The sequence below is a fragment of the Capricornis sumatraensis genome, unplaced genomic scaffold (genome assembly GCF_032405125.1).
Source record: "Capricornis sumatraensis isolate serow.1 unplaced genomic scaffold, serow.2 scaffold1, whole genome shotgun sequence".
Taxonomy (NCBI): Eukaryota; Metazoa; Chordata; class Mammalia; order Artiodactyla; family Bovidae; genus Capricornis; species Capricornis sumatraensis.
The window spans coordinates 13,781,781-13,921,753 of NW_027184612.1; positions in this window are offsets into that span (position 1 = coordinate 13,781,781).

Below are 139,973 nucleotides of genomic sequence, written 5' to 3' on the forward strand. Positions count from 1 at the left end.
CTTGAGTAGCAGCAAGGGTGTGAAAAACCCTTTCGAAGTTCCAGAGGTTAGGTGTCGTTAGTCTCCAGACGCCTCATCGGAAATAGGCCTCATCTCGCCTGGAAGGGAGAACTTCCTGGATTTTCTCGAGTTGTGGCAGGTGTTCTCGAGTTACGACGGGGACCTCAGGGACCCGCCCTGGTGGCCTCAGTAACGGCCAGTCCCCATGGGAGTTGCTAGGGGGCCTCTCGGGATTACTCTCCCGTCGATACCGGGGCCAAAAACCTTGTGTGGAGTCAGGGCCGGAATCGAGGATTCCTCTCAGGGGCTGACATGGATCTTTGGGTACTTGTGGAGTCTCCCCAGGGGAGTCAGGCCTCGTCTCGAGTGGGGGCATGCACGTGCGCTTTCCTTCCAGGCTGTAGCAGGAATGTCACGCTTCCCGTCGCGTGGATCAAAGGATCTGTGGTTTTCCCTCGAGGCTTTCCCTCGAGGCTTTCCTACAGGGCTGTCTCATGTGCCACCGTGGTGTGAGTCGATCCTCGGCGTGAAAGATGAGCCAGTGCAGGGCAAAAAGGTTCCTCTGGAATGGACTGAGACATCTGGGGGACTCTTGGAATGGTGGTACGACCATGGAGTTCCTCTCGCCTTTCCTGTTGAGAGTGCCTCCTCTTGAGATGCGACGGGAACGCCGGGAATTCTTTCCCATTGAAAGCAGGAAAAGGATCCCTCATCTCGAGCTACGAGGGGGAAACGGGGCTCCTCTGGATGTGGGCGGGACCATCGTGCTTCCTCTCGAGTGGACACGGGTATGGCGGTGAACTTCTTGAGTTGCAGCAAGGGTGTGAAAGACCCTTTCGAAGTTCCAGAGGTTAGGTGTCGTTAGTCTCCAGACGCCTCATCGGAAATAGGCCTCATCTCGCCTGGAAGGGAGAACTTCCTGGATTTTCGCGAGTTGCGGCATGTGTTCTGGAGTTACGACGGGGACCTCAGGGACCCGCCCTGGTGGCCTCAGGAACGGCTAATCCCCATGCGAGTTGCTAGGGGGCCTCTCGGGATTCCTCTCCCGTCGATACCGGGGCCAATAACCTTGTGTGGAGTCAGGGCCGGAACCGAGGATTCCTCTCAGGGGCTGACATTGACCTTTGGGTACTTCTGGAGTCTCCCCAGGGGAGTCGGGCCTCGTCTCGAGTGGAGGCATGCACGTGCGCTTTCCTTCCAGGCTGTAGCAGCAATGTCACGCTTCCCGTCGCGTGGATCAAAGGATCTGTGGTTTTCCCTCGAGGCTTTCCCTCGAGGCTGTCCCACAGGGCTGTCCCACGTGCCACCGTGGTGTGAGTCGATCCTTGGCGTGAAAGATGAGCCAGTGCAGGGCAAAGAGGTTCCTCTGGAATGGACTGAGACATCTGGGGGACTCTTGGAATGGTGGTACGACCATGGAGTTCCTCTCGCCTTTCCTGTTGAGAGTGCCTCCTCTTGAGATGCGACGGGAACGCCGGGAATTCTTTCCCGTTGAAAGCAGGGAAAGGATCCCTCATCTCGAGCTACGAGGGGGAAACGGGGCTCCTCTGGATGTGGGCGGGACCATCGTGCTTCCTCGCGAGTGGAGACGGGTATGGCGGTGAACTTCTTGAGTTGCAGCAAGGGTGTGAAAGACCCTTTCGAAGTTCCAGAGTTTAGGTGTCATTAGTCTCCAAACGCCTCATCGGAAATAGGATTCTTCTCGCCTGGAAGGGAGAACTTCCTGGATTTTCTCGAGTTGCGACAGGTGTTCTCGAGTTACGACGGAGACCTCAGGGACCCGCCCTGGTGGCCTCAGGAGAGGCCAGTCCCCATGCGAGTTGCTAGGGGGCCTCTCGGGATTCCTCTCCCGTCGATAACGGGGCCAAAAACCTTGTGTGGAGTCAGGGCCGGAACCGAGGATTCCTCTCAGGGGCTGACATGGATCTTTGGGTACTTCTGGAGTCTCCCCAGGGCCGTCAGGCCTCGTCTCGAGTGGGGGCATGCACGTGCGCTTTCCTTCCAGGCTGTAGCAGCAATGTCACACTTCCCGTGGCCTGGATCAAAGGATCTGTGGTTTTCCCTCGAGGCTTTCCCTGGAGGCTTTGACACAGGGCTGTCCCACGTGCCACCGTGGTTTGAGTCGATCGTCGGCGTGAAAGATGAGCCAGTGCAGGGCAAAGAGGTTCCTCTGGAATGGACTGAGATATCTGGGGGACTCTTGGAATGGTGGTACGACCATGGAGTTCCTCTCGCCTTTCCTGTTGAGAGTGCCTCCTCTTGAGATGCGACGGGAACGCCGGGAATTCTTTCCCGTTGAAAGCAGGGAAAGGATCCCTCATCTCGAGCTACGAGGGGGAAACGGGGCTCCTCTGGATGTGGGCGGGACCATCGTGCTTCCTCTCGAGTGGACACGGGTATGTCGGTGAACTTCTTGAGTTGCAGCAAGGGTGTGAAAGACCCTTTCGAAGTTCCAGAAGTTAGGTGTCATTAGTCTCCAGACGCCTCATCGGAAATAGGCCTCATCTCGCCTGGAAGGGAGAACTTCCTGGATTTTCTCGAGTTGCGGCAGGTGTTCTCGAGTTACGACGGGGACCTCAGGGACCCGCCCTGGTGGCCTCAGGAGAGGCCAGTCCCCATGCGAGTTGCTAGGGGGCCTCTCGGGATTCCTCTCCCGTCGATACCGGGGCCAAAAACCTTGTGTGGAGTCAGGGCCAGAACCGAGGATTCCTCTCAGGGGCTGACATGGATCTTTGGGTACTTCTAGAGTCTCCCGAGGGTAGTCAGGCCTCGTCTCGAGTGGGGGCATGCACGTGCGCTTTCCTTCCAGGCTGTAGCAGCAATGTCACGCTTCACGTCGCGTGGATCAAAGGATCTGTGGTTTTCCCTCGAGGCTTTCCCTCGAGGCTTTCCCACAGGGCTCTCCCACGTGCCACCGTGGTGTGAGTCGATCCTCGGCGTGAAAGATGAGCCATCGCAGGGCAAAGAGGTTCCTCTGGAATGGACTGAGACATCTGGGGGACTCTTGGAATGGTGGTACGACCATGGAGTTCATCTCGCCTTTCCTGTTGAGAGTGCCTCCTCTTGAGATGCGACGGGAATGCCGGGAATTCTTTCCCGTTGAAAGCAGGGAAAGGATCCCTCATCTCGAGCTACGAGGGGGAAACGGGGCTCCTCTGGATGTGGGCGGGACCATCGTGCTTCCTCGCGAGTGGAGACGGGTATGGCGGTGAACTTCTTGAGTTGCAGCAAGGGTGTGAAAGACCCTTTCGAAGTTCCAGAGTTTAGGTGTCATTAGTCTCCAAACGCCTCATCGGAAATAGGATTCTTCTCGCCTGGAAGGGAGAACTTCCTGGATTTTCTCGAGTTGCGACAGGTGTTCTCGAGTTACGACGGAGACCTCAGGGACCCGCCCTGGTGGCCTCAGGAGAGGCCAGTCCCCATGCGAGTTGCTAGGGGGCCTCTCGGGATTCCTCTCCCGTCGATACCGGGGCCAAAAACCTTGTGTGGAGTCAGGGCCGGAACCGAGGATTCCTCTCAGGGGCTGACATGGATCTTTGGGTACTTCTGGAGTCTCCCCAGGGGAGTCAGGCCTCGTCTCGAGTGGGGGCATGCACGTGCGCTTTCCTTCCAGGCTGTAGCAGCAATGTCACGCTTCCCGTCGCGTGGATCAAAGGATCTGTGGTTTTCCCTCGAGGCTTTCCCTCGAGGCTTTCCCACAGGGCTGTCCCACGTGCCACCGTGGTGTGAGTCGATTCTCGGCGTGAAAGATGAGCCAGTGCAGGGCAAAGAGGTTCCTCTGGAATGGACTGAGACATCTGGGGGACTCTTGGAGTGGTGGTACGACCATGGAGTTCCTCTCGCCTTTCCTGTTGAGAGTGCCTCCTCTTGAGATGCGACGGGAATGCCGGGAATTCTTTCCCGTTGAAAGCAGGGAAAGGATCCCTCATCTCGAGCTACAAGGGGGAAACGGGGCTCCTCTGGATGTGGGCGGGACCATCGTGCTTTCTCTCGTGTGGAGACGGGTATGGCGGTAAACTTCTTGAGTTGCAGCAAGGGTGTGAAAGACCCTTTCGAAGTTCCAGAGGTTGGGTGTCATTAGTCTCCAGACGCCTCATCGGAAATAGGCCTCATCTCGCCTGGAAGGGAGAACTTCCTGGATTTTCTCGAGTTGCGGCAGGTGTTCTTGAGTTACGACGGGGACCTCAGCGACCCGCCCTGGTGGCCTCAGGAGAGGCCAGTCCCCATGCGAGTTGCTAGGGGGCCTCTCGGGATTCCTCTCCCATCGATACCGGGGCCAAAAACCTTGTGTGGAGTCAGGGCCGGAACCGAGGATTCCTCTCAGGGGCTGACATGGATCTTTGGGTACTTCTGGAGTCTCCCCAGGGGAGTCAGGCCTCGTCTTGAGTGGGGGCATGCACGTGTGCTTTCCTTCCAGGCTGTAGCAGCAATGTCACGCTTCCCGTCGCGTGGATCAAAGGATCTGTGGTTTTCCCTCGAGGCTTTCCCTCGAGGCTTTCCCACAGGGCTGTCCCACGTGCCACCGTGGTGTGAGTCGATCCTCGGCGTGAAAGATGAGCCAGTGCAGGCAAAGAGGTTCCTCTGGAATGGACTGAGACATCTGGGGGACTCTTGGAATGGTGGTACGACCATGGAGTTCCTCTCGCCTTTCCTGTTGAGAGTGCCTGCTCTTGAGATGCGACGGGAATGCTGGGAATTCTTTCCCGTGAAAGCAGGGAAAGGATCCCTCATCTCGAGCTACGAGGGGGAAACGGGGCTCCTCTGGATGTGGGCGGGACCATCGTGCTTCCTCTCGAGTGGAGACGGGTATGTCGGTGAACTTCTTGAGTTGCAGCAAGGGTGTGAAAGACCCTTTCGAAGTTCCAGAGGTTAGGTGTCATTAGTCTCCAGACGCCTCATCGGAAATAGGCCTCATCTCGCCTGGAAGGGAGAACTTCCTGGATTTTCTTGAGTTGCGGCAGGTGTTCTCGAGTGACGACGGGGACCTCAGGGAGCCGCCCTGGTGGCCTCAGGAGAGGCCAGTCCCCATGCGAGTTGCTAGGGGGCCTCTCGGGATTCCTCTCCCGTCGATACCGGGGACAAAAACCTTGTGTGGAGTCAGGGCCGGAACCGAGGATTCCTCTCAGGGGCTGACATGGATCTTTGGGTACTTCTGGAGTCTCCCCAGGGGAGTCAGGCCTCGTCTCGAGTGGGGGCATGCACGTGTGCTTTCCTTCCAGGCTGTAGCAGCAATGTCAGGCTTCCCGTCGCGTGCATCAAAGGATCTGTGGTTTTCCCTCGAGGCTTTCCCTCGAGGCTTTCCCACAGGGCTGTCCCACGTGCCACCGTGGTGTGAGTCGATCCTCGGCGTGAAAGATTAGCCAGTGCAGGTCAAAGAGGTTCCTCTGGAATGGACTGAGACATCTGGGGGACTCTTGGAATGGTGGTACGACCATGGAGTTCCTCTCGCCTTTCCTGTTGAGAGTGCCTCCTCTTGAGATGCGACGGGAACGCCGGGAATTCTTTCCCGTTGAAAGCAGGGAAAGGATCCCTCATCTCGAGCTACGAGGGGGAAACGGGGCTCCTCTGGATGTGGGCGGGACCATCGTGCTTCCTCTCGAGTGGACACGGGTATGTCGGTGAACTTCTTGAGTTGCAGCAAGGGTGTGAAAGACCCTTTCGAAGTTCCAGAGGTTAGGTGTCATTAGTCTCCAGACGCCTCATCGGAAATAGGCCTCATCTCGCCTGGAAGGGAGAACTTCCTGGATTTTCTCGAGTTGCGGCAGGTGTTCTCGAGTTACGACGGGGACCTCAGGGACCCGCCCTGGTGGCCTCAGGAGAGGCCAGTCCCCATGCGAGTTGCTAGGGGGCCTCTCGGGATTCCTCTCCCGTCGATACCGGGGCCAAAAACCTTGTGTGGAGTCAGGGCCAGAACCGAGGATTCCTCTCAGGGGCTGACATGGATCTTTGGGTACTTCTAGAGTCTCCCGAGGGTAGTCAGGCCTCGTCTCGAGTGGGGGCATGCACGTGCGCTTTCCTTCCAGGCTGTAGCAGCAATGTCACGCTTCACGTCGCGTGGATCAAAGGATCTGTGGTTTTCCCTCGAGGCTTTCCCTCGAGGCTTTCCCACAGGGCTGTCCCACGTGCCACCGTGGTGTGAGTCGATCCTCGGCGTGAAAGATGAGCCATCGCAGGGCAAAGAGGTTCCTCTGGAATGGACTGAGACATCTGGGGGACTCTTGGAATGGTGGTACGACCATGGAGTTCATCTCGCCTTTCCTGTTGAGAGTGCCTCCTCTTGAGATGCGACGGGAATGCCGGGAATTCTTTCCCGTTGAAAGCAGGGAAAGGATCCCTCATCTCGAGCTACGAGGGGGAAACGGGGCTCCTCTGGATGTGGGCGGGACCATCGTGCTTCCTCGCGAGTGGAGACGGGTATGGCGGTGAACTTCTTGAGTTGCAGCAAGGGTGTGAAAGACCCTTTCGAAGTTCCAGAGTTTAGGTGTCATTAGTCTCCAAACGCCTCATCGGAAATAGGATTCTTCTCGCCTGGAAGGGAGAACTTCCTGGATTTTCTCGAGTTGCGACAGGTGTTCTCGAGTTACGACGGAGACCTCAGGGACCCGCCCTGGTGGCCTCAGGAGAGGCCAGTCCCCATGCGAGTTGCTAGGGGGCCTCTCGGGATTCCTCTCCCGTCGATACCGGGGCCAAAAACCTTGTGTGGAGTCAGGGCCGGAACCGAGGATTCCTCTCAGGGGCTGACATAGATCTTTGGGTACTTCTGGAGTCTCCCCAGGGGAGTCAGGCCTCGTCTCGAGTGGGGGCATGCACGTGCGCTTTCCTTCCAGGCTGTAGCAGCAATGTCACGCTTCCCGTCGCGTGGATCAAAGGATCTGTGGTTTTCCCTCGAGGCTTTGCCTCGAGGCTTTCCCACAGGGCTGTCCCACGTGCCACCGTGGTGTGAGTCGATCCTCGGCGTGAAAGATTAGCCAGTGCAGGGCAAAGAGGTTCCTCTGGAATGGACTGAGACATCTGGGGGACTCTTGGAATGGTGGTACGACCATGGAGTTCCTCTCGCCTTTCCTGTTGAGAGTGCCTCCTCTTGAGATGCGACGGGAATGCTGGGAATTCTTTCCCGTTGAAAGCAGGGAAAGGATCCCTCATCTCGAGCTACGAGGGGGAAACGGGGCTCCTCTGGATGTGGGCGGGACCATCGTGCTTCCTCTCGAGTGGACACGGGTATGGCGGTGAACTTCTTGAGTTGCAGCAAGGGTGTGAAAGACCCTTTCGAAGTTCCAGAGGTTAGGTGTCGTTAGTCTCCAGACGCCTCATCGGAAATTGGCCTCATCTCGCCTGGAAGGGAGAACTTCCTGGATTTTCTCGAGTTGTGGCAGGTGTTCTCGAGTTACGACGGGGACCTCAGGGACCCGCCCTGGTGGCCTCAGGAACGGCCAGACCCCATGGGAGTTGCTAGGGGGCCTCTCGGGATTCCTCTCCCGTCCATACCGGGGCCAAAAACCTTGTGTGGAGTCAGGGCCGGAACCGAGGATTCCTCTCAGGGGCTGACATGGATCTTTGGGTACTTCTGGAGTCTCCCCAGGGCCGTCAGGCCTCGTCTCGAGTGGGGGCATGCACGTGCGCTTTCCTTCCAGGCTGTAGCAGCAATATCACGCTTCCCGTGGCCTGGATCAAATGATCTGTGGTTTTCCCTCGAGGCTTTCCCTCGAGGCTTTCACACAGGGCTGTCCCACGTGCCACCGTGGTGTGAGTCGATCGTCGGCGTGAAAGATGAGCCAGTGCAGGGCAAAGAGGTTCCTCTGGAATGGACTGAGACATCTGGGGGACTCGTGGAATGGTGGTAGGACCATGGAGTTCCTCTCGCCTTTCCTGTTGAGAGTGCCTCCTCTTGAGATGCGATGGGAACGCCGGGAATTCTTTCCCGTTGAACGCAGGGAAAGGATCCCTCATCTCGAGCTACGAGGGGGAAACGGGGCTCCTCTGGATGTGGGCGGGACCATCGTGCTTCCTCGCGAGTGGAGACGGGTATGGCGGTGAACTTCTTGAGTCGCAGCAAGGGTGTGAAAGACCCTTTCGAAGTTCCAGAGTTTAGGTGTCATTAGTCTCCAAACGCCTCATCGGAAATAGGATTCTTCTCGCCTGGAAGGGAGAACTTCCTGGATTTTCTCGAGTTGCGACAGGTGTTCTCGAGTTACGACGGAGACCTCAGGGACCCGCCCTGGTGGCCTCAGGAGAGGCCAGTCCCCATGCGAGTTGCTAGGGGGCCTCTCGGGATTCCTCTCCCGTCGATACCGGGGCCAAAAACCTTGTGTGGAGTCAGGGCCGGAACCGAGGATTCCTCTCAGGGGCTGACATGGATCTTTGGGTACTTCTGGAGTCTCCCCAGGGGAGTCAGGCCTCGTCTCGAGTGGGGGCATGCACGTGTGCTTTCCTTCCAGGCTGTAGCAGCAATGTCACGCTTCCCGTCGCGTGCATCAAAGGATCTGTGGTTTTCCCTCGAGGCTTTCCCTCGAGGCTTTCCCACAGGGCTGTCCCACGTGCCACCGTGGTGTGAGTCGATCCTCGGCGTGAAAGATGAGCCAGTGCAGGGCAAAGAGGTTCCTCTGGAATGGACTGAGACATCTGGGGGACTCTTGGAATGGTGGTACGACCATGGAGTTCCTCTCGCCTTTCCTGTTGAGAGTGCCTCCTCTTGAGATGCGACGGGAACGCCGGGAATTCTTTCCCGTTGAAAGCAGGGAAAGGATCCCTCATCTCGAGCTACGAGGGGGAAACGGGGCTCCTCGGGATGTGGGCGGGACCATCGTGCTTCCTCTCGAGTGGACACGGGTATGTCGGTGAACTTCTTGAGTTGCAGCAAGGGTGTGAAAGACCCTTTCGAAGTTCCAGAGGTTAGGTGTCATTAGTCTCCAGACGCCTCATCGGAAATAGGCCTCATCTAGCCTGGAAGGGAGAACTTCCTGGATTTTCTCGAGGTGCGGCAGGTGTTCTCGAGTTACGACGGGTACCACAGGGAGCCGCCCTGATGGCCTCAGGAGAGGCCAGTCCCCATGCGAGTTGCTAGGGGGCCTCTCGGGATTCCTCTCCCGTCGATACCGGGGCCAAAAACCTTGTGTGGAGTCAGGGCCAGAACCGAGGATTCCCCTCAGGGGCTGACACGGATCTTTGGGTACTTCTGGAGTCTTCCCAGAGGAGTCAGGCCTCGTCTTGAGTGGGGGCATGCACGTGCGCTTTCCTTCCAGGCTGTAGCAGCAATGTCAAGCTTCCTGTCGCGTGGATCAAAGGATCTGTGGTTTTCCCTCGAGGCTTTCCCTCGAGGCTTTCCCACAGGGCTGTCCCACGTGCCACCGTGGTGTGAGTCGATCCTCGGCGTGAAAGATGAGCCAGTGCAGGGCAAAGAGGTTCCTCTGGAATGGACTGAGACATCTGGGGGACTCTTGCTATGGTGGTACGACCATGGAGTTCCTCTCGCCTTTCCTGTTGAGAGTGCCTCCTCTTGAGATGCGACGGGAATGCCGGGAATTCTTTCCCGTTGAAAGCAGGGAAAGGATCCCTCATCTCAAGCTACGAGGGGGAAACGGGGCTCCTCGGGATGTGGGCAGGACCATCGTGCTTCCTCTCGAGTGGACACGGGTATGTCGGTGAACTTCTTGAGTTGCAGCAAGGGTGTGAAAGACCCTTTCAAAGTTCCAGAGGTTAGGTGTCATTAGTCTCCAGACGCCTCATCGGAAATAGGCCTCATCTAGCCTGGAAGGGAGAACTTCCTGGATTTTCTCGAGGTGCGGCAGGTGTTCTCGAGTTACGACGGGTACCACAGGGACCCGCCCTGATGGCCTCAGGAGAGGCCAGTCCCCATGCGAGTTGCTAGGGGGCCTCTCGGGATTCCTCTCCCGTCGATACCGGGGCCAAAAACCTTGTGTGGAGTCAGGGCCAGAACCGAGGATTCCTCTCAGGGGCTGACATGGATCTTTGGGTACTTCTAGAGTCTCCCCAGGGGAGTCAGGCCTGGTCTCGAGTGGGGGCATGGACGTGCGCTTTCCTTCCAGGCTGTAGCAGCAATGTCACGCTTCCCGTCGCGTGGATCAAATGATCTGTGGTTTTCTCTCGAGGCTTTCCCACAGGGCTGTCCCACGTGCCACCGTGGTGTGAGTCGATCCTCGGAGTGAAAGATGAGCCAGTGCAGGGCAAAGAGGTTCCTCTGGAATGGACTGAGACATCTGAGGGACTCTTGGAATGGTGGTACGACCATGGAGTTCCTCTCGCCTTTCCTGTTGAGAGTGCCTCCTCTTGAGATGCGACGGGATCGCTGGGAATACTTTCCCGTTGAAAGCAGGGAAAGGATCCCTCATCTCGAGCTACGAGGGGGTAACGGGGCTCCTCTGGATGTGGGCGGACCATCGTGCTTCCCCTCGTGTGGAGACGGGTATGGCGGTAAACTTCTTGAGTTGCTGCAAGGGTGTGAAAGACCCTTTCGAAGTTCCAGAGGTTAGGTGTCATTAGTCTCCAGACGCCTCATCGGAAATAGGCCTCATCTCGCCTGGAAGGGAGAACTTCCTGGATTTTCTCGAGTTGCGGCAGGTGTTCTCGAGTTACGACGGGGACCTCAGGGACCCGCCCTGGTGGCCTCAGGAGAGGCCAGTCCCCATGCGAGTTGCTAGGGGGCCTCTCGGGATTCCTCTCCCGTCGATACCGGGGCCAAAATCCTTGTGTGGAGTCAGGGCCGGAACCGAGGATTCCTCTCAGGGGCTGACATGGATCTTTGGGTACTTCTAGAGTCTCCCCAGGAGAGTCAGGCCTCGTCTCGAGAGGGGGCATGCACGTGCGCTTTCCTTTCAGGCTGTAGCAGCAATGTCAAGCTTCCCGTCGCGTGGATCAAATGATCTGTGGTTTTCCCTCGAGGCTTTCCCTCGAGGCTTTCCCACAGGGCTGTCCCACGTGCCACCGTGGTGTGAGTCGATCCTCGGCGTGAAAGATGAGCCAGTGCAGGGCAAAGGGGTTCCTCTGGAATGGACTGAGACATCTGGGGGACTCTTGGAATGGTGGTACGACCATGGAGTTCCTCTCGCCTTTCCTGTTGAGAGTGCCTCCTCTTGAGATGCGACGGGAACGCCGGGAATTCTTTCCCGTTGAAAGCAGGGAAAGGATCCCTCATCTCGAGCTCCGAGGGGGAAACGGGGCTCCTCTGGATGTGGGCGGGACCATCGTGCTTCCTCCCGAGTGGACACGGGTATGGCGGTGAACTTCCTGAGTTGCAGCAAGGGTGTGAAAGACCCTTTCGAAGTTCCAGAGGTTAGGTGTCATTAGTCTCCAGACGCCTCATCGGAAATAGGCCTCATCTCGCCTGGAAGGGAGAACTTCCTGGATTTTCTCGAGTTGCGGCAGGTGTTCTCGAGTTACGACGGGGACCTCAGGGACCCGCCCTGGTGGCCTCAGGAGAGGCCAGTCCCCATGCGAGTTGCTAGGGGGCCTCTCGGGATTCCTCTCCCGTCGATACCGGGGCCAAAAGCCTTGTGTGGAGTCAGGGCCGGAACCGAGCATTCCTCTCAGGGGTTACATGGATCTTTGGGTACTTCTGGAGTCTCCCCAGGGGAGTCAGGCCTCGTCTCGAGTGGGGGCATGCACGTGCGCTTTCCTTCCAGGCTGTAGCAGCAATGTCACGCTTCGCATCGCGAGGATTAAAGGATCTGTGGTTTTCCCTCGAGGCTTTCCCTCGAGGCTTTCCCACAGGGCTGTCCCACGTGCCACCGTGGTGTGAGTCGATCCTCGGCGTGAAAGATGAGCCAGTGCAGGGCAAAGAGGTTCCTCTGGAATGGACTGAGACATCTGGGGGACTCTTGGAATGGTGGTACGACCATGGAGTTCCTCTCGCCTTTCCTGTTGAGAGTGCCTCCTCTTGAGTTGTGACGGGAACGCCGGGAATTCTTTCCCGTTGAAAGCAGGGAAAGGATCCCTCATCTCGAGCTACGAGGGGGAAACGGGGCTCCTCGGGATGTGGGCGGGACCATCGTGCTTCCTCTCGAGTGGACACGGGTATGTCGGTGAACTTCTTGAGTTGCAGCAAGGGTGTGAAAGACCCTTTCGAAGTTCCAGAGGTGAGGTGTCATTAGTCTCCAGACGCCTCATCGGAAATAGGCCTCATCTAGCCTGGAAGGGAGAACTTCCTGGATTTTCTCGAGGTGCGGCAGGTGTTCTCGAGTTACGACGGGTACCACAGGGACCCGCCCTGATGGCCTCAGGAGAGGCCAGTCCCCATGCGAGTTGCTAGGGGGCCTCTCGGGATTCCTCTCCCGTCGATACCGGGGTCAAAAACCTTGTGTGGAGTCAGGGCCAAAACCGAGGATTCCTCTCAGGGGCTGACATGGATCTTTGGGTACTTCTGGAGTCTCCCCAGGGGAGTCAGGCCTCGTCTTGAGTGGGGGCATGCACGTGCGCTTTCCTTCCAGGCTGTAGCAGCAATGTCAAGCTTCCTGTCGCGTGGATCAAAGGATCTCTGGTTTTCCCTCGAGGCTTTCCCTCGAGGCTTTCCCACAGGGCTGTCCCACGTGCCACCGTGGTGTGGGTCGAACCTCGGCGTGAAAGATGAGCCAGTGCAGGGCAAAGAGGTTCCTCTGGAATGGACTGAGACATCTGGGGGACTCTTGGAATGGTGGTACGACCATGGAGTTCCTCTCGCCTTTCCTGTTGAGAGTGCCTCCTCTTGAGATGCGACGGGAATGCCGGGAATTCCTTCCCGTTGAAAGCAGGGAAAGGATCCCTCATCTCAAGCTACGAGGGGGAAACGGGGCTCCTCGGGATGTGGGCGGGACCATCGTGCTTCCTCTCGAGTGGACACGGGTATGTCGGTGAACTTCTTGAGTTGCAGCAAGGGTGTGAAAGATCTTTCGAAGTTCCAGAGGTTAGGTGTCATTAGTCTCCAGACGCCTCATCGGAAATAGGCCTCATCTAGCCTGGAAGGGAGAACTTCCTGGATTTTCTCGAGGTGCGGCAGGTGTTCTCGAGTTACGACGGGTACCACAGGGAGCCGCCCTGATGGCCTCAGGAGAGGCCAGTCCCCATGCGAGTTCCTAGGGGGCCTCTCGGGATTCCTCTCCCGTCGATACCGGGGCCAAAAACCTTGTGTGGAGTCAGGGCCAGAACCGAGGATTCCTCTCAGGGGCTGACATGGATCTTTGGGTACTTCTGGAGTCTCCCCAGAGGAGTCAGGCCTCGTCTCGAGTGGGGGCATGCACGTGCGCTTTCCTTCCAGGCTGTAGCAGCAATGTCAAGCTTCCTGTCGCGTGGATCAAAGGATCTGTGGTTTTCCCTCGAGGCTTTCCCTCGAGGCTTTCCCACAGGGCTGTCCCACGTGCCACCGTGGTGTGAGTCGATCCTCGGCGTGAAAGATGAGCCAGTGCAGGGCAAAGAGGTTCCTCTGGAATGGACTGAGACATCTGGGGGACTCTTGGTATGGTGGTACGACCATGGAGTTCCTCTCGCCTTTCCTGTTGAGAGTGCCTCCTCTTGAGATGCGACGGGAATGCCGGGAATTCTTTCCCGTTGAAAGCAGGGAAAGGATCCCTCATCTCAAGCTACGAGGGGGAAACGGGGCTCCTCTGGATATTGGCGGGACCATCGTGCTTCCTCTCGTGTGGAAACGGGTTTGGCGGTAAACTTCTTGAGTTGCAGCAAGGGTGTGAAAGACCCTTTCGAAGTTCCAGAGGTTAGGTGTCATTAGTCTCCAGACGCCTCATCGGAAATAGGCCTCATCTCACCTGGAAAAGAGAACTTCCTGGATTTTCTCGAGTTGCGGCAGGTGTTCCCGAGTTACGACGGGGACCTCAGGGACCCGCCCTGGTGGCCTCAGGAGAGGCCAGTCCCCATGCGAGTTGCTAGGGGGCCTCTCGGGATTCCTCTCCCGTCGATACCGGGGCCAAAAACCTTGTGTGGAGTCAGGGCCGGAACCGAGGATTCCTCTCAGGGGCTGACATGGATCTTTGGGTACTTCTGGAGTCTCCCCAGGGGAGTCAGGCCTCGTCTCGGGTGGGGGCATGCACGTGTGCTTTCCTTCCAGGCTGTAGCAGCAATGTCACGCTTCCCGTCGCGTGGATCAAAGGATCTGTGGTTTTCCCTCGAGGCTTTCCCTCGAGGCTTTCCCACAGGGCTCTCCCACGTGCCACCGTGGTGTGAGTCGATCCTCGGCGTGAAAGATGAGCCAGTGCAGGGCAAAGAGGTTCCTCTGGAATGGACTGAGACATCTGGGGGACTCTTGGAATGGTGGTACGACCATGGAGTTCCTCTCGCCTTTCCTGTTGAGAGTGCCTCCTCTTGAGTTGTGACGGGAACTCCGGGAATTCTTTCCCGTTGAAAGCAGGGAAAGGATCCCTCATCTCGAGCTACGAGGGGGAAACGGGGCTCCTCGGGATGTGGGCGGGACCGTCGTGCTTCCTCTCGAGTGGACACGGGTATGTCGGTGAACTTCTTGAGTTGCAGCAAGGGTGTGAAAGACCCTTTCGAAGTTCCAGAGGTTGGGTGTCATTAGTCTCCAGACGCCTCATCGGAAATAGGCCTCATCTCGCCTGGAAGGGAGAACTTCCTGGATTTTCTCGAGTTGCGGCAGGTGTTCTCGAGTTACGACGGGGACCTCAGGGACCCGCCCTGGTGGCCTCAGGAGAGGCCAGTCCCCATGCGAGTTGCTAGGGGGCCTCTCGGGATTCCTCTCCCGTCGATACCTGGGCCAAAAACCTTGTGTGGAGTCAGGGCTGGAACCGAGGATTCCTCTCAGGGGCTGACATGGATCTTTGGGTACTTCTGGAGTCTCCCCAGGGGAGTCAGGCCTCGTCTCGAGTGGGGGCATGCACGTGTGCTTTCCTTCCAGGCTAGAGCAGCAATGTCACGCTTCCCGTCGCGTGCATCAAAGGATCTGTGGTTTTCCCTCGAGGCTTTCCCTCGAGGCTTTCCCACAGGGCTGTCCCACGTGCCACCGTGGTGTGAGTCGATCCTCGGCGTGAAAGATGAGCCAGTGCAGGGCAAAGAGGTTCCTCTGGAATGGACTGAGACATCTGGGGGACTCTTGGAATGGTGGTACGACCATGGAGTTCCTCTCGCCTTTCCTGTTGAGAGTGCCTCCTCTTGAGATGCGATGGGAACGCCGGGAATTCTTTCCCGTTGAAAGCAGGGAAAGGATCCCTCATCTCGAGCTACGAGGGGGAAACGGGGCTCCTCGGGATGTGGGCAGGACCATCGTGCTTCCTCTCGAGTGGACACGGGTATGTCGGTGAACTTCTTGAGTTGCAGCAAGGGTGTGAAAGACCCTTTCAAAGTTCCAGAGTTTAGGTGTCATTAGTCTCCAGACGCCTCATCGGAAATAGGCCTCATCTAGCCTGGAAGGGAGAACTTCCTGGATTTTCTCGAGGTGCGGCAGGTGTTCTCGAGTTACGACGGGTACCACAGGGACCCGCCCTGATGGCCTCAGGAGAGGCCAGTCCCCATGCGAGTTGCTAGGGGGCCTCTCGGGATTCCTCTCCCGTCGATACCGGGGCCAAAAACCTTGTGTGGAGTCAGGGCCAGAACCGAGGATTCCTCTCAGGGGCTGACATGGATCTTTGGGTACTTCTAGAGTCTCCCCAGGGGAGTCAGGCCTGGTCTCGAGTGGGGGCATGGACGTGCGCTTTCCTTCCAGGCTGTAGCAGCAATGTCACGCTTCCCGTCGCGTGGATCAAATGATCTGTGGTTTTCTCTCGAGGCTTTCCCACAGGGCTGTCCCACGTGCCACCGTGGTGTGAGTCGATCCTCGGAGTGAAAGATGAGCCAGTGCAGGGCAAAGAGGTTCCTCTGGAATGGACTGAGACATCTGAGGGACTCTTGGAATGGTGGTACGACCATGGAGTTCCTCTCGCCTTTCCTGTTGAGAGTGCCTCCTCTTGAGATGCGACGGGATCGCTGGGAATACTTTCCCGTTGAAAGCAGGGAAAGGATCCCTCATCTCGAGCTACGAGGGGGAAACGGGGCTCCTCTGGATGTGGGCGGACCATCGTGCTTCCCCTCGTGTGGAGACGGGTATGGCGGTAAACTTCTTGAGTTGCTGCAAGGGTGTGAAAGACCCTTTCGAAGTTCCAGAGGTTAGGTGTCATTAGTCTCCAGACGCCTCATCGGAAATAGGCCTCATCTCGCCTGGAAGGGAGAACTTCCTGGATTTTCTCGAGTTGCGGCAGGTGTTCTCGAGTTACGACGGGGACCTCAGGGACCCGCCCTGGTGGCCTCAGGAGAGGCCAGTCCCCATGCGAGTTGCTAGGGGGCCTCTCGGGATTCCTCTCCCGTCGATACCGGGGCCAAAATCCTTGTGTGGAGTCAGGGCCGGAACCGAGGATTCCTCTCAGGGGCTGACATGGATCTTTGGGTACTTCTAGAGTCTCCCCAGGAGAGTCAGGCCTCGTCTCGAGAGGGGGCATGCACGTGCGCTTTCCTTTCAGGCTGTAGCAGCAATGTCAAGCTTCCCGTCGCGTGGATCAAATGATCTGTGGTTTTCCCTCGAGGCTTTCCCTCGAGGCTTTCACACAGGGCTGTCCCACGTGCCACCGTGGTGTGAGTCGATCGTCGGCGTGAAAGATGAGCCAGTGCAGGGCAAAGAGGTTCCTCTGGAATGGACTGAGACATCTGGGGGACTCTTGGAATGGTGGTACGACCATGGAGTTCCTCTCGCCTTTCCTGTTGAGAGTGCCTCCTCTTGAGATGCGACGGGAATGCCGGGAATTCTTTCCCGTTGAAAGCAGGGAAAGGATCCCTCATCTCGAGCTACGAGGGGGAAACGGGGCTCCTCTGGATGTGGGCGGGACCATCGTGCTTCCTCTCGAGTGGACACGGGTATGGCGGTGAACTTCTTGAGTTGCAGCAAGGGTGTGAAAGACCCTTTCGAAGTTCCAGAGGTTAGGTGTCGTTAGTCTCCAGACGCCTCATCGGAAATAGGCCTCATCTCGCCTGGAAGGGAGAACTTCCTGGATTTTCTCGAGTTGTGGCAGGTGTTCTCGAGTTACGACGGGGACCTCAGGGACCCGCCCTGGTGGCCTCAGGAACGGCCAGACCCCATGGGAGTTGCTAGGGGGCCTCTCGGGATTCCTCTCCCGTCCATACCGGGGCCAAAAACCTTGTGTGGAGTCAGGGCCGGAACCGAGGATTCCTCTCAGGGGCTGACATGGATCTTTGGGTACTTCTGGAGTCTCCCCAGGGCCGTCAGGCCTCGTCTCGAGTGGGGGCATGCACGTGCGCTTTCCTTCCAGGCTGTAGCAGCAATATCACGCTTCCCGTGGCCTGGATCAAATGATCTGTGGTTTTCCCTCGAGGCTTTCCCTCGAGGCTTTCACACAGGGCTGTCCCACGTGCCACCGTGGTGTGAGTCGATCGTCGGCGTGAAAGATGAGCCAGTGCAGGGCAAAGAGGTTCCTCTGGAATGGACTGAGACATCTGGGGGACTCGTGGAATGGTGGTAGGACCATGGAGTTCCTCTCGCCTTTCCTGTTGAGAGTGCCTCCTCTTGAGATGCGATGGGAACGCCGGGAATTCTTTCCCGTTGAACGCAGGGAAAGGATCCCTCATCTCGAGCTACGAGGGGGAAACGGGGCTCCTCTGGATGTGGGCGGGAAAATCGTGCTTCCTCGCGAGTGGAGACGGGTATGGCGGTGAACTTCTTGAGTCGCAGCAAGGGTGTGAAAGACCCTTTCGAAGTTCCAGAGTTTAGGTGTCATTAGTCTCCAAACGCCTCATCGGAAATAGGATTCTTCTCGCCTGTAAGGGAGAACTTCCTGGATTTTCTCGAGTTGCGACAGGTGTTCTCGAGTTACGACGGAGACCTCAGGGACCCGCCCTGGTGGCCTCAGGAGAGGCCAGTCCCCATGCGAGTTGCTAGGGGGCCTCTCGGGATTCCTCTCCCGTCGATACCGGGGCCAAAAACCTTGTGTGGAGTCAGGGCCGGAACCGAGGATTCCTCTCAGGGGCTGACATGGATCTTTGGGTACTTCTGGAGTCTCCCCAGGGGAGTCAGGCCTCGTCTCGAGTGGGGGCATGCACGTTTGCTTTCCTTCCAGGCTGTAGCAGCAATGTCACGCTTCCCGTCGCGTGCATCAAAGGATCTGTGGTTTTCCCTCGAGGCTTTCCCTCGAGGCTTTCCCACAGGGCTGTCCCACGTGCCACCGTGGTGTGAGTCGATCCTCGGCGTGAAAGATGAGCCAGTGCAGGGCAAAGAGGTTCCTCTGGAATGGACTGAGACATCTGGGGGACTCTTGGAATGGTGGTACGACCATGGAGTTCCTCTCGCCTTTCCTGTTGAGAGTGCCTCCTCTTGAGATGCGACGGGAACGCCGGGAATTCTTTCCCGTTGGAAGCAGGGAAAGGATCCCTCATCTCGAGCTACGAGGGGGAAACGGGGCTCCTCGGGATGTCGGCGGGACCATCGTGCTTCCTCTCGAGTGGACACGGGTATGTCGGTGAACTTCTTGAGTTGCAGCAAGGGTGTGAAAGACCCTTTCGAAGTTCCAGAGGTGAGGTGTCATTAGTCTCCAGACGCCTCATCGGAAATAGGCCTCATCTAGCCTGGAAGGGAGAACTTCCTGGATTTTCTCGAGGTGCGGCAGGTGTTCTCGAGTTACGACGGGTACCACAGGGACCCGCCCTGATGGCCTCAGGAGAGGCCAGTCCCCATGCGAGTTGCTAGGGGGCCTCTCGGGATTCCTCTCCCGTCGATACCGGGGTCAAAAACCTTGTGTGGAGTCAGGGCCAGAACCGAGGATTCCTCTCAGGGGCTGACATGGATCTTTGGGTACTTCTGGAGTCTCCCCAGGGGAGTCAGGCCTCGTCTTGAGTGGGGGCATGCACGTGCGCTTTCCTTCCAGGCTGTAGCAGCAATGTCAAGCTTCCTGTCGCGTGGATCAAAGGATCTCTGGTTTTCCCTCGAGGCTTTCCCTCGAGGCTTTCCCACAGGGCTGTCCCACGTGCCACCGTGGTGTGGGTCGAACCTCGGCGTGAAAGATGAGCCAGTGCAGGGCAAAGAGGTTCCTCTGGAATGGACTGAGACATCTGGGGGACTCTTGGAATGGTGGTACGACCATGGAGTTCCTCTCGCCTTTCCTGTTGAGAGTGCCTCCTCTTGAGATGCGACGGGAATGCCGGGAATTCCTTCCCGTTGAAAGCAGGGAAAGGATCCCTCATCTCAAGCTACGAGGGGGAAACGGGGCTCCTCTGGATATGGGCGGGACCATCGTGCTTCCTCTCGTGTGGAAACGGGTTTGGCGGTAAACTTCTTGAGTTGCAGCAAGGGTGTGAAAGACCCTTTCGAAGTTCCAGAGGTTAGGTGTCATTAGTCTCCAGACGCCTCATCGGAAATAGGCCTCATCTCGCCTGGAAAAGAGAACTTCCTGGATTTTCTCGAGTTGCGGCAGGTGTTCCCGAGTTACGACGGGGACCTCAGGGACCCGCCCTGGTGGCCTCAGGAGAGGCCAGTCCCCATGCGAGTTGCTAGGGGGCCTCTCGGGATTCCTCTCCCGTCGATACCGGGGCCAAAAACCTTGTGTGGAGTCAGGGCCGGAACCGAGGATTCCTCTCAGGGGCTGACATGGATCTTTGGGTACTTCTGGAGTCTCCCCAGGGGAGTCAGGCCTCGTCTCGAGTGGGGGCATGCACGTGTGCTTTCCTTCCAGGCTGTAGCAGCAATGTCACGCTTCCCGTCGCGTGGATCAAAGGATCTGTGGTTTTCCCTCGAGGCTTTCCCTCGAGGCTTTCCCACAGGGCTCTCCCACGTGCCACCGTGGTGTGAGTCGATCCTCGGCGTGAAAGATGAGCCAGTGCAGGGCAAAGAGGTTCCTCTGGAATGGACTGAGACATCTGGGGGACTCTTGGAATGGTGGTACGACCATGGAGTTCCTCTCGCCTTTCCTGTTGAGAGTGCCTCCTCTTGAGTTGTGACGGGAACTCCGGGAATTCTTTCCCGTTGAAAGCAGGGAAAGGATCCCTCATCTCGAGCTACGAGGGGGAAACGGGGCTCCTCGGGATGTGGGCGGGACCGTCGTGCTTCCTCTCGAGTGGACACGGGTATGTCGGTGAACTTCTTGAGTTGCAGCAAGGGTGTGAAAGACCCTTTCGAAGTTCCAGAGGTTGGGTGTCATTAGTCTCCAGACGCCTCATCGGAAATAGGCCTCATCTCGCCTGGAAGGGAGAACTTCCTGGATTTTCTCGAGTTGCGGCAGGTGTTCTCGAGTTACGACGGGGACCTCAGGGACCCGCCCTGGTGGCCTCAGGAGAGGCCAGTCCCCATGCGAGTTGCTAGGGGGCCTCTCGGGATTCCTCTCCCGTCGATACCGGGGCCAAAAACCTTGTGTGGAGTCAGGGCTGGAACCGAGGATTCCTCTCAGGGGCTGACATGGATCTTTGGGTACTTCTGGAGTCTCCCCAGGGGAGTCAGGCCTCGTCTCGAGTGGGGGCATGCACGTGTGCTTTCCTTCCAGGCTAGAGCAGCAATGTCACGCTTCCCGTCGCGTGCATCAAAGGATCTGTGGTTTTCCCTCGAGGCTTTCCCTCGAGGCTTTCCCACAGGGCTGTCCCACGTGCCACCGTGGTGTGAGTCGATCCTCGGCGTGAAAGATGAGCCAGTGCAGGGCAAAGAGGTTCCTCTGGAATGGACTGAGACATCTGGGGGACTCTTGGAATGGTGGTACGACCATGGAGTTCCTCTCGCCTTTCCTGTTGAGAGTGCCTCCTCTTGAGATGCGACGGGAACGCCGGGAATTCTTTCCCGTTGAAAGCAGGGAAAGGATCCCTCATCTCGAGCTCCGAGGGGGAAACGGGGCTCCTCTGGATGTGGGCGGGACCATCGTGCTTCCTCCCGAGTGGACACGGGTATGGCGGTGAACTTCCTGAGTTGCAGCAAGGGTGTGAAAGACCCTTTCGAAGTTCCAGAGGTTAGGTGTCATTAGTCTCCAGACGCCTCATCGGAAATAGGCCTCATCTCGCCTGGAAGGGAGAACTTCCTGGATTTTCTCGAGTTGCGGCAGGTGTTCTCGAGTTACGACGGGGACCTCAGGGACCCGCCCTGGTGGCCTCAGGAGAGGCCAGTCCCCATGCGAGTTGCTAGGGGGCCTCTCGGGATTCCTCTCCCGTCGATACCGGGGCCAAAAGCCTTGTGTGGAGTCAGGGCCGGAACCGAGCATTCCTCTCAGGGGTTACATGGATCTTTGGGTACTTCTGGAGTCTCCCCAGGGGAGTCAGGCCTCGTCTCGAGTGGGGGCATGCACGTGCGCTTTCCTTCCAGGCTGTAGCAGCAATGTCACGCTTCGCATCGCGAGGATTAAAGGATCTGTGGTTTTCCCTCGAGGCTTTCCCTCGAGGCTTTCCCACAGGGCTGTCCCACGTGCCACCGTGGTGTGAGTCGATCCTCGGCGTGAAAGATGAGCCAGTGCAGGGCAAAGAGGTTCCTCTGGAATGGACTGAGACATCTGGGGGACTCTTGGAATGGTGGTACGACCATGGAGTTCCTCTCGCCTTTCCTGTTGAGAGTGCCTCCTCTTGAGTTGTGACGGGAACGCCGGGAATTCTTTCCCGTTGAAAGCAGGGAAAGGATCCCTCATCTCGAGCTACGAGGGGGAAACGGGGCTCCTCGGGATGTGGGCGGGACCATCGTGCTTCCTCTCGATTGGACACGGGTATGTCGGTGAACTTCTTGAGTTGCAGCAAGGGTGTGAAAGACCCTTTCGAAGTTCCAGAGGTTAGGTGTCATTAGTCTCCAGACGCCTCATCGGAAATAGGCCTCATCTAGCCTGGAAGGGAGAACTTCCTGGATTTTCTCGAGGTGCGGTAGGTGTTCTCGAGTTACGACGGGTACCACAGGGACCCGCCCTGATGGCCTCAGGAGAGGCCAGTCCCCATGCGAGTTGCTAGGGGGCCTCCCGGGATTCCTCTCCAGTCGATACCGGGGCCAAAAACCTTGTGTGGAGTCAGGGCCAGAACCGAGGATTCCTCTCAGGGGCTGACATGGATCTTTGGGTACTTCTAGAGTCTCCCCAGGGGAGTCAGGCCTCGTCTCGAGTGGGGGCATGCACGTGCGCTTTCCTTCCAGGCTGTAGCAGCAATGTCACGCTTCCCGTCGCGTGGATCAAATGATCTGTGGTTTTCCCTCGAGGCTTTCCCTCGAGGCTTTCCCACAGGGCTGTCCCATGTGCCACCGTGGTGTGAGTCGATCCTCGGAGTGAAAGATGAGCCAGTGCAGGGCAAAGAGGTTCCTCTGGAATGGACTGAGACATCTGGGGGACTCTTGGAATGGTGGTACGACCATGGAGTTCCTCTCGCCTTTCCTGTTGAGAGTGCCTCCTCTTGAGATGCGACGGAAACGCTGGGAATTCTTTCCCGTTGAAAGCAGGGAAAGGATCCCTCATGTCGAGCTACGAGGGGGAAACGGGGCTCCTCTGGATGTGGGCGGGACCATCGTGCTTCCTCTCGAGTGGAGACGGGTATGGCGGTGAACTTCTTGAGTTGCAGCAAGGGTGTGAAAGACCCTTTCGAAGTTCCAGAGGTTACGTGTCAGTCTCCAGACGCCTCATCGGAAATAGACCTCATCTCGCCTGGAAGGGAGAACTTCCTGGATTTTCTCGAGGTGCTGCAGGTGTTCTCGTGTTACGACTGGTACCACAGGGACCCGCCCTGATGGCCTCAGGAGAGGCCAGTCCCCATGCGTGTTGCTAGGGGGCCTCTCGGGATTCCTCTCCCGTCGATACTGGGGCCAAATACCTTGTGTGGAGTCAGGGCCGGAACCGAGGATTCCTCTCAGGGGCTGACATGGATCTTTGGGTACTTCTGGAGTCTCCCCAGGGGAGTCAGGCCTCATCTCGAGTGGGGGCATGCACGTGCGCTTTCCTTCCAGGCTGTAGCAGCAATGTCACGCTTCCCGTCGCGTGGATCAAAGTATCTGTGGTTTTCCCTCTAGGCTTTCCCTCGAGGCTTTCCCACAGGGCTGTCCCACGTGCCACCGTGGTGTGAGTCGATTCTCGGCGTGAAAGATGAGCCAGTGCAGGGCAAAGAGGTTCCTCTGGAATGGACTGAGACATCTGGGGGACTCTTGGAATGGTGGTACGACCATGGAGTTCCTCTCGCCTTTCCTGTTGAGAGTGCCTCCTCTTGAGATGCGACGGGAATGCCGGGAATTCTTTCCCGTTGAAAGCAGGGAAAGGGTCCCTCATCTCGAGCTACGAGGGGGAAACGGGGCTCCTCTGGATGTGGGCGGGACCATCGTGCTTTCTCTCGTGTGGAGACGGGTATGGCGGTAAACTTCTTGAGTTGCAGCAAGGGTGTGAAAGACCCTTTCGAAGTTCCAGAGTTTGGGTGTCATTAGTCTCCAGACGCCTCATCGGAAATAGGCCTCATCTCGCCTGGAAGGGAGAACTTCCTGGATTTTCTCGAGTTGCGGCAGGTGTTCTCGAGTTACGACGGGGACCTCAGGGACCCGCCCTGGTGGCCTCAGGAGAGGCCAGTCCCCATGCGAGTTGCTAGGGGGCCTCTCGGGATTCCTCTCCCGTCGATACCGGGGCCAAAAACCTTGTGTGGAGTCAGGGCCGGAACCGAGGATTCCTCTCAGGGGCTGACATGGATCTTTGGGTACTTCTGGAGTCTCCCCAGGGGAGTCAGGCCTCGTCTCGAGTGGGGGCATGCACGTGTGCTTTCCTTCCAGGCTGTAGCAGCAATGTCACGCTTCCCGTCGCGTGGATCAAAGGATCTGTGGTTTTCCCTCGAGGCTTTCCCTCGAGGCTTTCCCACAGGGCTGTCCCACGTGCCACCGTGGTGTGAGTCGATCCTCGGCGTGAAAGATGAGCCAGTGCAGGGCAAAGAGGTTCCTCTGGAATGGACTGAGACATCTGGGGGACTCTTGGAATGGTGGTACGACCATGGAGTTCCTCTCGCCTTTCCTGTTGAGAGTGCCTCCTCTTGAGATGCGACGGGAACGCCGGGAATTCTTTCCCGTTGAAAGCAGGGAAAGGATCCCTCATCTCGAGCTACGAGGGGGAAACGGGGCTCCTCGGGATGTGGGCGGGACCATCGTGCTTCCTCTCGAGTGGACACGGGTATGTCGGTGAACTTCTTGAATTGCAGCAAGGGTGTGAAAGACCCTTCCGAAGTTCCAGAGGTTAGGTGTCATTAGTCTGCAGACGCCTCATCGGAAATAGGCCTCATCTCGCCTGGAAGGGAGAACTTCCTGGATTTTCTGAGGTGCGGCAGGTGTTTTCGAGTTACGACGGGTACCACAGGGACCCGCCCTGATGGCCTCAGGAGAGGCCAGTCCCCATGCGAGTTGCTAGGGGGCCTCTCGGGATTCCTCTCCCGTCGATACCGGAGCCAAAAACCTTGTGTGGAGTCAGGGCCAGAACCGAGGATTCCTCTCAGGGGCTGACATGGATCTTTGGGTACTTCTGGAGTCTCCCCAGGGGAGTCAGGCCTCGTCTCGAGTGGGGGCATGCACGTGCGCTTTCCTTCCAGGCTGTAGCAGCAATGTCACGCTTCCCGTCGCGTGCATCAAAGGATCTGTGGTTTTCCCTCGAGGCTTTCCCTCGAGGCTTTCCCACAGGGCTGTCCCACGTGCCACCGTGGTGTGAGTCGATCCTCGGCGTGAAAGATGAGCCAGTGCAGGGCAAAGAGGTTCCTCTGGAATGGACTGAGACATCTGGGGGACTCTTGGAATGGTGGTACGACCATGGAGTTCCTCTCGCCTTTCCTGTTGAGAGTGCCTCCTCTTGAGTTGTGACGAGAATGCCGGGAATTCTTTCCCGTTGAAAGCAGGGAAAGGATCCCTCATCTCGAGCTACGAGGGGGAAACGGGGCTCCTCGGGATGTGGGCGGGACCATCGTGCTTCCTCTCGAGTGGACACGGGTATGTCGGTGAACTTCTTGAGTTGCAGCAAGGGTGTGAAAGACCCTTTCGAAGTTCCAGAGGTTAGGTGTCATTAGTCTCCAGACGCCTCATCGGAAATAGGCCTCATCTAGCCTGGAAGGGAAAACTTCCTGGATTTTCTCGAGGTGCGGCAGGTGTTCTCGAGTTACGACGGGTACCACAGGGACCCGCCCTGATGGCCTCAGGAGAGGCCAGTCCCCATGCGAGTTGCTAGGGGGCCTCTCGGGATTCCTCTCCAGTCGATACCGGGGCCCAAAACCTTGTGTGGAGTCAGGGCCAGAACCGAGTATTCCTCTCAGGGGCTGACATGGATCTTTGGGTACTTCTAGAGTCTCCCCAGGGGAGTCAGGCCTCTTCTCGAGTGGGGGCATGCACGTGCGCTTTCCTTCCAGGCTGTAGCAGCAATGTCACGCTTCCCGTCCCGTGGATCAAATGATCTGTGGTTTTCCCTCGAGGCTTTCCCTCGAGGCTTTCCCACAGGGCTGTCCCATGTGCCACCGTGGTGTGAGTCGATCCTCGGAGTGAAAGATGAGCCAGTGCAGGGCAAAGAGGTTCCTCTGGAATGGACTGAGACATCTGGGGGACTCTTGGAATGGTGGTACGACCATGGAGTTCCTCTCGCCTTTCCTGTTGAGAGTGCCTCCTCTTGAGTTGTGACGGGAACTCCGGGAATTCTTTCCCGTTGAAAGCAGGGAAAGGATCCCTCATCTCGAGCTACGAGGGGGAAACGGGGCTCCTCGGGATGTGGGCGGGACCATCGTGCTTCCTCTCGAGTGGACACGGGTATGTCGGTGAACTTCTTGAGTTGCAGCAAGGGTGTGAAAGACCCTTTCGAAGTTCCAGAGGTTACGTGTCAGTCTCCAGACGCCTCATCGGAAATAGACCTCATCTCGCCTGGAAGGGAGAACTTCCTGGATTTTCTCGAGGGGCGGCAGGTGTTCTCGAGTTACGACTGGTACCACAGGGACCCGCCCTGATGGCCTCAGGAGAGGCCAGTCCCCATGCGTGTTGCTAGGGGGCCTCTCGGGATTCCTCTACCGTCGATACTGGGGCCAAATACCTTGTGTGGTGTCAGGGCCGGAACCGAGGATTCCTCTCAGGGGCTGACATGGATCTTTGGGTACTTCTGGAGTCTCCCCAGGGGAGTCAGGCCTCGTCTCGAGTGGGGGCATGCACGTGCGCTTTCCTTCCAGGCTGTAGCAGCAATGTCACGCTTCCCGTCGCGTGGATCAAAGTATCTGTGGTTTTCCCTCTAGGCTTTCCCTCGAGGCTTTCCCACAGGGCTGTCCCACGTGCCACCGTGGTGTGAGTCGATTCTCGGCGTGAAAGATGAGCCAGTGCAGGGCAAAGAGGTTCCTCTGGAATGGACTGAGACATCTGGGGGACTCTTGGAATGGTGGTACGACCATGGAGTTCCTCTCGCCTTTCCTGTTGAGAGTGCCTCCTCTTGAGATGCGACGGGAATGCCGGGAATTCTTTCCCGTTGAAAGCAGGGAAAGGGTCCCTCATCTCGAGCTACGAGGGGGAAACGGGGCTCCTCTGGATGTGGGCGGGACCATCGTGCTTTCTCTCGTGTGGAGACGGGTATGGCGGTAAACTTCTTGAGTTGCAGCAAGGGTGTGAAAGACCCTTTCGAAGTTCCAGAGTTTGGGTGTCATTAGTCTCCAGACGCCTCATCGGAAATAGGCCTCATCTCGCCTGGAAGGGAGAACTTCCTGGATTTTCTCGAGTTGCGGCAGGTGTTCTCGAGTTACGACGGGGACCTCAGGGACCCGCCCTGGTGGCCTCAGGAGAGGCCAGTCCCCATGCGAGTTGCTAGGGGGCCTCTCGGGATTCCTCTCCCGTCGATACCGGGGCCAAAAACCTTGTGTGGAGTCAGGGCCGGAACCGAGGATTCCTCTCAGGGGCTGACATGGATCTTTGGGTACTTCTGGAGTCTCCCCAGGGGAGTCAGGCCTCGTCTCGAGTGGGGGCATGCACGTGTGCTTTCCTTCCAGGCTGTAGCAGCAATGTCACGCTTCCCGTCGCGTGGATCAAAGGATCTGTGGTTTTCCCTCGAGGCTTTCCCTCGAGGCTTTCCCACAGGGCTGTCCCACGTGCCACCGTGGTGTGAGTCGATCCTCGGCGTGAAAGATGAGCCAGTGCAGGGCAAAGAGGTTCCTCTGGAATGGACTGAGACATCTGGGGGACTCTTGGAATGGTGGTACGACCATGGAGTTCCTCTCGCCTTTCCTGTTGAGAGTGCCTCCTCTTGAGATGCGACGGGAACGCCGGGAATTCTTTCCCGTTGAAAGCAGGGAAAGGATCCCTCATCTCGAGCTACGAGGGGGAAACGGGGCTCCTCGGGATGTGGGCGGGACCATCGTGCTTCCTCTCGAGTGGACACGGGTATGTCGGTGAACTTCTTGAATTGCAGCAAGGGTGTGAAAGACCCTTCCGAAGTTCCAGAGGTTAGGTGTCATTAGTCTGCAGACGCCTCATCGGAAATAGGCCTCATCTCGCCTGGAAGGGAGAACTTCCTGGATTTTCTGAGGTGCGGCAGGTGTTTTCGAGTTACGACGGGTACCACAGGGACCCGCCCTGATGGCCTCAGGAGAGGCCAGTCCCCATGCGAGTTGCTAGGGGGCCTCTCGGGATTCCTCTCCCGTCGATACCGGAGCCAAAAACCTTGTGTGGAGTCAGGGCCAGAACCGAGGATTCCTCTCAGGGGCTGACATGGATCTTTGGGTACTTCTGGAGTCTCCCCAGGGGAGTCAGGCCTCGTCTCGAGTGGGGGCATGCACGTGCGCTTTCCTTCCAGGCTGTAGCAGCAATGTCACGCTTCCCGTCGCGTGCATCAAAGGATCTGTGGTTTTCCCTCGAGGCTTTCCCTCGAGGCTTTCCCACAGGGCTGTCCCACGTGCCACCGTGGTGTGAGTCGATCCTCGGCGTGAAAGATGAGCCAGTGCAGGGCAAAGAGGTTCCTCTGGAATGGACTGAGACATCTGGGGGACTCTTGGAATGGTGGTACGACCATGGAGTTCCTCTCGCCTTTCCTGTTGAGAGTGCCTCCTCTTGAGTTGTGACGAGAATGCCGGGAATTCTTTCCCGTTGAAAGCAGGGAAAGGATCCCTCATCTCGAGCTACGAGGGGGAAACGGGGCTCCTCGGGATGTGGGCGGGACCATCGTGCTTCCTCTCGAGTGGACACGGGTATGTCGGTGAACTTCTTGAGTTGCAGCAAGGGTGTGAAAGACCCTTTCGAAGTTCCAGAGGTTAGGTGTCATTAGTCTCCAGACGCCTCATCGGAAATAGGCCTCATCTAGCCTGGAAGGGAAAACTTCCTGGATTTTCTCGAGGTGCGGCAGGTGTTCTCGAGTTACGACGGGTACCACAGGGACCCGCCCTGATGGCCTCAGGAGAGGCCAGTCCCCATGCGAGTTGCTAGGGGGCCTCTCGGGATTCCTCTCCAGTCGATACCGGGGCCCAAAACCTTGTGTGGAGTCAGGGCCAGAACCGAGTATTCCTCTCAGGGGCTGACATGGATCTTTGGGTACTTCTAGAGTCTCCCCAGGGGAGTCAGGCCTCTTCTCGAGTGGGGGCATGCACGTGCGCTTTCCTTCCAGGCTGTAGCAGCAATGTCACGCTTCCCGTCCCGTGGATCAAATGATCTGTGGTTTTCCCTCGAGGCTTTCCCTCGAGGCTTTCCCACAGGGCTGTCCCATGTGCCACCGTGGTGTGAGTCGATCCTCGGAGTGAAAGATGAGCCAGTGCAGGGCAAAGAGGTTCCTCTGGAATGGACTGAGACATCTGGGGGACTCTTGGAATGGTGGTACGACCATGGAGTTCCTCTCGCCTTTCCTGTTGAGAGTGCCTCCTCTTGAGTTGTGACGGGAACTCCGGGAATTCTTTCCCGTTGAAAGCAGGGAAAGGATCCCTCATCTCGAGCTACGAGGGGGAAACGGGGCTCCTCGGGATGTGGGCGGGACCATCGTGCTTCCTCTCGAGTGGACACGGGTATGTCGGTGAACTTCTTGAGTTGCAGCAAGGGTGTGAAAGACCCTTTCGAAGTTCCAGAGGTTACGTGTCAGTCTCCAGACGCCTCATCGGAAATAGACCTCATCTCGCCTGGAAGGGAGAACTTCCTGGATTTTCTCGAGGGGCGGCAGGTGTTCTCGAGTTACGACTGGTACCACAGGGACCCGCCCTGATGGCCTCAGGAGAGGCCAGTCCCCATGCGTGTTGCTAGGGGGCCTCTCGGGATTCCTCTACCGTCGATACTGGGGCCAAATACCTTGTGTGGTGTCAGGGCCGGAACCGAGGATTCCTCTCAGGGGCTGACATGGATCTTTGGGTACTTCTGGAGTCTCCCCAGGGGAGTCAGGCCTCGTCTCGAGTGGGGGCATGCACGTGCGCTTTCCTTCCAGGCTGTAGCAGCAATGTCACGCTTCCCGTCGCGTGGATCAAAGTATCTGTGGTTTTCCCTCTAGGCTTTCCCTCGAGGCTTTCCCACAGGGCTGTCCCACGTGCCACCGTGGTTTGAGTCGATTCTCGGCGTGAAAGATGAGCCAGTGCAGGGCAAAGAGGTTCCTCTGGAATGGACTGAGACATCTGGGGGACTCTTGGAATGGTGGTACGACCATGGAGTTCCTCTCGCCTTTCCTGTTGAGAGTGCCTCCTCTTGAGATGCGACGGGAATGCCGGGAATTCTTTCCCATTGAAAGCAGGGAAAGGATCCCTCATCTCGAGCTACGAGGTGGAAACGGGGCTCCTCTGGATGTGGGCGGGACCATCGTGCTTTCTCTCATGTGGAGACGGGTATGGCGGTAAACTTCTTGAGTTGCAGCAAGGGTGTGAAAGACCCTTTCGAAGTTCCAGAGGTTAGGTGTCATTAGTCTCCAGACGCCTCATCGGAAATAGGCCTCATCTCGCCTGGAAGGGAGAACTTCCTGGATTTTCTCGAGTTGCGGCAGGTGTTTTCGAGTTACGACGGGGACCTCAGGGACCCGCCCTGGTGGCCTCAGGAGAGGCCAGTCCCCATGCGAGTTGCTAGGGGGCCTCTCGGGATTCCTCTCCCGTCGATACCGGGGCCAAAAACCTTGTGTGGAGTCAAGGCCAGAACCGAGGATTCCTCTCAGGGGCTGACATGGATCTTTGGGTACTTCTGGAGTCTCCCCAGGGGAGTCAGGCCTCGTCTCGAGTGGGGGCATGCACGTGCGCTTTCCTTCCAGGCTGTAGCAGCAATGTCACGCTTCCCGTCGCGTGGATCAAAGGATCTGTGGTTTTCCCTCGAGGCTTTCCCTCGAGGCTTTCCCACAGGGCTGTCCCACATGCCACCGTGGTGTGAGTCGATCCTCGGCGCGAAAGATGAGCCAGTGCAGGGCAAAGAGGTTCCTCTGGAATGGACTGAGACATCTGGGGGACTCTTGGAATGGTGGTACGACCATGGAGTTCCTCTCGCCTTTCCTGTTAAGAGTGCCTCCTCTTGAGATCCGACGGGAACGCCGGGAATTCTTTCCCGTTGAAAGCAGGGAAAGGATCCCTCATCTCGAGCTACGAGGGGGAAACGGGGCTCCTCTGGATGTGGGCGGGACCATCGTGCTTCCTCTCGAGTGGAGACGGGTATGGCGGTGAACTTCTTGAGTTGCAGCAAGGGTGTGAAAGACCCTTTCGAAGTTCCAGAGGTTAGGTGTCATTAGTCTCCAGACGCCTCATCGGAAATAGGCCTCATCTCGCCTGGAAGGGAGAACTTCCTGGATTTTCTCGAGTTGCGGCAGGTGTTCTCGAGTTACGACGGGGACCTCAGGGACCCGCCCTGGTGGCCTCAGTAGAGGCCAGTCCCCATGCGAGTTGCTAGGGGGCCTCTCGGGATTCCTCTCCCGTCGATACCGGGGCCAAAAGCCTTGTGTGGAGTCAGGGCCGGAACCGAGCATTCCTCTCAGGGTTTACATGGATCTTTGGGTACTTCTGGAGTCTCCCCAGGGGAGTCAGGCCTCGTCTCGAGTGGGGGCATGCACGTGCGCTTTCCTTCCAGGCTGTAGCAGCAATGTCACGCTTCCCATCGCGAGGATTAAAGGATCTGTGGTTTTCCCTCGAGGCTTTCCCTCGAGGCTTTCCCACAGGGCTGTCCCACGTGCCACCTTTCTGTGAGTCGATCCTCGGCGTGAAAGATGAGCCAGTGCAGGGCAAAGAGGTTCCTCTGGAATGGACTGAGACATCTGGGGGACTCTTGGAATGGTGGTACGACCATGGAGTTCCTCTCGCCTTTCCTGTTGAGAGTGCCTCCTCTTGAGCTGCGACGGGAATGCCGGGAATTCTTTCCCGTTGGAAGCAGGGAAAGGATCCCTCATCTCGAGCTCCGAGGGGGAAACGTGGCTCCTCTGTATGTGGGCGGGACCATCGTGCTTTCTCTCGTGTGGAGACGGGTATGGCGGTAAACTTCTTGAGTTGCAGCAAGGGTGTGAAAGACCCTTTCGAAGTTCCAGAGGTTAGGTGTCATTAGTCTCCAGACGCCTCATCGGAAATAGGCCTCATCTCGCCTGGAAGGGAGAACTTCCTGGATTTTCTCGAGTTGCAGCAGGTGTTCTCGAGTTACGACGGGGACCTCAGGGACCCGCCCTGGTGGCCTCAGGAGAGGCCAGTCCCCATGCAAGTTGCTAGGGGGCCTCTCGGGATTCCTCTCCCGTCGATACGGGGGCCAAAAACCTTGTGTGGAGTCAGGGCCGGAACCGAGGATTCCTCTCAGGGGCTGACATGGATCTTTGGGTACTTCTGGAATCTCCCCAGGGGAGTCAGGCCTCGTCTCGAGTGGGGGCATGCGCGTGTGCTTTCCTTCCAGGCTGTAGCAGCAATGTCACGCTTCCCGTCGCGTGGATCAAAGGATCTGTGGTTTTCCCTCGAGGCTTTCCCTCGAGGCTTTCCCACAGGGCTGTCCCACGTGCCACCGTGGTGTGAGTCGATCCTCGGCGTGAAAGATGAGCCAGTGCAGGGCAAAGAGGTTCCTCTGGAATGGACTGAGACATCTGGGGGACTCTTTGAATGGTGGTACGACCATGGAGTTCCTCTCGCCTTTCCTGTTGAGAGTGCCTCCTCTTGAGATGCGCCGGGAACGCCGGGAATTCTTTCCCGTTGAAAGCAGGGAAAGGATCCCTCTTCTCGAGCTACGAGGGGGAAACAGGGCTCCTCTGGATGTGGGCGGGACCATCGTGCTTCCTCTCGAGTGGAGACGGGTATGGCGGTGAACTTCTTGAGTTGCAGCAAGGGTGTGAAAGACCCTTTCGAAGTTCCAGAGGTTAGGTGTCATTAGTCTCCAGACGCCTCATCGGAAATAGGCCTCATCTCGCCTGGAAGGGAGAACTTCCTGGATTTTCTCGATTTGCGGCAGGTGTTCTCGAGTTACGACGGGGACCTCAGGGACCCGCCCTGGTGGCCTCAGGAGAGGCCAGTCCCCATGCGAGTTGCTAGGGGGCCTCTCGGGATTCCTCTCCCGTCGATACCGGGGCCAAAAACCTTGTGTGGATTCAAGGCCGGAACCGAGGATTCCTCTCAGGGGCTGACATGGATCTTTGGGAACTTCTGGAGTCTCCCCAGGGGAGTCAGGCCTCGTCCCCAGTGGGGGCATGCACGTGCGCTTTCCTTCCAGGCTGTAGCAGCAATGTCACACTTCCCGTCGCGTGGATCAAAGGATCTGTGGTTTTCCCTCGAGGCTTTCCCTCGAGGCTTTCCCACAGGGCTGTCCCACGTGCCACCGTGGTGTGAGTCGATCCTCGGCGTGGAAGATGAGCCAGTGCAGGGCAAAGAGGTTTCTCTGGAATGGACTGAGACATCTGGGGGACTCTTGGAATGGTGGTACGACCATGGAGTTCCTCTCGCCTTTCCTGTTGAGAGTGCCTCCTCTTGAGATGCGACGGGAACGCCGGGAATTCTTTCCCGTTGAAAGCAGGGAAAGGATCCCACATCTCGAGCTCCGAGGGGGAAACGGGGCTCCTCTGGATGTGGGCGGGACCATCGTGCTTCCTCTCGAGTGGAGACGGGTATGGCGGTGAACTTCTTGAGTTGCAGCAAGGGTGTGAAAGACCCTTTCGAAGGTCCAGAGGTTAGGTGTCATTAGTCTCCAGACGCCTCATCGGAAATACGCCTCATCTCGCCTGGAAGGGAGAACTTCCTGGATTTTCTCGAGTTGCGGCAGGTGTTCTCGAGTTATGACGGGGACCTCATGGACACGCCCTGGTGGCCTCAGGAGAGGCCAGTCCCCATGCGAGTTGCTAGGGGGCCTCTCGGGATTCCTCTCCCGTCGATACCGGGGCCAAAAACCTTGTGTGGAGTCAGGGCCGGAACCGAGGATTCCTCACAGGGGTGACAAGGATCTTTGGGTACTTCTGGAGTCTCCCCAGGGGAGTCAGGCCTCGTCTCCAGTGGGGGCATGCACGTGCGCTTTCCTTCCAGGCTGTAGCAGCAATGTCACGCTTCCCGTCGCCTGCATCAAAGGATCTGTGGTTTTCCCTCGAGGCTTTCCCTCGAGGCTTTCCCACAGGGCTGTCCCACGTGCCACCGTGGTGTGAGTCGATCCTCGGCGTGAAAGATGAGCCAGTGCAGGGCAAAGAGGTTCCTCTGGAATGGACTGAGACATCTGGGGGACTCTTGGAATGGTGGTACGACCATGGAGTTCCTCTCGCCTTTCCTGTTGAGAGTGCCTCCTCTTGAGATGCGACGGGAACGCCGGGAATTCTTTCCCGTTGAAAGCAGGGAAAGGATCCCTCATCTCGAGCTCCGAGGGGGAAACGGGGCTCCTCTGGATGTGGGCGGGACCATCGTGCTTCCTCTCGAGTGGAGACGGGTATGGCGGTGAACTTCTTGAGTTGCAGCAAGGGTGTGAAAGACCCTTTCGACGTTCCAGAGGTTAGGTGTCATTAGTCTCCAGACGCCTCATCGGAAATAGGACTCATCTCGCCTGGAAGGGAGAACTTCCTGGATTTTCTCGAGTTGCGGCAGGTGTTCTCGAGTTACGACGGGGACCTCAGGGACCCGCCTTGGTGGCCTCAGGAGAGGCCAGTCCCCATGCGAGTTGCTAGGGGGCCTCTCGGGATTCCTCTCCCGTCGATACCGGGGCCAAAAACCTTGTGTGGAGTCAGGGCCGGAACCGAGGATTCCTCTCAGGGGCTGACATGGATCTTTGGGTACTTCTGGAGTCTCCCCAGGGGAGTCAGGCCTCGTCTCGAGTGGGGGCATGCACGTGCGCTTTCCTTCCAGGCTGTAGCAGCAATGTCACGCTTCCCGTCGCGTGCATCAAAGGATCTGTGGTTTTCCCTCGAGGCTTTCCCTCGAGGCTTTCCAGCAGGGCTGTCCCACGTGCCACCGTGGTGTGAGTCGATCCTCGGCGTCAAAGATGAGCCAGTGCAGGGCAAAGAGGTTCCTCTGGAATGGACTGAGACATCTGGGCGACTCTTGGAATGGTGGTACGACCATGGAGTTCCTCTCGCCTTTCCTGTTGAGAGTGCCTCCTCTTGAGATGCGACGGGAACGCCGGAAATTCTTTCCCGTTGAAAGCAGGGAAAGGATCCCTCATCTCGAGCTACGAGGGGGAAACGGGGCTCCTCTGGATGTGGGCGGGACCATCGTGCTTCCTCTCGAGTGGACACGGGTATGGCGCTGAACTTCTTGAGTTGCAGCAAGGGTGTGAAAGACCCTTTCGAAGTTCCAGAGGTTAGGTGTCATTAGTCTCCAGACGCCTCATCGGAAATAGGCCTCATCTCGCCTGGAAGGGAGAACTTCCTGGATTTTCTCGATTTGCGGCAGGTGTTCTCGAGTTACGACGGGGACCTCAGGGACCCGCCCTGGTGGCCTCAGGAGAGGCCAGTCCCCATGCGAGTTGCTAGGGGGCCTCTCGGGATTCCTCTCCCGTCGATACCGGGGCCAAAAACCTTGTGTGGAGTCAAGGCCGGAACCGAGGATTCCTCTCAGGGGCTGACATGGATCTTTGGGTACTTCTGGAGTCTCCCCAGGGGAGTCAGGCCTCGTCTCCAGTGGGGTCATGCACGTGCGCTTTCCTTCCAGGCTGTAGCAGCAATGTCACCCTTCCCGTCGCGTGGATCAAAGGATCTGTGGTTTTCCCTCGAGGCTTTCCCTCGAGGCTTTCCCACAGGGCTGTCCCACGTGCCACCGTGGTGTGAGTCGATCCTCGGCGTGGAAGATGAGCCAGTGCAGGGCAAAGAGGTTCCTCTGGAATGGACTGAGACATCTGGGGGACTCTTGGAATGGTGGTAAGACCCTGGAGTTCCTCTCGCCTTTCCTGTTGAGAGTGCCTCCTCTTGAGATGCGACGGGAACGCCGGGAATTCTTTCCCGTTGAAAGCAGGGAAAGGATCCCACATCTCGAGCTCCGAGGGGGAAACGGGGCTCCTCTGGATGTGGGCGGGACCATCGTGCTTCCTCTCGAGTGGAGACGGGTATGGCGGTGAACTTCTTGAGTTGCAGCAAGGGTGTGAAAGACCCTTTCGAAGTTCCAGAGGTTAGGTGTCATTAGTCTCCAGACGCCTCATCGGAAATTCGCCTCATCTCGCCTGGAAGGGAGAACTTCCTGGATTTTCTCGAGTTGCGGCAGGTGTTCTCGAGTTATGACGGGGACCTCAGGGACACGCCCTGGTGGCCTCAGGAGAGGCCAGTCCCCATGCGAGGTGCTAGGGGGCCTCTCGGGATTCCTCTCCCGTCGATACCGGGGCCAAAAACCTTGTGTGGAGTCAGGGCCGGAACCGAGGATTCCTCTCAGGGGTGATATGGATCTTTGGGTACTTCTGGAGTCTCCCCAGGGGAGTCAGGCCTCGTCTCGAGTGGGGGCATGCACGTGCGCTTTCCTTCCAGGCTGTAGCAGCAATGTCACGCTTCCCGTCGCGTGCATCAAAGGATCTGTGGTTTTCCCTCGAGGCTTTCCCTCGAGGCTTTCCCGCACGGCTGTCCCACGTTCCACCGTGTTGTGAGTCGATCCTCGGCGTGAAAGATGAGCCAGTGCAGGGCAAAGAGGTTCCTCTGGAATGGACTGAGACATCTGGGGGACTCTTGGAATGGTGGTACGACCATGGAGTTCCTCTCGCCTTTCCTGTTGAGAGTGCCTCCTCTTGAGATGCGACGGGAACGCCGGGAATTCTTTCCCGTTGAAAGCAGGGAAAGGATCCCTCATCTCGAGCTACGAGGGGGAAACGGGGCTCCTCTGGATGTGGGTGGGACCATCGTGCTTCCTCTCGAGTGGAGACGGGTATGGCGGAGAACTTCTTGAGTTGCAGCAAGGGTGTGAAAGACCCTTTCGAAGTTCCAGAGGTTACGTGTCAGTCTCCAGATGCCTCATCGGAAATAGACCTCATCTCGCCTGGAAGGGAGAACTTCCTGGATTTTCTCGAGGTGCGGCAGGTGTTCTCGAGTTACGACGGGTACCACAGGGACCCGCCCTGATGGCCTCAGGAGAGGCCAGTCCCCATGCGAGTTGCTAGGGGGCCTCTCGGGATTCCTCTCCCATCGATACTAGGGCCAAAAACCTTGTGTGGAGTCAGGGCCGGAACCGAGGATTCCTCACAGGGGTGACATGGATCTTTGGGTACTTCTGGAGTCTCCCCAGGGGAGTCAGGCCTCGTCTCGAGTGGGGGCATGAACGTGTGCTTTCCTTCCAGGCTGTAGCAGCAATGTCACGCTTCCCGTCGCGTGGATCAAAGGATCTGTGGTTTTCCCTCGAGGCTTTCCCTCGAGGCTTTCCCACAGGGCTGTCCCACGTGCCACCGTGGTGTGAGTCGATCCTCGGCATGAAAGATGAGCCAGTGCAGTGCAAAGAGGTTCCTCTGGAATGGACTCAGACATCTGGGGGACTCTTGGAATGGTGGTACGACCATGGAGTTCCTCTCGCCTTTCCTGTTGAGAGTGCCTCCTCTTGAGATGCGACGGGAATGCCGGGAATTCTTTCCCGTTGAAAGCAGGGAAAGGATCCCTCATCTCTAGCTACGAGGGGGAAACGGGGCTCCTCTGGATGTGGGCGGGACCATCGTGCTTCCTCTCGAGTGGAGACGGGCAAGGAGGTGAACTTCTTGAGTAGCAGCAAGGGTGTGAAAGACCCTTTCGAAGTTCCAGAGGTTGGGTGTCATTAGTCTCCAGACGCCTCATCGGAAATAGGCCTCATCTCGCCTGGAAGGGAGAACTTCCTGGATTTTCTCGAGTTGCGGCAGGTGTTCTCGAGTTACGACGGGGACCTCAGGGACTCGCCCTGGTGGCCTCAGGAGAGGCCAGTCCCCATGCGAGGTGCTAGGGGGCCTCTCGGGATTCCTCTCCCGTCGATACCGGGGCCAAAAACCTTGTGTGCAGTCAGGGCCGGAAACGAGGATTCCTCTCAGGGGCTGACATGGATCTTTGGGTACTTCTGGAGTCTCCCCAGGGGATTCAGGCCTCGTCTCGAGTGGGGGCATGCACGTGCGCTTTCCTTCCAGGCTGTAGCAGCAATGTCACGCTTCCCGTCGCGTGGATCAAAGGATCTGTGGTTTTCCCTCGAGGCTTTCCCTCGAGGCTTTCCCACATGGCTGTGCCACGTGCCACCGTGGTGTGAGTCGATCCTCGGCGTGAAAGATGAGCCAGTGCAGGGCAAAGAGGTTCCTCTGGAATGGACTGAGACATCTGGGGGACTCTTGGAATGGTGGTACGACCATGGAGTTCCTCTCGCCTTTCCTGTTGAGAGTGCCTCCTCTTGAGATGCGACGGGAATGACGGGAATACTTTCCCGTTGAAAGCAGGGAAAGGATACCTCATCTCGAGCTACGAGGGGGAAACGGGGCTCCTCTGGATGTGGGCGGGACCATCGTGCTTCCTCTCGAGTGGAGACGGGTATGGCGGTGAACTTCTTGAGTTGCAGCAAGTGTGTGAAAGACCCTTTCGAAGTTCCAGAGGTTAGGTGTCATTAGTCTCCAGACGCCTCATCGGAAATAGGCCTCATCTCGCCTGCAAGGGAGAACTTCCTTGATTTTCTCGAGTTGCGGTAGGTGTTCTCGAGTTACGACGGGGACCTCAGGGACCCGCCCTGGTTGCCTCAAGAGGCCAGTCCCCATGCGATTTGATACGGGGCCTCTCGGGATTCCTCTCCCGTCGATACCGGGGCCAAAAACCTTGTGTGGAGTCAGGGCCGTAACCGAGGATTCCTCTCAGGGGCTGACATGGATCTTTGGGTACTTTTGGAATCTCCCCAGGGGAGTCAGGCCTCGTCTCCAGTGGGGGCATGCACGTGCGCTTTCCTTCCAGGCTGTAGCAGTAATGTCACGCTTCCCGTGGCGTGGATCAAAGGATCTGTGGTTTTCCCTCGAGGCTTTCCCACAGGGCTGTCCCACGTGCCACCGTGGTGTGAGTCGATCCTCGGCGTGAAAGATGAGCCAGTGCAGGGCAAAGAGGTTCCTCTGGAATGGACTGAGACATCTGGGGGACTCTTGGAATGGTGGTACGACCATGGAGTTCCTCTCGCCTTTCCTGTTGAGAGTGCCTCCTCTTGAGATGCGACGGGAACGCCGGGAATTCTTTCCCGTTGAAAGCAGGGAAAGGATCCCTCATCTCGAGCTACGAGGGGGAAACGGGGCTCCTCTGGATGTGGGCGGGACCATCGTGCTTCCTCTCGAGTGGACACGGGTATGGCGGTGAACTTCTTGAGTTGCAGCAAGGTTGTGAAAGACCCTTTCGAAGTTCCAGAGGTTAGGTGTCATTAGTCTCCAGACGCCTCATCGGAAATAGGCCTCATCTCGCCTGGAAGGGAGAACTTCCTGGATTTTCTCGAGTTGCGGCAGGTGTTCTCGAGTTACGACGGGGACCTCAGGGACCCGCTCTGGTGGCCTCAGGAGAGGCCAGTCCCCATGCGAGGTGCTAGGGGGCCTATCGGGATGCCTCTCCCGTCGATACCGGGGCCAAAAACCTTGTGTGGAGTCAGGGCCGGAACCGAGGATTCCTCTCAGGGGCTGACATGGATCTTTGGGTACTTCTGGAGTCTCCCCAGGGGAGTCAAGCCTCGTCTCGAGTGGGGGCATGCACGTGCGCTTTCCTTCCAGGCTGTAGCAGCAATGTCACGCTTCCCGTCGCGTGGATCAAAGGATCTGTGGTTTTCCCTCGAGGCTTTCCCACAGGGCTGTCCCACGTGCCACCGTGGTGTGAGTCGATCCTCGGCGTGAAAGATGAGCCAGTGCAGGGCAAAGAGGTTCCTCTGGAATGGACTGAGACATCTGGGGGACTCTTGGAATGGTGGTACGACCATGGAGTTCCTCTCGCCTTTCCTGTTGAGAGTGCCTCCTCTTGAGATGCGATGGGAACGCCGGGAATTCTTTCCCGTTGAAAGCAGGGAAAGGATCCCTCATCTCGAGCTACGAGGGGGAAACGGGGCTCCTCTGGATGTGGGCGGGACCATCTTGCTTCCTCTCGAGTGGAGACGCATATGGCGGTGAACTTCTTGAGTTGCAGCAAGGGTGTGAAAGACCCTTTCGAAGTCCCAGAGGTTAGGTTTCATTAGTCTCCAGACGCCTCATCGGAAATAGGCCTCATCTCGCCTGGAAGGGAGAACTTCCAGGATTTTCTCGAGTTGCGGCAGGTGTTCTCGAGTTACAACGGGGACCTCAGGGACCCGCCCTGGTGGCCTCAGGAGAGGCCAGTCCCCATGCGAGTTGCTAGGGGGCCTCTCGGGATTCCTCTCCCGTCGATACCGGGGTCAAAAACCTTGTGTGGAGTCAGGGCCGGAACCGAGGATTCCTCTCAGGTGCTGACATGGATCTTTGGGTACTTCTGGAGTCTCCCCAGGGGAGTCAGGCCTCGTCTCGAGTGGGGGTATGCACGTGCGCTTTCCTTACAGGCTGTAGCAGCAATGTCACGCTTCCCGTGGTGTGGATCAAAGGATCTGTGGTTTTCCCTCGAGGCTTTCCCACAGGGCTGTCCCACGTTCCACCGTGGTGTGAGTCGATCCTCGGCGTGAAAGATGAGCCAGTGCAGGGCAAAGAGGTTCCTCTGGAATGGACTGAGACATCTGGGGGACTCTTGGAATGGTGGTACGACCATGGAGTTCCTCTCGCCTTTTCTGTTGAGAGTGCCTCCTCTTGAGATGCGACGGGAACGCCGGGAATTCTTTCCCGTTGAAAGCAGGGAAAGGATCCCTCATCTTGAGCTACGAGGGGGAAACGGGGCTCCTCTGGATGTGGGCGGGACCATCGTGCTTCCTCTCGAGTGGAGACGGGTATGGCGGTGAACTTCTTGAGTTGCAGCAAGGGTGTGAAAGACCCTTTCGAAGTTCGAGAGGTTAGGTGTCATTAGTCTCCAGACGCCTCATCGGAAATAGGCCTCATCTCGCCTGGAAGGGAGAACTTCCTGGATTTTCTCGAGTTGCGGCAGGTGTTCTCGAGTTACGACGGGGACCTCAGGGACCCGCCCTGGTGGCCTCAGGAGAGGCCAGTCCCCATGCGAGGTGCTAGGGGGCCTCTCGGGATTCCTCTCCCGTCGATACCGGGGCCAAAAACCTTTTGTGCAGTCAGGGCCGGAACCGAGGATTCCTCTCAGGGGCTTATATGGATCTTTGGGTACTTCTGGAGTCTCCCCACGGGAGTCAGGCCTCGTCTCGAGTGGGGGCATGCATGTGCGCTTTCCTTCCAGGCTGTAGCAGCAATGTCACGCTTCCCGTCGCGTGGATCAAAGGATCTGTGGTTTTCCCTCGAGGCTTTCCCTCGAGGCTTTCCCACAGGGCTGTCCCACGTGCCTCCGTGGTGTGAGTCGATCCTCGGCGTGAAAGATGAGCCAGTGCAGGGCAAAGAGGTTCCTCTGGAATGGACTGAGACATCTGGGGGACTCTAGGAATGGTGGTAGGACCATGGAGTTCCTCTCGCCTTTCCTGTTGAGAGTGCCTCCTCTTGAGATGCGACGGGAACGCCGGGAATTCTTTCCCGTTGAAAGCAGGGAAAGGATCCCTCATCTCGAGCTACGAGGGGGAAACGGGGCTCCTCTGGATGTGGGCGGGACCATCGTGCTTCCTCTCGAGTGGAGACGGGTATGGCGGTGAACTTCTTGAGTTGCAGCAAGGGTGTGAAAGACCCTTTCGAATTTCCAGAGGTTAGGTGTCATTAGTCTCCAGACGACTCATCGGAAATAGGCCTCATCTCGCCTGGAAGGGAGAACTTCCTGGATTTTCTCGAGTTGCGGCAGGTGTTCTCGAGTTACAACGGGGACCTCAGGGACCCGCCCTGGTGGCCTCAGGAGAGGCCAGTACCCATGCGAGGTGCTAGGGGGCCTCTCGGGATTCCTCTCCCGTCGATACCGGGGCCAAAAACCTTGTGTGGAGTCAGGGCCGGAACCGAGGATTCCTCTCAGGGGCTGACATGGATCTTTGGGTACTTCTGGAGTCTCCCCAGGGGAGTCAGGCCTCGTCTCGAGTGGTGGCATGCACGTGCGCTTTCCTTACAGGCTGTAGCAGCAATGTCACGCTTCCCGTGGCGTGGATCAAAGGATCTGTGGTTTTCCCTCGAGGCTTTCCCACAGGGCTGTCCCACGTGCCACCGTGGTGTGAGTCGATCCTCGGCGTGAAAGATGAGCCAGTGCAGGGCAAAGAGGTTCCTCTGGAATGGACTGAGACATCTGGGGGACTCTTGGAATGGTGGTACGACCATGGAGTTCCTCTCGCCTTTCCTGTTGAGAGTGCCTCCTCTTGAGATGCGACGGGAACGCCGGGAATTCTTTCCCGTTGAAAGCAGGGAAAGGATCCCTCATCTCTAGCTACGAGGGGGAAACGGGGCTCCTCTGGATGTGGGCGGGACCATCGTGCTTCCTCTCGAGTGGAGACGGGCAAGGAGGTGAACTTCTTGAGTAGCAGCAAGGGTGTGAAAGACCCTTTCGAAGTTCCAGAGGTTGGGTGTCATTAGTCTCCAGACGCCTCATCGGAAATAGGCCTCATCTCGCCTGGAAGGGAGAACTTCCTGGATTTTCTCGAGTTGCGGCAGGTGTTCTCGAGTTACGACGGGGACCTCAGGGACTCGCCCTGGTGGCCTCAGGAGAGGCCAGTCCCCATGCGAGGTGCTAGGGGGCCTCTCGGGATTCCTCTCCCGTCGATACCGGGGCCAAAAACCTTGTGTGCAGTCAGGGCCGGAAACGAGGATTCCTCTCAGGGGCTGACATGGATCTTTGGGTACTTCTGGAGTCTCCCCAGGGGATTCAGGCCTCGTCTCGAGTGGGGGCATGCACGTGCGCTTTCCTTCCAGGCTGTAGCAGCAATGTCACGCTTCCCGTCGCGTGGATCAAAGGATCTGTGGTTTTCCCTCGAGGCTTTCCCTCGAGGCTTTCCCACATGGCTGTGCCACGTGCCACCGTGGTGTGAGTCGATCCTCGGCGTGAAAGATGAGCCAGTGCAGGGCAAAGAGGTTCCTCTGGAATGGACTGAGACATCTGGGGGACTCTTGGAATGGTGGTACGACCATGGAGTTCCTCTCGCCTTTCCTGTTGAGAGTGCCTCCTCTTGAGATGCGACGGGAATGACGGGAATACTTTCCCGTTGAAAGCAGGGAAAGGATCCCTCATCTCGAGCTACGAGGGGGAAACGGGGCTCCTCTGGATGTGGGCGGGACCATCGTGCTTCCTCTCGAGTGGAGACGGGTATGGCGGTGAACTTCTTGAGTTGCAGCAAGTGTGTGAAAGACCCTTTCGAAGTTCCAGAGGTTAGGTGTCATTAGTCTCCAGACGCCTCATCGGAAATAGGCCTCATCTCGCCTGCAAGGGAGAACTTACTTGATTTTCTCGAGTTGCGGTAGGTGTTCTCGAGTTACGACGGGGACCTCAGGGACCCGCCCTGGTTGCCTCAAGAGGCCAGTCCCCATGCGATTTGATACGGGGCCTCTCGGGATTCCTCTCCCGTCGATACCGGGGCCAAAAACCTTGTGTGGAGTCTGGGCCGTAACCGAGGATTCCTCTCAGGGGCTGACATGGATCTTTGGGTACTTTTGGAATCTCCCCAGGGGAGTCAGGCCTCGTCTCGAGTGGGGGCATGCACGTGCGCTTTCCTTCCAGGCTGTAGCAGTAATGTCACGCTTCCCGTGGCGTGGATCAAAGGATCTGTGGTTTTCCCTCGAGGCTTTCCACAGGGCTGTCCCACGTGCCACCGTGGTGTGAGTCGATCCTCGGCGTGAAAGATGAGCCAGTGCAGGGCAAAGAGGTTCCTCTGGAATGGACTGAGACATCTGGGGGACTCTTGGAATGGTGGTACGACCATGGAGTTCCTCTCGCCTTTCCTGTTGAGAGTGCCTCCTCTTGAGATGCGACGGGAACGCCGGGAATTCTTTCCCGTTGAAAGCAGGGAAAGGATCCCTCATCTCGAGCTACGAGGGGGAAACGGGGCTCCTCTGGATGTGGGCGGGACCATCGTGCTTCCTCTCGAGTGGACACGGGTATGGCGGTGAACTTCTTGAGTTGCAGCAAGGTTGTGAAAGACCCTTTCGAAGTTCCAGAGGTTAGGTGTCATTAGTCTCCAGACGCCTCATCAGAAATAGGCCTCATCTCGCCTGGAAGGGAGAACTTCCTGGATTTTCTCGAGTTGCGGCAGGTGTTCTCGAGTTACGACGGGGACCTCAGGGACCCGCTCTGGTGGCCTCAGGAGAGGCCAGTCCCCATGCGAGGTGCTAGGGGGCCTATCGGGATGCCTCTCCCGTCGATACCGGGGCCAAAAACCTTGTGTGCAGTCAGGGCCGGAACCGAGGATTCCTCTCAGGGGCTGACATGGATCTTTGGGTACTTCTGGAGTCTCCCCAGGGGAGTCAAGCCTCGTCTCGAGTGGGGGCATGCACGTGCGCTTTCCTTCCAGGCTGTAGCAGCAATGTCACGCTTCCCGTCGCGTGGATCAAAGGATCTGTGGTTTTCCCTCGAGGCTTTCCCACAGGGCTGTCCCACGTGCCACCGTGGTGTGAGTCGATCCTCGGCGTGAAAGATGAGCCAGTGCAGGGCAAAGAGGTTCCTCTGGAATGGACTGAGACATCTGGGGGACTCTTGGAATGGTGGTACGACCATGGAGTTCCTCTCGCCTTTCCTGTTGAGAGTGCCTCCTCTTGAGATGCGACGGGAACGCCGGGAATTCTTTCCCGTTGAAAGCAGGGAAAGGATCCCTCATCTCGAGCTACGAGGGGGAAACGGGGCTCCTCTGGATGTGGGCGGGACCATCGTGCTTCCTCTCGAGTGGAGACGCATATGCCGGTGAACTTCTTGAGTTGCAGCAAGGGTGTGAAAGACCCTTTCGAAGTCCCAGAGGTTAGGTTTCATTAGTCTCCAGACGCCTCATCGGAAATAGGCCTCATCTCGCCTGGAAGGGAGAACTTCCAGGATTTTCTCGAGTTGCGGCAGGTGTTCTCGAGTTACAACGGGGACCTCAGGGACCCGCCCTGGTGGCCTCAGGAGAGGCCAGTCCCCATGCGAGTTGCTAGGGGGCCTCTCGGGATTCCTCTCCCGTCGATACCGGGGTCAAAAACCTTGTGTGGAGTCAGGGCCGGAACCGAGGATTCCTCTCAGGGGCTGACATGGATCTTTGGGTACTTCTGGAGTCTCCCCAGGGGAGTCAGGCCTCGTCTCGAGTGGGGGCATGCACGTGCGCTTTCCTTACAGGCTGTAGCAGCAATGTCACGCTTCCCGTGGTGTGGATCAAAGGATCTGTGGTTTTCCCTCGAGGCTTTCCCACAGGGCTGTCCCACGTTCCACCGTGGTGTGAGTCGATCCTCGGCGTGAAACATGAGCCAGTGCAGGGCAAAGAGGTTCCTCTGGAATGGACTGAGACATCTGGGGGACTCTTGGAATGGTGGTACGACCATGGAGTTCCTCTCGCCTTTTCTGTTGAGAGTGCCTCCTCTTGAGATGCGACGGGAACGCCGGGAATTCTTTCCCGTTGAAAGCAGGGAAAGGATACCTCATCTTGAGCTACGAGGGGGAAACGGGGCTCCTCTGGATGTGGGCGGGACCATCGTGCTTCCTCTCGAGTGGAGACGGGTATGGCGGTGAACTTCTTGAGTTGCAGCAAGGGTGTGAAAGACCCTTTCGAAGTTCGAGAAGATAGGTGTCATTAGTCTCCAGACGCCTCATCGGAAATAGGCCTCATCTCGCCTGGAAGGGAGAACTTCCTGGATTTTCTCGAGTTGCGGCAGGTGTTCTCGAGTTACGACGGGGACCTCAGGGACCCGCCCTGGTGGCCTCAGGAGAGGCCAGTCCCCATGCGAGGTGCTAGGGGGCCTCTCGGGATTCCTCTCCCGTCGATACCGGGGCCAAAAACCTTTTGTGCAGTCAGGGCCGGAACCGAGGATTCCTCTCAGGGGCTTATATGGATCTTTGGGTACTTCTGGAGTCTCCCCACGGGAGTCAGGCCTCGTCTCGAGTGGGGGCATGCACGTGCGCTTTCCTTACAGGCTGTAGCAGCAATGTCACGCTTCCCGTCGCGTGGATCAAAGGATCTGTGGTTTTCCCTCGAGGCTTTCCCTCGAGGCTTTCCCACAGGGCTGTCCCACGTGCCTCCGTGGTGTGAGTCGATCCTCGGCGTGAAAGATGAGCCAGTGCAGGGCAAAGAGGTTCCTCTGGAATGGACTGAGACATCTGGGGGACTCTAGGAATGGTGGTAGGACCATGGAGTTCCTCTCGCCTTTCCTGTTGAGAGTGCCTCCTCTTGAGATGCGACGGGAACGCCGGGAATTCTTTCCCGTTGAAAGCAGGGAAAGGATCCCTCATCTCGAGCTACGAGGGGGAAACGGGGCTCCTCTGGATGTGGGCGGGACCATCGTGCTTCCTCTCGAGTGGAGACGGGTATGGCGGTGAACTTCTTGAGTTGCAGCAAGGGTGTGAAAGACCCTTTCGAATTTCCAGAGGTTAGGTGTCATTAGTCTCCAGACGACTCATCGGAAATAGGCCTCATCTCGCCTGGAAGGGAGAACTTCCTGGATTTTCTCGAGTTGCGGCAGGTGTTCTCGAGTTACGACGGGGACCTCAGGGACCCGCCCTGGTGGCCTCAGGAGAGGCCAGTACCCATGCGAGGTGCTAGGGGGCCTCTCGGGATTCCTCTCCCGTCGATACCGGGGCCAAAAACCTTGTGTGGAGTCAGGGCCGGAACCGAGGATTCCTCTCAGGGGCTGACATGGATCTTTGGGTACTTCTGGAGTCTCCCCAGGGGAGTCAGGCCTCGTCTCGAGTGGGGGCATGCACGTGCGCTTTCCTTACAGGCTGTAGCAGCAATGTCATGCTTCCCGTGGCGTGGATCAAAGGATCTGTGGTTTTCCCTCGAGGCTTTCCCACAGGGCTGTCCCACGTGCCACCGTGGTGTGAGTCGATCCTCGGCGTGAAAGAGGAGCCAGTGCAGGGCAAAGAGGTTCCTCTGGAATGGACTAAGACATCTGGGGGACTCTTGGAATGGTGGTACGACCATGGAGTTCCTCTCGCCTTTCCTGTTGAGAGTGCCTCCTCTTGAGATGCGACGGGAACGCCGGGAATTCTTTCCCGTTGAAAGCAGGGAAAGGATCCCTCATCTTGAGCTACGAGGGGGAAACGGGGCTCCTCTGGATGTGGGCGGGACCATCGTGCTTCCTCTCGAGTGGAGACGGGTATGGCGGTGAACTTCTTGAGTTGCAGCAAGGGTGTGAAAGACCCCTTCGAAGTTCGAGAGGTTAGGTGTCATTAGTCTCCAGACGCCTCATCGGAAATAGGCCTCATCTCGCCTGGAAGGGAGAACTTCCTGGATTTTCTCGAGTTGCGGCAGGTGTTCTCGAGTTACGACGGGGACCTCAGGGACCCGCCCTGGTGGCCTCAGGAGAGGCCAGTCCCCATGCGAGGTGCTAGGGGGCCTCTCGGGATTCCTCTCCCGTCGATACCGGGGCCAAAAACCTTGTGTGCAGTCAGGGCCGGAACCGAGGATTCCTCTCAGGGGCTGACATGGATCTTTGGGTACTTCTGGAGTCTCCCCACGGGAGTCAGGCCTCGTCTCGTGTGGGGGCATGCACGTGCGCTTTCCTTCCAGGCTGTAGCAGCAATGTCACGCTTCCCGTCGCGTGGATCAAAGGATCTGTGGTATTCCCTCGAGGCTTTCCCTCGAGGCTTTCCCACAGGGCTGTCCCACGTGCCTCCGTGGTGTGAGTCGATCCTCGGCGTGAAAGATGAGCCAGTGCATGGCAAGGAGGTTCCTCTGGAATGGACTGAGACATCTGGGGGACTCTAGGAATGGTGGTACGACCATGGAGTTCCTCTCGCCTTTGCTGTTGAGAGTGCCTCCTCTTGAGATGCGACGGGAACGCCGGGAATTCTTTCCCGTTGAAAGCAGGGAAAGGATCCCTCATCTCGAGCTACGAGGGGGAAACGGGGCTCCTCTGGATGTGGGCGGGACCATCGTGCTTCCTCTCGAGTGGAGACGGGTATGGCGGTGAACTTCTTGAGTTGCAGCAAGGGTGTGAAAGACCCTTTCGAAGTTCCAGAGGTTAGGTGTCATTAGTCTCCAGACGACTCATCGAAAATAGGCCTCATCTCGCCTGCAAGGGAGAACTTCCTGGATTTTCTCGAGTTGCGGCAGGTGTTCTCGAGTTACGACAGGGACCTCAGGGACCCGCCCTGGTGGCCTCAGGAGAGGCCAGTCCCCATGCGAGGTGCTAGGGGGCCTATCGGGATGCCTCTCCCGTCGATACCGGGGCCAAAAACCTTGTGTGCAGTCAGGGCCGGAACCGAGGATTCCTCTCAGGGGCTGACATGGATCTTTGGGTACTTCTGGAGTCTCCCCAGGGGAGTCAAGCCTCGTCTCGAGTGGGGGCATGCACGTGCGCTTTCCTTCCAGGCTGTAGCAGCAATGTCACGCTTCCCGTCGCGTGGATCAAAGGATCTGTGGTTTTCCCTCGAGGCTTTCCCACAGGGCTGTCCCACGTGCCACCGTGGTGTGAGTCGATCCTCGGCGTGAAAGATGAGCCAGTGCAGGGCAAAGAGGTTCCTCTGGAATGGACTGAGACATCTGGGGGACTCTTGGAATGGTGGTACGACCATGGAGTTCCTCTCGCCTTTCCTGTTGAGAGTGCCTCCTCTTGAGATGCGACGGGAACGCCGGGAATTCTTTCCCGTTGAAAGCAGGGAAAGGATCCCTCATCTCGAGCTACGAGGGGGAAACGGGGCTCCTCTGGATGTGGGCGGGACCATCGTGCTTCCTCTCGAGTGGAGACGCATATGGCGGTGAACTTCTTGAGTTGCAGCAAGGGTGTGAAAGACCCTTTCGAAGTCCCAGAGGTTAGGTTTCATTAGTCTCCAGACGCCTCATCGGAAATAGGCCTCATCTCGCCTGGAAGGGAGAACTTCCAGGATTTTCTCGAGTTGCGGCAGGTGTTCTCGAGTTACAACGGGGACCTCAGGGACCCGCCCTGGTGGCCTCAGGAGAGGCCAGTCCCCATGCGAGTTTCTAGGGGGCCTCTCGGGATTCCTCTCCCGTCGATACCGGGGTCAAAAACCTTGTGTGGAGTCAGAGCCGGAACCGAGGATTCCTCTCAGGGGCTGACATGGATCTTTGGGTACTTCTGGAGTCTCCCCAGGGGAGTCAGGCCTCGTCTCGAGTGGGGGCATGCACGTGCGCTTTCCTTACAGGCTGTAGCAGCAATGTCACGCTTCCCGTGGTGTGGATCAAAGGATCTGTGGTTTTCCCTCGATGCTTTCCCACAGGGCTGTCCCACGTTCCACCGTGGTGTGAGTCGATCCTCGGCGTGAAAGATGAGCCAGTGCAGGGCAAAGAGGTTCCTCTGGAATGGACTGAGACATCTGGGGGACTCTTGGAATGGTGGTACGACCATGGAGTTCCTCTCGCCTTTTCTGTTGAGAGTGCCTCCTCTTGAGATGCGACGGGAACGCCGGGAATTCTTTCCCGTTGAAAGCAGGGAAAGGATACCTCATCTTGAGCTACGAGGGGGAAACGGGGCTCCTCTGGATGTGGGCGGGACCATCGTGCTTCCTCTCGAGTGGAGACGGGTATGGCGGTGAACTTCTTGAGTTGCAGCAAGGGTGTGAAAGACCCTTTCGAAGTTCGAGAGGTTAGGTGTCATTAGTCTCCAGACGCCTCATCGGAAATAGGCCTCATCTCGCCTGGAAGGGAGAACTTCCTGGATTTTCTCGAGTTGCGGCAGGTGTTCTCGAGTTACGACGGGGACCTCAGGGACCCGCCCTGGTGGCCTCAGGAGAGGCCAGTCCCCATGCGAGGTGCTAGGGGGCCTCTCGGGATTCCTCTCCCGTCGATACCGGGGCCAAAAACCTTTTGTGCAGTCAGGTCCGGAACCGAGGATTCCTCTCAGGGGCTTATATGGATCTTTGGGTACTTCTGGAGTCTCCCCACGGGAGTCAGGCCTCGTCTCGAGTGGGGGCATGCACGTGCGCTTTCCTTCCAGGCTGTAGCAGCAATGTCACGCTTCCCGTCGCGTGGATCAAAGGATCTGTGGTTTTCCCTCGAGGCTTTCCCTCGAGGCTTTCCCACAGGGCTGTCCCACGTGCCTCCGTGGTGTGAGTCGATCCTCGGCGTGAAAGATGAGCCAGTGCAGGGCAAAGAGGTTCCTCTGGAATGGACTGAGACATCTGGGGGACTCTAGGAATGGTGGTAGGACCATGGAGTTCCTCTCGCCTTTCCTGTTGAGAGTGCCTCCTCTTGAGATGCGACGGGAACGCCGGGAATTCTTTCCCGTTGAAAGCAGGGAAAGGATCCCTCATCTCGAGCTACGAGGGGGAAACGGGGCTCCTCTGGATGTGGGCGGGACCATCGTGCTTCCTCTCGAGTGGAGACGGGTATGGCGGTGAACTTCTTGAGTTGCAGCAAGGGTGTGAAAGACCCTTTCGAATTTCCAGAGGTTAGGTGTCATTAGTCTCCAGACGACTCATCGGAAATAGGCCTCATCTCGCCTGGAAGGGAGAACTTCCTGGATTTTCTCGAGTTGCGGCAGGTGTTCTCGAGTTACGACGGGGACCTCAGGGACCCGCCCTGGTGGCCTCAGGAGAGGCCAGTACCCATGCGAGGTGCTAGGGGGCCTCTCGGGATTCCTCTCCCGTCGATACCGGGGCCAAAAACCTTGTGTGGAGTCAGGGCCGGAACCGAGGATTCCTCTCAGGGGCTGACATGGATCTTTGGGTACTTCTGGAGTCTCCCCAGGGGAGTCAGGCCTCGTCTCGAGTGGGGGCATGCACGTGCGCTTTCCTTACAGGCTGTAGCAGCAATGTCACGCTTCCCGTGGCGTGGATCAAAGGATCTGTGGTTTTCCCTCGAGGCTTTCCCACAGGGCTGTCCCACGTGCCATCGTGGTGTGAGTCGATCCTCGGCGTGAAAGATGAGCCAGTGCAGGGCAAAGAGGTTCCTCTGGAATGGACTGAGACATCTGGGGGACTCTTGGAATGGTGGTACGACCATGGAGTTCCTCTCGCCTTTCCTGTTGAGAGTGCCTCCTCTTGAGATGCGACGGGAACGCCGGGAATTCTTTCCCGTTGAAAGCAGGGAAAGGATCCCTCATCTCTAGCTACGAGGGGGAAACGGGGCTCCTCTGGATGTGGGCGGGACCATCGTGCTTCCTCTCGAGTGGAGACGGGCAAGGAGGTGAACTTCTTGAGTAGCAGCAAGGGTGTGAAAGACCCTTTCGAAGTTCCAGAGGTTGGGTGTCATTAGTCTCCAGACGCCTCATCGGAAATAGGCCTCATCTCGCCTGGAAGGGAGAACTTCCTGGATTTTCTCGAGTTGCGGCAGGTGTTCTCGAGTTACGACGGGGACCTCAGGGACTCGCCCTGGTGGCCTCAGGAGAGGCCAGTCCCCATGCGAGGTGCTAGGGGGCCTCTCGGGATTCCTCTCCCGTCGATACCGGGGCCAAAAACCTTGTGTGCAGTCAGGGCCGGAAACGAGGATTCCTCTCAGGGGCTGACATGGATCTTTGGGTACTTCTGGAGTCTCCCCAGGGGATTCAGGCCTCGTCTCGAGTGGGGGCATGCACGTGCGCTTTCCTTCCAGGCTGTAGCAGCAATGTCACGCTTCCCGTCGCGTGGATCAAAGGATCTGTGGTTTTCCCTCGAGGCTTTCCCTCGAGGCTTTCCCACATGGCTGTGCCACGTGCCACCGTGGTGTGAGTCGATCCTCGGCGTGAAAGATGAGCCAGTGCAGGGCCAAGAGGTTCCTCTGGAATGGACTGAGACATCTGGGGGACTCTTGGAATGGTGGTACGACCATGGAGTTCCTCTCGCCTTTCCTGTTGAGAGTGCCTCCTCTTGAGATGCGACGGGAATGACGGGAATACTTTCCCGTTGAAAGCAGGGAAAGGATCCCTCATCTCGAGCTACGAGGGGGAAACGGGGCTCCTCTGGATGTGGGCGGGACCATCGTGCTTCCTCTCGAGTGGAGACGGGTATGGCGGTGAACTTCTTGAGTTGCAGCAAGTGTGTGAAAGACCCTTTCGAAGTTCCAGAGGTTAGGTGTCATTAGTCTCCAGACGCCTCATCGGAAATAGGCCTCATCTCGCCTGCAAGGGAGAACTTACTTGATTTTCTCGAGTTGCGGTAGGTGTTCTCGAGTTACGACGGGGACCTCAGGGACCCGCCCTGGTTGCCTCAAGAGGCCAGTCCCCATGCGATTTGATACGGGGCCTCTCGGGATTCCTCTCCCGTCGATACCGGGGCCAAAAACCTTGTGTGGAGTCTGGGCCGTAACCGAGGATTCCTCTCAGGGGCTGACATGGATCTTTGGGTACTTTTGGAATCTCCCCAGGGGAGTCAGGCCTCGTCTCGAGTGGGGGCATGCACGTGCGCTTTCCTTCCAGGCTGTAGCAGTAATGTCACGCTTCCCGTGGCGTGGATCAAAGGATCTGTGGTTTTCCCTCGAGGCTTTCCCACAGGGCTGTCCCACGTGCCACCGTGGTGTGAGTCGATCCTCGGCGTGAAAGATGAGCCACTGCAGGGCAAAGAGGTTCCTCTGGAATGGACTGAGACATCTGGGGGACTCTTGGAATGGTGGTACGACCATGGAGTTCCTCTCGCCTTTCCTGTTGAGAGTGCCTCCTCTTGAGATGCGACGGGAACGCCGGGAATTCTTTCCCGTTGAAAGCAGGGAAAGGATCCCTCATCTCGAGCTACGAGGGGGAAACGGGGCTCCTCTGGATGTGGGCGGGACCATCGTGCTATCTCTCGAGTGGACACGGGTATGGCGGTGAACTTCTTGAGTTGCAGCAAGGGTGTGAAAGACCCTTTCGAAGTCCCAGAGGTTAGGTTTCATTAGTCTCCAGACGCCTCATCGGAAATAGGCCTCATCTCGCCTGGAAGGGAGAACTTCCAGGATTTTCTCGAGTTGCGGCAGGTGTTCTCGAGTTACAACGGGGACCTCAGGGACCCGCCCTGGTGGCCTCAGGAGAGGCCAGTCCCCATGCGAGGTGCTAGGGGGCCTCTCGGGATTCCTCTCCCGTCGATACCGGGGCCAAAAACCTTGTGTGCAGTCAGGGCCGGAACCGAGGATTCCTCTCAGGGGCTGACATGGATCTTTGGGTACTTCTGGAGTCTCCCCACGGGAGTCAGGCCTCGTCTCGTGTGGGGGCATGCACGTGCGCTTTCCTTCCAGGCTGTAGCAGCAATGTCACGCTTCCCGTCGCGTGGATCAAAGGATCTGTGGTATTCCCTCGAGGCTTTCCCTCGAGGCTTTCCCACAGGGCTGTCCCACGTGCCTCCGTGGTGTGAGTCGATCCTCGGCGTGAAAGATGAGCCAGTGCATGGCAAGGAGGTTCCTCTGGAATGGACTGAGACATCTGGGGGACTCTAGGAATGGTGGTACGACCATGGAGTTCCTCTCGCCTTTGCTGTTGAGAGTGCCTCCTCTTGAGATGCGACGGGAACGCCGGGAATTCTTTCCCGTTGAAAGCAGGGAAAGGATCCCTCATCTCGAGCTACGAGGGGGAAACGGGGCTCCTCTGGATGTGGGCGGGACCATCGTGCTTCCTCTCGAGTGGAGACGGGTATGGCGGTGAACTTCTTGAGTTGCAGCAAGGGTGTGAAAGACCCTTTCGAAGTTCCAGAGGTTAGGTGTCATTAGTCTCCAGACGACTCATCGAAAATAGGCCTCATCTCGCCTGCAAGGGAGAACTTCCTGGATTTTCTCGAGTTGCGGCAGGTGTTCTCGAGTTACGACGGGGACCTCAGGGACCCGCCCTGGTGGCCTCAGGAGAGGCCAGTCCCCATGCGAGGTGCTAGGGGGCCTATCGGGATGCCTCTCCCGTCGATACCGGGGCCAAAAACCTTGTGTGCAGTCAGGGCCGGAACCGAGGATTCCTCTCAGGGGCTGACATGGATCTTTGGGTACTTCTGGAGTCTCCCCAGGGGAGTCAAGCCTCGTCTCGAGTGGGGGCATGCACGTGCGCTTTCCTTCCAGGCTGTAGCAGCAATGTCACGCTTCCCGTCGCGTGGATCAAAGGATCTGTGGTTTTCCCTCGAGGCTTTCCCACAGGGCTGTCCCACGTGCCACCGTGGTGTGAGTCGATCCTCGGCGTGAAAGATGAGCCAGTGCAGGGCAAAGAGGTTCCTCTGGAATGGACTGAGACATCTGGGGGACTCTTGGAATGGTGGTACGACCATGGAGTTCCTCTCGCCTTTCCTGTTGAGAGTGCCTCCTCTTGAGATGCGACGGGAACGCCGGGAATTCTTTCCCGTTGAAAGCAGGGAAAGGATCCCTCATCTCGAGCTACGAGGGGAAAACGGGGCTCCTCTGGATGTGGGCGGGACCATCGTGCTTCCTCTCGAGTGGAGACGCATATGGCGGTGAACTTCTTGAGTTGCAGCAAGGGTGTGAAAGACCCTTTCGAAGTCCCAGAGGTTAGGTTTCATTAGTCTCCAGACGCCTCATCGGAAATAGGCCTCATCTCGCCTGGAAGGGAGAACTTCCAGGATTTTCTCGAGTTGCGGCAGGTGTTCTCGAGTTACAACGGGGACCTCAGGGACCCGCCCTGGTGGCCTCAGGAGAGGCCAGTCCCCATGCGAGTTTCTAGGGGGCCTCTCGGGATTCCTCTCCCGTCGATACCGGGGTCAAAAACCTTGTGTGGAGTCAGGGCCGGAACCGAGGATTCCTCTCAGGGGCTGACATGGATCTTTGGGTACTTCTGGAGTCTCCCCAGGGGAGTCAGGCCTCGTCTCGAGTGGGGGCATGCACGTGCGCTTTCCTTCCAGGCTGTAGCAGCAATGTCACGCTTCCCGTCGCGTGCATCAAAGGATCTGTGGTTTTCCCTCGAGGCTTTCCCTCGAGGCTTTCCCACAGGGCTGTCCCACGTGCCTCCGTGGTGTGAGTCGATCCTCGGCGTGAAAGATGAGCCAGTGCAGGGCAAAGAGGTTCCTCTGGAATGGACTGAGACATCTGGGGGACTCTTGGAATGGTGGTGCGACCATGGAGTTCCTCTCGCCTTTCCTGTTGAGAGTGCCTCCTCTTGAGATGCGACTGGAACGCCGGGAATTCCTTCCCGTTGAAAGCAGGAAAGGATCCCTCATCTCGAGCTCCGAGAGGGAAACGGGGCTCCTCTGGATGTGGGCGGGACCATCGTGCTTCCTCTCGAGTGGAGACGGGTATGGCGGTGAACTTCTTGAGTTGCAGCAAGGGTGTGAAAGACCCTTTCGAAATTCCAAAGGTTAGGTGTCATTAGTCTCCAGACGCCTCATCGGAAATAGGCCTCATCTCGCCTGGAAGGGAGAACTTCCTGGATTTTCTCGAGTTGCGGCAGGTGTTCTCGAGTTAAGACGGGGACCTCAGGGACCCGCCCTGGTGGCCTCAGGAGAGGCCAGTCCCCATGCGAGGTGCTAGGGGGCCTCTCGGGATTCCTCTCCCTTCGATACCGGGGCCAAAAAGCTTGTGTGGAGTCAGGGCCGGAACCGAGGATTCCTCTCAGGGGCTGACATGGATCTTTGGGTACTTCTGGAGTCTCCCCAGCGGAGTTAGGCCTCGACTCGAGTGGGGGCATGCACGTGCGCTTTCCTTCCAGGCTGTAGCAGCAATGTCACGCTTCCCGTCGCGTGGATCAAAGGATCTGTGGTTTTCCCTCGAGGCTTTCCCTCGAGGCTTTCCCACAGGGCTGTCCCACGTGCCTCCGTGGTGTGAGTCGATCCTCGGCGTGAAAGATGAGCCAGTGCAGGGCAAAGAGGTTCCTCTGGAATGGACTGAGACATCTGGGGGACTCTAGGAATGGTGGTAGGACCATGGAGTTCCTCTCGCCTTTCCTGTTGAGAGTGCCTCCTCTTGAGATGCGACGGGAACGCCGGGAATTCTTTCCCGTTGAAAGCAGGGAAAGGATCCCTCATCTCGAGCTACGAGGGGGAAACGGGGCTCCTCTGGATGTGGGCGGGACCATCGTGCTTCCTCTCGAGTGGAGACGGGTATGGCGGTGAACTTCTTGAGTTGCAGCAAGGGTGTGAAAGACCCTTTCGAATTTCCAGAGGTTAGGTGTCATTAGTCTCCAGACGACTCATCGGAAATAGGCCTCATCTCGCCTGGAAGGGAGAACTTCCTGGATTTTCTCGAGTTGCGGCAGGTGTTCTCGAGTTACGACGGGGACCTCAGGGACCCGCCCTGGTGGCCTCAGGAGAGGCCAGTACCCATGCGAGGTGCTAGGGGGCCTCTCGGGATTCCTCTCCCGTCGATACCGGGGCCAAAAACCTTGTGTGGAGTCAGGGCCGGAACCGAGGATTCCTCTCAGGGGCTGACATGGATCTTTGGGTACTTCTGGAGTCTCCCCAGGGGAGTCAGGCCTCGTCTCGAGTGGTGGCATGCACGTGCGCTTTCCTTACAGGCTGTAGCAGCAATGTCACGCTTCCCGTGGCGTGGATCAAAGGATCTGTGGTTTTCCCTCGAGGCTTTCCCACAGGGCTGTCCCACGTGCCACCGTGGTGTGAGTCGATCCTCGGCGTGAAAGATGAGCCAGTGCAGGGCAAAGAGGTTCCTCTGGAATGGACTGAGACATCTGGGGGACTCTTGGAATGGTGGTACGACCATGGAGTTCCTCTCGCCTTTCCTGTTGAGAGTGCCTCCTCTTGAGATGCGACGGGAACGCCGGGAATTCTTTCCCGTTGAAAGCAGGGAAAGGATCCCTCATCTCTAGCTACGAGGGGGAAACGGGGCTCCTCTGGATGTGGGCGGGACCATCGTGCTTCCTCTCGAGTGGAGACGGGCAAGGAGGTGAACTTCTTGAGTAGCAGCAAGGGTGTGAAAGACCCTTTCGAAGTTCCAGAGGTTGGGTGTCATTAGTCTCCAGACGCCTCATCGGAAATAGGCCTCATCTCGCCTGGAAGGGAGAACTTCCTGGATTTTCTCGAGTTGCGGCAGGTGTTCTCGAGTTACGACGGGGACCTCAGGGACTCGCCCTAGTGGCCTCAGGAGAGGCCAGTCCCCATGCGAGGTGCTAGGGGGCCTCTCGGGATTCCTCTCCCGTCGATACCGGGGCCAAAAACCTTGTGTGCAGTCAGGGCCGGAAACGAGGATTCCTCTCAGGGGCTGACATGGATCTTTGGGTACTTCTGGAGTCTCCCCAGGGGATTCAGGCCTCGTCTCGAGTGGGGGCATGCACGTGCGCTTTCCTTCCAGGCTGTAGCAGCAATGTCACGCTTCCCGTCGCGTGGATCAAAGGATCTGTGGTTTTCCCTCGAGGCTTTCCCTCGAGGCTTTCCCACATGGCTGTGCCACGTGCCACCGTGGTGTGAGTCGATCCTCGGCGTGAAAGATGAGCCAGTGCAGGGCAAAGAGGTTCCTCTGGAATGGACTGAGACATCTGGGGGACTCTTGGAATGGTGGTACGACCATGGAGTTCCTCTCGCCTTTCCTGTTGAGAGTGCCTCCTCTTGAGATGCGACGGGAATGACGGGAATACTTTCCCGTTGAAAGCAGGGAAAGGATCCCTCATCTCGAGCTACGAGGGGGAAACGGGGCTCCTCTGGATGTGGGCGGGACCATCGTGCTTCCTCTCGAGTGGAGACGGGTATGGCGGTGAACTTCTTGAGTTGCAGCAAGTGTGTGAAAGACCCTTTCGAAGTTCCAGAGGTTAGGTGTCATTAGTCTCCAGACGCCTCATCGGAAATAGGCCTCATCTCGCCTGCAAGGGAGAACTTACTTGATTTTCTCGAGTTGCGGTAGGTGTTCTCGAGTTACGACGGGGACCTCAGGGACCCGCCCTGGTTGCCTCAAGAGGCCAGTCCCCATGCGATTTGATACGGGGCCTCTCGGGATTCCTCTCCCGTCGATACCGGGGCCAAAAACCTTGTGTGGAGTCTGGGCCGTAACCGAGGATTCCTCTCAGGGGCTGACATGGATCTTTGGGTACTTTTGGAATCTCCCCAGGGGAGTCAGGCCTCGTCTCGAGTGGGGGCATGCACGTGCGCTTTCCTTCCAGGCTGTAGCAGTAATGTCACGCTTCCCGTGGCGTGGATCAAAGGATCTGTGGTTTTCCCTCGAGGCTTTCCCACAGGGCTGTCCCACGTGCCACCGTGGTGTGAGTCGATCCTCGGCGTGAAAGATGAGCCAGTGCAGGGCAAAGAGGTTCCTCTGGAATGGACTGAGACATCTGGGGGACTCTTGGAATGGTGGTACGACCATGGAGTTCCTCTCGCCTTTCCTGTTGAGAGTGCCTCCTCTTGAGATGCGACGGGAACGCCGGGAAATCTTTCCCGTTGAAAGCAGGGAAAGGATCCCTCATCTCGAGCTACGAGGGGGAAACGGGGCTCCTCTGGATGTGGGCGGGACCATCGTGCTTCCTCTCGAGTGGACACGGGTATGGCGGTGAACTTCTTGAGTTGCAGCAAGGTTGTGAAAGACCCTTTCGAAGTTCCAGAGGTTAGGTGTCATTAGTCTCCAGACGCCTCATCGGAAATAGGCCTCATCTCGCCTGGAAGGGAGAACTTCCTGGATTTTCTCGAGTTGCGGCAGGTGTTCTCGAGTTACGACGGGGACCTCAGGGACCCGCTCTGGTGGCCTCAGGAGAGGCCAGTCCCCATGCGAGGTGCTAGGGGGCCTATCGGGATGCCTCTCCCGTCGATACCGGGGCCAAAAACCTTGTGTGCAGTCAGGGCCGGAACCGAGGATTCCTCTCAGGGGCTGACATGGATCTTTGGGTACTTCTGGAGTCTCCCCAGGGGAGTCAAGCCTCGTCTCGAGTGGGGGCATGCACGTGCGCTTTCCTTCCAGGCTGTAGCAGCAATGTCACGCTTCCCGTCGCGTGGATCAAAGGATCTGTGGTTTTCCCTCGAGGCTTTCCCACAGGGCTGTCCCACGTGCCACCGTGGTGTGAGTCGATCCTCGGCGTGAAAGATGAGCCAGTGCAGGGCAAAGAGGTTCCTCTGGAATGGACTGAGACATCTGGGGGACTCTTGGAATGGTGGTACGACCATGGAGTTCCTCTCGCCTTTCCTGTTGAGAGTGCCTCCTCTTGAGATGCGACGGGAACGCCGGGAATTCTTTCCCGTTGAAAGCAGGGAAAGGATCCCTCATCTCGAGCTACGAGGGGGAAACGGGGCTCCTCTGGATGTGGGCGGGACCATCGTGCTTCCTCTCGAGTGGAGACGCATATGGCGGTGAACTTCTTGAGTTGCAGCAAGGGTGTGAAAGACCCTTTCGAAGTCCCAGAGGTTAGGTTTCATTAGTCTCCAGACGCCTCATCGGAAATAGGCCTCATCTCGCCTGGAAGGGAGAACTTCCAGGATTTTCTCGAGTTGCGGCAGGTGTTCTCGAGTTACAACGGGGACCTCAGGGACCCGCCCTGGTGGCCTCAGGAGAGGCCAGTCCCCATGCGAGTTGCTAGGGGGCCTCTCGGGATTCCTCTCCCGTCGATACCGGGGTCAAAGACCTTGTGTGGAGTCAGGGCCGGAACCGAGGATTCCTCTCAGGGGCTGACATGGATCTTTGGGTACTTCTGGAGTCTCCCCAGGGGAGTCAGGCCTCGTCTCGAGTGGGGGCATGCACGTGCGCTTTCCTTACAGGCTGTAGCAGCAATGTCACGCTTCCCGTGGTGTGGATCAAAGGATCTGTGGTTTTCCCTCGAGGCTTTCCCACAGGGCTGTCCCACGTTCCACCGTGGTGTGAGTCGATCCTCGGCGTGAAAGATGAGCCAGTGCAGGGCAAAGAGGTTCCTCTGGAATGGACTGAGACATCTGGGGGACTCTTGGAATGGTGGTACGACCATGGAGTTCCTCTCGCCTTTTCTGTTGAGAGTGCCTCCTCTTGAGATGCGACGGGAACGCCGGGAATTCTTTCCCGTTGAAAGCAGGGAAAGGATACCTCATCTTGAGCTACGAGGGGGAAACGGGGCTCCTCTGGATGTGGGCGGGACCATCGTGCTTCCTCTCGAGTGGAGACGGGTATGGCGGTGAACTTCTTGAGTTGCAGCAAGGGTGTGAAAGACCCTTTCGAAGTTCGAGAGGATAGGTGTCATTAGTCTCCAGACGCCTCATCGGAAATAGGCCTCATCTCGCCTGGAAGGGAGAACTTCCTGGATTTTCTCGAGTTGCGGCAGGTGTTCTCGAGTTACGACGGGGACCTCAGGGACCCGCCCTGGTGGCCTCAGGAGAGGCCAGTCCCCATGCGAGGTGCTAGGGGGCCTCTCGGGATTCCTCTCCCGTCGATACCGGGGCCAAAAACCTTTTATGCAGTCAGGGCCGGAACCGAGGATTCCTCTCAGGGGCTTATATGGATCTTTGGGTACTTCTGGAGTCTCCCCACGGGAGTCAGGCCTCGTCTCGAGTGGGGGCATGCACGTGCGCTTTCCTTCCAGGCTGTAGCAGCAATGTCACGCTTCCCGTCGCGTGGATCAAAGGATCTGTGGTTTTCCCTCGAGGCTTTCCCTCGAGGCTTTCCCACAGGGCTGTCCCACGTGCCTCCGTGGTGTGAGTCGATCCTCGGCGTGAAAGATGAGCCAGTGCAGGGCAAAGAGGTTCCTCTGGAATGGACTGAGACATCTGGGGGACTCTAGGAATGGTGGTAGGACCATGGAGTTCCTCTCGCCTTTCCTGTTGAGAGTGCCTCCTCTTGAGATGCGACGGGAACGCCGGGAATTCTTTCCCGTTGAAAGCAGGGAAAGGATCCCTCATCTCGAGCTACGAGGGGGAAACGGGGCTCCTCTGGATGTGGGCGGGACCATCGTGCTTCCTCTCGAGTGGAGACGGGTATGGCGGTGAACTTCTTGAGTTGCAGCAAGGGTGTGAAAGACCCTTTCGAATTTCCAGAGGTTAGGTGTCATTAGTCTCCAGACGACTCATCGGAAATAGGCCTCATCTCGCCTGGAAGGGAGAACTTCCTGGATTTTCTCGAGTTGCGGCAGGTGTTCTCGAGTTACGACGGGGACCTCAGGGACCCGCCCTGGTGGCCTCAGGAGAGGCCAGTACCCATGCGAGGTGCTAGGGGGCCTCTCGGGATTCCTCTCCCGTCGATACCGGGGCCAAAAACCTTGTGTGGAGTCAGGGCCGGAACCGAGGATTCCTCTCAGGGGCTGACATGGATCTTTGGGTACTTCTGGAGTCTCCCCAGGGGAGTCAGGCCTCGTCTCGAGTGGGGGCATGCACGTGCGCTTTCCTTACAGGCTGTAGCAGCAATGTCATGCTTCCCGTGGCGTGGATCAAAGGATCTGTGGTTTTCCCTCGAGGCTTTCCCACAGGGCTGTCCCACGTGCCACCGTGGTGTGAGTCGATCCTCGGCGTGAAAGATGAGCCAGTGCAGGGCAAAGAGGTTCCTCTGGAATGGACTGAGACATCTGGGGGACTCTTGGAATGGTGGTACGACCATGGAGTTCCTCTCGCCTTTCCTGTTGAGAGTGCCTCCTCTTGAGATGCGACGGGAACGCCGGGAATTCTTTCCCGTTGAAAGCAGGGAAAGGATCCCTCATCTTGAGCTACGAGGGGGAAACGGGGCTCCTCTGGATGTGGGCGGGACCATCGTGCTTCCTCTCGAGTGGAGACGGGTATGGCGGTGAACTTCTTGAGTTGCAGCAAGGGTGTGAAAGACCCCTTCGAAGTTCGAGAGGTTAGGTGTCATTAGTCTCCAGACGCCTCATCGGAAATAGGCCTCATCTCGCCTGGAAGGGAGAACTTCCTGGATTTTCTCGAGTTGCGGCAGGTGTTCTCGAGTTACGACGGGGACCTCAGGGACCCGCCCTGGTGGCCTCAGGAGAGGCCAGTCCCCATGCGAGGTGCTAGGGGGCCTCTCGGGATTCCTCTCCCGTCGATACCGGGGCCAAAAACCTTGTGTGCAGTCAGGGCCGGAACCGAGGATTCCTCTCAGGGGCTGACATGGATCTTTGGGTACTTCTGGAGTCTCCCCACGGGAGTCAGGCCTCGTCTCGTGTGGGGGCATGCACGTGCGCTTTCCTTCCAGGCTGTAGCAGCAATGTCACGCTTCCCGTCGCGTGGATCAAAGGATCTGTGGTATTCCCTCGAGGCTTTCCCTCGAGGCTTTCCCACAGGGCTGTCCCACGTGCCTCCGTGGTGTGAGTCGATCCTCGGCGTGAAAGATGAGCCAGTGCAGGGCAAGGAGGTTCCTCTGGAATGGACTGAGACATCTGGGGGACTCTAGGAATGGTGGTACGACCATGGAGTTCCTCTCGCCTTTGCTGTTGAGAGTGCCTCCTCTTGAGATGCGACGGGAACGCCGGGAATTCTTTCCCGTTGAAAGCAGGGAAAGGATCCCTCATCTCGAGCTACGAGGGGGAAACGGGGCTCCTCTGGATGTGGGCGGGACCATCGTGCTTCCTCTCGAGTGGAGACGGGTATGGCGGTGAACTTCTTGAGTTGCAGCAAGGGTGTGAAAGACCCTTTCGAAGTTCCAGAGGTTAGGTGTCATTAGTCTCCAGACGACTCATCGAAAATAGGCCTCATCTCGCCTGCAAGGGAGAACTTCCTGGATTTTCTCGAGTTGCGGCAGGTGTTCTCGAGTTACGACGGGGACCTCAGGGACCCGCCCTGGTGGCCTCAGGAGAGGCCAGTCCCCATGCGAGGTGCTAGGGGGCCTATCGGGATGCCTCTCCCGTCGATACCGGGGCCAAAAACCTTGTGTGCAGTCAGGGCCGGAACCGAGGATTCCTCTCAGGGGCTGACATGGATCTTTGGGTACTTCTGGAGTCTCCCCAGGGGAGTCAAGCCTCGTCTCGAGTGGGGGCATGCACGTGCGCTTTCCTTCCAGGCTGTAGCAGCAATGTCACGCTTCCCGTCGCGTGGATCAAAGGATCTGTGGTTTTCCCTCGAGGCTTTCCCACAGGGCTGTCCCACGTGCCACCGTGGTGTGAGTCGATCCTCGGCGTGAAAGATGAGCCAGTGCAGGGCAAAGAGGTTCCTCTGGAATGGACTGAGACATCTGGGGGACTCTTGGAATGGTGGTACGACCATGGAGTTCCTCTCGCCTTTCCTGTTGAGAGTGCCTCCTCTTGAGATGCGACGGGAACGCCGGGAATTCTTTCCCGTTGAAAGCAGGGAAAGGATCCCTCATCTCGAGCTACGAGGGGGAAACGGGGCTCCTCTGGATGTGGGCGGGACCATCGTGCTTCCTCTCGAGTGGAGACGCATATGGCGGTGAACTTCTTGAGTTGCAGCAAGGGTGTGAAAGACCCTTTCGAAGTCCCAGAGGTTAGGTTTCATTAGTCTCCAGACGCCTCATCGGAAATAGGCCTCATCTCGCCTGGAAGGGAGAACTTCCAGGATTTTCTCGAGTTGCGGCAGGTGTTCTCGAGTTACAACGGGGACCTCAGGGACCCGCCCTGGTGGCCTCAGGAGAGGCCAGTCCCCATGCGAGTTTCTAGGGGGCCTCTCGGGATTCCTCTCCCGTCGATACCGGGGTCAAAAACCTTGTGTGGAGTCAGGGCCGGAACCGAGGATTCCTCTCAGGGGCTGACATGGATCTTTGGGTACTTCTGGAGTCTCCCCAGGGGAGTCAGGCCTCGTCTCGAGTGGGGGCATGCACGTGCGCTTTCCTTACAGGCTGTAGCAGCAATGTCACGCTTCCCGTGGTGTGGATCAAAGGATCTGTGGTTTTCCCTCGAGGCTTTCCCACAGGGCTGTCCCACGTTCCACCGTGGTGTGAGTCGATCCTCGGCGTGAAAGATGAGCCAGTGCAGGGCAAAGAGGTTCCTCTGGAATGGACTGAGACATCTGGGGGACTCTTGGAATGGTGGTACGACCATGGAGTTCCTCTCGCCTTTTCTGTTGAGAGTGCCTCCTCTTGAGATGCGACGGGAACGCCGGGAATTCTTTCCCGTTGAAAGCAGGGAAAGGATACCTCATCTTGAGCTACGAGGGGGAAACGGGGCTCCTCTGGATGTGGGCGGGACCATCGTGCTTCCTCTCGAGTGGAGACGGGTATGGCGGTGAACTTCTTGAGTTGCAGCAAGGGTGTGAAAGACCCTTTCGAAGTTCGAGAGGTTAGGTGTCATTAGTCTCCAGACGCCTCATCGGAAATAGGCCTCATCTCGCCTGGAAGCGAGAACTTCCTGGATTTTCTCGAGTTGCGGCAGGTGTTCTCGAGTTACGACGGGGACCTCAGGGACCCGCCCTGGTGGCCTCAGGAGAGGCCAGTCCCCATGCGAGGTGCTAGGGGGCCTCTCGGGATTCCTCTCCCGTCGATACCGGGGCCAAAAACCTTTTGTGCAGTCAGGGCCGGAACCGAGGATTCCTCTCAGGGGCTTATATGGATCTTTGGGTATTTCTGGAGTCTCCCCACGGGAGTCAGGCCTCGTCTCGAGTGGGGGCATGCACGTGCGCTTTCCTTCCAGGCTGTAGCAGCAATGTCACGCTTCCCGTCGCGTGGATCAAAGGATCTGTGGTTTTCCCTCGAGGCTTTCCCTCGAGGCTTTCCCACAGGGCTGTCCCACGTGCCTCCGTGGTGTGAGTCGATCCTCGGCGTGAAAGATGAACCAGTGCAGGGCAAAGAGGTTCCTCTGGAATGGACTGAGACATCTGGGGGACTCTAGGAATGGTGGTAGGACCATGGAGTTCCTCTCGCCTTTCCTGTTGAGAGTGCCTCCTCTTGAGATGTGACGGGAACGCCGGGAATTCTTTCCCGTTGAAAGCAGGGAAAGGATCCCTCATCTCGAGCTACGAGGGGGAAACGGGGCTCCTCTGGATGTGGGCGGGACCATCGTGCTTCCTCTCGAGTGGAGACGGGTATGGCGGTGAACTTCTTGAGTTGCAGCAAGGGTGTGAAAGACCCTTTCGAATTTCCAGAGGTTAGGTGTCATTAGTCTCCAGACGACTCATCGGAAATAGGCCTCATCTCGCCTGGAAGGGAGAACTTCCTGGATTTTCTCGAGTTGCGGCAGGTGTTCTCGAGTTACGACGGGGACCTCAGGGACCCGCCCTGGTGGCCTCAGGAGAGGCCAGTACCCATGCGAGGTGCTAGGGGGCCTCTCGGGATTCCTCTCCCGTCGATACCGGGGCCAAAAACCTTGTGTGGAGTCAGGGCCGGAACCGAGGATTCCTCTCAGGGGCTGACATGGATCTTTGGGTACTTCTGGAGTCTCCCCAGGGGAGTCAGGCCTCGTCTCGAGTGGGGGCATGCACGTGCGCTTTCCTTACAGGCTGTAGCAGCAATGTCACGCTTCCCGTCGCGTGCATCAAAGGATCTGTGGTTTTCCCTCGAGGCTTTCCCACAGGGCTGTCCCACGTGCCACCGTGGTGTGAGTCGATCCTCGGCGTGAAAGATGAGCCAGTGCAGGGCAAAGAGGTTCCTCTGGAATGGACTGAGACATCTGGGGGACTCTTGGAATGGTGGTACGACCATGGAGTTCCTCTCGCCTTTCCTGTTGAGAGTGCCTCCTCTTGAGATGCGACGGGAACGCCGGGAATTCTTTCCCGTTGAAAGCAGGGAAAGGATCCCTCATCTCTAGCTACGAGGGGGAAACGGGGCTCCTCTGGATGTGGGCGGGACCATCGTGCTTCCTCTCGAGTGGAGACGGGCAAGGAGGTGAACTTCTTGAGTAGCAGCAAGGGTGTGAAAGACCCTTTCGAAGTTCCAGAGGTTGGGTGTCATTAGTCTCCAGACGCCTCATCGGAAATAGGCCTCATCTCGCCTGGAAGGGAGAACTTCCTGGATTTTCTCGAGTTGCGGCAGGTGTTCTCGAGTTACGACGGGGACCTCAGGGACTCGCCCTGGTGGCCTCAGGAGAGGCCAGTCCCCATGCGAGGTGCTAGGGGGCCTCTCGGGATTCCTCTCCCGTCGATACCGGGGCCAAAAACCTTGTGTGCAGTCAGGGCCGGAAACGAGGATTCCTCTCAGGGGCTGACATGGATCTTTGGGTACTTCTGGAGTCTCCCCAGGGGATTCAGGCCTCGTCTCGAGTGGGGGCATGCACGTGCGCTTTCCTTCCAGGCTGTAGCAGCAATGTCACGCTTCCCGTCGCGTGGATCAAAGGATCTGTGGTTTTCCCTCGAGGCTTTCCCTCGAGGCTTTCCCACATGGCTGTGCCACGTGCCACCGTGGTGTGAGTCGATCCTCGGCGTGAAAGATGAGCCAGTGCAGGGCAAAGAGGTTCCTCTGGAATGGACTGAGACATCTGGGGGACTCTTGGAATGGTGGTACGACCATGGAGTTCCTCTCGCCTTTCCTGTTGAGAGTGCCTCCTCTTGAGATGCGACGGGAATGACGGGAATACTTTCCCGTTGAAAGCAGGGAAAGGATCCCTCATCTCGAGCTACGAGGGGGAAACGGGGCTCCTCTGGATGTGGGCGGGACCATCGTGCTTCCTCTCGAGTGGACACGGGTATGGCGGTGAACTTCTTGAGTTGCAGCAAGTGTGTGAAAGACCCTTTCGAAGTTCCAGAGGTTAGGTGTCATTAGTCTCCAGACGCCTCATCGGAAATAGGCCTCATCTCGCCTGCAAGGGAGAACTTACTTGATTTTCTCGAGTTGCGGTAGGTGTTCTCGAGTTACGACGGGGACCTCAGGGACCCGCCCTGGTTGCCTCAAGAGGCCAGTCCCCATGCGATTTGATACGGGGCCTCTCGGGATTCCTCTCCCGTCGATACCGGGGCCAAAAACCTTGTGTGGAGTCTGGGCCGTAACCGAGGATTCCTCTCAGGGGCTGACATGGATCTTTGGGTACTTTTGGAATCTCCCCAGGGGAGTCAGGCCTCGTCTCGAGTGGGGGCATGCACGTGCGCTTTCCTTCCAGGCTGTAGCAGTAATGTCACGCTTCCCGTGGCGTGGATCAAAGGATCTGTGGTTTTCCCTCGAGGCTTTCCCACAGGGCTGTCCCACGTGCCACCGTGGTGTGAGTCGATCCTCGGCGTGAAAGATGAGCCAGTGCAGGGCAAAGAGGTTCCTCTGGAATGGACTGAGACATCTGGGGGACTCTTGGAATGGTGGTACGACCATGGAGTTCCTCTCGCCTTTCCTGTTGAGAGTGCCTCCTCTTGAGATGCGACGGGAACGCCGGGAATTCTTTCCCGTTGAAAGCAGGGAAAGGATCCCTCATCTCGAGCTACGAGGGGGAAACGGGGCTCCTCTGGATGTGGGCGGGACCATCGTGCTTCCTCTCGAGTGGACACGGGTATGGCGGTGAACTTCTTGAGTTGCAGCAAGGTTGTGAAAGACCCTTTCGAAGTTCCAGAGGTTAGGTGTCATTAGTCTCCAGACGCCTCATCGGAAATAGGCCTCATCTCGCCTGGAAGGGAGAACTTCCTGGATTTTCTCGAGTTGCGGCAGGTGTTCTCGAGTTACGACGGGGACCTCAGGGACCCGCTCTGGTGGCCTCAGGAGACGCCAGTCCCCATGCGAGGTGCTAGGGGGCCTATCGGGATGCCTCTCCCGTCGATACCGGGGCCAAAAACCTTGTGTGCAGTCAGGGCCGGAACCGAGGATTCCTCTCAGGGGCTGACATGGATCTTTGGGTACTTCTGGAGTCTCCCCAGGGGAGTCAAGCCTCGTCTCGAGTGGGGGCATGCACGTGCGCTTTCCTTACAGGCTGTAGCAGCAATGTCACGCTTCCCGTCGCGTGGATCAAAGGATCTGTGGTTTTCCCTCGAGGCTTTCCCACAGGGCTGTCCCACGTGCCACCGTGGTGTGAGTCGATCCTCGGCGTGAAAGATGAGCCAGTGCAGGGCAAAGAGGTTCCTCTGGAATGGACTGAGACATCTGGGGGACTCTTGGAATGGTGGTACGACCATGGAGTTCCTCTCGCCTTTCCTGTTGAGAGTGCCTCCTCTTGAGATGCGACGGGAACGCCGGGAATTCTTTCCCGTTGAAAGCAGGGAAAGGATCCCTCATCTCGAGCTACGAGGGGGAAACGGGGCTCCTCTGGATGTGGGCGGGACCATCGTGCTTCCTCTCGAGTGGAGACGCATATGGCGGTGAACTTCTTGAGTTGCAGCAAGGGTGTGAAAGACCCTTTCGAAGTCCCAGAGGTTAGGTTTCATTAGTCTCCAGACGCCTCATCGGAAATAGGCCTCATCTCGCCTGGAAGGGAGAACTTCCAGGATTTTCTCGAGTTGCGGCAGGTGTTCTCGAGTTACAACGGGGACCTCAGGGACCCGCCCTGGTGGCCTCAGGAGAGGCCAGTCCCCATGCGAGTTGCTAGGGGGCCTCTCGGGATTCCTCTCCCGTCGATACCGGGGTCAAAAACCTTGTGTGGAGTCAGGGCCGGAACCGAGGATTCCTCTCAGGGGCTGACATGGATCTTTGGGTACTTCTGGAGTCTCCCCAGGGGAGTCAGGCCTCGTCTCGAGTGGGGGCATGCACGTGCGCTTTCCTTACAGGCTGTAGCAGCAATGTCACGCTTCCCGTGGTGTGGATCAAAGGATCTGTGGTTTTCCCTCGAGGCTTTCCCACAGGGCTGTCCCACGTTCCACCGTGGTGTGAGTCGATCCTCGGCGTGAAAGATGAGCCAGTGCAGGGCAAAGAGGTTCCTCTGGAATGGACTGAGACATCTGGGGGACTCTTGGAATGGTGGTACGACCATGGAGTTCCTCTCGCCTTTTCTGTTGAGAGTGCCTCCTCTTGAGATGCGACGGGAACGCCGGGAATTCTTTCCCGTTGAAAGCAGGGAAAGGATACCTCATCTTGAGCTACGAGGGGGAAACGGGGCTCCTCTGGATGTGGGCGGGACCATCGTGCTTCCTCTCGAGTGGAGACGGGTATGGCGGTGAACTTCTTGAGTTGCAGCAAGGGTGTGAAAGACCCTTTCGAAGTTCGAGAGGATAGGTGTCATTAGTCTCCAGACGCCTCATCGGAAATAGGCCTCATCTCGCCTGGAAGGGAGAACTTCCTGGATTTTCTCGAGTTGCGGCAGGTGTTCTCGAGTTACGACGGGGACCTCAGGGACCCGCCCTGGTGGCCTCAGGAGAGGCCAGTCCCCATGCGAGGTGCTAGGGGGCCTCTCGGGATTCCTCTCCCGTCGATACCGGGGCCAAAAACCTTTTGTGCAGTCAGGGCCGGAACCGAGGATTCCTCTCAGGGGCTTATATGGATCTTTGGGTACTTCTGGAGTCTCCCCACGGGAGTCAGGCCTCGTCTCGAGTGGGGGCATGCACGTGCGCTTTCCTTCCAGGCTGTAGCAGCAATGTCACGCTTCCCGTCGCGTGGATCAAAGGATCTGTGGTTTTCCCTCGAGGCTTTCCCTCGAGGCTTTCCCACAGGGCTGTCCCACGTGCCTCCGTGGTGTGAGTCGATCCTCGGCGTGAAAGATGAGCCAGTGCAGGGCAAAGAGGTTCCTCTGGAATGGACTGAGACATCTGGGGGACTCTAGGAATGGTGGTAGGACCATGGAGTTCCTCTCGCCTTTCCTGTTGAGAGTGCCTCCTCTTGAGATGCGACGGGAACGCCGGGAATTCTTTCCCGTTGAAAGCAGGGAAAGGATCCCTCATCTCGAGCTACGAGGGGGAAACGGGGCTCCTCTGGATGTGGGCGGGACCATCGTGCTTCCTCTCGAGTGGAGACGGGTATGGCGGTGAACTTCTTGAGTTGCAGCAAGGGTGTGAAAGACCCTTTCGAATTTCCAGAGGTTAGGTGTCATTAGTCTCCAGACGACTCATCGGAAATAGGCCTCATCTCGCCTGGAAGGGAGAACTTCCTGGATTTTCTCGAGTTGCGGCAGGTGTTCTCGAGTTACGACGGGGACCTCAGGGACCCGCCCTGGTGGCCTCAGGAGAGGCCAGTACCCATGCGAGGTGCTAGGGGGCCTCTCGGGATTCCTCTCCCGTCGATACCGGGGCCAAAAACCTTGTGTGGAGTCAGGGCCGGAACCGAGGATTCCTCTCAGGGGCTGACATGGATCTTTGGGTACTTCTGGAGTCTCCCCAGGGGAGTCAAGCCTCGTCTCGAGTGGGGGCATGCACGTGCGCTTTCCTTACAGGCTGTAGCAGCAATGTCATGCTTCCCGTGGCGTGGATCAAAGGATCTGTGGTTTTCCCTCGAGGCTTTCCCACAGGGCTGTCCCACGTGCCACCGTGGTGTGAGTCGATCCTCGGCGTGAAAGATGAGCCAGTGCAGGGCAAAGAGGTTCCTCTGGAATGGACTGAGACATCTGGGGGACTCTTGGAATGGTGGTACGACCATGGAGTTCCTCTCGCCTTTCCTGTTGAGAGTGCCTCCTCTTGAGATGCGACGGGAACGCCGGGAATTCTTTCCCGTTGAAAGCAGGGAAAGGATCCCTCATCTTGAGCTACGAGGGGGAAACGGGGCTCCTCTGGATGTGGGCGGGACCATCGTGCTTCCTCTCGAGTGGAGACGGGTATGGCGGTGAACTTCTTGAGTTGCAGCAAGGGTGTGAAAGACCCCTTCGAAGTTCGAGAGGTTAGGTGTCATTAGTCTCCAGACGCCTCATCGGAAATAGGCCTCATCTCGCCTGGAAGGGAGAACTTCCTGGATTTTCTCGAGTTGCGGCAGGTGTTCTCGAGTTACGACGGGGACCTCAGGGACCCGCCCTGGTGGCCTCAGGAGAGGCCAGTCCCCATGCGAGGTGCTAGGGGGCCTCTCGGGATTCCTCTCCCGTCGATACCGGGGCCAAAAACCTTGTGTGCAGTCAGGGCCGGAACCGAGGATTCCTCTCAGGGGCTGACATGGATCTTTGGGTACTTCTGGAGTCTCCCCACGGGAGTCAGGCCTCGTCTCGTGTGGGGGCATGCACGTGCGCTTTCCTTCCAGGCTGTAGCAGCAATGTCACGCTTCCCGTCGCGTGGATCAAAGGATCTGTGGTATTCCCTCGAGGCTTTCCCTCGAGGCTTTCCCACAGGGCTGTCCCACGTGCCTCCGTGGTGTGAGTCGATCCTCGGCGTGAAAGATGAGCCAGTGCATGGCAAGGAGGTTCCTCTGGAATGGACTGAGACATCTGGGGGACTCTAGGAATGGTGGTACGACCATGGAGTTCCTCTCGCCTTTGCTGTTGAGAGTGCCTCCTCTTGAGATGCGACGGGAACGCCGGGAATTCTTTCCCGTTGAAAGCAGGGAAAGGATCCCTCATCTCGAGCTACGAGGGGGAAACGGGGCTCCTCTGGATGTGGGCGGGACCATCGTGCTTCCTCTCGAGTGGAGACGGGTATGGCGGTGAACTTCTTGAGTTGCAGCAAGGGTGTGAAAGACCCTTTCGAAGTTCCAGAGGTTAGGTGTCATTAGTCTCCAGACGACTCATCGAAAATAGGCCTCATCTCGCCTGCAAGGGAGAACTTCCTGGATTTTCTCGAGTTGCGGCAGGTGTTCTCGAGTTACGACGGGGACCTCAGGGACCCGCCCTGGTGGCCTCAGGAGAGGCCAGTCCCCATGCGAGGTGCTAGGGGGCCTATCGGGATGCCTCTCCCGTCGATACCGGGGCCAAAAACCTTGTGTGCAGTCAGGGCCGGAACCGAGGATTCCTCTCAGGGGCTGACATGGATCTTTGGGTACTTCTGGAGTCTCCCCAGGGGAGTCAAGCCTCGTCTCGAGTGGGGGCATGCACGTGCGCTTTCCTTCCAGGCTGTAGCAGCAATGTCACGCTTCCCGTCGCGTGGATCAAAGGATCTGTGGTTTTCCCTCGAGGCTTTCCCACAGGGCTGTCCCACGTGCCACCGTGGTGTGAGTCGATCCTCGGCGTGAAAGATGAGCCAGTGCAGGGCAAAGAGGTTCCTCTGGAATGGACTGAGACATCTGGGGGACTCTTGGAATGGTGGTACGACCATGGAGTTCCTCTCGCCTTTCCTGTTGAGAGTGCCTCCTCTTGAGATGCGACGGGAACGCCGGGAATTCTTTCCCGTTGAAAGCAGGGAAAGGATCCCTCATCTCGAGCTACGAGGGGGAAACGGGGCTCCTCTGGATGTGGGCGGGACCATCGTGCTTCCTCTCGAGTGGAGACGCATATGGCGGTGAACTTCTTGAGTTGCAGCAAGGGTGTGAAAGACCCTTTCGAAGTCCCAGAGGTTAGGTTTCATTAGTCTCCAGACGCCTCATCGGAAATAGGCCTCATCTCGCCTGGAAGGGAGAACTTCCAGGATTTTCTCGAGTTGCGGCAGGTGTTCTCGAGTTACAACGGGGACCTCAGGGACCCGCCCTGGTGGCCTCAGGAGAGGCCAGTCCCCATGCGAGTTTCTAGGGGGCCTCTCGGGATTCCTCTCCCGTCGATACCGGGGTCAAAAACCTTGTGTGGAGTCAGGGCCGGAACCGAGGATTCCTCTCAGGGGCTGACATGGATCTTTGGGTACTTCTGGAGTCTCCCCAGGGGAGTCAGGCCTCGTCTCGATTGGGGGCATGCACGTGCGCTTTCCTTCCAGGCTGTAGCAGCAATGTCACGCTTCCCGTCGCGTGCATCAAAGGATCTGTGGTTTTCCCTCGAGGCTTTCCCTCGAGGCTTTCCCACAGGGCTGTCCCACGTGCCTCCGTGGTGTGAGTCGATCCTCGGCGTGAAAGATGAGCCAGTGCAGGGCAAAGAGGTTCCTCTGGAATGGACTGAGACATCTGGGGGACTCTTGGAATGGTGGTACGACCATGGAGTTCCTCTCGCCTTTCCTGTTGAGAGTGCCTCCTCTTGAGATGCGACTGGAACGCCGGGAATTCCTTCCCGTTGAAAGCAGGAAAGGATCCCTCATCTCGAGCTCCGAGAGGGAAACGGGGCTCCTCTGGATGTGGGCGGGACCATCGTGCTTCCTCTCGAGTGGAGACGGGTATGGCGGTGAACTTCTTGAGTTGCAGCAAGGGTGTGAAAGACCCTTTCGAAATTCCAAAGGTTAGGTGTCATTAGTCTCCAGACGCCTCATCGGAAATAGGCCTCATCTCTCCTGGAAGGGAGAACTTCCTGGATTTTCTCGAGTTGCGGCAGGTGTTCTCGAGTTAAGACGGGGACCTCAGGGACCCGCCCTGGTGGCCTCAGGAGAGGCCAGTCCCCATGCGAGGTGCTAGGGGGCCTCTCGGGATTCCTCTCCCTTCGATACCGGGGCCAAAAAGCTTGTGTGGAGTCAGGGCCGGAACCGAGGATTCCTCTCAGGGGCTGACATGGATCTTTGGGTACTTCTGGAGTCTCCCCAGCGGAGTTAGGCCTCGACTCGAGTGGGGGCATGCACGTGCGCTTTCCTTCCAGGCTGTAGCAGCAATGTCACGCTTCCCGTCGCGTGGATCAAAGGATCTGTGGTTTTCCCTCGAGGCTTTCCCTCGAGGCTTTCCCACAGGGCTGTCCCACGTGCCTCCGTGGTGTGAGTCGATCCTCGGCGTGAAAGATGAGCCAGTGCAGGGCAAAGAGGTTCCTCTGGAATGGACTGAGACATCTGGGGGACTCTAGGAATGGTGGTAGGACCATGGAGTTCCTCTCGCCTTTCCTGTTGAGAGTGCCTCCTCTTGAGATGCGACGGGAACGCCGGGAATTCTTTCCCGTTGAAAGCAGGGAAAGGATCCCTCATCTCGAGCTACGAGGGGGAAACGGGGCTCCTCTGGATGTGGGCGGGACCATCGTGCTTCCTCTCGAGTGGAGACGGGTATGGCGGTGAACTTCTTGAGTTGCAGCAAGTGTGTGAAAGACCCTTTCGAAGTTCCAGAGGTTAGGTGTCATTAGTCTCCAGACGCCTCATCGGAAATAGGCCTCATCTCGCCTGCAAGGGAGAACTTACTTGATTTTCTCGAGTTGCGGTAGGTGTTCTCGAGTTACGACGGGGACCTCAGGGACCCGCCCTGGTTGCCTCAAGAGGCCAGTCCCCATGCGATTTGATACGGGGCCTCTCGGGATTCCTCTCCCGTCGATACCGGGGCCAAAAACCTTGTGTGGAGTCTGGGCCGTAACCGAGGATTCCTCTCAGGGGCTGACATGGATCTTTGGGTACTTTTGGAATCTCCCCAGGGGAGTCAGGCCTCGTCTCGAGTGGGGGCATGCACGTGCGCTTTCCTTCCAGGCTGTAGCAGTAATGTCACGCTTCCCGTGGCGTGGATCAAAGGATCTGTGGTTTTCCCTCGAGGCTTTCCCACAGGGCTGTCCCACGTGCCACCGTGGTGTGAGTCGATCCTCGGCGTGAAAGATGAGCCAGTGCAGGGCAAAGAGGTTCCTCTGGAATGGACTGAGACATCTGGGGGACTCTTGGAATGGTGGTACGACCATGGAGTTCCTCTCGCCTTTCCTGTTGAGAGTGCCTCCTCTTGAGATGCGACGGGAACGCCGGGAATTCTTTCCCGTTGAAAGCAGGGAAAGGATCCCTCATCTCGAGCTACGAGGGGGAAACGGGGCTCCTCTGGATGTGGGCGGGACCATCGTGCTTCCTCTCGAGTGGACACGGGTATGGCGGTGAACTTCTTGAGTTGCAGCAAGGTTGTGAAAGACCCTTTCGAAGTTCCAGAGGTTAGGTGTCATTAGTCTCCAGACGCCTCATCGGAAATAGGCCTCATCTCGCCGGGAAGGGAGAACTTCCTGGATTTTCTCGAGTTGCGGCAGGTGTTCTCGAGTTACAACGGGGACCTCAGGGACCCGCTCTGGTGGCCTCAGGAGAGGCCAGTCCCCATGCGAGGTGCTAGGGGGCCTATCGGGATGCCTCTCCCGTCGATACCGGGGCCAAAAACCTTGTGTGCAGTCAGGGCCGGAACCGAGGATTCCTCTCAGGGGCTGACATGGATCTTTGGGTACTTCTGGAGTCTCCCCAGGGGAGTCAAGCCTCGTCTCGAGTGGGGGCATGCACGTGCGCTTTCCTTCCAGGCTGTAGCAGCAATGTCACGCTTCCCGTCGCGTGGATCAAAGGATCTGTGGTTTTCCCTCGAGGCTTTCCCACAGGGCTGTCCCACGTGCCACCGTGGTGTGAGTCGATCCTCGGCGTGAAAGATGAGCCAGTGCAGGGCAAAGAGGTTCCTCTGGAATGGACTGAGACATCTGGGGGACTCTTGGAATGGTGGTACGACCATGGAGTTCCTCTCGCCTTTCCTGTTGAGAGTGCCTCCTCTTGAGATGCGACGGGAACGCCGGGAATTCTTTCCCGTTGAAAGCAGGGAAAGGATCCCTCATCTCGAGCTACGAGGGGGAAACGGGGCTCCTCTGGATGTGGGCGGGACCATCGTGCTTCCTCTCGAGTGGAGACGCATATGGCGGTGAACTTCTTGAGTTGCAGCAAGGGTGTGAAAGACCCTTTCGAAGTCCCAGAGGTTAGGTTTCATTAGTCTCCAGACGCCTCATCGGAAATAGGCCTCATCTCGCCTGGAAGGGAGAACTTCCAGGATTTTCTCGAGTTGCGGCAGGTGTTCTCGAGTTACAACGGGGACCTCAGGGACCCGCCCTGGTGGCCTCAGGAGAGGCCAGTCCCCATGCGAGTTGCTAGGGGGCCTCTCGGGATTCCTCTCCCGTCGATACCGGGGTCAAAAACCTTGTGTGGAGTCAGGGCCGGAACCGAGGATTCCTCTCAGGGGCTGACATGGATCTTTGGGTACTTCTGGAGTCTCCCCAGGGGAGTTAGGCCTCGTCTCGAGTGGGGGCATGCACGTGCGCTTTCCTTACAGGCTGTAGCAGCAATGTCACGCTTCCCGTGGTGTGGATCAAAGGATCTGTGGTTTTCCCTCGAGGCTTTCCCACAGGGCTGTCCCACGTTCCACCGTGGTGTGAGTCGATCCTCGGCGTGAAAGATGAGCCAGTGCAGGGCAAAGAGGTTCCTCTGGAATGGACTGAGACATCTGGGGGACTCTTGGAATGGTGGTACGACCATGGAGTTCCTCTCGCCTTTTCTGTTGAGAGTGCCTCCTCTTGAGATGCGACGGGAACGCCGGGAATTCTTTCCCGTTGAAAGCAGGGAAGGATACCTCATCTTGAGCTACGAGGGGGAAACGGGGCTCCTCTGGATGTGGGCGGGACCATCGTGCTTCCTCTCGAGTGGAGACGGGTATGGCGGTGAACTTCTTGAGTTGCAGCAAGGGTGTGAAAGACCCTTTCGAAGTTCGAGAGGATAGGTGTCATTAGTCTCCAGACGCCTCATCGGAAATAGGCCTCATCTCGCCTGGAAGGGAGAACTTCCTGGATTTTCTCGAGTTGCGGCAGGTGTTCTCGAGTTACGACGGGGACCTCAGGGACCCGCCCTGGTGGCCTCAGGAGAGGCCAGTCCCCATGCGAGGTGCTAGGGGGCCTCTCGGGATTCCTCTCCCGTCGATACCGGGGCCAAAAACCTTTTGTGCAGTCAGGGCCGGAACCGAGGATTCCTCTCAGGGGCTTATATGGATCTTTGGGTACTTCTGGAGTCTCCCCACGGGAGTCAGGCCTCGTCTCGAGTGGGGGCATGCACGTGCGCTTTCCTTCCAGGCTGTAGCAGCAATGTCACGCTTCCCGTCGCGTGGATCAAAGGATCTGTGGTTTTCCCTCGAGGCTTTCCCTCGAGGCTTTCCCACAGGGCTGTCCCACGTGCCTCCGTGGTGTGAGTCGATCCTCGGCGTGAAAGATGAGCCAGTGCAGGGCAAAGAGGTTCCTCTGGAATGGACTGAGACATCTGGGGGACTCTAGGAATGGTGGTAGGACCATGGAGTTCCTCTCGCCTTTCCTGTTGAGAGTGCCTCCTCTTGAGATGCGACGGGAACGCCGGGAATTCTTTCCCGTTGAAAGCAGGGAAAGGATCCCTCATCTCGAGCTACGAGGGGGAAACGGGGCTCCTCTGGATGTGGGCGGGACCATCGTGCTTCCTCTCGAGTGGAGACGGGTATGGCGGTGAACTTCTTGAGTTGCAGCAAGGGTGTGAAAGACCCTTTCGAATTTCCAGAGGTTAGGTGTCATTAGTCTCCAGACGACTCATCGGAAATAGGCCTCATCTCGCCTGGAAGGGAGAACTTCCTGGATTTTCTCGAGTTGCGGCAGGTGTTCTCGAGTTACGACGGGGACCTCAGGGACCCGCCCTGGTGGCCTCAGGAGAGGCCAGTACCCATGCGAGGTGCTAGGGGGCCTCTCGGGATTCCTCTCCCGTCGATACCGGGGCCAAAAACCTTGTGTGGAGTCAGGGCCGGAACCGAGGATTCCTCTCAGGGGCTGACATGGATCTTTGGGTACTTCTGGAGTCTCCCCAGGGGAGTCAGGCCTCGTCTCGAGTGGGGGCATGCACGTGCGCTTTCCTTACAGGCTGTAGCAGCAATGTCATGCTTCCCGTGGCGTGGATCAAAGGATCTGTGGTTTTCCCTCGAGGCTTTCCCACAGGGCTGTCCCACGTGCCACCGTGGTGTGAGTCGATCCTCGGCGTGAAAGATGAGCCAGTGCAGGGCAAAGAGGTTCCTCTGGAATGGACTGAGACATCTGGGGGACTCTTGGAATGGTGGTACGACCATGGAGTTCCTCTCGCCTTTCCTGTTGAGAGTGCCTCCTCTTGAGATGCGACGGGAACGCCGGGAATTCTTTCCCGTTGAAAGCAGGGAAAGGATCCCTCATCTTGAGCTACGAGGGGGAAACGGGGCTCCTCTGGATGTGGGCGGGACCATCGTGCTTCCTCTCGAGTGGAGACGGGTATGGCGGTGAACTTCTTGAGTTGCAGCAAGGGTGTGAAAGACCCCTTCGAAGTTCGAGAGGTTAGGTGTCATTAGTCTCCAGACGCCTCATCGGAAATAGGCCTCATCTCGCCTGGAAGGGAGAACTTCCTGGATTTTCTCGAGTTGCGGCAGGTGTTCTCGAGTTACGACGGGGACCTCAGGGACCCGCCCTGGTGGCCTCAGGAGAGGCCAGTCCCCATGCGAGGTGCTAGGGGGCCTCTCGGGATTCCTCTCCCGTCGATACCGGGGCCAAAAACCTTGTGTGCAGTCAGGGCCGGAACCGAGGATTCCTCTCAGGGGCTGACATGGATCTTTGGGTACTTCTGGAGTCTCCCCACGGGAGTCAGGCCTCGTCTCGTGTGGGGGCATGCACGTGCGCTTTCCTTCCAGGCTGTAGCAGCAATGTCACGCTTCCCGTCGCGTGGATCAAAGGATCTGTGGTATTCCCTCGAGGCTTTCCCTCGAGGCTTTCCCACAGGGCTGTCCCACGTGCCTCCGTGGTGTGAGTCGATCCTCGGCGTGAAAGATGAGCCAGTGCAGGGCAAGGAGGTTCCTCTGGAATGGACTGAGACATCTGGGGGACTCTAGGAATGGTGGTACGACCATGGAGTTCCTCTCGCCTTTGCTGTTGAGAGTGCCTCCTCTTGAGATGCGACGGGAACGCCGGGAATTCTTTCCCGTTGAAAGCAGGGAAAGGATCCCTCATCTCGAGCTACGAGGGGGAAACGGGGCTCCTCTGGATGTGGGCGGGACCATCGTGCTTCCTCTCGAGTGGAGACGGGTATGGCGGTGAACTTCTTGAGTTGCAGCAAGGGTGTGAAAGACCCTTTCGAAGTTCCAGAGGTTAGGTGTCATTAGTCTCCAGACGACTCATCGAAAATAGGCCTCATCTCGCCTGCAAGGGAGAACTTCCTGGATTTTCTCGAGTTGCGGCAGGTGTTCTCGAGTTACGACGGGGACCTCAGGGACCCGCCCTGGTGGCCTCAGGAGAGGCCAGTCCCCATGCGAGGTGCTAGGGGGCCTATCGGGATGCCTCTCCCGTCGATACCGGGGCCAAAAACCTTGTGTGCAGTCAGGGCCGGAACCGAGGATTCCTCTCAGGGGCTGACATGGATCTTTGGGTACTTCTGGAGTCTCCCCAGGGGAGTCAAGCCTCGTCTCGAGTGGGGGCATGCACGTGCGCTTTCCTTCCAGGCTGTAGCAGCAATGTCACGCTTCCCGTCGCGTGGATCAAAGGATCTGTGGTTTTCCCTCGAGGCTTTCCCACAGGGCTGTCCCACGTGCCACCGTGGTGTGAGTCGATCCTCGGCGTGAAAGATGAGCCAGTGCAGGGCAAAGAGGTTCCTCTGGAATGGACTGAGACATCTGGGGGACTCTTGGAATGGTGGTACGACCATGGAGTTCCTCTCGCCTTTCCTGTTGAGAGTGCCTCCTCTTGAGATGCGACGGGAACGCCGGGAATTCTTTCCCGTTGAAAGCAGGGAAAGGATCCCTCATCTCGAGCTACGAGGGGGAAACGGGGCTCCTCTGGATGTGGGCGGGACCATCGTGCTTCCTCTCGAGTGGAGACGCATATGGCGGTGAACTTCTTGAGTTGCAGCAAGGGTGTGAAAGACCCTTTCGAAGTCCCAGAGGTTAGGTTTCATTAGTCTCCAGACGCCTCATCGGAAATAGGCCTCATCTCGCCTGGAAGGGAGAACTTCCAGGATTTTCTCGAGTTGCGGCAGGTGTTCTCGAGTTACAACGGGGACCTCAGGGACCCGCCCTGGTGGCCTCAGGAGAGGCCAGTCCCCATGCGAGTTTCTAGGGGGCCTCTCGGGATTCCTCTCCCGTCGATACCGGGGTCAAAAACCTTGTGTGGAGTCAGGGCCGGAACCGAGGATTCCTCTCAGGGGCTGACATGGATCTTTGGGTACTTCTGGAGTCTCCCCAGGGGAGTCAGGCCTCGTCTCGAGTGGGGGCATGCACGTGCGCTTTCCTTCCAGGCTGTAGCAGCAATGTCACGCTTCCCGTCGCGTGCATCAAAGGATCTGTGGTTTTCCCTCGAGGCTTTCCCTCGAGGCTTTCCCACAGGGCTGTCCCACGTGCCTCCGTGGTGTGAGTCGATCCTCGGCGTGAAAGATGAGCCAGTGCAGGGCAAAGAGGTTCCTCTGGAATGGACTGAGACATCTGGGGGACTCTTGGAATGGTGGTACGACCATGGAGTTCCTCTCGCCTTTTCTGTTGAGAGTGCCTCCTCTTGAGATGCGACGGGAACGCCGGGAATTCTTTCCCGTTGAAAGCAGGGAAAGGATACCTCATCTTGAGCTACGAGGGGGAAACGGGGCTCCTCTGGATGTGGGCGGGACCATCGTGCTTCCTCTCGAGTGGAGACGGGTATGGCGGTGAACTTCTTGAGTTGCAGCAAGGGTGTGAAAGACCCTTTCGAAGTTCGAGAGGTTAGGTGTCATTAGTCTCCAGACGCCTCATCGGAAATAGGCCTCATCTCGCCTGGAAGGGAGAACTTCCTGGATTTTCTCGAGTTGCGGCAGGTGTTCTCGAGTTACGACGGGGACCTCAGGGACCCGCCCTGGTGGCCTCAGGAGAGGCCAGTCCCCATGCGAGGTGCTAGGGGGCCTCTCGGGATTCCTCTCCCGTCGATACCGGGGCCAAAAACCTTTTGTGCAGTCAGGGCCGGAACCGAGGATTCCTCTCAGGGGCTTATATGGATCTTTGGGTACTTCTGGAGTCTCCCCACGGGAGTCAGGCCTCGTCTCGAGTGGGGGCATGCACGTGCGCTTTCCTTCCAGGCTGTAGCAGCAATGTCACGCTTCCCGTCGCGTGGATCAAAGGATCTGTGGTTTTCCCTCGAGGCTTTCCCTCGAGGCTTTCCCACAGGGCTGTCCCACGTGCCTCCGTGGTGTGAGTCGATCCTCGGCGTGAAAGATGAGCCAGTGCAGGGCAAAGAGGTTCCTCTGGAATGGACTGAGACATCTGGGGGACTCTAGGAATGGTGGTAGGACCATGGAGTTCCTCTCGCCTTTCCTGTTGAGAGTGCCTCCTCTTGAGATGCGACGGGAACGCCGGGAATTCTTTCCCGTTGAAAGCAGGGAAAGGATCCCTCATCTCGAGCTACGAGGGGGAAACGGGGCTCCTCTGGATGTGGGCGGGACCATCGTGCTTCCTCTCGAGTGGAGACGGGTATGGCGGTGAACTTCTTGAGTTGCAGCAAGGGTGTGAAAGACCCTTTCGAATTTCCAGAGGTTAGGTGTCATTAGTCTCCAGACGACTCATCGGAAATAGGCCTCATCTCGCCTGGAAGGGAGAACTTCCTGGATTTTCTCGAGTTGCGGCAGGTGTTCTCGAGTTACGACGGGGACCTCAGGGACCCGCCCTGGTGGCCTCAGGAGAGGCCAGTACCCATGCGAGGTGCTAGGGGGCCTCTCGGGATTCCTCTCCCGTCGATACCGGGGCCAAAAACCTTGTGTGGAGTCAGGGCCGGAACCGAGGATTCCTCTCAGGGGCTGACATGGATCTTTGGGTACTTCTGGAGTCTCCCCAGGGGAGTCAGGCCTCGTCTCGAGTGGGGGCATGCACGTGCGCTTTCCTTCCAGGCTGTAGCAGCAATGTCACGCTTCCCGTGGCGTGGATCAAAGGATCTGTGGTTTTCCCTCGAGGCTTTCCCACAGGGCTGTCCCACGTGCCACCGTGGTGTGAGTCGATCCTCGGCGTGAAAGATGAGCCAGTGCAGGGCAAAGAGGTTCCTCTGGAATGGACTGAGACATCTGGGGGACTCTTGGAATGGTGGTACGACCATGGAGTTCCTCTCGCCTTTCCTGTTGAGAGTGCCTCCTCTTGAGATGCGACGGGAACGCCGGGAATTCTTTCCCGTTGAAAGCAGGGAAAGGATCCCTCATCTCTAGCTACGAGGGGGAAACGGGGCTCCTCTGGATGTGGGCGGGACCATCGTGCTTCCTCTCGAGTGGAGACGGGCAAGGAGGTGAACTTCTTGAGTAGCAGCAAGGGTGTGAAAGACCCTTTCGAAGTTCCAGAGGTTGGGTGTCATTAGTCTCCAGACGCCTCATCGGAAATAGGCCTCATCTCGCCTGGAAGGGAGAACTTCCTGGATTTTCTCGAGTTGCGGCAGGTGTTCTCGAGTTACGACGGGGACCTCAGGGACTCGCCCTGGTGGCCTCAGGAGAGGCCAGTCCCCATGCGAGGTGCTAGGGGGCTTCTCGGGATTCCTCTCCCGTCGATACCGGGGCCAAAAACCTTGTGTGCAGTCAGGGCCGGAAACGAGGATTCCTCTCAGGGGCTGACATGGATCTTTGGGTACTTCTGGAGTCTCCCCAGGGGATTCAGGCATCGTCTCGAGTGGGGGCATGCACGTGCGCTTTCCTTCCAGGCTGTAGCAGCAATGTCACGCTTCCCGTCGCGTGGATCAAAGGATCTGTGGTTTTCCCTCGAGGCTTTCCCTCGAGGCTTTCCCACATGGCTGTGCCACGTGCCACCGTGGTGTGAGTCGATCCTCGGCGTGAAAGATGAGCCAGTGCAGGGCAAAGAGGTTCCTCTGGAATGGACTGAGACATCTGGGGGACTCTTGGAATGGTGGTACGACCATGGAGTTCCTCTCGCCTTTCCTGTTGAGAGTGCCTCCTCTTGAGATGCGACGGGAATGACGGGAATACTTTCCCGTTGAAAGCAGGGAAAGGATCCCTCATCTCGAGCTACGAGGGGGAAACGGGGCTCCTCTGGATGTGGGCGGGACCATCGTGCTTCCTCTCGAGTGGAGACGGGTATGGCGGTGAACTTCTTGAGTTGCAGCAAGTGTGTGAAAGACCCTTTCGAAGTTCCAGAGGTTAGGTGTCATTAGTCTCCAGACGCCTCATCGGAAATAGGCCTCATCTCGCCTGCAAGGGAGAACTTACTTGATTTTCTCGAGTTGCGGTAGGTGTTCTCGAGTTACGACGGGGACCTCAGGGACCCGCCCTGGTTGCCTCAAGAGGCCAGTCCCCATGCGATTTGATACGGGGCCTCTCGGGATTCCTCTCCCGTCGATACCGGGGCCAAAAACCTTGTGTGGAGTCTGGGCCGTAACCGAGGATTCCTCTCAGGGGCTGACATGGATCTTTGGGTACTTTTGGAATCTCCCCAGGGGAGTCAGGCCTCGTCTCGAGTGGGGGCATGCACGTGCGCTTTCCTTCCAGGCTGTAGCAGTAATGTCACGCTTCCCGTGGCGTGGATCAAAGGATCTGTGGTTTTCCCTCGAGGCTTTCCCACAGGGCTGTCCCACGTGCCACCGTGGTGTGAGTCGATCCTCGGCGTGAAAGATGAGCCAGTGCAGGGCAAAGAGGTTCCTCTGGAATGGACTGAGACATCTGGGGGACTCTTGGAATGGTGGTACGACCATGGAGTTCCTCTCGCCTTTCCTGTTGAGAGTGCCTCCTCTTGAGATGCGACGGGAACGCCGGGAATTCTTTCCCGTTGAAAGCAGGGAAAGGATCCCTCATCTCGAGCTACGAGGGGGAAACGGGGCTCCTCTGGATGTGGGCGGGACCATCGTGCTTCCTCTCGAGTGGACACGGGTATGGCGGTGAACTTCTTGAGTTGCAGCAAGGTTGTGAAAGACCCTTTCGAAGTTCCAGAGGTTAGGTGTCATTAGTCTCCAGACGCCTCATCGGAAATAGGCCTCATCTCGCCTGGAAGGGAGAACTTCCTGGATTTTCTCGAGTTGCGGCAGGTGTTCTCGAGTTACGACGGGGACCTCAGGGACCCGCTCTGGTGGCCTCAGGAGAGGCCAGTCCCCATGCGAGGTGCTAGGGGGCCTATCGGGATGCCTCTCCCGTCGATACCGGGGCCAAAAACCTTGTGTGCAGTCAGGGCCGGAACCGAGGATTCCTCTCAGGGGCTGACATGGATCTTTGGGTACTTCTGGAGTCTCCCCAGGGGAGTCAAGCCTCGTCTCGAGTGGGGGCATGCACGTGCGCTTTCCTTCCAGGCTGTAGCAGCAATGTCACGCTTCCCGTCGCGTGGATCAAAGGATCTGTGGTTTTCCCTCGAGGCTTTCCCACAGGGCTGTCCCACGTGCCACCGTGGTGTGAGTCGATCCTCGGCGTGAAAGATGAGCCAGTGCAGGGCAAAGAGGTTCCTCTGGAATGGACTGAGACATCTGGGGGACTCTTGGAATGGTGGTACGACCATGGAGTTCCTCTCGCCTTTCCTGTTGAGAGTGCCTCCTCTTGAGATGCGACGGGAACGCCGGGAATTCTTTCCCGTTGAAAGCAGGGAAAGGATCCCTCATCTCGAGCTACGAGGGGGAAACGGGGCTCCTCTGGATGTGGGCGGGACCATCGTGCTTCCTCTCGAGTGGAGACGCATATGGCGGTGAACTTCTTGAGTTGCAGCAAGGGTGTGAAAGACCCTTTCGAAGTCCCAGAGGTTAGGTTTCATTAGTCTCCAGACGCCTCATCGGAAATAGGCCTCATCTCGCCTGGAAGGGAGAACTTCCAGGATTTTCTCGAGTTGCGGCAGGTGTTCTCGAGTTACAACGGGGACCTCAGGGACCCGCCCTGGTGGCCTCAGGAGAGGCCAGTCCCCATGCGAGTTGCTAGGGGGCCTCTCGGGATTCCTCTCCCGTCGATACCGGGGTCAAAAACCTTGTGTGGAGTCAGGGCCGGAACCGAGGATTCCTCTCAGGGGCTGACATGGATCTTTGGGTACTTCTGGAGTCTCCCCAGGGGAGTCAGGCCTCGTCTCAAGTGGGGGCATGCACGTGCGCTTTCCTTACAGGCTGTAGCAGCAATGTCACGCTTCCCGTGGTGTGGATCAAAGGATCTGTGGTTTTCCCTCGAGGCTTTCCCACAGGGCTGTCCCACGTTCCACCGTGGTGTGAGTCGATCCTCGGCGTGAAAGATGAGCCAGTGCAGGGCAAAGAGGTTCCTCTGGAATGGACTGAGACATCTGGGGGACTCTTGGAATGGTGGTACGACCATGGAGTTCCTCTCGCCTTTTCTGTTGAGAGTGCCTCCTCTTGAGATGCGACGGGAACGCCGGGAATTCTTTCCCGTTGAAAGCAGGGAAAGGATACCTCATCTTGAGCTACGAGGGGGAAACGGGGCTCCTCTGGATGTGGGCGGGACCATCGTGCTTCCTCTCGAGTGGAGACGGGTATGGCGGTGAACTTCTTGAGTTGCAGCAAGGGTGTGAAAGACCCTTTCGAAGTTCGAGAGGTTAGGTGTCATTAGTCTCCAGACGCCTCATCGGAAATAGGCCTCATCTCGCCTGGAAGGGAGAACTTCCTGGATTTTCTCGAGTTGCGGCAGGTGTTCTCGAGTTACGACGGGGACCTCAGGGACCCGCCCTGGTGGCCTCAGGAGAGGCCAGTCCCCATGCGAGGTGCTAGGGGGCCTCTCGGGATTCCTCTCCCGTCGATACCGGGGCCAAAAACCTTTTGTGCAGTCAGGGCCGGAACCGAGGATTCCTCTCAGGGGCTTATATGGATCTTTGGGTACTTCTGGAGTCTCCCCACGGGAGTCAGGCCTCGTCTCGAGTGGGGGCATGCACGTGCGCTTTCCTTCCAGGCTGTAGCAGCAATGTCACGCTTCCCGTCGCGTGGATCAAAGGATCTGTGGTTTTCCCTCGAGGCTTTCCCTCGAGGCTTTCCCACAGGGCTGTCCCACGTGCCTCCGTGGTGTGAGTCGATCCTCGGCGTGAAAGATGAGCCAGTGCAGGGCAAAGAGGTTCCTCTGGAATGGACTGAGACATCTGGGGGACTCTAGGAATGGTGGTAGGACCATGGAGTTCCTCTCGCCTTTCCTGTTGAGAGTGCCTCCTCTTGAGATGCGACGGGAACGCCGGGAATTCTTTCCCGTTGAAAGCAGGGAAAGGATCCCTCATCTCGAGCTACGAGGGGGAAACGGGGCTCCTCTGGATGTGGGCGGGACCATCGTGCTTCCTCTCGAGTGGAGACGGGTATGGCGGTGAACTTCTTGAGTTGCAGCAAGGGTGTGAAAGACCCTTTCGAATTTCCAGAGGTTAGGTGTCATTAGTCTCCAGACGACTCATCGGAAATAGGCCTCATCTCGCCTGGAAGGGAGAACTTCCTGGATTTTCTCGAGTTGCGGCAGGTGTTCTCGAGTTACGACGGGGACCTCAGGGACCCGCCCTGGTGGCCTCAGGAGAGGCCAGTACCCATGCGAGGTGCTAGCGGGCCTCTCGGGATTCCTCTCCCGTCGATACCGGGGCCAAAAACCTTGTGTGGAGTCAGGGCCGGAACGGAGGATTCCTCTCAGGGGCTGACATGGATCTTTGGGTACTTCTGGAGTCTCCCCAGGGGAGTCAGGCCTCGTCTCGAGTGGGGGCATGCACGTGCGCTTTCCTTACAGGCTGTAGCAGCAATGTCACGCTTCCCGTGGCGTGGATCAAAGGATCTGTGGTTTTCCCTCGAGGCTTTCCCACAGGGCTGTCCCACGTGCCACCGTGGTGTGAGTCGATCCTCGGCGTGAAAGATGAGCCAGTGCAGGGCAAAGAGGTTCCTCTGGAATGGACTGAGACATCTGGGGGACTCTTGGAATGGTGGTACGACCATGGAGTTCCTCTCGCCTTTCCTGTTGAGAGTGCCTCCTCTTGAGATGCGACGGGAACGCCGGGAATTCTTTCCCGTTGAAAGCAGGGAAAGGATCCCTCATCTCTAGCTACGAGGGGGAAACGGGGCTCCTCTGGATGTGGGCGGGACCATCGTGCTTCCTCTCGAGTGGAGACGGGCAAGGAGGTGAACTTCTTGAGTAGCAGCAAGGGTGTGAAAGACCCTTTCGAAGTTCCAGAGGTTGGGTGTCATTAGTCTCCAGACGCCTCATCGGAAATAGGCCTCATCTCGCCTGGAAGGGAGAACTTCCTGGATTTTCTCGAGTTGCGGCAGGTGTTCTCGAGTTACGACGGGGACCTCAGGGACTCGCCCTGGTGGCCTCAGGAGAGGCCAGTCCCCATGCGAGGTGCTAGGGGGCCTCTCGGGATTCCTCTCCCGTCGATACCGGGGCCAAAAACCTTGTGTGCCGTCAGGGCCGGAAACGAGGATTCCTCTCAGGGGCTGACATGGATCTTTGGGTACTTCTGGAGTCTCCCCAGGGGATTCAGGCCTCGTCTCGAGTGGGGGCATGCACGTGCGCTTTCCTTCCAGGCTGTAGCAGCAATGTCACGCTTCCCGTCGCGTGGATCAAAGGATCTGTGGTTTTCCCTCGAGGCTTTCCCTCGAGGCTTTCCCACATGGCTGTGCCACGTGCCACCGTGGTGTGAGTCGATCCTCGGCGTGAAAGATGAGCCAGTGCAGGGCAAAGAGGTTCCTCTGGAATGGACTGAGACATCTGGGGGACTCTTGGAATGGTGGTACGACCATGGAGTTCCTCTCGCCTTTCCTGTTGAGAGTGCCTCCTCTTGAGATGCGACAGGAATGACGGGAATACTTTCCCGTTGAAAGCAGGGAAAGGATCCCTCATCTCGAGCTACGAGGGGGAAACGGGGCTCCTCTGAATGTGGGCGGGACCATCGTGCTTCCTCTCGAGTGGAGACGGGTATGGCGGTGAACTTCTTGAGTTGCAGCAAGTGTGTGAAAGACCCTTTCGAAGTTCCAGAGGTTAGGTGTCATTAGTCTCCAGACGCCTCATCGGAAATAGGCCTCATCTCGCCTGCAAGGGAGAACTTACTTGATTTTCTCGAGTTGCGGTAGGTGTTCTCGAGTTACGACGGGGACCTCAGGGACCCGCCCTGGTTGCCTCAAGAGGCCAGTCCCCATGCGATTTGATACGGGGCCTCTCGGGATTCCTCTCCCGTCGATACCGGGGCCAAAAACCTTGTGTGGAGTCTGGGCCGTAACCGAGGATTCCTCTCAGGGGCTGACATGGATCTTTGGGTACTTTTGGAATCTCCCCAGGGGAGTCAGGCCTCGTCTCGAGTGGGGGCATGCACGTGCGCTTTCCTTCCAGGCTGTAGCAGTAATGTCACGCTTCCCGTGGCGTGGATCAAAGGATCTGTTGTTTTCCCTCGAGGCTTTCCCACAGGGCTGTCCCACGTGCCACCGTGGTGTGAGTCGATCCTCGGCGTGAAAGATGAGCCAGTGCAGGGCAAAGAGGTTCCTCTGGAATGGACTGAGACATCTGGGGGACTCTTGGAATGGTGGTACGACCATGGAGTTCCTCTCGACTTTCCTGTTGAGAGTGCCTCCTCTTGAGATGCGACGGGAACGCCGGGAATTCTTTCCCGTTGAAAGCAGGGAAAGGATCCCTCATCTCGAGCTACGAGGGGGAAACGGGGCTCCTCTGGATGTGGGCGGGACCATCGTGCTTCCTCTCGAGTGGACACGGGTATGGCGGTGAACTTCTTGAGTTGCAGCAAGGTTGTGAAAGACCCTTTCGAAGTTCCAGAGGTTAGGTGTCATTAGTCTCCAGACGCCTCATCGGAAATAGGCCTCATCTCGCCTGGAAGGGAGAACTTCCTGGATTTTCTCGAGTTGCGGCAGGTGTTCTCGAGTTACGACGGGGACCTCAGGGACCCGCTCTGGTGGCCTCAGGAGACGCCAGTCCCCATGCGAGGTGCTAGGGGGCCTATCGGGATGCCTCTCCCGTCGATACCGGGGCCAAAAACCTTGTGTGCAGTCAGGGCCGGAACCGAGGATTCCTCTCAGGGGCTGACATGGATCTTTGGGTACTTCTGGAGTCTCCCCAGGGGAGTCAAGCCTCGTCTCGAGTGGGGGCATGCACGTGCGCTTTCCTTCCAGGCTGTAGCAGCAATGTCACGCTTCCCGTCGCGTGGATCAAAGGATCTGTGGTTTTCCCTCGAGGCTTTCCCACAGGGCTGTCCCACGTGCCACCGTGGTGTGAGTCGATCCTCGGCGTGAAAGATGAGCCAGTGCAGGGCAAAGAGGTTCCTCTGGAATGGACTGAGACATCTGGGGGACTCTTGGAATGGTGGTACGACCATGGAGTTCCTCTCGCCTTTCCTGTTGAGAGTGCCTCCTCTTGAGATGCGACGGGAACGCCGGGAATTCTTTCCCGTTGAAAGCAGGGAAAGGATCCCTCATCTCGAGCTACGAGGGGGAAACGGGGCTCCTCTGGATGTGGGCGGGACCATCGTGCTTCCTCTCGAGTGGAGACGCATATGGCGGTGAACTTCTTGAGTTGCAGCAAGGGTGTGAAAGACCCTTTCGAAGTCCCAGAGGTTAGGTTTCATTAGTCTCCAGACGCCTCATCGGAAATAGGCCTCATCTCGCCTGGAAGGGAGAACTTCCAGGATTTTCTCGAGTTGCGGCAGGTGTTCTCGAGTTACAACGGGGACCTCAGGGACCCGCCCTGGTGGCCTCAGGAGAGGCCAGTCCCCATGCGAGTTGCTAGGGGGCCTCTCGGGATTCCTCTCCCGTCGATACCGGGGTCAAAAACCTTGTGTGGAGTCAGGGCCGGAACCGAGGATTCCTCTCAGGGGCTGACATGGATCTTTGGGTACTTCTGGAGTCTCCCCAGGGGAGTCAGGCCTCGTCTCGAGTGGGGGCATGCACGTGCGCTTTCCTTACAGGCTGTAGCAGCAATGTCACGCTTCCCGTGGTGTGGATCAAAGGATCTGTGGTTTTCCCTCGAGGCTTTCCCACAGGGCTGTCCCACGTTCCACCGTGGTGTGAGTCGATCCTCGGCGTGAAAGATGAGCCAGTGCAGGGCAAAGAGGTTCCTCTGGAATGGACTGAGACATCTGGGGGACTCTTGGAATGGTGGTACGACCATGGAGTTCCTCTCGCCTTTTCTGTTGAGAGTGCCTCCTCTTGAGATGCGACGGGAACGCCGGGAATTCTTTCCCGTTGAAAGCAGGGAAAGGATACCTCATCTTGAGCTACGAGGGGGAAACGGGGCTCCTCTGGATGTGGGCGGGACCATCGTGCTTCCTCTCGAGTGGAGACGGGTATGGCGGTGAACTTCTTGAGTTGCAGCAAGGGTGTGAAAGACCCTTTCGAAGTTCGAGAGGATAGGTGTCATTAGTCTCCAGACGCCTCATCGGAAATAGGCCTCATCTCGCCTGGAAGGGAGAACTTCCTGGATTTTCTCGAGTTGCGGCAGGTGTTCTCGAGTTACGACGGGGACCTCAGGGACCCGCCCTGGTGGCCTCAGGAGAGGCCAGTCCCCATGCGAGGTGCTAGGGGGCCTCTCGGGATTCCTCTCCCGTCGATACCGGGGCCAAAAACCTTTTGTGCAGTCAGGGCCGGAACCGAGGATTCCTCTCAGGGGCTTATATGGATCTTTGGGTACTTCTGGAGTCTCCCCACGGGAGTCAGGCCTCGTCTCGAGTGGGGGCATGCACGTGCGCTTTCCTTCCAGGCTGTAGCAGCAATGTCACGCTTCCCGTCGCGTGGATCAAAGGATCTGTGGTTTTCCCTCGAGGCTTTCCCTCGAGGCTTTCCCACAGGGCTGTCCCACGTGCCTCCGTGGTGTGAGTCGATCCTCGGCGTGAAAGATGAGCCAGTGCAGGGCAAAGAGGTTCCTCTGGAATGGACTGAGACATCTGGGGGACTCTAGGAATGGTGGTAGGACCATGGAGTTCCTCTCGCCTTTCCTGTTGAGAGTGCCTCCTCTTGAGATGCGACGGGAACGCCGGGAATTCTTTCCCGTTGAAAGCAGGGAAAGGATCCCTCATCTCGAGCTACGAGGGGGAAACGGGGCTCCTCTGGATGTGGGCGGGACCATCGTGCTTCCTCTCGAGTGGAGACGGGTATGGCGGTGAACTTCTTGAGTTGCAGCAAGGGTGTGAAAGACCCTTTCGAATTTCCAGAGGTTAGGTGTCATTAGTCTCCAGACGACTCATCGGAAATAGGCCTCATCTCGCCTGGAAGGGAGAACTTCCTGGATTTTCTCGAGTTGCGGCAGGTGTTCTCGAGTTACGACGGGGACCTCAGGGACCCGCCCTGGTGGCCTCAGGAGAGGCCAGTACCCATGCGAGGTGCTAGGGGGCCTCTCGGGATTCCTCTCCCGTCGATACCGGGGCCAAAAACCTTGTGTGGAGTCAGGGCCGGAACCGAGGATTCCTCTCAGGGGCTGACATGGATCTTTGGGTACTTCTGGAGTCTCCCCAGGGGAGTCAGGCCTCGTCTCGAGTGGGGGCATGCACGTGCGCTTTCCTTACAGGCTGTAGCAGCAATGTCATGCTTCCCGTGGCGTGGATCAAAGGATCTGTGGTTTTCCCTCGAGGCTTTCCCACAGGGCTGTCCCACGTGCCACCGTGGTGTGAGTCGATCCTCGGCGTGAAAGATGAGCCAGTGCAGGGCAAAGAGGTTCCTCTGGAATGGACTGAGACATCTGGGGGACTCTTGGAATGGTGGTACGACCATGGAGTTCCTCTCGCCTTTCCTGTTGAGAGTGCCTCCTCTTGAGATGCGACGGGAACGCCGGGAATTCTTTCCCGTTGAAAGCAGGGAAAGGATCCCTCATCTTGAGCTACGAGGGGGAAACGGGGCTCCTCTGGATGTGGGCGGGACCATCGTGCTTCCTCTCGAGTGGAGACGGGTATGGCGGTGAACTTCTTGAGTTGCAGCAAGGGTGTGAAAGACCCCTTCGAAGTTCGAGAGGTTAGGTGTCATTAGTCTCCAGACGCCTCATCGGAAATAGGCCTCATCTCGCCTGGAAGGGAGAACTTCCTGGATTTTCTCGAGTTGCGGCAGGTGTTCTCGAGTTACGACGGGGACCTCAGGGACCCGCCCTGGTGGCCTCAGGAGAGGCCAGTCCCCATGCGAGGTGCTAGGGGGCCTCTCGGGATTCCTCTCCCGTCGATACCGGGGCCAAAAACCTTGTGTGCAGTCAGGGCCGGAACCGAGGATTCCTCTCAGGGGCTGACATGGATCTTTGAATACTTCTGGAGTCTCCCCACGGGAGTCAGGCCTCGTCTCGTGTGGGGGCATGCACGTGCGCTTTCCTTCCAGGCTGTAGCAGCAATGTCACGCTTCCCGTCGCGTGGATCAAAGGATCTGTGGTATTCCCTCGAGGCTTTCCCTCGAGGCTTTCCCACAGGGCTGTCCCACGTGCCTCCGTGGTGTGAGTCGATCCTCGGCGTGAAAGATGAGCCAGTGCATGGCAAGGAGGTTCCTCTGGAATGGACTGAGACATCTGGGGGACTCTAGGAATGGTGGTACGACCATGGAGTTCCTCTCGCCTTTGCTGTTGAGAGTGCCTCCTCTTGAGATGCGACGGGAATGCCGGGAATTCTTTCCCGTTGAAAGCAGGGAAAGGATCCCTCATCTCGAGCTACGAGGGGGAAACGGGGCTCCTCTGGATGTGGGCGGGACCATCGTGCTTCCTCTCGAGTGGAGACGGGTATGGCGGTGAACTTCTTGAGTTGCAGCAAGGGTGTGAAAGACCCTTTCGAAGTTCCAGAGGTTAGGTGTCATTAGTCTCCAGACGACTCATCGAAAATAGGCCTCATCTCGCCTGCAAGGGAGAACTTCCTGGATTTTCTCGAGTTGCGGCAGGTGTTCTCGAGTTACGACGGGGACCTCAGGGACCCGCCCTGGTGGCCTCAGGAGAGGCCAGTCCCCATGCGAGGTGCTAGGGGGCCTATCGGGATGCCTCTCCCGTCGATACCGGGGCCAAAAACCTTGTGTGCAGTCAGGGCCGGAACCGAGGATTCCTCTCAGGGGCTGACATGGATCTTTGGGTACTTCTGGAGTCTCCCCAGGGGAGTCAGGCCTCGTCTCGAGTGGGGGCATGCACGTGCGCTTTCCTTCCAGGCTGTAGCAGCAATGTCACGCTTCCCGTCGCGTGCATCAAAGGATCTGTGGTTTTCCCTCGAGGCTTTCCCTCGAGGCTTTCCCACAGGGCTGTCCCACGTGCCTCCGTGGTGTGAGTCGATCCTCGGCGTGAAAGATGAGCCAGTGCAGGGCAAAGAGGTTCCTCTGGAATGGACTGAGACATCTGGGGGACTCTTGGAATGGTGGTACGACCATGGAGTTCCTCTCGCCTTTCCTGTTGAGAGTGCCTCCTCTTGAGATGCGACTGGAACGCCGGGAATTCCTTCCCGTTGAAAGCAGGAAAGGATCCCTCATCTCGAGCTCCGAGAGGGAAACGGGGCTCCTCTGGATGTGGGCGGGACCATCGTGCTTCCTCTCGAGTGGAGACGGGTATGGCGGTGAACTTCTTGAGTTGCAGCAAGGGTGTGAAAGACCCTTTCGAAATTCCAAAGGTTAGGTGTCATTAGTCTCCAGACGCCTCATCGGAAATAGGCCTCATCTCGCCTGGAAGGGAGAACTTCCTGGATTTTCTCGAGTTGCGGCAGGTGTTCTCGAGTTAAGACGGGGACCTCAGGGACCCGCCCTGGTGGCCTCAGGAGAGGCCAGTCCCCATGCGAGGTGCTAGGGGGCCTCTCGGGATTCCTCTCCCTTCGATACCGGGGCCAAAAAGCTTGTGTGGAGTCAGGGCCGGAACCGAGGATTCCTCTCAGGGGCTGACATGGATCTTTGGGTACTTCTGGAGTCTCCCCAGCGGAGTTAGGCCTCGACTCGAGTGGGGGCATGCACGTGCGCTTTCCTTCCAGGCTGTAGCAGCAATGTCACGCTTCCCGTCGCGTGGATCAAAGGATCTGTGGTTTTCCCTCGAGGCTTTCCCTCGAGGCTTTCCCACAGGGCTGTCCCACGTGCCTCCGTGGTGTGAGTCGATCCTCGGCGTGAAAGATGAGCCAGTGCAGGGCAAAGAGGTTCCTCTGGAATGGACTGAGACATCTGGGGGACTCTAGGAATGGTGGTAGGACCATGGAGTTCCTCTCGCCTTTCCTGTTGAGAGTGCCTCCTCTTGAGATGCGACGGGAACGCCGGGAATTCTTTCCCGTTGAAAGCAGGGAAAGGATCCCTCATCTCGAGCTACGAGGGGGAAACGGGGCTCCTCTGGATGTGGGCGGGACCATCGTGCTTCCTCTCGAGTGGAGACGGGTATGGCGGTGAACTTCTTGAGTTGCAGCAAGGGTGTGAAAGACCCTTTCGAATTTCCAGAGGTTAGGTGTCATTAGTCTCCAGACGACTCATCGGAAATAGGCCTCATCTCGCCTGGAAGGGAGAACTTCCTGGATTTTCTCGAGTTGCGGCAGGTGTTCTCGAGTTACGACGGGGACCTCAGGGACCCGCCCTGGTGGCCTCAGGAGAGGCCAGTACCCATGCGAGGTGCTAGGGGGCCTCTCGGGATTCCTCTCCCGTCGATACCGGGGCCAAAAACCTTGTGTGGAGTCAGGGCCGGAACCGAGGATTCCTCTCAGGGGCTGACATGGATCTTTGGGTACTTCTGGAGTCTCCCCAGGGGAGTCAGGCCTCGTCTCGAGTGGGGGCATGCACGTGCGCTTTCCTTACAGGCTGTAGCAGCAATGTCACGCTTCCCGTGGCATGGATCAAAGGATCTGTGGTTTTCCCTCGAGGCTTTCCCACAGGGCTGTCCCACGTGCCACCGTGGTGTGAGTCGATCCTCGGCGTGAAAGATGAGCCAGTGCAGGGCAAAGAGGTTCCTCTGGAATGGACTGAGACATCTGGGGGACTCTTGGAATGGTGGTACGACCATGGAGTTCCTCTCGCCTTTCCTGTTGAGAGTGCCTCCTCTTGAGATGCGACGGGAACGCCGGGAATTCTTTCCCGTTGAAAGCAGGGAAAGGATCCCTCATCTCTAGCTACGAGGGGGAAACGGGGCTCCTCTGGATGTGGGCGGGACCATCGTGCTTCCTCTCGAGTGGAGACGGGCAAGGAGGTGAACTTCTTGAGTAGCAGCAAGGGTGTGAAAGACCCTTTCGAAGTTCCAGAGGTTGGGTGTCATTAGTCTCCAGACGCCTCATCGGAAATAGGCCTCATCTCGCCTGGAAGGGAGAACTTCCTGGATTTTCTCGAGTTGCGGCAGGTGTTCTCGAGTTACGACGGGGACCTCAGGGACTCGCCCTGGTGGCCTCAGGAGAGGCCAGTCCCCATGCGAGGTGCTAGGGGGCCTCTCGGGATTCCTCTCCCGTCGATACCGGGGCCAAAAACCTTTTGTGCAGTCAGGGCCGGAACCGAGGATTCCTCTCAGGGGCTTATATGGATCTTTGGGTACTTCTGGAGTCTCCCCACGGGAGTCAGGCCTCGTCTCGAGTGGGGGCATGCACGTGCGCTTTCCTTCCAGGCTGTAGCAGCAATGTCACGCTTCCCGTCGCGTGGATCAAAGGATCTGTGGTTTTCCCTCGAGGCTTTCCCTCGAGGCTTTCCCACAGGGCTGTCCCACGTGCCTCCGTGGTGTGAGTCGATCCTCGGCGTGAAAGATGAGCCAGTGCAGGGCAAAGAGGTTCCTCTGGAATGGACTGAGACATCTGGGGGACTCTAGGAATGGTGGTAGGACCATGGAGTTCCTCTCGCCTTTCCTGTTGAGAGTGCCTCCTCTTGAGATGCGACGGGAACGCCGGGAATTCTTTCCCGTTGAAAGCAGGGAAAGGATCCCTCATCTCGAGCTACGAGGGGGAAACGGGGCTCCTCTGGATGTGGGCGGGACCATCGTGCTTCCTCTCGAGTGGAGACGGGTATGGCGGTGAACTTCTTGAGTTGCAGCAAGGGTGTGAAAGACCCTTTCGAATTTCCAGAGGTTAGGTGTCATTAGTCTCCAGACGACTCATCGGAAATAGGCCTCATCTCGCCTGGAAGGGAGAACTTCCTGGATTTTCTCGAGTTGCGGCAGGTGTTCTCGAGTTACGACGGGGACCTCAGGGACCCGCCCTGGTGGCCTCAGGAGAGGCCAGTACCCATGCGAGGTGCTAGGGGGCCTCTCGGGATTCCTCTCCCGTCGATACCGGGGCCAAAAACCTTGTGTGGAGTCAGGGCCGGAACCGAGGATTCCTCTCAGGGGCTGACATGGATCTTTGGGTACTTCTGGAGTCTCCCCAGGGGAGTCAGGCCTCGTCTCGAGTGGGGGCATGCACGTGCGCTTTCCTTACAGGCTGTAGCAGCAATGTCATGCTTCCCGTGGCGTGGATCAAAGGATCTGTGGTTTTCCCTCGAGGCTTTCCCACAGGGCTGTCCCACGTGCCACCGTGGTGTGAGTCGATCCTCGGCGTGAAAGATGAGCCAGTGCAGGGCAAAGAGGTTCCTCTGGAATGGACTGAGACATCTGGGGGACTCTTGGAATGGTGGTACGACCATGGAGTTCCTCTCGCCTTTCCTGTTGAGAGTGCCTCCTCTTGAGATGCGACGGGAACGCCGGGAATTCTTTCCCGTTGAAAGCAGGGAAAGGATCCCTCATCTTGAGCTACGAGGGGGAAACGGGGCTCCTCTGGATGTGGGCGGGACCATCGTGCTTCCTCTCGAGTGGAGACGGGTATGGCGGTGAACTTCTTGAGTTGCAGCAAGGGTGTGAAAGACCCCTTCGAAGTTCGAGAGGTTAGGTGTCATTAGTCTCCAGACGCCTCATCGGAAATAGGCCTCATCTCGCCTGGAAGGGAGAACTTCCTGGATTTTCTCGAGTTGCGGCAGGTGTTCTCGAGTTACGACGGGGACCTCAGGGACCCGCCCTGGTGGCCTCAGGAGAGGCCAGTCCCCATGCGAGGTGCTAGGGGGCCTCTCGGGATTCCTCTCCCGTCGATACCGGGGCCAAAAACCTTGTGTGCAGTCAGGGCCGGAACCGAGGATTCCTCTCAGGGGCTGACATGGATCTTTGAATACTTCTGGAGTCTCCCCACGGGAGTCAGGCCTCGTCTCGTGTGGGGGCATGCACGTGCGCTTTCCTTCCAGGCTGTAGCAGCAATGTCACGCTTCCCGTCGCGTGGATCAAAGGATCTGTGGTATTCCCTCGAGGCTTTCCCTCGAGGCTTTCCCACAGGGCTGTCCCACGTGCCTCCGTGGTGTGAGTCGATCCTCGGCGTGAAAGATGAGCCATTGCATGGCAAGGAGGTTCCTCTGGAATGGACTGAGACATCTGGGGGACTCTAGGAATGGTGGTACGACCATGGAGTTCCTCTCGCCTTTGCTGTTGAGAGTGCCTCCTCTTGAGATGCGACGGGAATGCCGGGAATTCTTTCCCGTTGAAAGCAGGGAAAGGATCCCTCATCTCGAGCTACGAGGGGGAAACGGGGCTCCTCTGGATGTGGGCGGGACCATCGTGCTTCCTCTCGAGTGGAGACGGGTATGGCGGTGAACTTCTTGAGTTGCAGCAAGGGTGTGAAAGACCCTTTCGAAGTTCCAGAGGTTAGGTGTCATTAGTCTCCAGACGACTCATCGAAAATAGGCCTCATCTCGCCTGCAAGGGAGAACTTCCTGGATTTTCTCGAGTTGCGGCAGGTGTTCTCGAGTTACGACGGGGACCTCAGGGACCCGCCCTGGTGGCCTCAGGAGAGGCCAGTCCCCATGCGAGGTGCTAGGGGGCCTATCGGGATGCCTCTCCCGTCGATACCGGGGCCAAAAACCTTGTGTGCAGTCAGGGCCGGAACCGAGGATTCCTCTCAGGGGCTGACATGGATCTTTGGGTACTTCTGGAGTCTCCCCAGGGGAGTCAGGCCTCGTCTCGAGTGGGGGCATGCACGTGCGCTTTCCTTCCAGGCTGTAGCAGCAATGTCACGCTTCCCGTCGCGTGCATCAAAGGATCTGTGGTTTTCCCTCGAGGCTTTCCCTCGAGGCTTTCCCACAGGGCTGTCCCACGTGCCTCCGTGGTGTGAGTCGATCCTCGGCGTGAAAGATGAGCCAGTGCAGGGCAAAGAGGTTCCTCTGGAATGGACTGAGACATCTGGGGGACTCTTGGAATGGTGGTACGACCATGGAGTTCCTCTCGCCTTTCCTGTTGAGAGTGCCTCCTCTTGAGATGCGACTGGAACGCCGGGAATTCCTTCCCGTTGAAAGCAGGAAAGGATCCCTCATCTCGAGCTCCGAGAGGGAAACGGGGCTCCTCTGGATGTGGGCGGGACCATCGTGCTTCCTCTCGAGTGGAGACGGGTATGGCGGTGAACTTCTTGAGTTGCAGCAAGGGTGTGAAAGACCCTTTCGAAATTCCAAAGGTTAGGTGTCATTAGTCTCCAGACGCCTCATCGGAAATAGGCCTCATCTCGCCTGGAAGGGAGAACTTCCTGGATTTTCTCGAGTTGCGGCAGGTGTTCTCGAGTTAAGACGGGGACCTCAGGGACCCGCCCTGGTGGCCTCAGGAGAGGCCAGTCCCCATGCGAGGTGCTAGGGGGCCTCTCGGGATTCCTCTCCCTTCGATACCGGGGCCAAAAAGCTTGTGTGGAGTCAGGGCCGGAACCGAGGATTCCTCTCAGGGGCTGACATGGATCTTTGGGTACTTCTGGAGTCTCCCCAGCGGAGTTAGGCCTCGACTCGAGTGGGGGCATGCACGTGCGCTTTCCTTCCAGGCTGTAGCAGCAATGTCACGCTTCCCGTCGCGTGGATCAAAGGATCTGTGGTTTTCCCTCGAGGCTTTCCCTCGAGGCTTTCCCACAGGGCTGTCCCACGTGCCTCCGTGGTGTGAGTCGATCCTCGGCGTGAAAGATGAGCCAGTGCAGGGCAAAGAGGTTCCTCTGGAATGGACTGAGACATCTGGGGGACTCTAGGAATGGTGGTAGGACCATGGAGTTCCTCTCGCCTTTCCTGTTGAGAGTGCCTCCTCTTGAGATGCGACGGGAACGCCGGGAATTCTTTCCCGTTGAAAGCAGGGAAAGGATCCCTCATCTCGAGCTACGAGGGGGAAACGGGGCTCCTCTGGATGTGGGCGGGACCATCGTGCTTCCTCTCGAGTGGAGACGGGTATGGCGGTGAACTTCTTGAGTTGCAGCAAGGGTGTGAAAGACCCTTTCGAATTTCCAGAGGTTAGGTGTCATTAGTCTCCAGACGACTCATCGGAAATAGGCCTCATCTCGCCTGGAAGGGAGAACTTCCTGGATTTTCTCGAGTTGCGGCAGGTGTTCTCGAGTTACGACGGGGACCTCAGGGACCCGCCCTGGTGGCCTCAGGAGAGGCCAGTACCCATGCGAGGTGCTAGGGGGCCTCTCGGGATTCCTCTCCCGTCGATACCGGGGCCAAAAACCTTGTGTGGAGTCAGGGCCGGAACCGAGGATTCCTCTCAGGGGCTGACATGGATCTTTGGGTACTTCTGGAGTCTCCCCAGGGGAGTCAGGCCTCGTCTCGAGTGGGGGCATGCACGTGCGCTTTCCTTACAGGCTGTAGCAGCAATGTCACGCTTCCCGTGGCATGGATCAAAGGATCTGTGGTTTTCCCTCGAGGCTTTCCCACAGGGCTGTCCCACGTGCCACCGTGGTGTGAGTCGATCCTCGGCGTGAAAGATGAGCCAGTGCAGGGCAAAGAGGTTCCTCTGGAATGGACTGAGACATCTGGGGGACTCTTGGAATGGTGGTACGACCATGGAGTTCCTCTCGCCTTTCCTGTTGAGAGTGCCTCCTCTTGAGATGCGACGGGAACGCCGGGAATTCTTTCCCGTTGAAAGCAGGGAAAGGATCCCTCATCTCTAGCTACGAGGGGGAAACGGGGCTCCTCTGGATGTGGGCGGGACCATCGTGCTTCCTCTCGAGTGGAGACGGGCAAGGAGGTGAACTTCTTGAGTAGCAGCAAGGGTGTGAAAGACCCTTTCGAAGTTCCAGAGGTTGGGTGTCATTAGTCTCCAGACGCCTCATCGGAAATAGGCCTCATCTCGCCTGGAAGGGAGAACTTCCTGGATTTTCTCGAGTTGCGGCAGGTGTTCTCGAGTTACGACGGGGACCTCAGGGACTCGCCCTGGTGGCCTCAGGAGAGGCCAGTCCCCATGCGAGGTGCTAGGGGGCCTCTCGGGATTCCTCTCCCGTCGATACCGGGGCCAAAAACCTTGTGTGCAGTCAGGGCCGGAAACGAGGATTCCTCTCAGGGGCTGACATGGATCTTTGGGTACTTCTGGAGTCTCCCCAGGGGATTCAGGCCTCGTCTCGAGTGGGGGCATGCACGTGCGCTTTCCTTCCAGGCTGTAGCAGCAATGTCACGCTTCCCGTCGCGTGGATCAAAGGATCTGTGGTTTTCCCTCGAGGCTTTCCCTCGAGGCTTTCCCACATGGCTGTGCCACGTGCCACCGTGGTGTGAGTCGATCCTCGGCGTGAAAGATGAGCCAGTGCAGGGCAAAGAGGTTCCTCTGGAATGGACTGAGACATCTGGGGGACTCTTGGAATGGTGGTACGACCATGGAGTTCCTCTCGCCTTTCCTGTTGAGAGTGCCTCCTCTTGAGATGCGACGGGAATGACGGGAATACTTTCCCGTTGAAAGCAGGGAAAGGATCCCTCATCTCGAGCTACGAGGGGGAAACGGGGCTCCTCTGGATGTGGGCGGGACCATCGTGCTTCCTCTCGAGTGGAGACGGGTATGGCGGTGAACTTCTTGAGTTGCAGCAAGTGTGTGAAAGACCCTTGCGAAGTTCCAGAGGTTAGGTGTCATTAGTCTCCAGACGCCTCATCGGAAATAGGCCTCATCTCGCCTGCAAGGGAGAACTTACTTGATTTTCTCGAGTTGCGGTAGGTGTTCTCGAGTTACGACGGGGACCTCAGGGACCCGCCCTGGTTGCCTCAAAAGGCCAGTCCCCATGCGATTTGATACGGGGCCTCTCGGGATTCCTCTCCCGTCGATACCGGGGCCAAAAACCTTGTGTGGAGTCTGGGCCGTAACCGAGGATTCCTCTCAGGGGCTGACATGGATCTTTGGGTACTTTTGGAATCTCCCCAGGGGAGTCAGGCCTCGTCTCGAGTGGGGGCATGCACGTGCGCTTTCCTTCCAGGCTGTAGCAGTAATGTCACGCTTCCCGTGGCGTGGATCAAAGGATCTGTGGTTTTCCCTCGAGGCTTTCCCACAGGGCTGTCCCACGTGCCACCGTGGTGTGAGTCGATCCTCGGCGTGAAAGATGAGCCAGTGCAGGGCAAAGAGGTTCCTCTGGAATGGACTGAGACATCTGGGGGACTCTTGGAATGGTGGTACGACCATGGAGTTCCTCTCGCCTTTCCTGTTGAGAGTGCCTCCTCTTGAGATGCGACGGGAACGCCGGGAATTCTTTCCCGTTGAAAGCAGGGAAAGGATCCCTCATCTCGAGCTACGAGGGGGAAACGGGGCTCCTCTGGATGTGGGCGGGACCATCGTGCTTCCTCTCGAGTGTACACGGGTATGGCGGTGAACTTCTTGAGTTGCAGCAAGGTTGTGAAAGACCCTTTCGAAGTTCCAGAGGTTAGGTGTCATTAGTCTCCAGACGCCTCATCGGAAATAGGCCTCATCTCGCCTGGAAGGGAGAACTTCCTGGATTTTCTCGAGTTGCGGCAGGTGTTCTCGAGTTACGACGGGGACCTCAGGGACCCGCTCTGGTGGCCTCAGGAGAGGCCAGTCCCCATGCGAGGTGCTAGGGGGCCTATCGGGATGCCTCTCCCGTCGATACCGGGGCCAAAAACCTTGTGTGCAGTCAGGGCCGGAACCGAGGATTCCTCTCAGGGGCTGACATGGATCTTTGGGTACTTCTGGAGTCTCCCCAGGGGAGTCAAGCCTCGTCTCGAGTGGGGGCATGCACGTGCGCTTTCCTTCCAGGCTGTAGCAGCAATGTCACGCTTCCCGTCGCGTGGATCAAAGGATCTGTGGTTTTCCCTCGAGGCTTTCCCACAGGGCTGTCCCACGTGCCACCGTGGTGTGAGTCGATCCTCGGCGTGAAAGATGAGCCAGTGCAGGGCAAAGAGGTTCCTCTGGAATGGACTGAGACATCTGGGGGACTCTTGGAATGGTGGTACGACCATGGAGTTCCTCTCGCCTTTCCTGTTGAGAGTGCCTCCTCTTGAGATGCGACGGGAACGCCGGGAATTCTTTCCCGTTGAAAGCAGGGAAAGGATCCCTCATCTCGAGCTACGAGGGGGAAACGGGGCTCCTCTGGATGTGGGCGGGACCATCGTGCTTCCTCTCGAGTGGAGACGCATATGGCGGTGAACTTCTTGAGTTGCAGCAAGGGTGTGAAAGACCCTTTCGAAGTCCCAGAGGTTAGGTTTCATTAGTCTCCAGACGCCTCATCGGAAATAGGCCTCATCTCGCCTGGAAGGGAGAACTTCCAGGATTTTCTCGAGTTGCGGCAGGTGTTCTCGAGTTACAACGGGGACCTCAGGGACCCGCCCTGGTGGCCTCAGGAGAGGCCAGTCCCCATGCGAGTTGCTAGGGGGCCTCTCGTGATTCCTCTCCCGTCGATACCGGGGTCAAAAACCTTGTGTGGAGTCAGGGCCGGAACCGAGGATTCCTCTCAGGGGCTGACATGGATCTTTGGGTACTTCTGGAGTCTCCCCAGGGGAGTCAGGCCTCGTCTCGAGTGGGGGCATGCACGTGCGCTTTCCTTACAGGCTGTAGCAGCAATGTCACGCTTCCCGTGGTGTGGATCAAAGGATCTGTGGTTTTCCCTCGAGGCTTTCCCACAGGGCTGTCCCACGTTCCACCGTGGTGTGAGTCGATCCTCGGCGTGAAAGATGAGCCAGTGCAGGGCAAAGAGGTTCCTCTGGAATGGACTGAGACATCTGGGGGTCTCTTGGAATGGTGGTACGACCATGGAGTTCCTCTCGCCTTTTCTGTTGAGAGTGCCTCCTCTTGAGATGCGACGGGAACGCCGGGAATTCTTTCCCGTTGAAAGCAGGGAAAGGATACCTCATCTTGAGCTACGAGGGGGAAACGGGGCTCCTCTGGATGTGGGCGGGACCATCGTGCTTCCTCTCGAGTGGAGACGGGTATGGCGGTGAACTTCTTGAGTTGCAGCAAGGGTGTGAAAGACCCTTTCGAAGTTCGAGAGGATAGGTGTCATTAGTCTCCAGACGCCTCATCGGAAATAGGCCTCATCTCGCCTGGAAGGGAGAACTTCCTGGATTTTCTCGAGTTGCGGCAGGTGTTCTCGAGTTACGACGGGGACCTCAGGGACCCGCCCTGGTGGCCTCAGGAGAGGCCAGTCCCCATGCGAGGTGCTAGGGGGCCTCTCGGGATTCCTCTCCCGTCGATACCGGGGCCAAAAACCTTTTGTGCAGTCAGGGCCGGAACCGAGGATTCCTCTCAGGGGCTTATATGGATCTTTGGGTACTTCTGGAGTCTCCCCACGGGAGTCAGGCCTCGTCTCGAGTGGGGGCATGCACGTGCGCTTTCCTTCCAGGCTGTAGCAGCAATGTCACGCTTCCCGTCACGTGGATCAAAGGATCTGTGGTTTTCCCTCGAGGCTTTCCCTCGAGGCTTTCCCACAGGGCTGTCCCACGTGCCTCCGTGGTGTGAGTCGATCCTCGGCGTGAAAGATGAGCCAGTGCAGGGCAAAGAGGTTCCTCTGGAATGGACTGAGACATCTGGGGGACTCTAGGAATGGTGGTAGGACCATGGAGTTCCTCTCGCCTTTCCTGTTGAGAGTGCCTCCTCTTGAGATGCGACGGGAACGCCGGGAATTCTTTCCCGTTGAAAGCAGGGAAAGGATCCCTCATCTCGAGCTACGAGGGGGAAACGGGGCTCCTCTGGATGTGGGCGGGACCATCGTGCTTCCTCTCGAGTGGAGACGGGTATGGCGGTGAACTTCTTGAGTTGCAGCAAGGGTGTGAAAGACCCTTTCGAATTTCCAGAGGTTAGGTGTCATTAGTCTCCAGACGACTCATCGGAAATAGGCCTCATCTCGCCTGGAAGGGAGAACTTCCTGGATTTTCTCGAGTTGCGGCAGGTGTTCTCGAGTTACGACGGGGACCTCAGGGACCCGCCCTGGTGGCCTCAGGAGAGGCCAGTACCCATGCGAGGTGCTAGGGGGCCTCTCGGGATTCCTCTCCCGTCGATACCGGGGCCAAAAACCTTGTGTGGAGTCAGGGCCGGAACCGAGGATTCCTCTCAGGGGCTGACATGGATCTTTGGGTACTTCTGGAGTCTCCCCAGGGGAGTCAGGCCTCGTCTCGAGTGGGGGCATGCACGTGCGCTTTCCTTACAGGCTGTAGCAGCAATGTCATGCTTCCCGTGGCGTGGATCAAAGGATCTGTGGTTTTCCCTCGAGGCTTTCCCACAGGGCTGTCCCACGTGCCACCGTGGTGTGAGTCGATCCTCGGCGTGAAAGATGAGCCAGTGCAGGGCAAAGAGGTTCCTCTGGAATGGACTGAGACATCTGGGGGACTCTTGGAATGGTGGTACGACCATGGAGTTCCTCTCGCCTTTCCTGTTGAGAGTGCCTCCTCTTGAGATGCGACGGGAACGCCGGGAATTCTTTCCCGTTGAAAGCAGGGAAAGGATCCCTCATCTTGAGCTACGAGGGGGAAACGGGGCTCCTCTGGATGTGGGCGGGACCATCGTGCTTCCTCTCGAGTGGAGACGGGTATGGCGGTGAACTTCTTGAGTTGCAGCAAGGGTGTGAAAGACCCCTTCGAAGTTCGAGAGGTTAGGTGTCATTAGTCTCCAGACGCCTCATCGGAAATAGGCCTCATCTCGCCTGGAAGGGAGAACTTCCTGGATTTTCTCGAGTTGCGGCAGGTGTTCTCGAGTTACGACGGGGACCTCAGGGACCCGCCCTGGTGGCCTCAGGAGAGGCCAGTCCCCATGCGAGGTGCTAGGGGGCCTCTCGGGATTCCTCTCCCGTCGATACCGGGGCCAAAAACCTTGTGTGCAGTCAGGGCCGGAACCGAGGATTCCTCTCAGGGGCTGACATGGATCTTTGGGTACTTCTGGAGTCTCCCCACGGGAGTCAGGCCTCGTCTCGTGTGGGGGCATGCACGTGCGCTTTCCTTCCAGGCTGTAGCAGCAATGTCACGCTTCCCGTCGCGTGGATCAAAGGATCTGTGGTATTCCCTCGAGGCTTTCCCTCGAGGCTTTCCCACAGGGCTGTCCCACGTGCCTCCGTGGTGTGAGTCGATCCTCGGCGTGAAAGATGAGCCAGTGCAGGGCAAGGAGGTTCCTCTGGAATGGACTGAGACATCTGGGGGACTCTAGGAATGGTGGTACGACCATGGAGTTCCTCTCGCCTTTGCTGTTGAGAGTGCCTCCTCTTGAGATGCGACGGGAACGCCGGGAATTCTTTCCCGTTGAAAGCAGGGAAAGGATCCCTCATCTCGAGCTACGAGGGGGAAACGGGGCTCCTCTGGATGTGGGCGGGACCATCGTGCTTCCTCTCGAGTGGAGACGGGTATGGCGGTGAACTTCTTGAGTTGCAGCAAGGGTGTGAAAGACCCTTTCGAAGTTCCAGAGGTTAGGTGTCATTAGTCTCCAGACGACTCATCGAAAATAGGCCTCATCTCGCCTGCAAGGGAGAACTTCCTGGATTTTCTCGAGTTGCGGCAGGTGTTCTCGAGTTACGACGGGGACCTCAGGGACCCGCCCTGGTGGCCTCAGGAGAGGCCAGTCCCCATGCGAGGTGCTAGGGGGCCTATCGGGATGCCTCTCCCGTCGATACCGGGGCCAAAAACATTGTGTGCAGTCAGGGCCGGAACCGAGGATTCCTCTCAGGGGCTGACATGGATCTTTGGGTACTTCTGGAGTCTCCCCAGGGGAGTCAAGCCTCGTCTCGAGTGGGGGCATGCACGTGCGCTTTCCTTCCAGGCTGTAGCAGCAATGTCACGCTTCCCGTCGCGTGGATCAAAGGATCTGTGGTTTTCCCTCGAGGCTTTCCCACAGGGCTGTCCCACGTGCCACCGTGGTGTGAGTCGATCCTCGGCGTGAAAGATGAGCCAGTGCAGGGCAAAGAGGTTCCTCTGGAATGGACTGAGACATCTGGGGGACTCTTGGAATGGTGGTACGACCATGGAGTTCCTCTCGCCTTTCCTGTTGAGAGTGCCTCCTCTTGAGATGCGACGGGAACGCCGGGAATTCTTTCCCGTTGAAACCAGGGAAAGGATCCCTCATCTCGAGCTACGAGGGGGAAACGGGGCTCCTCTGGATGTGGGCGGGACCATCGTGCTTCCTCTCGAGTGGAGACGCATATGGCGGTGAACTTCTTGAGTTGCAGCAAGGGTGTGAAAGACCCTTTCGAAGTCCCAGAGGTTAGGTTTCATTAGTCTCCAGACGCCTCATCGGAAATAGGCCTCATCTCGCCTGGAAGGGAGAACTTCCAGGATTTTCTCGAGTTGCGGCAGGTGTTCTCGAGTTACAACGGGGACCTCAGGGACCCGCCCTGGTGGCCTCAGGAGAGGCCAGTCCCCATGCGAGTTTCTAGGGGGCCTCTCGGGATTCCTCTCCCGTCGATACCGGGGTCAAAAACCTTGTGTGGAGTCAGGGCCGGAACCGAGGATTCCTCTCAGGGGCTGACATGGATCTTTGGGTACTTCTGGAGTCTCCCCAGGGGAGTCAGGCCTCGTCTCGAGTGGGGGCATGCACGTGCGCTTTCCTTACAGGCTGTAGCAGCAATGTCACGCTTCCCGTGGTGTGGATCAAAGGATCTGTGGTTTTCCCTCGAGGCTTTCCCACAGGGCTGTCCCACGTTCCACCGTGGTGTGAGTCGATCCTCGGCGTGAAAGATGAGCCAGTGCAGGGCAAAGAGGTTCCTCTGGAATGGACTGAGACATCTGGGGGACTCTTGGAATGGTGGTACGACCATGGAGTTCCTCTCGCCTTTTCTGTTGAGAGTGCCTCCTCTTGAGATGCGACGGGAACGCCGGGAATTCTTTCCCGTTGAAAGCAGGGAAAGGATACCTCATCTTGAGCTACGAGGGGGAAACGGGGCTCCTCTGGATGTGGGCGGGACCATCGTGCTTCCTCTCGAGTGGAGACGGGTATGGCGGTGAACTTCTTGAGTTGCAGCAAGGGTGTGAAAGACCCTTTCGAAGTTCGAGAGGTTAGGTGTCATTAGTCTCCAGACGCCTCATCGGAAATAGGCCTCATCTCGCCTGGAAGGGAGAACTTCCTGGATTTTCTCGAGTTGCGGCAGGTGTTCTCGAGTTACGACGGGGACCTCAGGGACCCGCCCTGGTGGCCTCAGGAGAGGCCAGTCCCCATGCGAGGTGCTAGGGGGCCTCTCGGGATTCCTCTCCCGTCGATACCGGGGCCAAAAACCTTTTGTGCAGTCAGGGCCGGAACCGAGGATTCCTCTCAGGGGCTTATATGGATCTTTGGGTACTTCTGGAGTCTCCCCACGGGAGTCAGGCCTCGTCTCGAGTGGGGGCATGCACGTGCGCTTTCCTTCCAGGCTGTAGCAGCAATGTCACGCTTCCCGTCGCGTGGATCAAAGGATCTGTGGTTTTCCCTCGAGGCTTTCCCTCGAGGCTTTCCCACAGGGCTGTCCCACGTGCCTCCGTGGTGTGAGTCGATCCTCGGCGTGAAAGATGAGCCAGTGCAGGGCAAAGAGGTTCCTCTGGAATGGACTGAGACATCTGGGGGACTCTAGGAATGGTGGTAGGACCATGGAGTTCCTCTCGCCTTTCCTGTTGAGAGTGCCTCCTCTTGAGATGCGACGGGAACGCCGGGAATTCTTTCCCGTTGAAAGCAGGGAAAGGATCCCTCATCTCGAGCTACGAGGGGGAAACGGGGCTCCTCTGGATGTGGGCGGGACCATCGTGCTTCCTCTCGAGTGGAGACGGGTATGGCGGTGAACTTCTTGAGTTGCAGCAAGGGTGTGAAAGACCCTTTCGAATTTCCAGAGGTTAGGTGTCATTAGTCTCCAGACGACTCATCGGAAATAGGCCTCATCTCGCCTGGAAGGGAGAACTTCCTGGATTTTCTCGAGTTGCGGCAGGTGTTCTCGAGTTACGACGGGGACCTCAGGGACCCGCCCTGGTGGCCTCAGGAGAGGCCAGTACCCATGCGAGGTGCTAGGGGGCCTCTCGGGATTCCTCTCCCGTCGATACCGGGGCCAAAAACCTTGTGTGGAGTCAGGGCCGGAACCGAGGATTCCTCTCAGGGGCTGACATGGATCTTTGGGTACTTCTGGAGTCTCCCCAGGGGAGTCAGGCCTCGTCTCGAGTGGGGGCATGCACGTGCGCTTTCCTTACAGGCTGTAGCAGCAATGTCACGCTTCCCGTGGCGTGGATCAAAGGATCTGTGGTTTTCCCTCGAGGCTTTCCCACAGGGCTGTCCCACGTGCCACCGTGGTGTGAGTCGATCCTCGGCGTGAAAGATGAGCCAGTGCAGGGCAAAGAGGTTCCTCTGGAATGGACTGAGACATCTGGGGGACTCTTGGAATGGTGGTACGACCATGGAGTTCCTCTCGCCTTTCCTGTTGAGAGTGCCTCCTCTTGAGATGCGACGGGAACGCCGGGAATTCTTTCCCGTTGAAAGCAGGGAAAGGATCCCTCATCTCTAGCTACGAGGGGGAAACGGGGCTCCTCTGGATGTGGGCGGGACCATCGTGCTTCCTCTCGAGTGGAGACGGGCAAGGAGGTGAACTTCTTGAGTAGCAGCAAGGGTGTGAAAGACCCTTTCGAAGTTCCAGAGGTTGGGTGTCATTAGTCTCCAGACGCCTCATCGGAAATAGGCCTCATCTCGCCTGGAAGGGAGAACTTCCTGGATTTTCTCGAGTTGCGGCAGGTGTTCTCGAGTTACGACGGGGACCTCAGGGACTCGCCCTGGTGGCCTCAGGAGAGGCCAGTCCCCATGCGAGGTGCTAGGGGGCCTCTCGGGATTCCTCTCCCGTCGATACCGGGGCCAAAAACCTTGTGTGCAGTCAGGGCCGGAAACGAGGATTCCTCTCAGGGGCTGACATGGATCTTTGGGTACTTCTGGAGTCTCCCCAGGGGATTCAGGCCTCGTCTCGAGTGGGGGCATGCACGTGCGCTTTCCTTCCAGGCTGTAGCAGCAATGTCACGCTTCCCGTCGCGTGGATCAAAGGATCTGTGGTTTTCCCTCGAGGCTTTCCCTCGAGGCTTTCCCACATGGCTGTGCCACGTGCCACCGTGGTGTGAGTCGATCCTCGGCGTGAAAGATGAGCCAGTGCAGGGCAAAGAGGTTCCTCTGGAATGGACTGAGACATCTGGGGGACTCTTGGAATGGTGGTACGACCATGGAGTTCCTCTCGCCTTTCCTGTTGAGAGTGCCTCCTCTTGAGATGCGACGGGAATGACGGGAATACTTTCCCGTTGAAAGCAGGGAAAGGATCCCTCATCTCGAGCTACGAGGGGGAAACGGGGCTCCTCTGGATGTGGGCGGGACCATCGTGCTTCCTCTCGAGTGGAGACGGGTATGGCGGTGAACTTCTTGAGTTGCAGCAAGTGTGTGAAAGACCCTTTCGAAGTTCCAGAGGTTAGGTGTCATTAGTCTCCAGACGTCTCATCGGAAATAGGCCTCATCTCGCCTGCAAGGGAGAACTTACTTGATTTTCTCGAGTTGCGGTAGGTGTTCTCGAGTTACGACGGGGACCTCAGGGACCCGCCCTGGTTGCCTCAAGAGGCCAGTCCCCATGCGATTTGATACGGGGCCTCTCGGGATTCCTCTCCCGTCGATACCGGGGTCAAAAACCTTGTGTGGAGTCTGGGCCGTAACCGAGGATTCCTCTCAGGGGCTGACATGGATCTTTGGGTACTTTTGGAATCTCCCCAGGGGAGTCAGGCCTCGTCTCGAGTGGGGGCATGCACGTGCGCTTTCCTTCCAGGCTGTAGCAGTAATGTCACGCTTCCCGTGGCGTGGATCAAAGGATCTGTGGTTTTCCCTCGAGGCTTTCCCACAGGGCTGTCCCACGTGCCACCGTGGTGTGAGTCGATCCTCGGCGTGAAAGATGAGCCAGTGCAGGGCAAAGAGGTTCCTCTGGAATGGACTGAGACATCTGGGGGACTCTTGGAATGGTGGTACGACCATGGAGTTCCTCTCGCCTTTCCTGTTGAGAGTGCCTCCTCTTGAGATGCGACGGGAACGCCGGGAATTCTTTCCCGTTGAAAGCAGGGAAAGGATCCCTCATCTCGAGCTACGAGGGGGAAACGGGGCTCCTCTGGATGTGGGCGGGACCATCGTGCTTCCTCTCGAGTGGACACGGGTATGGCGGTGAACTTCTTGAGTTGCAGCAAGGTTGTGAAAGACCCTTTCGAAGTTCCAGAGGTTAGGTGTCATTAGTCTCCAGACGCCTCATCGGAAATAGGCCTCATCTCGCCTGGAAGGGAGAACTTCCTGGATTTTCTCGAGTTGCGGCAGGTGTTCTCGAGTTACGACGGGGACCTCAGGGACCCGCTCTGGTGGCCTCAGGAGAGGCCAGTCCCCATGCGAGGTGCTAGGGGGCCTATCGGGATGCCTCTCCCGTCGATACCGGGGCCAAAAACCTTGTGTGCAGTCAGGGCCGGAACCGAGGATTCCTCTCAGGGGCTGACATGGATCTTTGGGTACTTCTGGAGTCTCCCCAGGGGAGTCAAGCCTCGTCTCGAGTGGGGGCATGCACGTGCGCTTTCCTTCCAGGCTGTAGCAGCAATGTCACGCTTCCCGTCGCGTGGATCAAAGGATCTGTGGTTTTCCCTCGAGGCTTTCCCACAGGGCTGTCCCACGTGCCACCGTGGTGTGAGTCGATCCTCGGCGTGAAAGATGAGCCAGTGCAGGGCAAAGAGGTTCCTCTGGAATGGACTGAGACATCTGGGGGACTCTTGGAATGGTGGTACGACCATGGAGTTCCTCTCGCCTTTCCTGTTGAGAGTGCCTCCTCTTGAGATGCGACGGGAACGCCGGGAATTCTTTCCCGTTGAAAGCAGGGAAAGGATCCCTCATCTCGAGCTACGAGGGGGAAACGGGGCTCCTCTGGATGTGGGCGGGACCATCGTGCTTCCTCTCGAGTGGAGACGCATATGGCGGTGAACTTCTTGAGTTGCAGCAAGGGTGTGAAAGACCCTTTCGAAGTCCCAGAGGTTAGGTTTCATTAGTCTCCAGACGCCTCATCGGAAATAGGCCTCATCTCGCCTGGAAGGGAGAACTTCCAGGATTTTCTCGAGTTGCGGCAGGTGTTCTCGAGTTACAACGGGGACCTCAGGGACCCGCCCTGGTGGCCTCAGGAGAGGCCAGTCCCCATGCGAGTTGCTAGGGGGCCTCTCGGGATTCCTCTCCCGTCGATACCGGGGTCAAAAACCTTGTGTGGAGTCAGGGCCGGAACCGAGGATTCCTCTCAGGGGCTGACATGGATCTTTGGGTACTTCTGGAGTCTCCCCAGGGGAGTCAGGCCTCGTCTCGAGTGGGGGCATGCACGTGCGCTTTCCTTACAGGCTGTAGCAGCAATGTCACGCTTCCCGTGGTGTGGATCAAAGGATCTGTGGTTTTCCCTCGAGGCTTTCCCACAGGGCTGTCCCACGTTCCACCGTGGTGTGAGTCGATCCTCGGCGTGAAAGATGAGCCAGTGCAGGGCAAAGAGGTTCCTCTGGAATGGACTGAGACATCTGGGGGACTCTTGGAATGGTGGTACGACCATGGAGTTCCTCTCGCCTTTTCTGTTGAGAGTGCCTCCTCTTGAGATGCGACGGGAACGCCGGGAATTCTTTCCCGTTGAAAGCAGGGAAAGGATACCTCATCTTGAGCTACGAGGGGGAAACGGGGCTCCTCTGGATGTGGGCGGGACCATCGTGCTTCCTCTCGAGTGGAGACGGGTATGGCGGTGAACTTCTTGAGTTGCAGCAAGGGTGTGAAAGACCCTTTCGAAGTTCGAGAGGATAGGTGTCATTAGTCTCCAGACGCCTCATCGGAAATAGGCCTCATCTCGCCTGGAAGGGAGAACTTCCTGGATTTTCTCGAGTTGCGGCAGGTGTTCTCGAGTTACGACGGGGACCTCAGGGACCCGCCCTGGTGGCCTCAGGAGAGGCCAGTCCCCATGCGAGGTGCTAGGGGGCCTCTCGGGATTCCTCTCCCGTCGATACCGGGGCCAAAAACCTTTTGTGCAGTCAGGGCCGGAACCGAGGATTCCTCTCAGGGGCTTATATGGATCTTTGGGTACTTCTGGAGTCTCCCCACGGGAGTCAGGCCTCGTCTCGAGTGGGGGCATGCACGTGCGCTTTCCTTCCAGGCTGTAGCAGCAATGTCACGCTTCCCGTCGCGTGGATCAAAGGATCTGTGGTTTTCCCTCGAGGCTTTCCCTCGAGGCTTTCCCACAGGGCTGTCCCACGTGCCTCCGTGGTGTGAGTCGATCCTCGGCGTGAAAGATGAGCCAGTGCAGGGCAAAGAGGTTCCTCTGGAATGGACTGAGACATCTGGGGGACTCTAGGAATGGTGGTAGGACCATGGAGTTCCTCTCGCCTTTCCTGTTGAGAGTGCCTCCTCTTGAGATGCGACGGGAACGCCGGGAATTCTTTCCCGTTGAAAGCAGGGAAAGGATCCCTCATCTCGAGCTACGAGGGGGAAACGGGGCTCCTCTGGATGTGGGCGGGACCATCGTGCTTCCTCTCGAGTGGAGACGGGTATGGCGGTGAACTTCTTGAGTTGCAGCAAGGGTGTGAAAGACCCTTTCGAATTTCCAGAGGTTAGGTGTCATTAGTCTCCAGACGACTCATCGGAAATAGGCCTCATCTCGCCTGGAAGGGAGAACTTCCTGGATTTTCTCGAGTTGCGGCAGGTGTTCTCGAGTTACGACGGGGACCTCAGGGACCCGCCCTGGTGGCCTCAGGAGAGGCCAGTACCCATGCGAGGTGCTAGGGGGCCTCTCGGGATTCCTCTCCCGTCGATACCGGGGCCAAAAACCTTGTGTGGAGTCAGGGCCGGAACCGAGGATTCCTCTCAGGGGCTGACATGGATCTTTGGGTACTTCTGGAGTCTCCCCAGGGGAGTCAGGCCTCGTCTCGAGTGGGGGCATGCACGTGCGCTTTCCTTACAGGCTGTAGCAGCAATGTCATGCTTCCCGTGGCGTGGATCAAAGGATCTGTGGTTTTCCCTCGAGGCTTTCCCACAGGGCTGTCCCACGTGCCACCGTGGTGTGAGTCGATCCTCGGCGTGAAAGATGAGCCAGTGCAGGGCAAAGAGGTTCCTCTGGAATGGACTGAGACATCTGGGGGACTCTTGGAATGGTGGTACGACCATGGAGTTCCTCTCGCCTTTCCTGTTGAGAGTGCCTCCTCTTGAGATGCGACGGGAACGCCGGGAATTCTTTCCCGTTGAAAGCAGGGAAAGGATCCCTCATCTTGAGCTACGAGGGGGAAACGGGGCTCCTCTGGATGTGGGCGGGACCATCGTGCTTCCTCTCGAGTGGAGACGGGTATGGCGGTGAACTTCTTGAGTTGCAGCAAGGGTGTGAAAGACCCCTTCGAAGTTCGAGAGGTTAGGTGTCATTAGTCTCCAGACGCCTCATCGGAAATAGGCCTCATCTCGCCTGGAAGGGAGAACTTCCTGGATTTTCTCGAGTTGCGGCAGGTGTTCTCGAGTTACGACGGGGACCTCAGGGACCCGCCCTGGTGGCCTCAGGAGAGGCCAGTCCCCATGCGAGGTGCTAGGGGGCCTCTCGGGATTCCTCTCCCGTCGATACCGGGGCCAAAAACCTTGTGTGCAGTCAGGGCCGGAACCGAGGATTCCTCTCAGGGGCTGACATGGATCTTTGGGTACTTCTGGAGTCTCCCCACGGGAGTCAGGCCTCGTCTCGTGTGGGGGCATGCACGTGCGCTTTCCTTCCAGGCTGTAGCAGCAATGTCACGCTTCCCGTCGCGTGGATCAAAGGATCTGTGGTATTCCCTCGAGGCTTTCCCTCGAGGCTTTCCCACAGGGCTGTCCCACGTGCCTCCGTGGTGTGAGTCGATCCTCGGCGTGAAAGATGAGCCAGTGCATGGCAAGGAGGTTCCTCTGGAATGGACTGAGACATCTGGGGGTCTCTAGGAATGGTGGTACGACCATGGAGTTCCTCTCGCCTTTGCTGTTGAGAGTGCCTCCTCTTGAGATGCGACGGGAACGCCGGGAATTCTTTCCCGTTGAAAGCAGGGAAAGGATCCCTCATCTCGAGCTACGAGGGGGAAACGGGGCTCCTCTGGATGTGGGCGGGACCATCGTGCTTCCTCTCGAGTGGAGACGGGTATGGCGGTGAACTTCTTGAGTTGCAGCAAGGGTGTGAAGACCCTTTCGAAGTTCCAGAGGTTAGGTGTCATTAGTCTCCAGACGACTCATCGAAAATAGGCCTCATCTCGCCTGCAAGGGAGAACTTCCTGGATTTTCTCGAGTTGCGGCAGGTGTTCTCGAGTTACGACGGGGACCTCAGGGACCCGCCCTGGTGGCCTCAGGAGAGGCCAGTCCCCATGCGAGGTGCTAGGGGGCCTATCGGGATGCCTCTCCCGTCGATACCGGGGCCAAAAACCTTGTGTGCAGTCAGGGCCGGAACCGAGGATTCCTCTCAGGGGCTGACATGGATCTTTGGGTACTTCTGGAGTCTCCCCAGGGGAGTCAAGCCTCGTCTCGAGTGGGGGCATGCACGTGCGCTTTCCTTCCAGGCTGTAGCAGCAATGTCACGCTTCCCGTCGCGTGGATCAAAGGATCTGTGGTTTTCCCTCGAGGCTTTCCCACAGGGCTGTCCCACGTGCCACCGTGGTGTGAGTCGATCCTCGGCGTGAAAGATGAGCCAGTGCAGGGCAAAGAGGTTCCTCTGGAATGGACTGAGACATCTGGGGGACTCTTGGAATGGTGGTACGACCATGGAGTTCCTCTCGCCTTTCCTGTTGAGAGTGCCTCCTCTTGAGATGCGACGGGAACGCCGGGAATTCTTTCCCGTTGAAAGCAGGGAAAGGATCCCTCATCTCGAGCTACGAGGGGGAAACGGGGCTCCTCTGGATGTGGGCGGGACCATCGTGCTTCCTCTCGAGTGGAGACGCATATGGCGGTGAACTTCTTGAGTTGCAGCAAGGGTGTGAAAGACCCTTTCGAAGTCCCAGAGGTTAGGTTTCATTAGTCTCCAGACGCCTCATCGGAAATAGGCCTCATCTCGCCTGGAAGGGAGAACTTCCAGGATTTTCTCGAGTTGCGGCAGGTGTTCTCGAGTTACAACGGGGACCTCAGGGACCCGCCCTGGTGGCCTCAGGAGAGGCCAGTCCCCATGCGAGTTTCTAGGGGGCCTCTCGGGATTCCTCTCCCGTCGATACCGGGGTCAAAAACCTTGTGTGGAGTCAGGGCCGGAACCGAGGATTCCTCTCAGGGGCTGACATGGATCTTTGGGTACTTCTGGAGTCTCCCCAGGGGAGTCAGGCCTCGTCTCGAGTGGGGGCATGCACGTGCGCTTTCCTTCCAGGCTGTAGCAGCAATGTCACGCTTCCCGTCGCGTGCATCAAAGGATCTGTGGTTTTCCCTCGAGGCTTTCCCTCGAGGCTTTCCCACAGGGCTGTCCCACGTGCCTCCGTGGTGTGAGTCGATCCTCGGCGTGAAAGATGAGCCAGTGCAGGGCAAAGAGGTTCCTCTGGAATGGACTGAGACATCTGGGGGACTCTTGGAATGGTGGTACGACCATGGAGTTCCTCTCGCCTTTCCTGTTGAGAGTGCCTCCTCTTGAGATGCGACTGGAACGCCGGGAATTCCTTCCCGTTGAAAGCAGGAAAGGATCCCTCATCTCGAGCTCCGAGAGGGAAACGGGGCTCCTCTGGATGTGGGCGGGACCATCGTGCTTCCTCTCGAGTGGAGACGGGTATGGCGGTGAACTTCTTGAGTTGCAGCAAGGGTGTGAAAGACCCTTTCGAAATTCCCAAGGTTAGGTGTCATTAGTCTCCAGACGCCTCATCGGAAATAGGCCTCATCTCGCCTGGAAGGGAGAACTTCCTGGATTTTCTCGAGTTGCGGCAGGTGTTCTCGAGTTAAGACGGGGACCTCAGGGACCCGCCCTGGTGGCCTCAGGAGAGGCCAGTCCCCATGCGAGGTGCTAGGGGGCCTCTCGGGATTCCTCTCCCTTCGATACCGGGGCCAAAAAGCTTGTGTGGAGTCAGGGCCGGAACCGAGGATTCCTCTCAGGGGCTGACATGGATCTTTGGGTACTTCTGGAGTCTCCCCAGCGGAGTTAGGCCTCGACTCGAGTGGGGGCATGCACGTGCGCTTTCCTTCCAGGCTGTAGCAGCAATGTCACGCTTCCTGTCGCGTGGATCAAAGGATCTGTGATTTTCCCTCGAGGCTTTCCCTCGAGGCTTTCCCACAGGGCTGTCCCACGTGCCACCGTGGTGTGAGTCGATCCTCGGCGTGAAAGATGAGCCAGTGCAGGGCAAAGAGGTTCCTCTGGAATGGACTGAGACATCTGGGGGACTCCTGGAATGGTGGTACGACCATGGAGTTCCTCTCGCCTTTCCTGTTGAGAGTGCCTCCTCTTGAGATGCGACGGGAACGCCGGGAATTCTTTCCCGTCTAAAGCAGGGAAAGGTTCCCTCATCTCGAGCTCCGAGGGGGAAACGGGGCTCCTTTGGATGTGGGCGGGACCATCGTGCTTCCTCTCGAGTGGAGACGGGTATGGCGGTGAACTTCTTGAGTTGCAGCAAGGGTGTGAAAGACCCTTTCGAAGTTCGAGAGGTTAGGTGTCATTAGTCTCCAGACGCCTCATCGGAAATAGGCCTCATCTCGCCTGGAAGGGAGAACTTCCTGGATTTTCTCGAGTTGCGGCAGGTGTTCTCGAGTTACGACGGGGACCTCAGGGACCCGCCCTGGTGGCCTCAGGAGAGGCCAGTCCCCATGCGAGGTGCTAGGGGGCCTCTCGGGATTCCTCTCCCGTCGATACCGGGGCCAAAAACCTTTTGTGCAGTCAGGGCCGGAACCGAGGATTCCTCTCAGGGGCTTATATGGATCTTTGGGTACTTCTGGAGTCTCCCCACGGGAGTCAGGCCTCGTCTCGAGTGGGGGCATGCACGTGCGCTTTCCTTCCAGGCTGTAGCAGCAATGTCACGCTTCCCGTCGCGTGGATCAAAGGATCTGTGGTTTTCCCTCGAGGCTTTCCCTCGAGGCTTTCCCACAGGGCTGTCCCACGTGCCTCCGTGGTGTGAGTCGATCCTCGGCGTGAAAGATGAGCCAGTGCAGGGCAAAGAGGTTCCTCTGGAATGGACTGAGACATCTGGGGGACTCTAGGAATGGTGGTAGGACCATGGAGTTCCTCTCGCCTTTCCTGTTGAGAGTGCCTCCTCTTGAGATGCGACGGGAACGCCGGGAATTCTTTCCCGTTGAAAGCAGGGAAAGGATCCCTCATCTCGAGCTACGAGGGGGAAACGGGGCTCCTCTGGATGTGGGCGGGACCATCGTGCTTCCTCTCGAGTGGAGACGGGTATGGCGGTGAACTTCTTGAGTTGCAGCAAGGGTGTGAAAGACCCTTTCGAATTTCCAGAGGTTAGGTGTCATTAGTCTCCAGACGACTCATCGGAAATAGGCCTCATCTCGCCTGGAAGGGAGAACTTCCTGGATTTTCTCGAGTTGCGGCAGGTGTTCTCGAGTTACGACGGGGACCTCAGGGACCCGCCCTGGTGGCCTCAGGAGAGGCCAGTACCCATGCGAGGTGCTAGGGGGCCTCTCGGGATTCCTCTCCCGTCGATACCGGGGCCAAAAACCTTGTGTGGAGTCAGGGCCGGAACCGAGGATTCCTCTCAGGGGCTGACATGATTCTTTGGGTACTTCTGGAGTCTCCCCAGGGGAGTCAGGCCTCGTCTCGAGTGGGGGCATGCACGTGCGCTTTCCTTACAGGCTGTAGCAGCAATGTCACGCTTCCCGTGGCGTGGATCAAAGGATCTGTGGTTTTCCCTCGAGGCTTTCCCACAGGGCTGTCCCACGTGCCACCGTGGTGTGAGTCGATCCTCGGCGTGAAAGATGAGCCAGTGCAGGGCAAAGAGGTTCCTCTGGAATGGACTGAGACATCTGGGGGACTCTTGGAATGGTGGTACGACCATGGAGTTCCTCTCGCCTTTCCTGTTGAGAGTGCCTCCTCTTGAGATGCGACGGGAACGCCGGGAATTCTTTCCCGTTGAAAGCAGGGAAAGGATCCCTCATCTTGAGCTACGAGGGGGAAACGGGGCTCCTCTGGATGTGGGCGGGACCATCGTGCTTCCTCTCGAGTGGAGACGGGTATGGCGGTGAACTTCTTGAGTTGCAGCAAGGGTGTGAAAGACCCCTTCGAAGTTCGAGAGGTTAGGTGTCATTAGTCTCCAGACGCCTCATCGGAAATAGGCCTCATCTCGCCTGGAAGGGAGAACTTCCTGGATTTTCTCGAGTTGCGGCAGGTGTTCTCGAGTTACGACGGGGACCTCAGGGACCCGCCCTGGTGGCCTCAGGAGAGGCCAGTCCCCATGCGAGGTGCTAGGGGGCCTCTCGGGATTCCTCTCCCGTCGATACCGGGGCCAAAAACCTTGTGTGCAGTCAGGGCCGGAACCGAGGATTCCTCTCAGGGGCTGACATGGATCTTTGGGTACTTCTGGAGTCTCCCCACGGGAGTCAGGCCTCGTCTCGTGTGGGGGCATGCACGTGCGCTTTCCTTCCAGGCTGTAGCAGCAATGTCACGCTTCCCGTCGCGTGGATCAAAGGATCTGTGGTATTCCCTCGAGGCTTTCCCTCGAGGCTTTCCCACAGGGCTGTCCCACGTGCCTCCGTGGTGTGAGTCTATCCTCGGCGTGAAAGATGAGCCAGTGCATGGCAAGGAGGTTCCTCTGGAATGGACTGAGACATCTGGGGGACTCTAGGAATGGTGGTACGACCATGGAGTTCCTCTCGCCTTTGCTGTTGAGAGTGCCTCCTCTTGAGATGCGACGGGAACGCCGGGAATTCTTTCCCGTTGAAAGCAGGGAAAGGATCCCTCATCTCGAGCTACGAGGGGGAAACGGGGCTCCTCTGGATGTGGGCGGGACCATCGTGCTTCCTCTCGAGTGGAGACGGGTATGGCGGTGAACTTCTTGAGTTGCAGCAAGGGTGTGAAAGACCCTTTCGAAGTTCCAGAGGTTAGGTGTCATTAGTCTCCAGACGACTCATCTAAAATAGGCCTCATCTCGCCTGCAAGGGAGAACTTCCTGGATTTTCTCGAGTTGCGGCAGGTGTTCTCGAGTTACGACGGGGACCTCAGGGACCCGCCCTGGTGGCCTCAGGAGAGGCCAGTCCCCATGCGAGGTGCTAGGGGGCCTCTCGGGATTCCTCTCCCGTCGATACCGGGGCCAAAAACCTTGTGTGGAGTCAGGGTCGGAACCGAGGATTCCTCTCAGGGGCTTATATGGATCTTTGGGTACTTCTGGAGTCTCGCCAGGGGAGACAGGCCTCGTCTCGAGTGGGGGCATGCACGTGCGCTTTCCTTCCAGGCTGTAGCAGCAATGTCACGCTTCCCGTCGCGTGCATCAAAGGATCTGTGGTTTTCCCTCGAGGGTTTCCCTCGAGGCTTTCCCACAGGGCTGTCCCACGTGCCTCCGTGGTGTGAGTCGATCCTCGGCGTGAAAGATGAGCCAGTGCAGGGCAAAGAGGTTCCTCTGGAATGGACTGAGACATCTGGGGGACTCTTGGAATGGTGGTACGACCATGGAGTTCCTCTCGCCTTTCCTGTTGAGAGTGCCTCCTCTTGAGATTGGACTGGAACGCCGGGAATTCCTTCCCGTTGAAAGCAGGAAAGGATCCCTCATCTCGAGCTCCGAGAGGGAAACGGGGCTCCTCTGGATGTGGGCGGGACCATCGTGCTTCCTCTCGAGTGGAGACGGGTATGGCGGTGAACTTCTTGAGTTGCAGCAAGGGTGTGAAAGACCCTTTCGAAATTCCAAAGGTTAGGTGTCATTAGTCTCCAGACGCCTCATCGGAAATAGGCCTCATCTCGCCTGGAAGGGAGAACTTCCTGGATTTTCTCGAGTTGCGGCAGGTGTTCTCGAGTTAAGACGGGGACCTCAGGGACCCGCCCTGGTGGCCTCAGGAGAGGCCAGTCCCCATGCGAGGTGCTAGGGGGCCTCTCGGGATTCCTCTCCCTTCGATACCGGGGCCAAAAAGCTTGTGTGGAGTCAGGGCCGGAACCGAGGATTCCTCTCAGGGGCTGACATGGATCTTTGGGTACTTCTGGAGTCTCCCCAGCGGAGTTAGGCCTCGACTCGAGTGGGGGCATGCACGTGCGCTTTCCTTCCAGGCTGTAGCAGCAATGTCACGCTTCCTGTCGCGTGGATCAAAGGATCTGTGATTTTCCCTCGAGGCTTTCCCTCGAGGCTTTCCCACAGGGCTGTCCCACGTGCCACCGTGGTGTGAGTCGATCCTCGGCGTGAAAGATGAGCCAGTGCAGGGCAAAGAGGTTCCTCTGGAATGGACTGAGACATCTGGGGGACTCCTGGAATGGTGGTACGACCATGGAGTTCCTCTCGCCTTTCCTGTTGAGAGTGCCTCCTCTTGAGATGCGACGGGAACGCCGGGAATTCTTTCCCGTCTAAAGCAGGGAAAGGTTCCCTCATCTCGAGATACGAGGGGGAAACGGGGCTCCTCTGGATGTGGGCGGGACCATCGTGCTTCCTCTCGAGTGGAGACGGGTATGGCGGTGAACTTCTTGAGTTGCAGCAAGGGTTTGAAAGACCCTTTCGAAGTTCCAGAGGTTAGGTGTCATTAGTCTCCAGACGCCTCATCGGAAATAGGCCTCATCTCGCCTGAAAGGGAGAATTTCCTGGATTTTCTCGAGTTGCGGCAGGTGTTCTCGAGTTACGACGGGGACCTCAGGGACCCGCCCTGGTGGCCTCAGGAGAGGCCAGTCCCCATGCGAGGTGCTAGGGGGCCTCTCGGGATTCCTCTCCCGTCGATACCGGGGCCAAAAACCTTGTGTGGAGTCAGGGCCGGAACCGAGGATTCCTCTCAGGGGCTGACATGGATCTTTGGGTACTTCTGGAGTCTCCCCAGGGGAGTTAGGACTCTTCTCGAGTGGGGGCATGCACGTGCGCTTTCCTTCCCGGCTGTAGCAGCAATGTCACGCTTCCCGTCGCATGGATCAAAGGATCTGTGGTTTTCCCTCGAGGCTTTCCCACAGGGCTGTCCCACGTGCCACCGTGGTGTGAGTCGATCCTCGGCGTGAAAGATGAGCCAGTGCAGGGCAAAGAGGTTCCTCTGGAATGGACTGAGACATCTGGGGGACTCTTGGAATGGTGGTACGACCATGGAGTTCCTCTCGCCTTTCCTGTTGAGAGTGCCTCCTCTTGAGATGCGACGGGAACGCCGGGAATTCTTTCCCGTTGAAAGCAGGGAAAGGATCCATCATCTCGAGCTCCGAGGGGGAAACGGGGCTCCTTTGGATGTGGGCGGGACCATCATGCTTCCTCTGGAGTGGAGACGGGTATGGCGGTGAACTTCTTGAGTTGCAGCAAGGGTGTGAAAGACCCTTTCGAAGTTCCAGAGGTTAGGTGTCATTAGTCTCCAGACGCCTCATCGGAAATAGGCCTCATCTCGCCTGGAAGGGAGAACTTCCTGGATTTTCTCGAGTTGGGGCAGGTGTTCTCGAGTTACGACGGGGACCTCAGGGACCCGCCCTGGTGGCCTCAGGAGAGGCCAGTCCCCATGCGAGTTGCTAGGGGGCCTCTCGGGATTCCTCTCCCGTCGATACCGGGGCCAAAAACTTTGTATGGAGTCAGGGCCGGAACCGAGGATTCCTCTCAGGGGCTGACATGGATCTTTGGGTTCTTCTGGAGTCCCCCCAGGGGAATCAGGCCTCGTCTCGAGTGGGGGCATGCACGTGCGCTTTCCTTCCAGGCTGTAGCAGCAATGTCACGCTTCCCGTCGCGTGGATCAAAGGATCTGTGGTTTTCCCTCGAGGCTTTCCCTCGAGGCTTTCCCACAGGGCTGTCCCACGTGCCACCGTGGTGTGAGTCGATCCTCGGCGTGAAAGATGAGCCAGTGCAGGGCAAAGAGGTTCCTCTGGAATGGACTGAGACATCTGGGGGACTCTTGGAATGGTGGTACGACCATGGAGTTCCTCTCACCTTTCCTGTTGAGAGTGCCTCCTCTTGAGATGCGACGGGAACGCCGGGAATTCTTTCCCGTTGAAAGCAGGAAAAGGATCCCTCATCTCGAGCTACGAGGGGGAAACGGGGCTCCTCTGGATGTGGGCGGAACCATCGTGCTTCCTCTCTAGTGGAGACAGGTATGGTGGTGAACTTCTTGAGTTGCAGCAAGGGTGTGAAAGACCCTTTCGAAGTTCCAGAGGTTAGGTGTCATTAGTCTCCAGACGCCTCATAGGAAATAGGCCTCATCTTGCCTGGAAGGGAGAACTTCCTGGATTTTCTCGAGTTGCGGCAGGTGTTCTCGAGTTATGACGGGGACCTCAGGAACCCGCCCTGGTGGCCTCAGGAGAGGCCAGTCCCTATGCGAGTTGCTAGGGGGCCTCTCAGGATTCCTCTCCCGTCGATACCGGGGCCAAAAACCTTGTATGGAGTCAGGGCCGGAACCGAGGATTCCTCTCAGGGGCTGACATGGATCTTTGGGTACTTCTGGAGTCTCCCCAGGGGAGTCAGGCCTCGTCTCGAGTGGAGGCATGCACGTGCACTTTCCTTCCAGGCTGTAGCAGCAATGTCACGCTTCCCGTCGCGTGGATCAAAGGATCTGTGGTTTTCCCTCGAGGCTTTCCCACAGGGCTGTCCCACGTGCCACCGTGGTGTGAGTCGATCCTCGGCGTGAAAGATGAGCCAGTGCAGGACAAAGAGGTTCCTCTGGAATGGACTGAGATATCTGGGGGACTTTTGGAATGGTGGTACGACCATGGAGTTCCTCTTGCCTTTCCTGTTGAGAGTGCCTCCTCTTGAGATGCGACGGGAACGCCGGGAACTCTTTCCCTTTGAAAGCAGGGAAAGGATCCCTCATCTCGAGCTACGAGGGGAAATCGGGGCTCCTCTGGATGTGGGCGGGACCATCGTGCTTCATCTCGAGTGGAGACGGGTATGGCGGTGAACTTCTTGATTTGCAGCAAGGGTGTGAAAGACCCTTTCGAAGTTCCAGAGGTTAGGTGTCATTAGTCTCCAGACGCCTCATCAGAAATAGGCCTCATCTCGCCTGGAAGGGAGAACTTCCTGGATTTTCTCGAGTTGCGGCAGGTGTTCTCGAGTTACGACGGGGACCTCAGGGACACGCCCTGGTGGCCTCAGAAGAGGCCAGTCCCTATGCGAGTTGCTAGGGGGCCTCTCGGGATTCCTCTCCCGTCGATACCGGGGCCAACAACCTTGTGTGGAGTCAGGGCCGTAACCGAGGATTCCTCTCATGGGCTGACATGGATCTTTGGGTACGTTTGGAGACTCCCCAGTGGAGTCAGGCCTCGTCTCGAGTGGGGGCATGCACGTGCGCTTTCCTTCCAGGCTGTAGCAGCAATGTCACGCTTCCCGTCGCGTGGATCAAAGGATCTGTGGTTTTCCCTCGAGGCTTTCCCTCGAGGCTTTCCCACAGGGCTGTCCCACGTGCCACCGTGGTGTGAGTCGATCCTCGGCGTGAAAGATGAGCCAGTGCAGGGCAAAGAGGTTCCTCTGGAATGGACTGAGACATCTGGGGGACTCTTGGAATGATGGTACGACCATGGAGTTCCTCTCGCCTTTCCTGTTGAGAGTGCCTCCTCTTGAGATGCGACGGGAACGCCGGGAATTCTTTCCCGTTGAAAGCAGGCAAAGGATCCCTCATCTCGAGCTACGAGGGGGAAACGGGGCTCCTCTGGATGTGGGCGGGACCATCGTGCTTCCTCTCGAGTGGAGACGGGTATGGCGGTGAACTTCTTGAGTTGCAGCAAGGGTGTGAAAGACTCTTTCGAAGTTCCAGAGGTTAGGTGTCATTAGTCTCCAGACGCCTGATCGGAAATAGGCCTCATCTCGCCTTGAAGGGAGAACTTCCTGGATTTTCTCGAGTTGGGGCAGGTGTTCTCAAGTTACGACGGGGACCTCAGGGACCCGCCCTGGTGGCCTCAGGAGAGGCCAGTCCCCATGCGAGTTGCTAGGGGGCCTCTCGGGATTCCTCTCCCGTCGATACCGGGGCCAAAAACCTTGTGTGGAGTCAGGGCCGGAACCGAGGATTCCTCTCAGGGGCTGAAATGGATCTTTGGGTACTTCTGGAGTCTCCCCAGGGGAGTCAGGCCTCGTCTCGAGTGGGGGCATGCACGTGTGCTTTCCTTCCAGGCTGTAGCAGCAATGTCACGCTTCCCTTCGCGTGGATCAAAGGATCTGTGGTTTTCCCTCGAGGCTTTCCCTCGAGGCTTTCCCTCAGGGCTGTCCCACGTGCCACCGTGGTGTGAGTCGATACTCGGCATGAAAGATGAGCTAGTGCAGGGCAAAGAGTTTCCTCTGGAATGGACTGAGACATCTGGGGGACTCTTGGAATGGTGGTACGACCATGGAGTTCCTCTCGCCTTTCCTGTTGAGAGTGCCTCCTCTTGAGATGCGACGGGAATGACGGGAATAATTTCCCGTTGAAAGCAGGGAAAGGATCCCTCATCTCGAGCTACGAGGGGGAAACGGGGCTCCTCTGGATGTGGGCGGGACCATCGTGCTTCCTCTCGAGTGGAGACGGGTATGGCGGTGAACTTCTTGAGTTGCAGCAAGGGTGTGAAAGACCCTTTCGAAGTTCCAGAGGTTAGGTGTCATTAGTCTCCAGACGCCTCATCGGAAATAGGCCTCATCTCGCCTGGAAGGGAGAACTTCCTGGAATTTCTCGAGTTGCGGCAGGTGTTCTCGAGTTACGACGGGGACCTCAGGGACCCGCCCTGGTGGCCTCAGGAAAGGCCAGTCCCCATGCGAGTTGCTAGGGGGCCTCTCGGGATTCCTCTCCCGTCGATACCGGGGCCAAAAACCTTGTGTGGAGTCAGGGCCGGAACCGAGGATTCCTCTCAGGGGCTGACATGGATCTTTGGGTACTTCTGGAGTCTCCCCAGGGGAGTCAGGCCTCGTCTCGAGTGGAGGCATGCACGTGCACTTTCCTTCCAGGCTGTAGCAGCAATGTCACGCTTCCCGTCGCGTGGATCAAAGGATCTGTGGTTTTCCCTCGAGGCTTTCCCACAGGGCTGTCCCACGTGCCACCGTGGTGTGAGTCGATCCTCGGCGTGAAAGATGAGCCAGTGCAGGACAAAGAGGTTCCTCTGGAATGGACTGAGATATCTGGGGGACTTTTGGAATGGTGGTACGACCATGGAGTTCCTCTTGCCTTTCCTGTTGAGAGTGCCTCCTCTTGAGATGCGACGGGAACGCCGGGAACTCTTTCCCTTTGAAAGCAGGGAAAGGATCCCTCATCTCGAGCTACGAGGGGAAATCGGGGCTCCTCTGGATGTGGGCGGGACCATCGTGCTTCATCTCGAGTGGAGACGGGTATGGCGGTGAACTTCTTGATTTGCAGCAAGGGTGTGAAAGACCCTTTCGAAGTTCCAGAGGTTAGGTGTCATTAGTCTCCAGACGCCTCATCAGAAATAGGCCTCATCTCGCCTGGAAGGGAGAACTTCCTGGATTTTCTCGAGTTGCGGCAGGTGTTCTCGAGTTACGACGGGGACCTCAGGGACACGCCCTGGTGGCCTCAGAAGAGGCCAGTCCCTATGCGAGTTGCTAGGGGGCCTCTCGGGATTCCTCTCCCGTCGATACCGGGGCCAACAACCTTGTGTGGAGTCAGGGCCGTAACCGAGGATTCCTCTCATGGGCTGACATGGATCTTTGGGTACGTTTGGAGACTCCCCAGTGGAGTCAGGCCTCGTCTCGAGTGGGGGCATGCACGTGCGCTTTCCTTCCAGGCTGTAGCAGCAATGTCACGCTTCCCGTCGCGTGGATCAAAGGATCTGTGGTTTTCCCTCGAGGCTTTCCCTCGAGGCTTTCCCACAGGGCTGTCCCACGTGCCACCGTGGTGTGAGTCGATCCTCGGCGTGAAAGATGAGCCAGTGCAGGGCAAAGAGGTTCCTCTGGAATGGACTGAGACATCTGGGGGACTCTTGGAATGATGGTACGACCATGGAGTTCCTCTCGCCTTTCCTGTTGAGAGTGCCTCCTCTTGAGATGCGACGGGAACGCCGGGAATTCTTTCCCGTTGAAAGCAGGCAAAGGATCCCTCATCTCGAGCTACGAGGGGGAAACGGGGCTCCTCTGGATGTGGGCGGGACCATCGTGCTTCCTCTCGAGTGGAGACGGGTATGGCGGTGAACTTCTTGAGTTGCAGCAAGGGTGTGAAAGACTCTTTCGAAGTTCCAGAGGTTAGGTGTCATTAGTCTCCAGACGCCTGATCGGAAATAGGCCTCATCTCGCCTTGAAGGGAGAACTTCCTGGATTTTCTCGAGTTGGGGCAGGTGTTCTCAAGTTACGACGGGGACCTCAGGGACCCGCCCTGGTGGCCTCAGGAGAGGCCAGTCCCCATGCGAGTTGCTAGGGGGCCTCTCGGGATTCCTCTCCCGTCGATACCGGGGCCAAAAACCTTGTGTGGAGTCAGGGCCGGAACCGAGGATTCCTCTCAGGGGCTGAAATGGATCTTTGGGTACTTCTGGAGTCTCTCCAGGGGAGTCAGGCCTCGTCTCGAGTGGGGCCTGCACGTGCGCTTTCCTTCCAGGCTGTAGCAGCAATGTCACGCTTCCCGAAGCGTGGATCATAGGATCTGTGGTTTTCCCTCGAGGCTTTCCCTGGAGGCTTTCCCACAGGGCTGTCCCACGTGCCACCGTGGTGTGACTCCATCCTCGGCGTGAAAGATGAGCCAGTGCAGGGCAAAGAGGTTACTCTGGAATGGACTGAGACATCTGGGGGACTCTTGGAATGGTGGTACGACCATGGAGTTCCTCTCGCCTTTCCTGTTGAGAGTGCCTCCTCTTGAGATGCGACGGGAACGCCGGGAATTCTTTCCCGTTGAAAGCAGGCAAAAGATCCCTCATCTCGAGCTACGAGGGGGAAACGGGGCTCCTCTTGATGTGGGCGGGACCATCCTGCTTCCTCTCGAGTGGAGACGGGTATGGAAGTGAACTTCTTGAGTTGCAGCAAGGGTGTGAAAGACCCTTTCGAAGTTCCAGAGGTTAGGTGTCATTAGTCTCCAGACGCCTCATCGGAAATAGGCCTCATCTCGCCTGGAAGGGAGAACTTCCTGGATTTTCTCGAGATGCGGCAGGTGTTCTCGAGTTACGACGGGGACCTCAGGGACCCGCCCTGGTGGCCTCAGGAGAGGCCAGTCCACATGCGAGTTGCTAGGGGGCCTCTCGGGATTCCTCTCCCGTCGATACCGGTGCCAAAAACCTTGTGTGGAGTCAGGGCCGGAAACGAGGATTCCTCTCAGTGGCTGACATGGATCTTTGGGTACTTCTGGAGTCTCCGCAGGGGAGTCAGGCCTCGTCTCGAGTGGGGGCATGCACATGCGTTTTCTTTCCATGCTGTAGCAGCAATGTCACGCTTCCCGTCGCGTGGATCAAAGGATCTGTGGTTTTCCCTCGAGGCTTTCCCACAGGGCTGTCCCACGTGCCACCGTGGTGTGAGTCGATCCTCGGCGTGAAAGATGAGCCAGTGCAGGGCAAAGAGATTCCTCTGGAATGGACTGAGACATCTGGGGGACTCTTGGAATGGTGGTACGACCATGGAGTTCCTCTCGCCTTTCCTGTTGAGAGTGCCTCCTCTTGAGATGCGACGGGAACTCCGGGAATTCTTTCCCGTTGAAAGCAGGCAAAGGATCCCTCATCTCGAGCTACGAGGGGGAAACGGGGCTCCTCTGGATGTGGGCGGGACCATCGTGCTTCCTCTCGAGTGGAGACGGGTATGGCGGTGAACTTCTTGAGTTGCAGCAAGGGTGTGAAAGACCCTTTCGAAGTTCCAGAGGTTAGGTGTCATTAGTCTCCAGACGCCTCATAGGAAATAGGCCTCATCTCGCCTGGAAGGGAGAACTTCCTGGATTTTCTCGAGTTGCGGCAGGTGTTCTCGAGTTACGACGGGGACCTCAGGGACCCGCCCTGGTGGCCTCAGGAGTGGCCAGTCCCCATGCGAGTTGCTAGGGGGCCTCTCGGGATTCCTCTCCCGTCGATAGCGGGGTCAAAAACCTTGTGTGGAGTCAGGGCCAGAACCGAGGATTCCTCTCAGGGGCTGATATGGATCTTTGGGTACTTCTGGAGTCTCGCCAGGGGAGACAGGCCTCGTCTCGTGAGGGGGCATGCACGTGCACTTTCCTTCCAGGCTGTAGCAGCAATGTCACGCTTCCCGTCGCGTGGATCATAGGATCTGTGGTTTTCCCTCGAGGCTTTCCCTCGAGGCTTTCCCACAGGGCTGTCCCACGTGCCACCGTGGTGTGAGTCGATCCTCGGCGTGAAAGATGAGCCAGTGCAGGGCAAAGAGCTTCCTCTGGAATGGACTGAGACATCTGGGGGACTCTTGGAATGGTGGTACCACCATGGAGTTCCTCTCGCCTTTCCTGTTGAGAGTGCCTCCTCTTGAGATGCGATGGGAACGCCGGGAATTCTTTCCCATTGAAAGCAGGCAAAGGATCCCTCATCTCGAGCTACGAGGGGGAAACGGGGCTCCTCTGGATGTTGGCGGGACCATCCTGCTTCCTCTCGAGTGGAGACGGGTATGGAAGTGAACTTCTTGAGTTGCAGCAAGGGTGTGAAAGACCCTTTCGAAATTCCAGAGGTTAGGTGTCATTAGTCTCCAGACGCCTCATCGGAAATAGGATTCTTCTCGCCTGGAAGGGAGAACTTCCTGGATTTTCTCGAGATGCGGCAGGTGTTCTCGAGTTACGACGGGGACCTCAGGGACCCGCCCTGGTGGCCTCAGGAGAGGCCAGTCCACATGCGAGTTGCTAGGGGGCCTCTCGGGATTCCTCTCCCGTCGATACCGGGGCCAAAAACCTTGTGTGGAGTCAGGGCCGGAACCGAGGATTCCTCTCAGGGGCTGATATGGATCTTTGGGTACTTCTGGAGTCTCGCCAGGGGAGACAGGCCTCGTCTCGTGAGGGGGCATGCACGTGCACTTTCCTTCCAGGCTGTAGCAGCAATGTCACCCTTCCCGTCGCGTGGATCAAAGGATCTGTGGTTTTCCCTCGAGGCTTTCCCTCGAGGCTTTCCCACAGGGCTGTCCCACGTGCCACCGTGGTGTGAGTCGATCCTCGGCGTGAAAGATGAGCCAGTGCAGGGCAAAGAGTTTCCTCTGGAATGGACTGAGACATCTGGGGGACTCTTGGAATGGTGGTACGACCATGGAGTTCCTCTCGCCTTTCCTGTTGAGAGTGCCTCCTCTTGAGATGCGACGGGAACGCCGGGAATTTTTTCCCGTTGAAAGCAGGAAAAGAATCCCTCATCTCGAGCTACGAGGGGGAAACGGGGCTCCTCTGGATGTGGGCGGGACCATCGTGCTTCCTCTCGAGTGGAGACGGGTATGGCGGTGAACTTCTTGAGTTGCAGCAAGGGTGTGAAAGACCCTTTCGAAGTTCCAGAGGTTAGGTGTCATTAGTCTCCAGACGCCTCATCAGAAATAGGCCTCATCTCGCCTGGAAGGGAGAACTTCCTGGATTTCTCGAGTTGCGGCAGGTGTTCTCGAGTTACGACGGGGACCTCTGGGACCCGCCCTGGTGGCCTCAGGAGAGGCCAGTCCCTATGCGAGTTGCTAGGGGGCCTCTCGGGATTCCTCTCCCGTCGATACCGGTGCCAAAAACCTTGTGTGGAGTCAGGGCCGGAAACGAGGATTCCTCTCAGTGGCTGACATGGATCTTTGGGTACTTCTGGAGTCTCCGCAGGGGAGTCAGGCCTCGTCTCGAGTGGGGGCATGCACATGCGTTTTCTTTCCATGCTGTAGCAGCAATGTCACGCTTCCCGTCGCGTGGATCAAAGGATCTGTGGTTTTCCCTCGAGGCTTTCCCACAGGGCTGTCCCACGTGCCACCGTGGTGTGAGTCGATCCTCGGCGTGAAAGATGAGCCAGTGCAGGGCAAAGAGATTCCTCTGGAATGGACTGAGACATCTGGGGGACTCTTGGAATGGTGGTACGACCATGGAGTTCCTCTCGCCTTTCCTGTTGAGAGTGCCTCCTCTTGAGATGCGACGGGAACTCCGGGAATTCTTTCCCGTTGAAAGCAGGCAAAGGATCCCTCATCTCGAGCTACGAGGGGGAAACGGGGCTCCTCTGGATGTGGGCGGGACCATCGTGCTTCCTCTCGAGTGGAGACGGGTATGGCGGTGAACTTCTTGAGTCGCAGCAAGGGTGTGAAAGACCCTTTCGAAGTTCCAGAGGTTAGGTGTCATTAGTCTCCAGACGCCTCATCGGAAATAGGCCTCATCTCGCCTGGAAGGGAGAACTTCCTGGATTTTCTCGAGTTGCGGCAGGTGTTCTCGAGTTACGACGGGGACCTCAGGGACCCGCCCTGGTGGCCTCAGGAGTGGCCAGTCCCCATGCGAGTTGCTAGGGGGCCTCTCGGGATTCCTCTCCCGTCGATAGCGGGGTCAAAAACCTTGTGTGGAGTCAGGGCCAGAACCGAGGATTCCTCTCAGGGGCTGATATGGATCTTTGGGTACTTCTGGAGTCTCGCCAGGGGAGACAGGCCTCGTCTCGTGAGGGGGCATGCACGTGCACTTTCCTTCCAGGCTGTAGCAGCAATGTCACGCTTCCCGTCGCGTGGATCATAGGATCTGTGGTTTTCCCTCGAGGCTTTCCCTCGAGGCTTTCCCACAGGGCTGTCCCACGTGCCACCGTGGTGTGAGTCGATCCTCGGCGTGAAAGATGAGCCAGTGCAGGGCAAAGAGCTTCCTCTGGAATGGACTGAGACATCTGGGGGACTCTTGGAATGGTGGTACCACCATGGAGTTCCTCTCGCCTTTCCTGTTGAGAGTGCCTCCTCTTGAGATGCGATGGAAACGCCGGGAATTCTTTCCCATTGAAAGCAGGCAAAGGATCCCTCATCTCGAGCTACGAGGGGGAAACGGGGCTCCTCTGGATGTTGGCGGGACCATCCTGCTTCCTCTCGAGTGGAGACGGGTATGGAAGTGAACTTCTTGAGTTGCAGCAAGGGTGTGAAAGACCCTTTCGAAATTCCAGAGGTTAGGTGTCATTAGTCTCCAGACGCCTCATCGGAAATAGGATTCTTCTCGCCTGGAAGGGAGAACTTCCTGGATTTTCTCGAGATGCGGCAGGTGTTCTCGAGTTACGACGGGGACCTCAGGGACCCGCCCTGGTGGCCTCAGGAGAGGCCAGTCCACATGCGAGTTGCTAGGGGGCCTCTCGGGATTCCTCTCCCGTCGATACCGGGGCCAAAAACCTTGTGTGGAGTCAGGGCCGGAACCGAGGATTCCTCTCAGGGGCTGATATGGATCTTTGGGTACTTCTGGAGTCTCGCCAGGGGAGACAGGCCTCGTCTCGTGAGGGGGCATGCACGTGCACTTTCCTTCCAGGCTGTAGCAGCAATGTCACCCTTCCCGTCGCGTGGATCAAAGGATCTGTGGTTTTCCCTCGAGGCTTTCCCTCGAGGCTTTCCCACAGGGCTGTCCCATGTGCCACCGTGGTGTGAGTCGATCCTCGGCGTGAAAGATGAGCCAGTGCAGGGCAAAGAGTTTCCTCTGGAATGGACTGAGACATCTGGGGGACTCTTGGAATGGTGGTACGACCATGGAGTTCCTCTCGCCTTTCCTGTTGAGAGTGCCTCCTCTTGAGATGCGACGGGAACGCCGGGAATTTTTTCCCGTTGAAAGCAGGAAAAGAATCCCTCATCTCGAGCTACGAGGGGGAAACGGGGCTCCTCTGGATGTGGGCGGGACCATCGTGCTTCCTCTCGAGTGGAGACGGGTATGGCGGTGAACTTCTTGAGTTGCAGCAAGGGTGTGAAAGACCCTTTCGAAGTTCCAGAGGTTAGGTGTCATTAGTCTCCAGACGCCTCATCAGAAATAGGCCTCATCTCGCCTGGAAGGGAGAACTTCCTGGATTTCTCGAGTTGCGGCAGGTGTTCTCGAGTTACAACGGGGACCTCTGGGACCCGCCCTGGTGGCCTCAGGAGAGGCCAGTCCCTATGCGAGTTGCTAGGGGGCCTCTCGGGATTCCTCTCCCGTTGATACCGGGGCCAAAAACCTTGTGTGGAGTCAGGGCCGGAACCGAGGATTCCTCTCAGGGGCAGACATGGATCATTGGGTACTTCTGGAGTCTCCCCAGGGGAGTCAGGCCTCGTCTCGAGAGGGGGCATGCACGTGCGCTTTCCTTCCAGGCTGTAGCAGCAATGTCACGCTTCCCGTCGCGTGGATCATAGGATCTGTGGTTTTCCCTCGAGGCTTTCCCTCGAGGCTTTCCCACAGGGCTGTCCCACGTGCCACCGTGGTGTGAGTCGATCCTCGGCGTGAAAGATGAGCCAGTGCAGGGCAAAGAGCTTCCTCTGGAATGGACTGAGACATCTGGGGGACTCTTGGAATGGTGGTACGACCATGGAGTTCCTCTCGCCTTTCCTGTTGAGAGTGCCTCCTCTTGAGATGCGACGGGAACGCCGGGAATTCTTTCCCGTTGAAAGCAGGCAAAGGATCCCTCATCTCGAGCTACGAGGGGGAAACGGGGCTCCTCTGGATGTGGGCGGGACCATCCTGCTTCCTCTCGAGTGGAGACGGGTATGGAAGTGAACTTCTTGAGTTGCAGCAAGGGTGTGAAAGACCCTTTCGAAGTTCCAGAGGTTAGGTGTCATTCGTCTCCAGACGCCTCATCGGAAATAGGCCTCATCTCGCCTGGAAGGGAGAACTTCCTGGATTTTCTCGAGATGCGGCAGGTGTTCTCGAGTTACGACGGAGACCTCAGGGACCCGCCCTGGTGGTCTCAGGAGAGGCTAGTCCACATGCGAGTTGCTAGGGGGCCTCCCGTGATTCCTCTCCCGTCGATACCGGGGCCAACAACCTTGTGTGGAGTCAGGGCCGGAAACGAGGATTCCTCTCAGGGGCTGACATGGATCTTTGGGTACTTCTGGTGTCTCCGCAGGGGAGACAGGCCTCGTCTCGTGAGGGGGCATGCACGTGCACTTTCCTTCCAGGCTGTAGCAGCAATGTCACCCTTCCCGTCGCGTGGATCAAAGGATCTGTGGTTTTCCCTCGAGGCTTTCCCTCGAGGCTTTCCCACAGGGCTGTCCCACGTGCCACCGTGGTGTGAGTCGATCCTCGGCGTGAAAGATGAGCCAGTGCAGGGCAAAGAGTTTCCTCTGGAATGGACTGAGACATCTGGGGGACTCTTGGAATGGTGGTACGACCATGGAGTTCCTCTCGCCTTTCCTGTTGAGAGTGCCTCCTCTTGAGATGCGACGGGAACGCCGGGAATTTTTTCCCGTTGAAAGCAGGAAAAGGATCCCTCATCTCGAGCTACGAGGGGGAAACGGGGCTCCTCTGGATGTGGGCGGGACCATCGTGCTTCCTCTCGAGTGGAGACGGGTATGGCGGTGAACTTCTTGAGTTGCAGCAAGGGTGTGAAAGACCCTTTCGAAGTTCCAGAGGTTAGGTGTCATTAGTCTCCAGACGCCTCATCAGAAATAGGCCTCATCTCGCCTGGAAGGGAGAACTTCCTGGATTTCTCGAGTTGCGGCAGGTGTTCTCGAGTTACGACGGGGACCTCTGGGACCCGCCCTGGTGGCCTCAGGAGAGGCCAGTCCCTATGCGAGTTGCTAGGGGGCCTCTCGGGATTCCTCTCCCGTCGATACCGGGGCCAAAAACCTTGTGTGGAGTCAGGGCCAGAACCGAGGATTCCTCTCAGGGGCAGACATGGATCTTTGGGTACTTCTGGAGTCTCCCCAGGGGAGTCAGGCCTCGTCTCGATTTGGGGCATGCACGTGCGCTTTCCTTCCAGGCTGTAGCAGCAATGTCACGCTTCCCGTCGCGTGGAGCATAGGATCTGTGGTTTTCCCTCGAGGCTTTCCCTCGAGGCTTTCCCACAGGGCTGTCCCACGTGCCACCGTGGTGTGAGTCGATCCTCGGCGTGAAAGATGAGCCAGTGCAGGGCAAAGAGCTTCCTCTGGAATGGACTGAGACATCTGGGGGACTCTTGGAATGGTGCTACGACCATGGAGTTCCTCTCGCCTTTCCTGTTGAGAGTGCCTCCTCTTGAGATGCGACGGCAACGCCGGGAATTCTTTCCCGTTGAAAGCAGGCAAAGGATCCCTCATCTCGAGCTACGAGGGGGAAACGGGGCTCCTCTGGATGTGGGCGGGACCATCCTGCTTCCTCTCGAGTGGAGACGGGTATGGAAGTGAACTTCTTGAGTTGCAGCAAGGGTGTGAAAGACCCTTTCGAAGTTCCAGAGGTTAGGTGTCATTCGTCTCCAGACGCCTCATCGGAAATAGGCCTCATCTCGCTTGGAAGGGAGAACTTCCTGGATTTTCTCGAGATGCGGCAGGTGTTCTCGAGTTACGACGGGGACCTCAGGGACCCGCCCTGGTGGTCTCAGGAGAGGCTAGTCCACATGGGAGTTGCTAGGGGGCCTCCCGTGATTCCTCTCCCGTCGATACCGGGGCCAAAAACCTTGTGTGGAGTCAGGGCCGGAAACGAGGATTCCTCTCAGGGGCTGACATGGATCTTTGGGTACTTCTGGAGTCTCCCCAGGGGAGTCAGGCCTCGTCTCGAGTGGGGGCATGCACGTGCGTTTTCTTTCCAGGCTGTAGCAGCAATGTCACGCTTCCCGTCGCGTGGATCAAAGGATCTGTGGTTTTCCCTCGAGGATTTCCCACAGGGCTGTCCCACGTTCCACCGTGGTGTGAGTCGATCCTCGGCGTGAAAGATGAGCCAGTGCAGGGCACAGAGGTTCCTCTGGAATGGACTGAGACATCTGGGGGACTCTTGGAATGGTGGTACGACCATGGAGTTCCTCTCGCCTTTCCTGTTGAGAGTGCCTCCTCTTGAGATGCGACGGGAACGCCGGGAATTCTTTCCCGTTGAAAGCAGGGAAAGGATCCCTCATCTCGAGCTACGAGGGGGAAACGGGGCTCCTCTGGATGTGGGCGGGACCATCGTGCTTCCTCTCTAGTGGAGACGGGTATTGCCGGGGTCCAGCCCCGGTGGATCCAGGGAATTCGAAGGGTGGACGGCGTTGGCGTGGAAAGACTTGTTTATTTATTAATATAAGATTAGATTAAGAAACTGTAGTGCAGTAGGAAGATTAAGTGGAGAAAGAGGGCTGAATAGCTTGGTTTACGCGGAAGACCAATAAAATTCCAGACAAGGAATTTGCACCATCTACGTTGGGCCACCGGTGCCCGCTTGAATATCTAAGGGTGCCTCGCCTTAAGCTCCCTTTCTCGCGGATCTTAATAACCAGGGCAAATAAGTAGACCTGGCGAGCCTCCGCGCCCCAGATGGAAATTCAGCCTGAAATTAAAGTAAAGAGCAGAGGGAAGAAAAGGGAGAGAAAAAGAGAGAGAGAGAGAGACACGGGGGGAGCCATATTCCCAAGACACCAGGCCGAGACTAGTCCGAGAAACTGGTCTGAGAATCTGGTCCCGTCCTTTATTGTTCAGAAGGCCTTTTATACTTTTGATAAAACATGGAGATCAATGGGTAACACAAAGTTATGCAGCGTTAGCAGTCCAGACTCTTATCAAAACCAGGCTTTTCTCTCTGCATACCTAATTGTATACACAAGTCTTAGGTAATTTACATCATCTTCCAACCAAAAGGGCCAATTAACATTTTACAGCCTTTTTTCTGATAAGGGTTTGTCAACCACAAGACTTATTTGTGTTGATCTTCCCAAGGTCTGGTGCCACTCTCGGAAAGCACTAAAGAAAGTTACATTCTTAGACAGCAAGGATACAGCAACTTATAACAAGTAGAGGGAGTGCAGTGATTTATAGCAAAAGAGAAGCAATTAACTCAAAAGTCTAGTGTTGCTAACATCAAAACTACTATGTATCTTTTTCTACATCCTGCTTACATTAACATCCTTCCAGGTGCCTAAAAGATAAAGAATAAGGAGGTCTGGCAGCAATCCTTGAGTCAACAGTGAAAACCCTCTACCAATATAATTTTTAACTCTTTAGAAAAGGCTCTGTATCTTTAAGATGCTTTTAAGCTTTGTGCCTCCCGCGGTTGGGGGGCTGTAAGCAATTCACAAGCTGTAAGCTTTGTGCCTCTCGCGGTTGGGGGGCTGTAAGCAATTCACAAGCTGTAAGAGGTCTGGGGAACCTGTTAGGCAGACTAGAGAGCTATCAGAGGGGTTTAACTGAAACATCCCTTTCAAATGCAGAAGACTAAAACCCTGAATTGACTTTTTTCCAGAGAATATCAGAAAAGTGGAAAAGCAGAGCACAAAAGCCGGCAGATTTTTGCTGGGGTACATGCTTAGGAATATCCAGAGGGGTCCCTGAAGTCTGAGCACGCCTTGCGTATGTCAGCTTCCTTCCTCATGACCTTGTCACGGGCGGGATTCCTCACACTGGCTTCCGGCAACTCCCCCTTCTTTATTAGTTTTTTAAAAAAATTAGGTGCAGTTCAATCGCGAGATTCCGAATGCTCTGCCGAAGAGTCCTGACAACACAAGGAAGCAGGATTACAAGGAGCAGGATTATGGCACCCACAGCAGCATAGCTAGAGACAGTAGTCAGAAGAGTTTTTCCAGAAATGAAGTCAGAGAAGGTGTGGAAAAAGTCATTGGCTTCTCCTGCGGCGGTAAAATCTAATCGGGAGTGTTCCAAGGTCTGAATCTGATTATGAAGTTTCCCTAAATCTAAACTAATATCTGAGCTGTTCCAGACACCTAAAATATGATTTTTGACCCTCTCCCATTTAAAATCTGTCTCATTTACTTTCAGGGATGTAACACATATCCACCGGTAATCGGCATGACATGAAAGAGCCAATTTCATTTTCAGACTCTGTAATTCATTCCCAATATGCATTACTGCTTCTTCTAAGGCATCAATCCTTATTTCTAGCTTCCTATCTATAATTTCCTGGGTTGCCAGCGTTAGAGAAACATTTTTGGATACGGTGTCAACATATTGGGCAGTATACACTTGTTGAGACAATGATAATGCCGCCACAGTAACAGAAGTAATTGCGGTTATCAAAGCTGATATTCCCAAAACAAGTAAGCCCACAAACCGTCGTGTTCGCATTAAATCTTGTAGCTGTTGCAGTACAGCTAGGCCATGGTTATCATACCAATACGTGGCTACAGTTACAGGTACCATGAGATAGGGCGGACGTTTTAAAACCATGAAAGAGCAAACTTTATATTGAGGAGTTAAACAGGATGAAAGCATACATTGTTCACAAGACACTACATGGGGTCCACCTGTATAATTCAATTGTATGTTAAGTCTTTCAGAATCATTAGTGAAAAGAAAAACATAAGGAGAGGGTAGACAAGCTAAAATAGAGTAAATAGAGGTATTTTTTGGTCGGATTAAAATAATAGGGGCGGTAGCCGCAAGGGCTCTCCAAATTTCTGGCTGCCAAAAGGTTTTACCTCTAGTTATATAAGACAGCATAAGGGGAACAAATTGGTTATGATGCCGTCTGGTGGCAACTAACGGCCAAGAACTTGAATATTCTTTCCAATTATCCAATCTATTGATAAAGTCATCGTCAGACTCAGGGTCTTGACCTGGATTTGGGTTGCTCCAGTCCTGAATCGCACAATTTCTTCCTCCCGGCATATTGTAATCTACTCTCGAATTATAAATACAAGATTTCCAAATCGGATATCCTGAATGATCATCTATAGTTTTCCAAATAACATCTGAGGGAGCAACATCATCACAATTTGGATATTCTGATGGAGTTTTGAGAGACAAAGACTTATAGGGGCCAAGGACCCCAGGCATACGGGCTCGTAATATCCAAGCAGACCGATCCCCTATAGATGCAAATTTAGAGGTTGGGGAATCTGTCATAACTGCTTTTGTGGAGGCTCCAATGCATCCTGTCTTGGTAAAGAAGTCTCCTGTAAGGCCAGGAGGAAAATTAAAGCAGACAGGAAAATCATCTGCTAGTCCTTTAAAGGTATAATTGAAATTAATAGGGTATTGGTCTTTTGTATAGGAAGTATAAGATCCTCCCAAAAGGCGAGGCTGGTCTGTACTAACTCGTATGGGGTCACTGTTCCAAGTAACAACTTGGAAAGTTGGAGGATCCGGGAGAAACGCCCAATATTTGGTTGGAATGGGAGCAGCGCTTACCTGGCAAGAGAGCAAGGCAAGCATGGCAATAAACACCTTTTCAGGAGAGACTGACGATCCCTGTAGGGTAGCTATCCCCTGTGCCTGGCGACAGAGAGCTTTAATCTGTCCCCAGGTGGGCAAGGAGGCTTGTTGGGTTGACTGAGCTGGGCGTCCTAATGGATTCCTGCGAGGCAAAAAATCAGGGGGTGCAATATCCTGTATCTGAAGTCGTGACATCTGTCCAGTGGGTGGCTCCGATCCGCGCCTATCCGGGATCTCCAATGTCAGCTGTCCTGGGGTCAGCGGCGTTTCCCGTGCTGGCGGAGGGAGCGGGGGAAGAGGGAGTTTCTTCCTTTTTAGAGATCGCGGTGGCGGGGGATTCTGGTATCCGGGGAGCTGAGACATGGCGAATTAGTCTGTCTGGAACCCAAATCGGAGCGTCCGCGTCCTGTGGAAAAACACAAGCATACCCTCGCCCATTGGTTAATAAGGGGTCAGGACCTTTCCATTGTCCGGAAAGAAGGTCCCTCCATTTTACTAATGGTTTTGCATTCAATTGCTCTGGGCACCAATGGCGAAGCATTGCAGTGTTTCCGGATGAATCAGCATTTAAGTTATTTATTACGAAAAGAGCATGTTGCAAAATCTGATGGGGGGAACTATATTTAAATTCCCCTTCTTTTAGTTTTTGAATATGGATTTTCAGTGTTTGATGTGCTCTTTCCACAATGGCTTGTCCTTGTGGGTTATAAGGGATGCCGGTGTTATGTTTAATTTGAAATCTTGTACAGAATTGCTGAAAAGATTTAGAAGTGTAAGCAGGAGCATTATCAGTTTTTAAAGCTTTTGGCAAGCCCAGATAGGAAAAGCATGTAAAAAGATGTTGTATTACATCTTTAACTGCTTCCCCTGTACGAGCAGTGGCAATAATAACATGAGAGAAGGTATCTACAGTTACATGAACAAAAGACATGGGTTACATCCATTTGCCAGAGTGCATTAGGTTTGAGACCGCGAGGGTTAACTCCCAGAGGCAAAGCATTCACGGTAGTAGGACAATGTGAACAAGAACGAACAATCTCTCGGGCAGATTCTCGAGGAATTTGAAACTGGTATCGTAAGGCAGTGGCATTTTGGTGATGAAGTGAGTGAGAAGCTCGAGCTTCTTCAAAAACAGAAGCCACTGAAATCCTGGTTAACGAATCTGCCAATTCATTGAGAGCATTTAAAGGGCCAGGCAGGCCGGAATGAGCCCGAATGTGGCCGATAAAGAACGCCCGATTTCTTTTCCATATTTGCTGCTGCAGTTTAGTTAACAAATGGAAGATAGCAGTTTTGTTTTCAGGCAAAACTGCAGTCTCAATGTGTGGAAACAGCCTGACCACATACTGAGAGTCAGAATAAAGGTTAAATTCTTTCTCCGCAAACATAACAAAGGCCTCAATAACAGCTGTGATTTCAGCCCTTTGAGCTGAAGTTTCTTGTGTTTCCAAAAGTTTTTGATGATCTCTTGTGACTATAGAGGCTCTACCGTTAGCCGATCCATCAGTAAAGACTACCTGAGCATCTGAAATAGGGAACTGTTTACACCGGACAGGAAAAATAACTGGATGGTTAGACATAAAATTTAGTAAAACATGCGAGGGTAAATGATGCAAAATTTGACCACAGTAATTCCCTATGGCAATCTGCCAGTCTTCATCAAACATTAAAAGAGCATCAAGCTGCTCCTTATTATATGGAATTACAATCTCTGATGGCTCTTTACCAAACAATTCAATGCTCCGCTTCCTTCCTTTTAGCATTAATGTGGCAATTAAACCAGGATAAGAAGCCACGACTTTTTTAGCTTGGGTAGGAAGATGGATCCATTCTAAAGGGCCGCGTTGCCACAGAACTCCCGTAGGCGCCGTTGGAGTAGCTAGGCAAAGGAACTGCCACGTCATCGTCAAATCAATTCTTTTTACATAGCTATTTGATAAGGCTGCTTCTACTTTGCCTAGGGCTTCTTGAGCCTCAGCTGTTAATTGTCTTTTTGAGGTTGGATCAGGATCCCCGCGTAAAGTGTTAAAAAGAGGTTTTAATTCGGCAGTGGTTAATTTTAAATATGGTCTAATCCAATTAATATCACCTAAGAGTTTTTGATAATCATTTAAAGTAATAAGATGGTCTTTTCTCAATTGCAGCGGGGTATGAGTCACCGTTTCCGAATTTATGACTCTTCCTAAGTAAGTTATGGGCGGATTGATTTGAATTTTTTCTGGGGCAATTTTTAGGCCTCTGTCTGTCAATGCCTGGGTCAGGTCCTGGAGCACAGTCTGCAGGTGAACTCTATCAGGATGAGCTATTAAAATATCATCCATATAGTGAATCATATACACGTGTTCATATTTAGCCCTAGTATCTTCTAGAGCGGCATTAACAAATTTTTGGCATAAAGTAGGGCTATTTTTCATTCCCTGAGGCAGAACCTTCCACTGAAACCGTAAATAAGGCTGTTTAAGATTTTCTGATGGCAGACTAAAGGCAAATCGCTTTTTATCCTCAGGATTTAAGGGAATAGTGAAAAAACAATCTTGTAAATCAATAACAATTATATTATATCCCTCTGGAACGGCTACTGGGGAAGGGAGCCCAGGCTGTAAGGCCCCCATGTCCTCCATGGTGGCATTAATAGCTCTCAAATCCTGTAAAAGTCGCCATTTACCAGATTTTTTCTTAATGACAAAAATAGGAGTGTTCCAGGGGCTATTGGAGGGCTCAATATGTCCCAATTCTAATTGTTCAAAGATTAATGCTTTAGCTGCCAATAATTTTTCCTTATGCAGAGGCCACTGTTCTACCCACACCGGATCTTGAGATTTCCATGTGATGGGGTCGGCAGCAAAAACAATGGCCTCAATTATAAATTTGGATATCCCAATCCAGCACGTAGCTTGCGAGGAGTTGGGCAAATTGGCTCAATTATTCCTGTCTGTTGTTTACCCAATCCTTTTGATGGATCATAGCCCATCTGCAACATCTGAGAGGTCACTTTATCATCAGGGCTAAAAAGTAACACTCCCATTTGAGATAGCACGTCCCTCCCCCACAGGGTAAGGGGGAGCGAAGGAACGACATAAGGTTGGAAAGTTCCACGGGTATCCTCAAATTGCCAATCTAAAATTTTTGCACTTTTGGCTATTGTGGGGGCTCTTCCTATCCCCACCAAGTTATTTTCAGTAGTATGTGTGGGCCAGGAGCTGGGCCAGTCTTTTCCTGAAATGCAAGAAACATCTGCTCCTGTGTCTAATAACCCCACAATAGACTTGCCATTAATCAGGATAGTCTTCATAGGACGTTTCTGAGTAATTTCTGTTATCCAAAAAACCATATCACTAGACCCAAATCCTTTATCCTGCCTTTCATTTTGAGTAGCTGTGCGCCCAATTGCAGTGTGGTAAGGCAAAAGCAAAAGTTGGGCTATTCTTTGTCCCTGATGTAT